Raw genomic sequence first — 121,962 nt, forward strand, 5'->3', positions numbered from 1 at the left:
CATCTTTCCAGGAATATAACAACAGAGAATAAAAGGAAGTATTCACTTCACAGTCAAAACACACTGTTCCTTCCCTCTGGGACAACTCACAGGGCTGTAACACCCCTTGTATCTCTCTTACCCAACAAATGAGTAGGAAAGCAAGAAAGAGTGATCCTTTGGCAGTAATGCTTTCTATCAGAATTCTCTTGCATTCCCATGAGTATTTTGTTTCTACAGACTGGGTTTTTCTGCCCTGATCATTCTGACTGCTTTCACTAGCAGCTACATCTGATGTGATGTGGTGATCTGCTATCTGCCCTTTCTCCTGTTCACAGGATCAGCCAGCACTGAGCAATGGTTGGGCCACTGACAGTATGTGATGATGACTTTGGACAAGCAGTCAGTACAACTCAAAAGCACTATCTCCTTTTCAAATGTCACGCTTCAGTGAAAAATCTGGGAACTGGAAAAAACACCCTGATACTATTAGATCTGATTACAAGAATTGAGGCAAAAATGTTACTCTCATCCTGAGGGAACTGCAAACCACCAAATCATCCTGAGTTAAGGAACTCACACAGAGTCTTCTATTATGGTAATTTGCAAATGTGTTTCTTTTATTCTCAAGAATTCAAAAATCCTTAAAAGCAATTTTACAAATCAGACTCCCCAGTCTAGGTGCATCTATGTAAGACATAAATGGCACAATGGACTCAAACCAGGGGCATTGTGTACACTGCGGAAGGACAGCCACGCCTAAGATAAAAACGGAAGCTCATTTTATAGAATACAGAGGTCCCACACAATAGCACTGGCACAGAAGGAGTAAATGATGTCATTCATTTAAATTTCTGCTACCACGGGGGAACTCTAGGTATTCAGAAACTACATCTGACCAGAGCACCAAAATTAACAGCGATGAAAAACACCCCCAAGGGAATAAATTATATTTATATATATAATCCAAAAGAGAAACACAGTCTTCATCTCACTTCAGGAAAAAAAAATCACAAATTCTGTTTATTACTAAAGCCTTTGAACCCTAACAACAAAAATGCATACTCATAAAAGGCATACACACAAGGATGTCTTTTCACTTTCCTCACACTGCATATCCCATTCAAACACTGAGAAAACACTTATGCCCCAATCCCTTATATGAGTGATTTAATTCATCAGTCTTTCAGCACCAACTTAACAGCTCTAGTGACAACTATGCCAGAACTGCAGTTGTTAAGGAGATTCTCCAAAGGAACATTTGAAATTTTCTTAAGTTTTTAAGCATGCTTTTGAAGAATCTGTTCTTCAAAAAGTCTAGTTCTTCCAAATCACAGACTAATCTGTAAAGCAGAAAACCTAATTATGGAAATGGCAAAATAAAAGTGATGACTGCAAGCCAATGAAGAGGTGGGGGCTGGCACCCTGGGGGAGCAGCTCTAGGGCTCTTCCTATGTGTCTGTCTTGTTCTCCAGGTCAGAAGACCATTCCCAAAGAGCAGCAGAGTTCTGTCCCTGCCTGCTGGAGGCACTCACAGAACTTCAGAGTGAAAAGGCATACCTTGAAAATGTTCTGGTACAAAAAGAGATGGGACCACAACGTTTTATGTCTCAAGTGGAGAATAAGGGGAAAAGGGAATAGTAGGGGGGGTAATGCCTTGCCTTTGAGGGGTAATGCCTTATCCTTTCCTGGACACACATGCACACTTAAACATACACCAACCGGTCCCCCAGACTGTGTCAGGTGACCCTTCTGAGAGTCTAAATATATGCAATTATTTCAATCTGCACTTCATAAGGCAGCAAAAGATTCCACCTTAAGATAAAGCAATGACATTTTGGACTGCTCTTGGGAATATTTTCCATTTTCTCAGAGGTTTATTTTGACTTCTGTTTCACTACTGCAGTGTTTACTAGTAAGTTCCAAGATATCTTCTTTGAGCTCAACTTTTTGATCCATGAACCCTGTTAAAACAAACATTTTCTACTGCTACCTCAGTGACATGGCTGACACCAATTTGAAATGAAAAAATAACCAGGGTATATAGCAGAGTCAAAACAGCTTTATAACAGCTTTGCAAACAGCTTTAGCAGAAGGAAAACTACAAAGGATTATGTGTAATTCCGAAAAGATTTGATTAAATTTGGAATCTAGTAGATGAATTGTGCTCTAAAAATTGTTTTTAGGGCATGGAATTCACCTTAAGGTGAGGAAAGGCCAAGGATGCACTCTTTAAATGTAATGAAACACAGAGAAGTAAGGCAGACTTACAAACCAATGGCACAGGACTTGTTAAAGAATATGCAGGCAGAATTAAAATTATCATAGAAAGGATATCCTTGACTGTGAGCTCCAGTTCCATAGGCTTCCACCTAAATAATACTGCTTAGACTCCGAATTCTGCAATTTCTTGAATACAAACTACCACAGGGGTCAGCAGGACCTGACACTAACACAAAGTACTACCACTGACCTATATATGACTGCTTAGATTTTATCCCAAGGTAATTTATTTCAATAATGAAAATAATATGAGAAAAAAAGGTACCTTCTTACTCTAGGCACACATTCCTGGTTTTTTTTTTTTTTTTTTTTTTTTTTTCATGATAGTGTTAAATACTTAAAGCACTTTAGGACTAAAAAATATAACTTTTTTTTGACAAAAACTCTGACAAATGGATGCACTCCATTCCCACACAGTGGGACTGTATTCCCCTTTAGGCATCACAAAATAAATTTATTTGGTGCATTTCAGTGACAAAACACCAACCATGGTGTAACAGGGGGCTTCAAGACTCAGTTTACAGGGCTTAAGTTGAAAATTATGCTTTTGATTTGTTAATGAAAGAAAGTGAGTATAGGATCTATTCAGACAGGAAACTTATGGAAGGGCCATTTTACCAAGACATTTTTCTGACTGCAATTCCTAGGCACAAACATGCATAAAATCGCTTTCTTCCAAAATAGGAAAATGGGTCTCTTGGATTGTTACTTATAAAGAGAAAAGGGGAGCAGAAATAACTACATTTTTGTTCTGCTTAAAAATTAATGTAGCATGGAATTTAAATCTAAACCTGAGGCCTTTCAAAGATGGGCAATAGTAACTGCCATAAGCATTAAATAAAAAAAAAAAAAATCACACAGAACCCAGGGGCATTTTCATCTAGAAGTTATTACAGAACTGGATTTAACAATGAATTCCATTTGACTTCAAGTTAACTGTCTGAGCTGCAAGTATTGAGGGCTAGCTTTCAAATTCTTCATTGCATATATTGCATTTTTTAAAATACAGGAAAAAAAATGGTGATTTATTTCTGAGTCCTGATACTCTGGTTCCCACACAGCTGTCTAAGAACAGCCCTGATTACTCAGTGCCAGCTCTCCTTGTTTCCAGCTGCTAAATCCCATTAGAAGCAGCTAAAAATGCATTAAGTGCTTTCCTAACATTACTTTTCCGTATAATCAATTTTTGTAGTTGTCATATGGCTAAGAGACAGAAAAGCTGGATCAGCAATAAAATTAACTGCTTTCAGAGATGTGTTCAGCAAAGTTAGAACATACACAATCTTTGATTTCTGGGGTAATCAAGCACCTAATGCCCATAAGGATTTTTTTTTAATTCTTGAGCACAGCCCTGGCTGTTCTATGATTAATTGTGAAGTTTCAAGACCGATTAATTTCCCAGTCTCACAATCCTGCTCTGAAGCCTACAACAAGCTAAGGGTAGATGAAAAATTCTGAGTGTCTGCAATTTCTGTTGGAACGCTCCTGCTTTGAAAGTGGGATAAATCAGGCAATTGCTGGAGTCCTCCGTGAGTCCATTGCAGAGAATTGCAGAGGAAAAGCATCATTTCCAAACAAAAACAAAACACTGTTTGCTTCTGAAGTGAAAAGGAGCTATGGAGCCCACTTGTATGAAGCTGCAGTGGTTTGCCAGGACTCATTGGAGCTGTAGTACAAGGACTTTACAGAAGGGCAGTGACAAAGTGACTCAGGTGTTGATTTGAAAAATCTGGAACCAACAATGACAGGATGAATTAAGACAGTAGCTGAAAAACTCAAAAAATCTGAAGAAGCCAGGGCCAGAACGTGTAAGCCAGGGCACAGAGACTGTCATGTGCACAACATCAACAGCTGTACCAAGGGCTGTTTCTTGCATTTTAAGTGGGTCCACATATAGCTATGGGAGCTGTTCATTGGCCTTAACAGCACACACTTATATTTGGAATTATGGATTTTTGCTGAGGAATATGCACTTTAGCATCTTGATAATAGTTCATATCAGAGGACAAGAATCAAACTCTTTTAGATAAAGGTATTGTTGCACCGAGATCCTGTTTACTTCCAGCTTTGCATCTTGCCTCTCCAGAAATGTTAGTCAGGCTTGGCATGTTTCCAATGTGGGGATTAGAATACAGGAATTCCTTAATTAACTTCACACAACCTCTGACACAGAGCCGAGGCCTCTGCACACGGAAGGTGACGTGGAGAGTCAGTAATGGCAATACAAGACACATGCCCCCCTGCACTTCCAATTCTCTACCAGAGAGAGACAGAAGGTGGTTACAGGGCTCTGCATCTGCTCTCATCAGTATCAGTGCAATGGCATTTTTGTGGCTCTGAAACGAAAAAAGACAAAAAAGTGAAAAAGACAAAAAAAAATCTACACAAGACAGATGATGTTTAAACAAAGAAAAATATCTAAACACACACACAAATCCTGTAAAACACAAATAATGGTCTTTATGATGTGGGCAAAGATGTTTTAGACCAGTTTATGCTAGCATACAAACCAAATGTAATCTCAAGGCCCAGTGTGTGGATGAAAAATAAGTGTACACCCACTAAACCATCTGCAAGGCTCTGCCTCAACAGGAAGATTTCAGCCTCCATAGATGTCAATTAAAAGTTCACACTGGATCAATCCATATTAATCATAACAGCCCCGAGTCCATCCTGCAAGCAGAGGGACTAAAAATATTACTTGGACTGGCACAGGACCATGAGACATTTGGGTAGGAGCACAGCACACCAGCGTTTTTCTGCTCATAGCTATCCTATGCTATGTAAGAACACGCACTGGAACAGATCGTCCAGAGTGAGCATGGAGTCCCCCTCACTGGAGATGTTCCAGCACCATCTGGACACAGTCCCGTGCCATGTGCTCTGGGATGGCCCTGCATGAGCCGAGAGGCTGGGCCAGATGACCCACTGTGGTCCAACCTGACACACTCTGTGATTCTGTCAACTGTGCCCACAGCATACTCCTGGAGAAGCTGGCAGCCCACGGCTTGGACAGGAACACTCTTTGCTGGGTTAGGAACTGGCTGGATGGCCGGGCCCAGAGAGTGGTGGTGAACGGTGCTGCATCCAGCTGGCAGCCAGGCACCAGTGGTGTCCCTCAGGGGTCTGTACTGCGACCAGTTCTATTTAATATTTTTATAGACGACATGGATGAGGGCATCAAGTCCTTCATTAGTAAATTTGCAGATGACACTAAGCTGGGAGCTTGTGTTGATCTATTGGAAGGAAGGAGGGCTCAGCAGAGAGGCTTATATCAGCTGGATGAATGGGCAAAGTCCAACAGCATGAAGTTTAATAAGTCTAAGTGCCGAGTTCTACATTTTAGCCACAAAAATCCCCTACAACGTTACAAGCTGGGGACAGTGTGGCTGGACAGCGTTCAGGCGGAAAGGGACCTGGGGGTGCTGGTCGACAGCCGGTTGGATACGAGCCAGCAACGTGCCTTGGTGGCCAAGAAGGCCAATGGCATCCTGGCCTGCATTAAGAATTGTGTGCCCAGCAGGAGTAGGGAGGTCATTCTTCCCTTGTACTCAGCACAGGTGAGGCTGCACCTTGACTGCTGTGTCCAGTTCTGGCCCCTCAGTTTAGGAAGGATATTGAGACCCTTGACCACGTCCAGAGGAGGCAACGAGGCTGGAGAGGGGCTGGGAACACAAACCCTGTGAGGAACGTTTGAAGGAACTGGGGTTGTTTAGCCTGGAGGAGACTTAGAGGTGACCTTATTGCTCTCTATAACCTCCTGAAGGGAGGCTGTAGACAGGTTGGGGTTGGTCTGTTCCACCGGGCAGCAACTGACAGAACCAGAGGACACAGTCTCAAGCTACATCAGGGAAGGTACAGGTTGGATATTAGGAAGAAATTTTTCACCAAAAGAATAAAAAAAGTACTGGAATTGTCTTCCCAGGGATGTGGTAGAATCACCATCTCTGGATGTGTTTAAAAAAAGACTGGACGTGGTACTTGGTGCTATAGTCTAGTTGAGGTCTTAGGGCATAGGTTGGACTCGATGATCTTAGAGGTCTCTTCCAACCTCATTATTCTGTGATTCTGTGCCGCAACCACTGTGTCCAAGCACCTTATCGCTGCTGTCAATACTCAGAAAATAACACCTTAGTTCCTGCACGACCACGCTCAGGCTTCTCTAGAGGGGGATGCCCGGGACGAGGGTCCCCAGCCACCTCTAGCACGCAGCACTGTGTCCTGCCCCGGCTACGGGGAAGCTTCGTTTAAAGGCGCTGAGTACGCCCGCGGTACCGAGCCGCGGGAGGGACAGGAGTCGAGCAGAGCCCCCTCACGCCGCCCTGGCCCCGCCCCCCGGCCCCGCCCCCGGGCCCGCCCCTGTCACGCCCGCTCGTTGCCGCGCGCCTTCGCGCCCCCGCTCCCCCACCCCGCCGCCAAGTCTCGCGAGAGCCGTGCGGTCCGGCGCGCGCGGGCCGCGCCATGTCGGATGCCGTTGGGCGCAGCCGGGGCCCCGCCCCGCCCGGCGGCCCCAGCGCCCCGCACTGAGCCCGGAAGCGCTTCCCGGCCGCGCTCTGCCCCGGGACCCCGGTCCCTGCTCCAGCCTCCGCTCCCCGCGCCCGCGCCCGCCGGGGCACGCGCCTCTTCCTCTCCCCTTCCTCAGGAGGAGCGGGGGGGCCCCCGCAGCGGGGCCCGGGGCAGAGCCGGGGGGCGGGAATGCAGCCGCCGGAGCCGCAGCCGCAGCCGGAGCCGAGCCCCCAGCGCAGCACGGTGAGGGAGGGCGGTGGTGAGGGAGAGTTGTGGGGGGTGGATTTGAGGGCGGGCAGGGCCGCCCCACTGCCGGGGGGCAGTGAGGGAGGCTCGGGTGACACCCCCCGCTGCCCCCATCCCGCCGGGCTGTGGGTGTCCCCCCCTCCCGTGTGGGAGCGGGCTGCAGCCGTCCTGGGGGACACAGACGGGCTGCCCCAGGGAGCAGGGGGTGTCGTGCCCTGCGTGGGCCCGGGTGTGGTGACGGGAGGCGGCTCGTGTTGATCCTGGCTCCTGTTTTGCTGCCGCACTCCCACGCACCGAGCAGGGAAAACTTTGGTCTTTGTTTTTCGAGCCCTTTGCGGAGCGAAGCGGGCGGACTGCCCGGGGATCCCATGCGGGTGTCCCCTGGGCAGGGGCTGTGCTGTCTGCTGGGCCACTGCTGCTGCTCTTGCTGCGTAAAAATAAATTAATTAATAAAAAGCAAATGGATTCACAGGTAAACGCTGCCACTGCCCCTTGGACGTGACTGCAGCACGATGCTGCTGCTGCTGCTGTGCCTTGGCTCTAGGAATAGAAGGCCCCCAAAGCTAGCAAGGCCTTGGCTATGCTCTGTCCAGAGTCTTGGCTTCAGGTCGGGTTTGAGATCTTATCGAGTACTTGTATTGGCTCTGACGAAGATTAACTCGAGTTTCATTTTACTTAGTTTTTTTAATGTAAGTGGATATGGTGGATGGATGCAGTTCTTATTTATGCTGTTCAGTGTTGGTGTAGGACTGTGCAGTCGCTGTGCTTTTCCCCTTGTTCAAACATAACTTGTAACATGATATTGGCCGTTGTTTCACTGGCTTTGGCAAGGAGAAAACAAGGAGAGGAAAGAAAATTGCTTAGATGGTTTGGTAGTATCTGTACTTCATGTTTTGGTAGAGATTCCCTGTGTCCAAAAAAATGGAATGGCTCAGATACACTACACTTGGAAAGTAATAGAAAAACTTAAAGTGAGACACTGTGTTCAGGTAAACATGCATAAAATTGTTATGGAAGGTGTCAATGCTAACAGGTTTGAAGATGCTATTCTTCAATTCTAAATAAGTCTTGAGAGTGGTCAGGTCAACCTATCCAGCTGATGTGTCAATATATGTTTGTTATTTTTAGTGCTGGTGTTTACTGTGACAAAATTGAGTAGTATTTCTTTAGGGCTTATGTTCTCTAGCAGGTCCACCTGATCACTAATATTTCTAGAGGACTTAGTATAACAGAACTCTTAAAATTTACAGGTAAAGCTTGCATAGTCAAAGGCCAGTCACTGTCCTGGTAACTTTAATTCTGTTTTCTAGCTCTGCAAAAAAAGCAGTACTTTCTTCTGCTCCTCCTTAAGTATATTTGCAGTTAACATATTTCATGTAAAAAGAAGAAATGTTAAATTAATTTCCTCTTCGTAGAGAGAGAGGAACAGGATTCTTAAAAATAAAGTATTTCACAACAATTTTTAAAGCTTGCACTTTGTCCTGCCTTATGAATGGTGTCTGTTGACAGCAGCAATCTGAAGATTGCCATAACAACCTGTATTAATGTATATATAGACTGTCTCTGTCCATAAAATTACTAACATACCAAATTTTGCATACATTAGTAAAGAATAAAAAAAATCAGCATTAGGCCGCCTTTAATCTTGAGTCTTTTTAAACACAGGTAGCCAGATAAGTATGATGTAGTCTTAATATGAAATTTTACTTTTGTGATGTATTTTTTTCATCTTGCATCATAACCTTTACATATAATGATTACAGGTAAATGTAATGAGGGTATTGTGAGATCTGTGTCCATTCTTGTTTCCTGAATCTCATTGAGGCTCCTTTTTCTTTCCATGACTTTTCATCTTGAGAATAGATATTGTGAAAACATATCTGCCTTTCAGCCAGCTTTGGTGATGTCTGTGCTGGTGTCTCTCTGTTAAGGTAATCCTAATGGAAAAAGACTCCTTTGAAGTCATCCAGGAGAGTACATTGATGTGATTCTTTGGGTTATCCAGTAGTAACTCTCCTCTGTCCCCTCTCAAGAGTTATGTAGGGCTTAAATGAAGTTTTTGGTTGCACTGGTCTGTAGAGGCTTTCTCCTGATTTCAAACCTGTGATGATTCATTTTATATGTATTTGTAAACAGCATAAGTAGCCTCAAAGTATGACCTGCAAAAGTATTATTAGTTAGGTCAAAGAGTTACATGGGTATGTACTGCAGTTCATAATCAATAGGAACCTAAGATATTTTATTGAATTATTTTTCAAAGTGCTTTGTCTTCAACAGGGATGATTTTCAAATCCTTACTTTCATAGTCTTCAGTGTTTTAACAAAATCACCAACACAAGCAAAAGCCTTTGAATTCCTTTTTTGACACCAAAGGTATTTTAGTGATGATTGAGTCATTGAGTAAATGATCAAATCTCGTAAATTTTGGGTAACGTCAAGTCTAAGTGTGTGCTTAGTCATCCAACTCAACTATGCTATGACACATTCTGCTCTGGGAGCATCTATGATGCTGCTGTTCCCTCTGCTGTGAGCTGAAGTAGGAGCAGTGCCTGTGTGCTCACACATAAGTGCAAGTAAAGTGTAACTAAAGGTGTTTGCAGTGGAAGTTATTTTTGTTACATGGTATGGTTAAAAGGCAGGTGAAAAACAGTGTGAAACTGAGAGGCTTCATACAGACCCTGAAACCATAAGCACCTTTTGGGCTACTTTTGACTGCAAGATACGTGGTAGAAATATCTGTGACTTGTGGCTTTGCAATATCTTTTCCTGTCCCATCTTTACTCTAAGAGAAAAATAAAGCTGAAATGAAAAATGTTGCTGCTACCTAGTGCAGTAAACTGATATTAGGGATTTGCTTTCAAATCTCTGGCAAAGTTTTTTATTTTTGTCTTTCTTTTTTCCAGGTTGGAACTCTTGGTTTTCTATATAGTACAAATTTTCTCTAGGCTTATTTCTGTATGGGCATAGTAGACTAAAATACTGCCCAAAAGGCAGTATTGACTGTCTTGTTCGTGTGAGAGATTGAGAACCGTTTTGCAGAAGTTGAATGTGTGGTGATGTCATGGTGCCAGTTCTCACGTGTGAAGCTCTCTCCGTAAATGGGAAGATGAGTTTTGAAATACTTGTTTAGACTCGCGTGTGCGACTGTTGAATGTGTTGATTGAAAACACTGCTAGAATAGGTTCCTGTAGTCTGCCAAACCTTCAAGTATCAAGGTTGTCCTTTGAAAGGCTTTCAGACTGGGAATGTGCTCATAATACTTTAAGCAAAATGCTCTCTCCAGCTCCAGGCAAACGATGATAGTGTAGGTGGTTCTGTGGTACTGAATATCCATGTTGGGTGTCTCCTGTTCTGTGTGAGGAGGGTGGTTGGTCAGCAACTTCTGTGCTCTAACAGTCGGTGTTTAAGAAGTGGTACTGTGGTATTGATATCCAGGAGAATCACATGCACGACTTCCAGAAGAAACATCACTGGAGTATTTTCATTGACTTGAGAAGCTGCAGTACGTGTCACAAAATTCATGTGATATGTAATGTATGTAATAATGGTGAGACAATGCCACAGTATTGCTAGTACGATTCAAGTTGTGCAGCGAGTTCTTATTGTTTGGCATTTTTTCGTGTTCTTTTCTTCTTTTTGAAGATGAATTATGCCAGATAGATCACAATGTCTGTCAGCTTAACATCACAGTGGAAGTAACGTTTCAATATTCTTACACCCCATTGATTGCCATGTTGAATGTTACTCCCTTTTCAAGTATTGTTTTAAGATAGCCAGCTTAGCACTACAGAGTAAAAATGCAAAATGCCATCTCTGTTGATGTCATATACAATTTTGTGTTTTTAAGGAGAATTAGTTCTTCAGTTCCTGGTGGGCTTTATTTTATTAAGGGCCTGAATTCGAAGTAGTGGTATTTTAAAAGTATTGAATTACCAGTTTTTGTCCTAATCTGGCTCTTTTGTAAGGAAAATTACTGCTCTTTTCAGAGGGTTGTTTAAAGCAGGGAGCTTTGTAAGCAAATAGCAAAGTCACAAAGAGCAAGACAGAGAAAGAGGAGAGAGGTCATTCTGCTATGGTAGTGTTGAGCAGCCTGGCTGTCACAGCTCAAGTACAGATGTTTTCCTACCTGCATGTGGGCTTCCTGGTGGATCATTAAGAGTGTTTTCTGGAAAACACCTTTCAGCAGATTCTGTTCAATCAGTCTTGTTCCACACTCCAAATGAAATACTTTCTTTCAAATGAAATTGCATATCCACTAAAGTGTACGTTAATTTGAAAAGTGGGTCAATTTCCGTGAAATCATGGTTGATCTAGGGACAAATGGAGAGTTTTTAGAAAAAAAAAACAAAAAAAAAACCCCTATTAATATTTGTCTTAGATGTTGTGGCAGGAAAAAAAACGCATATGATTTAATAGACTGCATTCAGTATTGACTGTTTCTTACCAGATTTGGTAAAAAGAACCACAGAAGTGCTGGTATTTTAATCTTGTTGCAGCTTTAAGCTTAAGAATTATTCTATTCCATGTTTATATTTTGTGGTGATTTGCCCCCAAGTCTCAATCTGTTTGAACAACTCTTCCTGATTTAGTGTCACCGCTGCATTAGAAATTGGCTGGCAAAAGGCTTTGTTCTATGTATGTTGTCATGTTGGTATAAATCCTCAAGTTTAATTCTTTGTCTTCAGTGGGGAGTTTGTATGCTTTGGCTTGACTCAGGATGTGGGCATTTTTTCCTAGCACTTGAAAGAGTTACAGATTTGTTTTTTCTTTCATGTTGGGCATTGGATCAATAAAACTTGATGAATAGGAGACGGTTGGTTTTGGTTTTTTTTTTTTTTTTTAGCTAGATGTTGTGCAAGTTATGAAAGAAATATAGAACTTGGCTTTCATGTGGATGTCCTTGAAGATCAGCTTGCAGAAATAGTAAGCCAGGTACTAGGCTGTTGCAGAACATTGCATTAAAGTGTATCTGCTTTTTTTCTTGAAATTGTTATGTTTATCTTGAAGGAATAGTAATTCTTGCTGTAATCCTGCTAATGTTGGATCAGATAAGACAAAGTGTTCATTTGGTACAATTTCTCTGTTACTTCATATTTGCTCAAAAAAATCCGAATAGGTTAAATTTCTACTAGCAAGCATTACATCAAATACCATCTTTTCACTGCTGATTTGAATGTGTTAAAAACTTCTAAGTTACTTTCTGGATATTCTGATGAAAAGTCACTTTATGTTCTTTCCTGGTAAAAATCAAGTTTTAGCTGCTGGGTGATCTGGATATCTGCAAATGAGACTTCAGTAATTGCTGGGTAAGTGTTGTAGCTGAATTCAGAACACTTACACAAAATTATATTTTAAAGCTTTTGTCAGTGCTTTTGTAACATTAGCATGGAATTTTTGAACTCATTTATCAGTTTCAAATGGACAGCACAGGGGAACAGGTATTTTAGTCCTTTATGCTGTGTTTCCTGCTGTTTGGGCAGCATCATGAAAGTGTGGTTATAAATATTTGCGTGCTGTTCCAACTTCATGAGCATCAATGTTTTATACAGGTGTTTCACAACAAATCTCATTGTTGGACTGAATGCTTCATGCATTGTAAGAACTTCTTGAATTGCTCGGGGATATGTTTGCAGTTTTGTACTTTCTCCTGCTCTTACACTGAAGCTGTTACTCTTCATTGTGTACTGGTTTCAGTAGCAAGCAGTGAAACTGAGAATTATCCCTGTTCACATCCAGCTTCCTTCTGTGTTGGTTTGAGTTCACTGGTGCTTTCTGGAACAAACATTTTTTAATTATTATTTTCTTGGAATATCCAATTTAAAGGAAGAGAGGTCAGACAGGGAAGAGAGTTTGTACCACATCTGTTAAAGCTGAATTAAGTTCATAAATGGCAGAATGTAGGTTCTCTTAAATGAAATGTGCCTCTTTGCTTTTGAAACCCAGCCTCTAGATGCTGTAAATGCTTCTTTTGCTTTAAAGAAAGTTCCAAGTCAAGTAAATGTTCTACCTGCCAATCCCTTTCAAGATTTGGGAGTTGGGGGAAATGAGGCTGAAGGTAGCCTTAGGCCTAAGAGAGACCTGAGTAAGATAAGCTATTTTGGTCTGTCTTTAGAAATCCTGATGTACTGCAAAAAAAAAAAAAAAAAAAAAAAAGAGAAAGAGTCAAAAATCACTTAAGTGTTGAAATAAAGTTCTTTGATCTAGGAGTAAGGGGTCTGTATGAGGGAACTGGCTTCTGTAGAAGACAACTTGAAGATTTCCAAAGAGAATAAAGAGTCCTCTCAGCAACTCTGTACAGCAGGTCTTGATGGTCTTAGTTCCATCAGGTGAGTGACATCTCTCTATAGCAATGTGGACACTGAGGCATCTTCAGTGATCTCTGTTGTTGTTACTCATGGAGGCACTAGTACCAACAACACAGACGTTTCTGGTACTGTGATAAACAGTATTTCTATTTCTGTAGGAACACTCAGTCACTTGAAAGCTGCTTTGCCTTAACTGAGACATGTTTTCTATAAAAGTTGTAGCAAAAATTTATGACACTTCTAAGAGCATATGTTACCCAAGATGTGATCAAGGCATGGAGCTTGTGCTGCTTGGTTCTTACCTGTACCATTCAGTTCTTGGGTTTTGATTTCAGAAATCCCAGTGCACTTTGTTTCATGTCCATCTGTTATGGGGAGGTTGAAACACAGCAGTGGTGGACTGGTGTCTCCAGTCTGATGGAGGATTCCTGTCCTGGAAACACAGAGGAGATGGAAGAAGAGTTCCTACTTCTCTTACCTTTTGAGAAATCCCTATCTTCTGAAAGAGAGATTCAGCGTACTCTCCTGGTGGTTGGATGAGGTGGAGAAAACATCTTGTTGCCAGTCCTGGGCTCAGTGAAGCCATGGTACCTTTGGGGTGCCAGTTCACGGACTTGATGGCTCAGAGAGCTAGATGAAGGGGGATTGGTGTTGGGAAACTGACAGGAAAGGATCAAAAGAAGTTTGACTCTCTTCTGTGAATTGAGTTTTAGAAAGATCCCCCAAAACCAAGCTGTCCTTATGTGCTTTCCCCTCCACCACTGAATCCTGTTAAAATCTATACCGTAGATCATTGTTTTGTCCTGCTTCCTGCAAAGAAGTTTAAAGAACGAGATTCGAAATGTCTCTTGTTTTTTCACAGTTTTGAAAGGTAAGGCTCTTGTGAGCTCTAGAAGAAGAGGAAAAGAAAGAAATAGGTTTGTGTTAGAATTTCTGTGATTGAAGAGGAAAAGAAAGAAATAGGTTTGTGTTAGAATTTCTGTGATTGAAGAGGAAAAGAAAGAAATAGGTTTGTGTTAGAATTTCTGTGATTGAAGAGGAAAAGAAAGAAATAGGTTTGTGTTAGAATTTCTGTGATTCAGGTGAGAGGAAAGTAGTTATGACATTGACATTTTGATATGCTTCTTCTCCTGTTTTGATTATGTGCTAGAACACATTCCAGAAAGAACAGATGTGTCATATGTGAGAAGGTGTGTCCTTGTGACAGCAGCAAATTTCTGCTTTGGGATTACTCTGAATAATTTGTCTTGAGCATAATCCTTGGATTACTCTATCCACTTGACAATTCATGGAATATTTGAGTTTAAGCTTTGTCAGTAGCCTTACTTAGTCAGCCTTGGAGTAAGGACTGTGGGTATTTTGAATTAGTTCTAAGTGCTGCTTTCTGAACTTTTTTTCCACTGTTGGTTGTAGTGCCATGAGTAAAAATGGTTGACTGCCACAGGCTTATATAAGCTGCATTCATTTTTTAAGTTAAACTACTTATGGCACAGGCTTGTTAGTCTGTTCAGAAAATGAACACTCTACATACTTGAGGGGAATGCATTTAGATTTGCTTAGAGCTTTCTTTTGTCTGCTTTTCTGAGTTTGGTTTTGTTTTGTTTTTCTCACTGTAGTTGGTTTTATGGGGGTTGATGATGGTGTTTTTGTTCTCCCAGCAAGTGTATGGTATACTTAGACTTGTAGGGCAAGTTATTTCTGTGTATAGTAGAATTTGTGAATTATGTAAGCATGTTACATAATCATAAATAATCTTAATTTTTATGAAACTATAATAAAAGTCAAACAAGGAGAAAAACTTGATGTTTGGAGTTACTTGTTCAGTACTACTAATGATCCCATATTCTGTACTATGAACATCTTAGTTCTTTGGTTACCTGATAGCATGTACATTGTGGCAGAATGCCACTGGAAGACTATCCAGTATACAAATAAGAAAAAAATGGATTTTTTCTTTAATATTCAGAAAGTATTTTGGTGATCATTTGAATAATGCATTCTTAAAAAGCAGTTCAATAGCTGTATTGCACTTGTACTAAGCAGTATTTAATTTGAGTTCCTTTAATGGTTAATGATTTCACTAGCTATGAGAAAAGACTGCTTAAACATTAAATGAATTTACTAAGGTGCAAATCTCAAAGTTGAATTGTAATAGGTTTTTATTACACATATATTCAATTACATCAAATTTGTGTTAGTTTTATTAAATACTCAAAGATGAGTAGCTTCTGATTATATTACTGTGATAAGTCTTTCTGCAGAATAACTTTTCAGGAGAGATCTGTGAGGATTGCAAACTTGTCTTTAGATGTCTGTTTTAATTCTTGCATCATATTGGATTAAACTCATATTGGTTCTATGTATCTCAAAATGCTAACATTTTTCAGTAACAATATTTGCATTTTGTATCATTTGCCCTGGCTTTTGGATTATTTTCTCTGTTCTGTGCTTCGTATTTGCTAATCCCTGAAATTCATAAATAATATGGTTTGAGATTTTTCCTGTGGTCAAGGCAAAGAACTTTTCCCAGTTCTTCCAAACAAAAAAGAAAATGAAGATTCAGGAAGGCAGATTTTCAGGAAATTGAGAACAATCAACACAAGTCCAAAGTTTCATTTTCTGGCTTGCTTGAATATAGATCATCTGGATTTCAAGAAGATGCTCGTTTTTCTATCATTTAACATGGAAAATAAGACTTCTACAAATCTTATATGTTTTCAGTGTCTAAATCTCTGGGTTAAGTGTGACCAACCAGATATATTGATTGCAATCAGAACTGTTGGTTACATAGTTACTTGAAACTATGAGGTTCCTGTGAGTAACAGGAAAACTGCTAAATGGAATCAAAGAGTTCAGCCTCAAACTGGGACTTGGACTGCTTTCTTAATGAGCAAGTCTAATTCCTAGTAAGTTTTTGTGCCTTACCTGAAGGAGGAGTCTTCTCTGAGGTGTTCGTGGTCACATCTCATCCTGACACTTTGATCTAACACTCCTTTCTCTCCCACACTGGCTGCCTGCTTCTCTCTCAGAGTTTTGTGTCTGTCTATGACACAAGATATATTGGAGGTTTTTGAGGGGAATCAGGGAGCTGATCCAGTTTGGTTGAGTATTTAGTGTTTGTAAATCAAAGTTTAGCTTTAGTGATGCCCATGTCACCATTTGGTCTCTAAATTTGTGGTGGTGTGTTGGGAAGAGCAAGCATTGAAAGGAAAGGAGAAGCAAATTCTTCTGAATTGTGTTTTTACAGGTTTAAAGTGATTATGAAATAGCCAGATGAGACTTCCTTTGTGACAATTTCTCTTGAGGCAGCACTCAGAGTGAGTGTTATTGGAGAGTATCTTATGATGATAAATATTTCCCTAGACAAAGATTCCCCCCTCCACCACCACCCCAGCTTATTTCCTGAAGTTAAAGGGTTTCTGTGCTAATGCACACTCGTTTACATTTTTAAATGTTTTTTCAGAGTTCAACAGCAGTATCAAAACCACCTCTCTTTTGCTGGGATTGCTGTTTCCTTGGTGCTTTGAGTTGTGACTCTGTATGCTGGACAAAAACAATGATGAATTTGGATATTCAGTATTGCTTTTCCCTTGTAACTGTATATTTCTGTGTCTCTGCATAGAAGGGAATTAGATTACAGCCCCCATGTTCCCAGTTAGTTTGTAAGAAGCTTGAGTATGGTATTTGAGTGTCGTATGTTTGTAATTTTTGGTGTGTTTTTTTTCCCTTCTGTTAATTATTTTGCATTTTTGATGCTTTAGAATTTTTTTTTTCTTCTCTGGAAGTAACATTCAATAGCATCTTAGTAGATCTAATATTCCACAATTCACTGCAAAGTTGTCTTTCTACTGACTTCCAGACCAGTCTACGATATGTTTATTACATAGTTTTTGTTAGAGATACGTTTGTTTTATGCTATTAATTTAAAAACTGCTTTTAAAATGTAAAATGCATTTGGAAATTCCGTTTTATTTAGGTAAAATCAGTTGTATGAAAAAATTTGTAAATTAAGAACCCATATTTTTGATTTCTAGTAATAAGATTTCCTTCAAATATTTGGTTCTTATTTGAAAATAATAATTTGAATTTTAGAAGTTACTTTCTGTAATAAATAATGCAGATTGAAAATTTTTAATAGAATTGTATCATGCTTATATGATTTTTTCATGATGTCATTGAAAGTTTCTATAAAATTAATAATAAATAGAAGGTCAATACTACAGTGTTTGAACCTGTGGCTTAATTGTGTGCCTGTTTGGGGGTTTTTATGTGTTTGTATTTATTCTGGACTTGATTCAGTTGACTTGAGCATGTATAAATACATGAAGGAGTGCCTTCCTACAGAAGGAATGTCTTTACTCTTACACATACTTGAAAATGTGTTATTATAAAGGCTGTTTCTCATTAGGCTGTTTTGTCTGTGGGCTGTGCGCAGTTCATTAACGTCTAAAATACATAGAAAGTTGCTTTTCTCATCAAAGTGAATGGTTGGGTGTGGAAATCTGACAAATAATCAAAGTAATAGAGATTGTATATTTGAGGAAATATGTACAGAGTTGAATGTGCACTGTCTTCTGCAGATGTTTAAATTTGTGTGAAATTTACTTTTAATCCATTTGAAAATTAGATAAAATAATAAGATATTTGAATTAAGAGTAACTCTATAGCCTAAACTGTTCAGACAGTAGTGGAGAATTAGTAGGTGTTGAGTATCCAAAGTCTTGTGTATTCCCTGCCTGGAGCCCAGTAGCCTTTCTTGGAAGGTGGCTGAGATGGTAAGGTTGGATGAGATGGTATTATAATGTAAATCTGGCAACTGGAGGTTCTTTTGATTCTGGTTCTCAGGTAAATATTATTAAAAAAAAAAAAAAATCATCATTTTTCAGCCAATAAAACTCCCAAACTTTAAATTGTACTGAGTTTGGTTCACCATAATGGAAGACTGGTGTTGTGCAATAGTCGTGAAAATAAGCATCAATTATTGTATTGTCTGGGATTTTTTAAAGCATGAATTACCTTTGTTTTTTTAAAGCTGCTGCTGAATCAAAGAACATGCTTCTCTGAGGTACCTAATTACTTAATTTGCATATTTCTCCAGCAGTAAGAAGGAACAGAAAATCTGCATATGATTTATAGTCAGACTTTACAGGTCTGTTATGGTATTGCTCAGCTCATCTGGCCATTCACATACTGAACGTGTAGCATTGTTTTCCATCCTGTGGGGGAGGAATGACTCAGAACAAAATCAAATAAGGCTTGTGCTTAAACAGCACTAAAAATGTCAAAGGTTTTCCTCTCCCTACTTCTCCTCTCTCCCCTTTCAAAGCAGAGAGAACCCAAAGCTTACATTTGAGTCTGGGTTGTGTAAATGTTTAGAGCTGAGTTTGTTTGCAGTAATGTGAGAATTCTGAAGGACTCATTGGGCTGCTTGGTGAATCAGAGGGTGTGACTACTTGTGCTATGATTTTGGAATCAAGGCATCAGATTACAATGTTATTTTAATATATTTTTGCTTTCAGCTGTTAGGGGTCTTTTTGTTCAGAAATATACAAATCTCTCACTTTGTGCTTCTTTGTCCAGGTCAGGCATTTTGTGTCACTTACTGGCCTCAGGGGAATGCTGTGGTGGCAGTTGTGCTTGGCTGGCCAGGGGGAGACAGCAAGTTATTTTAAACTTTAGATTTTTCTACTGTCTAACCTCGTGTTGTATATAAGACTGCATTGTATTTGTGGGAAGATATGACCTGGATTTTTTTCTTATTTTTCTCTCTCTGTGTTTTCTGTGCATGATTCCCCTCTGAAACTCAAGAGAGTTAAACAAGAAGACTGATTTGAAAAGGTTGAAATTCTTAGTTACTAATTGAAGAGCTGGGCATGCGCCACGTTGTTGCTTTCTACAAACCATATGGACGCTGGGAGATTGGTTAATACCACATCTCTTCCTTTGCTGCAGTATCTAATCAAAGGAAACCACTGTGACATATCAGGTGAAAGACAGGGTTTTGTGTTCCTGTAGTGCATCTGAGACACACAGATTGTTGGGTGGGTGTCAGTTCCAATCTTCGTTTCTGATGGAGGTGAAGAGCCCTGAGCACAGCACAATGTTTCAACAGTTCTTTAGCTATTGCTTTACTGGGTTACCCGCAAAACTCCATAAATCCTGAAATTGGTCTTTTATGCTCAGCTGTATGTAAAAAGTTACACATGCTACAGCCAGGAATTGTGTTAATCTCATCACTTGGATTTGAAATTTTCTGGCCTGGTGTCAGGCCAACAAAAATAAACAAATGTTATGACTGATGACCTGAATACTGCCAACCTGCCTTTGCAGGCAGTGTCATTGAATTGAGTAACTAAGGTGTCCAGACTGCAAACACAGCTTTGGTTAACTTACCAAAGTCATGACTTAAAGCCTTGGAGGGAGAGCTAATGTGTGGGTTTTAGGAGGAGTGTGTGCTTTTATGTAACTATAGCTGGCCTACATGTGATTGTAATTCATTAATCTTCCAATTTAATTTTGGAAAAATAAGGAAATTAGAATAAATGCTAGAAAAAAGTCAGTTTAAAATTGTGCTCAGAATGCACAGAAGAGCATGAAAGTTATTTGACAATATGAAGACTGCTCCATTATTAGAATAGAATATTCTAGCTATAAGTATTGATTTTTTTTTTTCAAATGTGTAGACTTTGGATACTACATTGAATTGGGAACAGAAGAATTTACTGAATAGCTATTAGGTTTTTAATTTGGGAGAAGCAATAAATACAAGAAATATTAATAATAAAAATATATTAACAAACGTCTACATACGCACACACACACACATGTATAAATATAGTGAAAAGGTGTCACTACCCATGGCATTGGGTCTGGATTTAGGTAATCTTTAAAATCCCTTCTGACCCAACCCATTCTGTGACTCTAGGCAGAAATTAATTTTGTTCATGAAAAGGTTTCATGTAGGTGGCTATAATTTTCCTGCTGTTATCTGTAGTTTCTCAGGTGTTAAACCCACCTGGTTTGGAGCTCTCTGTAAGAAGAAGATATTCTAAAGCTTTCATTAGGTAAAGATACTGAATACTCTTCAAGGTCTGAAGCTGTACAAGAATTTTGGCAGGAATGCATCAGTGCATTTTAGGATGAACAACTGTATTCACATTCTAGTCTTTCCATTATCTCTTTTGGCTTATCCCATTTCTGGCCCAAGATGATGGAACAAGTGAATCTGAAATAATATTGAGACTTCCTTACAGAGATTTACTATTCAAGCAATTCCATAGACAGGACAGCTACAGCTTTATCTGAGTGGTGATTGTTTAGACACTAGCTTACATGCCAGTATGCCAGTGCTTCTTCCTGCAACAGATGTAGCTTATGGAAAGAGTGGAAACAGCTTTCCTTTCACCAGACATCTTCTTTTTTTTTTTTGTATCCCATTAGTATTTTTTGATAGAGAATGCTGAAGTCAATGTAGAAAGAAAACATTCCAAATGTCTGCATCGTGTAGTATCTAAGGCACATCTCCCCAGAAAGTCCATCTGGGGCTAAAATGAGATAAAATAATGTTAATAGAAGATGATTGTAGTCTGATGTTGCAGAGACTTTCTGTTGTAAAAACAACAATCTAATTTTAAGGCATTCTTCCCTCTCTGCCCCCAAAAGCAAAAAAAAATAAAAAACCAAAAAAACCCACCATAATCTAGGGTGTATATGACACCTGTATATATACATATATAGCTCATTCACATACATGTCTGTGTGTATTTATGTATTATGTATTTATGATAATTTTTATTTTACAGTACCTCCTGCTTTGCCCAAGGATATTGGGCACAGCAGTTCCTGACTATGGCACATAGTTGGGCACCTCTACATGTACAGGTGTGATCACAGATAACCTCAATGTGTCAATATGTTATATTGCAATAAACATAAATAACATTAATATAATGTGGTGTGGAACCTCGTTACGTGACTGTCTTGCAACACTCCCATGAGCAGGTGTTCATGCAAAGACTTGTCAGAAGATACCACAGAATCAGCAAGGTTCATGTTAGATTTCCTTATGTTAACAAATTCTTCTGGAATGATAGAAAAGACAGGCATGCTGCATAACTTGTTAATCATATTTTATAGTAATTATTCATGTCAAAGAAATTTACATAGGCCACCAAAGTTTAATTCTAAACTTTAAAAATTGAAGTTGTTTTCTGCTGTAGTGAGTATGGTTCATATTTTTCTGTACTGTTGTTCTGTATTGACTTCTGTCTGTTCATTGTTTTTTCTCTTGTCAGCTTTCTCCCGTTTTGTTTCTTTTTGTTCCTGTTAATATGTGCTTGTCTGCTTCCCTCCTCAGTTCCATGTATGAAGGGTCATGTCTTCCATCAGTTTGTGTTTGCTGGGGGTCCTCAAAGATGGTTCCGTCATCGCTTCACTCCACTTCTTTCCAGTCTAGGGTTTTTCTTCTAGTTTCAGTGGTCAAAGTGAGGAGAGGCTGGTGGTCATCAGGCCAGAGAGTGTTGAATGTTGTGCTTCCCAATATCGTTATCTCCTTTCTGACCATATTGGATGTAGAAATGTAGGGAATAAAGTGTGCAGGCAGTCTGCAATTGATGTTGCTTTTTGCAGAGTTGTCACTTACATGGGCTGCTAATAAACTTACACAGGTCACTTAACCTGAAATTAGTGGTAATTACAGTCTCTCCTGTCTTTGCAGGACAAGGAATACTTCTACTTTATGGTGTAAATATACTTTGTTATCATTTTCTCAATGATGCAGAAAAATGTAAATGTTTAAGACAAGGTGTGTTACAGAAATTGCCTGCATCCTGTAAAGCTTTTCCATATATTCAGATATCAACAAAGTAGAAACCTTTGATTCAGTGTATTGAATATAGAGTATTTTCAAGATTTGTCATAAGAAAACTCATCAGAGACTTAACAGAGAAATTCTGTTCTGGTCTGTTTATTTTAAACTGTTGTTTGCAACACTACTACGGCAAGCCATCACAAAAGTCTTATGGGCATTTAGAAGCAGGAGACGTGGTATTTAAACATAAATATAATATAGAACTTATAAAAAACAAAATATATGATATAAAACTTTTGTCCTCTTCTTTCTGCCTTGATAGTTGTTTAATTCTAATACCTCAAGTTTTAATTCAAATAGATGAAATTTTCTGTGGCAGCATAAATTATTAGATTTTATTTTTCAAATTTTATGTTATTATAACTCATCCTATTGCTGGATCACAGCACATTTGACTAAGTGAATTTATATTTTGTAGTTATTGCACAGCTTCAGCTCACTCTGAGAGGAATGGCCAAGCTTTTTTCATAAAATTGTTTTCTGAGCCACCCGAGTATAAAACTGGTTAAAAGTTCAAAAAGTATAGCCCTGAATGTGTGAAGTGCAGTGCTGTGCCTTTTATAGAAGTATCTGCAGGCTTAGACAATCAGCGTGATTGTGTTGCTTTTACTCTGCAAGTGGAGCCTCTTTCAGATTTATTGATAACAATTCATTTGTTTAGAGCAGTCATTTTTAATAGGGAGAGCCCAAGTCAAAGTGAAAAAATCAAAGAAAAGTAAGGGGCAAATTTAGGCTAATTTTGTGACTAGCCATTGAAAGGTGTAACAGCTGATTTATGAGTGTAGGTAACACCAAAATTTTACAAATTCAGTGTGAGTAATCCAAATTTGTTGGGTTTGTTGTTGGGGCTTTTTTAAGTTATTATTTCTCTATTGAGACTTTTTGCAACTTCCAGCTTTAGTGAATTATTACTGATCTGAAGTCCTGCAGAAGTACTTGCAGTGCTTCATTTTGTAGAAGTGTCTTGTGGAGAGAGTCGTGTTTTGACTTGTAAATATATCTTAGGAACAAAGCCTGTACCGAATGTGTTACAGCTGAATTCAGTACATAGCAATGAATTTGTCATGTAGGAGTAGGAGTTAATGCTGAGAATCACCTTGTGTAGGAGCTACTAAACATCTCCGGCAGGAACAATATTGAATTCCTGTTGTGGTGGTCAGGATTCAGACTGGTGCTCTGCAGATAACTCAGTGTCCATAGCAATATTTGGAGACATTGCTTCTTTGAGATGTGTTAATCTCAAACTTCTGAGAAAGAAGCTCACTTTCTCAAACAGATGGTGTATGAAACAATAGTCCAGTACTTTTGCACTCTGTTAGCTCCGTTTCTCTCCTTATAAACCTCAGCTTCTAATAGTTGCTAAACTTGCAAATATGAATAGCAGACTGTACTTAAAAATGAAGAAAAAGCTGAAGTTTATGATCAATGGATTTACAGTAGACCTTCTTCAGTGCTTTGTAGTATATACTAAGTTTCACATTTTCTTGTATCCTTTCTGGCTCATTTTGATTCCCAGAATAGGATATCACTACCAAAAACTTTTTCCATCATCATAAAACTGTTTTTATCAGGGCCAACACAGAAGTCGATGAATTAAGAAATCTGACAGTGTACTGTTTCACGCAGGATTTTTCCCAGCCACAGCCTCATTTCACAAGTGTTCAGTCACAAATCCTAGATCATATGTCCTCGTAAGAAAGGCAGTTCATTGTTCTCACAGCTTTGGGTGCAGTTGTGATAACTTGTGCTAACCTCAGGATTGTCTGTGAGCTGTACAAACTCACTTGCATTTGCAGTTTGTAGTTGTGCCTCGTGTTCTGCAGAGCCCTTCTGGAAGCTGGTATTTGTGGCATAGTAGCATCTTTCCTGAGCTATCCCCCTGCCTTGGAAACTTTCTCTTTTGTAACTTTGCTCTGTAGTGAGAGCTGCTTCTACTTGCTCACTGGAGTGAGAGAGCCATCAGTTCCTTTGAGGTATTTACTACTGTGATGCAGCTTCTCAGTGTACGAGAGGCTTAGAGGAAAGATTAGGGGAGAATTCTTACCAAGGTCTGTCATGACAGGATGAGGGACAATGATTTTACATGGAAAGACAGTAGGTTTAGATTGGACATAAGGAAGAAATTTCTGATGAGGGTGGTGAGGCACTGGAACAGTCTGCCCAGACAATGATGCTCCATTGTTAGCAGTGTTCCGGGTCATGCTGGACAGTGCTTTGAGCCACCTGGTCTAGTGCTCCCTCAGCAGGGCTTTGTAACTGGGCTGACCTTTGAGAGTCTCATCCCAACCAGATGATGCTGTAACTTACTTAGTAGAGGAATTACTGGCCAAGAACCTCTTAGCTACTTGCTAAAAGGAGCGTCATTGTTCCAGTTAAATGGTCTTCTCATTAGCATTCAGTTTTTACTATTTCCTGGTGTAATATAATTATTAAAAGTAAATTCTTCTTTGTTGAGGTTTGACTTGTACATAGGATAGGGATCAGCTTCACCCCTTTTGCTTCCAAAGAAATGGAATAAATAATGTCTCTATATAAATATTTAGTTTGAAAAGACAAGTTTTGGATCCCTCTTTGCAAAGACTTTGATGTGCTGGAGCATGTCCAGAGAATGGCAAGGCTGGGTGGGGGTCTGTGTCTACTCCCAGATAAGTAGAGGTAGAACAAAGGGAACTGGCCTAAAGTTGGGCCACGGGAGGTTCAGGCTGGATATCAGGAAAAATTTCTTTGCTGAAAGAGTGGTTAAACATGGGGGTACACTGCCCAGGGAACGGTGGAGTCACTGTCCCTGGAAGTGTTCAGAAAATGGGTAGACATGGCACTCAGTGATATGGTTTAGTGGGCATGGTGGTATTCAGTCAGAGGTTACACTTGATGATTTTGGAAGTCTTTTCCAACCTTAATGATTCTGTGATGTAGCTGGAAGAGAGAAACAATACATGAGTAACACTAAACACTAGTTCATTTCAATGTTGATGGCCCATAAGGATGGCAGAGTGTAATTAAAGGGAGAAAAACAAAGCAAATACTAAAGCACACAAAACAACATAAAACACATGCCTAAGAGGGAACAGTGATTGCTAATGATTTTTTGAATTTTTGTAACAACCTGTGTAATTAACACGTTTGTGCACAAGTTAGAGATGAAACCTTTTTATGCTTGAGTTGTGTTTCTAGGCAGTGTCACTGTTCGGCCAGAATTGGTTTTCCTCTGTCCAGGTTTCTGTTACCTCAGAGTTATATATTGTTTTTGTGTGATGACACACCACACTGTATTGCAGTATTAGTCATTTATATAAATGAGTCTGTGAAAAGAGTTTAAAACATGGATAAAACTGATCACTGCTTAAGTTTAAGCTACTGGGAAAAAAAAACAAAACAAAACAAAAAAAAAAAAAAACACCACAAAAAAACCCAAACAAGTGAAGGAATGATTTTGTTTATCTATGCTCCTTTTTCATCCAAGATGATAGTTTTCTAATCATGATGATTTTAATGATTAATGTTCCACTTCAGTACTCTGAGCTGTTAGCTGTTCTAGGCCATCACATGACACATCTGGGTAACTGTTGAATGGATAAATGGGCAGGGATATGGAATTGTCAGGAGAGCTTGTATAACTACCATAAGAGATCGATTGGTCAACAGTCAGCTTTATTTTTAGTTTCATTCTGCTGTATACCTCTTTTTTGTGCTTCACATTGCCTTCCTACCATGCAGGGGTTTTATGATCTTTTACACAAGTGAATGACTGTTCATCAGAAGACAGTTTGCCAAACCATGAAGCTGTGGTTTTACTGACATAGCCAGTCATTCAGAACAGTGTCAGCAGCATGCTGAGCTCAGCTTTAAAAGCTAAGCTTGACTGCTTGGATTCTGCTTTGTTGAACTTTGCAAGTCTGTATGAACTGACAGAATGTCTATAAGTTCTGTTGTGTCTTTCCTACTGTGTGAAGCAGTACAGTCCCAAAGCTGTGGGATGTATTACCCTGTAAATAAAGAAAACTTCTCTTAACAAATAGGCATTCTAATTTCTGAGGTGAACAAGTTGTGCCTAGCTATATATAATCCTAAAAATTATTTTAGCTGGACGGTAGCAAGGAAAAATAATCTTTGGTGTTTCTCTTATATCATGTTTATACAGTGAGTGTGTGACTGAAGATGGTTGTGAGGAAAAATTGCTCTTGGCACTGTTAAAACACTTTAGTTTCTTGTATTTCTGAGATTTTAAGGTCTTCGAGCTAGCAAGTCTTTGTGAAGGTGTCACATTACCATAAAATCATTTGCCTGCCTTTGCTGCAAGAGCAATCCAATGTTTTAGCTGGGTTGATGTTACTAAGTGTTGTGATACTTGTGGGATTAATTGTTTTTGCTTATTTGAATGGTTAAATAAATGCAAACTTAATGTACAAATCTGTTGTCTTCCTTTTCCGCATTGGAATTAATAGGTTGTGATGATTTTTAACAATTACAGCCAATGTAATTTTCTGTTGCAGGCAGGCACCTTTGAATTTAAGGTAACAGTGGTTCTAGAGGCTGCTCAAGGATTAGAGGTAGGATTACATGATTGCATCTGCAGCCAGGTCATATGCTGGGCATGTTTACAGGACTGTAATTGATGCCTATTAAATAATAGGTATGTGTGGGATGGGATGTTAAAAACCACATTTTTGCATACTTAATCCTTTGTGTGAAGCAACTCAGTTTGAATTTTTATCTTAAATGTCATGGTTCTAAACAAGCTGATTTACAAAAACGTTGCTCTTCAACAGCTTTTCTGCTGTGTGTTTGCAGTCACTGTAGGAAGTACCACAATAATTATACACCTTAACATCTACTTGAGTACTGAAATACAGAAGTGGAATTGGGATGTGATGATGCAGTAATGGCTGAAATGATATTTATTTGTTAAAATGACAGTAGTAGCTAAAACCCCAAAGATACTAATACTCAATCTAATAAAGTGCTTTCTAAATATGTTGTCTGAGCTAATTAGTCTCTTGTCTTCTCATGTGTTACTGTTGGCAAGCAGTATATGGACAGTATCCTGGCCTTTGGAAACACTTAACCAGTGTGTCAGCAGAGATGCAGGGAGTGGAATCATTCCAGTGGTAAAGAGCTGCTGCCTATAATCAATTGATCTGCCACAGTTTTCAGAAAGAGTTTTTGTAGAGGATAGTGTTAGTATTGCTTGGATGGTGAGCAAGTGATGGGGAGTTTGATGTGTGGTTTCAGTTCTGACCTGGTATCTGGTGGTAACTTTGGGGCTCAGCTGATGGGCAGCTTTCTTGCAGTGCCACAGCATGGTCTCTGCTAACTCCAGTATTGACAGCATTTGGTAAAATCCCCATCCTTATTTAGTGCTGTTTATACAAGAACAGCTTTTGGTTTTATTACAAATCTGCTTCAGGTGAAGGTGTCCTTTTGTTATGACTTTAACTGATGAGACGACTGACGTGTGCTGAAAAGTGGAAGGTGGTGTGGTGTTCTTGGTCCTGTATCCCTTTACCCGTTTTACATTTTCATCTTCCTTTATGCAGTGGTATGATGTTCAGTGGGTGTGCTTTATGCAGAGAAAGCTTGTTCAACTACTAAAAAGTGTTTGTTTTGGTTTTTAAATTGTTTTAACAGGTCACGTTAGTACAGTTGAGTTGACTGAGGGTGAGAAGAAAGGTGGAGAAAGCTGTTCAGTTTTTGTGAGTTGTAATTAACCAAGGAGTCTGTGAGGGTGGTGAAGGGTCTGGAGGAGCAACTGAGAGCACTGGGCTTGCTTAGCCTGGAGGAGACTGAGGGGAGACCTCACTGCAGTTACAACTTCCTCATGAGGGAAGAGGAGGGGCAGGCACTGATCTCTGCTCTGTGACCAGTGACAGGACCCGAGGGAATGGCCTGAAGCTGAGTCAGGGGAGGTTTAGGTTGGGTATCAGGAAAAGGTTCCTCACCCAGAGGGTGGCTGGGCGCTGGAAAAGGGAAGTGGTCCCAGCACCAAGCCTGACAGAGTTCAAGAAGTGTTTGGACAGTGCTCTCAGGCACAGTAGGATTCTTGGGGCTGTCGTGTGCAGGGCAAGGAGCTGGACTTGATATTCCTTGTGTGTAGCTTCTGACCCCAGTATATTTATGATTCTGTAAGCTGATTTTTTTTTATTTTTGTATTCTGTTTCTTGATTTTTTCTTCTTACACTTCGATGCTCAACTATTGTTATAAAACTCTTAACAATTAAATTTAAATTATTAAGGCCTAAGAAACTGTCTTCCAGGTAGCTTGTTTTCTGGAAATTCACTCAGGAATTACTTAATTGTTCCGTACATAGTAATTGTATAAGTGCACATCAGTACATAATTTATACATTTTCAGATAGTATTGATTCTCATAATTAGTATTTATTGACATAATTTAGTTTCAATTGGATCTTATTCCTGGCAATTTAGGTGTCTTTATTTAAATTGATTTAGTGCTTCAAAAATGACAGTAGCAGAAAAGATTCCTTCTCAAGATATTTGAACAGATCTTGGGGAGGATCAAGACTGTAGTCATTCTGCTTTTTTTATTTACTCTTTCAGAAAAGAGGCATCAGTTGATTGATGTAACTGTTGGTTGTTTTCTTAACTCCTAATCGACACAAGTTGGTTAAGGAGGAGTTGAATGTAAATATACTGTTTTCATGTACGTATCATTTGGGCATGTAAAAGGTGTGAAAAGGCAAATTATTGTATTTCTTTAGGATTTGAGTTATGGTTTGCTTAATCCCTGTGGTTCACTGAGTGGCTCCCGAGGTCAGCTCTGTGTGTTAACACATCGGGACCAATTCTGTGACAATATGCTGTGGTTTTGCCATTAGAACTGCCATGTATTTAGCACTGTTAATTTATTCCATCTTTATGGGATACTTCTAATCTAGACTTTGGGTATTCTCAACTCCTTCCTGAAAGCTACAGATGAAACATCTTGTTTTCATTTTGACTTTGGGTTGGTGTTTGATGCATTGAACTTTCAGTAATTACAAGGCTGGTCATGTAAGGCACCTCAGTGTGTCCCTTAGCCTGGGAATGCTGTGGAAGAAAGTCTTTGAAGGATTGCTTTCCTAGCGTGTTGTGGCTCAGCAGGAGTTCTTGTCTAAGCATCTCAGCTGTGTAGCCTTTGCTGTAAGCCCTTGGCTCTCTGAATAACTTGGTTCTCTGCCTGCCATGTGCTGTGGAGCAACATGGGAAGTGGGTATTGTATTCCAGCCAGTTCGTGCCTGCTTAGAGTGGAAAATGTGCAGTCACTTGTAGTCAGGTCAAGTAGAATAAGCTGAACAAAATGCTGGACAATAGGTAGGACAAAAGGCTGGGCTTGTACATAATGACAATAGTAAATTTTGTGGTGTTGGCTGGCGGAAAAAGACCCCAACAAATTTCCACAGTAGCTTAGCTATGTAATCCAAGGACTTCAGAATGATTTGTGTGTTAGTTCATGCTTCCCAGTAATTATTTTGGGTTTCTTGTAGGCTTTTTAAGGCTGTCTGTGTAACTGTAAAGGCTGGAAGCTTCAACTCCTCAAAATAAAAATGGAACTTTGTTACCCATTGTGTTTAGAAGTTTGATAAAATTCATACTTGGCCAGTAACTGCCAATTACTTTGTGTTACACCTCTGCTCACCACACATATTTGGGAAATGTTAGAAAACAAAAAGTTAGCTTCTGTTATTTTAAAACTGTAGTAGAAAAACATTGAATGTGTTGATGATGAATCTTGAGTCCACGTGTTACATTTACAGTCACCCATGTTATATTTAAACTTTTATTTTAAGAGAGAAATGATGCAAAGGCTCTTGCCCATGCAAATGAAATTTTTATAATTATTAACTTCTGTTTCAGATGCCATCATTTGTTATTCCAGAAGTTTTAACTGCAATTTAATTATTATTAAATGCAATTAAAACAGAGGTTTAACTGCAATTTATTGTGGTAGGGTACTCCTTCATTACTGCATTTTAGCCTTTGCCTCCTGGGATAATGAGAGTTGTCCAGAAACACAGGGAGCTTGATTGCTGTCAGGTTTTCTTTGAGTATTCTTGTGATGCTCTGCCTTTAAGAGTATAATGTTTGTTCATCATTTACAAAAAAAAATAGTTTTCTGAAAAACCCCTTATTGTGAGTGTAGACAGGAATTTTCTTGTGGAAGCTTCATTTCCTTTTAAAAAAAGCAATACAGCAGTGGACAGAAATGAATTGTGATGTACAATATACGTTTATTGCAGTATTTCTTAAGTCACAGCAAGATAATTCACTTACCTCACTGTTCTTTAGACTTGTCTCATTTATCTTGAAAAAGTGTGTGACGTGGCAGATGTCATACTGGGTACTGGAATGTATGAGGTGGGCCAGAGAGGGACCCTTTCTGTGAGCACAGGTGTTGTTCAGTGAGTGCTGATGCCACCTGAGGGCTGTCCACATGCAAAGCCACACATCATGGACTGGACTTGACTCCTGCATTTTATACCCCTAAAACTTTAACCAAAGGTTTTTTTTATACCCTAAACCTGACACTTTCCTTTGAAGATACATACTCTGTTTTCTTGCCTATAAATCAAACTTCCAGAGGAAACTGTTGGAATTTTAGTGGCTAGAGGTATGTGTGCATTTGCTGGTCTGTTGTGCTGCTGGAGGCTGCTGCTGAAAGTTGAACTAACAAATGAAAAGCTGACTGAATACCTGTGCCATGTGCCACCCACAGTTGCACTGAGGTCAAGATAAGCATGATTTAAACTTGGGACTTTGGGTAGCTAATATATTATTAAACACCAGCTCTGCTGGTATCTGATTCTCATTTCCTTTTTGAACATAGCAGTGCATTCTCTACAGTTAAAAATTCCACTGAGCAGTACTGTTGGAAAGGCTTTTGAAGCTTAGCAGTGATAGATGTATGTGTAACAGAGACTGTGTCATGCAGCACCTCATGCGAAGTTTTTGTGAATCTTTACTTAGACATCAGCTGCCTTTTGGTTACTGCTGTGATCATGAGCCACAAGTGCAAAAAGCGTTTGTTGACTCAGACTATATTTGCCCTCCAGTAGTCCTTGGATATTGAAGTTCAGAATATTTTAGTTGTTGAATACAAGAATTTTTAAATGGAAGGAGGTGTAGGGGATTTTTTTTTTGTTTGGTTTTTGTCACTCATTATGTTAGTATGAATGTAATAAGTACTTTACAAAAATCTTACGTAGATGCTTTTCTAATCCTGCAAAGGTCTCTTTAAACTCTTATTTAATTCTTGTTCAGTTTCCCAAAAATTGCTTCTGACTTCTTGGATTTGTAGTGATGTAAAGACAGAAGAGTTTGAATCCTGTTAATAGAACAGCTACTTGGTTTTCCAGCCTATTATTTCTAGCATGTTGTAAATAAGACATGTGTACTTGATGATAACTTCATTCTTTTCTGCAGACTGTTCAGAATTTCACAGGGAGTAAATATATAACAGTTCCATTTTATGCGGGTCACAATTATTAAAGTTACACATGGTGCCACAGTGGGACTGAGTAAAGACCTGAACTAGCACATTCCAGTGCAAAGCCATATAGACATACCTGTGGTATGTTAAGTGTTTTAATATTACTATTTGAGACATGATTATTCCCACCCTTACGTTTAAGCTATTGTCTCTCTTGGTAGTTAAAATGCATTATGGTAGTTTTCTACGCAAGCGGTTTGGGAAGGACAAAAAGTTGTGATGGCTTAAAAGATTGTGTTTTCTTTCTTACAGAAAATGCCAGAAGCCTCAGAAGACCACAATCACTGGAAGGTCTGTTGACTTCCGTTCTCTGGTAATCTGGAACATCATCCATCTGGCATGGCGCAGGGCAGCCAACAGCTTGACGTGCAGGTACTCCATGATCTCCGGCAGCGTTTCCCTGAGATACCTGAAGGGGTGGTATCTCAGTGCATGCTTCAGGTATGGTGACAAGTCTGTGTATTTTATTTTGGCATAAACTAAGAGTTCAGTATGAAAACCCTTTTTAGTAGTACATGTGGAGCATAGGGTTTCATTTTCCTGGTTGTATTTTAAAAGGTTGGAAGACTCCATTACTTGCATATCCATCTTGTCTTTTAGATACAAAAATTCTATCATTCCTCACTTAGGTTTGCGGAGGTTATTTTGCTCTGATGTTTTTCATTGTCTGTGTGACCTGTGACTGTATGCATATGGATAATAAAGTGACTAATAGGATGTCAATTGATGATGGCTACATAAATAACATACATATACTGGAGGAGGTTTTAGTAAGCAGTCACTCATCCTTCCAAGATAAGGAGCTGGACTTAGCTAGCAATCTGACAGTTTTCCCTCTTCAGGGTATGCTCTCCAGGGGTTTAGTTGTACTTCTCTCTTTCTAGTTCAGGTGGTGGTTCTTCTCTCTGCACTCCTTTTCCTTTCCATTTCATCCTTCTGCCTTCATCTAAAATCAGAAATTGGAAGTGATAATAAATTACCACATATAATAAGTAGTGGTCATTTGGGAATACCTTCAGTTAATGAGAGGAATCAGGAATGGAGTAGAAACATGCAAGATCTGGTTTGGCCTTGTGTGGCCATGGCTGAGGTTGGAAAGCTGTACTTGATTCCTGCCTGTCCCTGGCAGATGAGTAGGTTTACTGAGAACAGGGGTTGCAATTTTTGCATTTTGTTTTCTAAATCATACAAATAAAAATTAATTCCTTTCAGACAAATGTAAAGCAGGGGAAGTCCTTCAATTTAAAGCTTTACTTATCCTGACAGTCTTATCTTCTGTACTGTTTAGTACACGATCCTTTTGATGAACTGTGTTTGTCATAGACATTTTTAAACTGATAAAATTAAAGAACCCATAATGCTGCAGAAGCATATGGTGTTCTGTATCTATTATATGGCATTCTGGATAGCTAGTTAACTTTGCTTAGCAAATACTTGTTATGTTTTAAAGTATAGATTTTTTTTTTTCCAAACCCACTTTATAGTTTAAAGATGGTAGCTGATTTCCAATAACCATTTGCAATAAATGCTCTAGATTTAAATCAGTTTGGAGTTTCAAACCTGTCAAAAATTGAGGGTCCTTTGGAATAACAAATATATTCCATACCCTGATAAAATCAGATCAGAGCCTGTCCTGTATATGTTCTCTTTACCTGCACCCTGACCAAGTGACCTAAGGAAACTGAAGGCTCTCTTCAAGAAGTTCTGTTTAGATGGCAAGTGGCTGATGGTAGAGGTTCACTTTTTGGAGACCGCTGTTTTGGCATTGTGGTGCTGGTTGTTATTACAAGGTCTGGTTCCCACATATTCTGGTCTTAATTTTTAGTGATATGTCTGGATATTCCCAGTGATCACTGATGTCTAGAAGGAGAGCTCAGCATGAAGGGAGGTTGTCAGGGAGAAGTGTCTGTAGAGTGATAGCTCTTCCTATTCAAGTGCTGGACTCTTCTGTCATGTTTAGTAGTAACTCTTCATATGAGAAGATACAGAATATATGAGCTCATCTGAATGTGAAATTATATTAAATTTTGGGAAAATTATCTTCACTCTGGTATTAAGACTGACTAGGTATAGTCCATGAGAAAAGAAATGTAATATGACTTTTCAGCCAGTGGCTGTTGAAAATTGTATTGCAAGGCAATATGTGTATATATGTAATACACGCATAAAATTTATATAGTGATAGTGCTTAAAATAGAAGTGCAGCCATTATTAATGTCCATTCCTTAGAATGGTAATTTTAGCACACTGAGGAAGGCAGGGGTGTGTGTGCATATATAAATATGTACACACTTGCCATGGAAGGAGGTGCTCACCTCTGTCACAGAAGGTACCGGTCTTGGGTCATGTTTAACAAAGGGTGCTAAGGGCCAGATTTAGTTGAACTTAAAGTGAAATTTGTTTTCTTTAGCTACTATTTAAATTAAAATCTGAACCACAGCTGATGGAGGCTGTTACATGATAAAGTGGGGAGAAAAATAAATCCACCATCTGGAATGCTTTCTAGTGATTTTACTCATTTGGAAAAGCTATAATTTATGTTGTTCTTTCAACAGACTACATTAAGCTAAAATTAGTGTAGAGGGCAAGAAGGGAAAAGGAATTCCCCATTATATTTCTCATTTGATTCATAATTTATTGTCTGTATAGTTTCAACTGCCACCACCACAGAACAAATCAAACATTTAAAAGGGTTATTTGATTTCTTACTGATGTATGAATAAACCTTTTTTAGCCTTAAGCCTTGAATTCTTAAAGGCAGTTCAAATTTGCTTGGAATTGTAACGTTCTTTATGGAATCCCCAAGACTTCTTCAAGCAATACTTTGACTTCATTGTTAAGGTATTAAATACTGTTCTACTAGTAAAAGCTGGTTTAAAATGTTGGGTTTTTAAACTTCTGGGTGAAGAGAAATAGTCAGGTAAACAGTAAACTGAAAGTGAAAGCAGTAAACACTCAGATAAACATTGAAATGTTATCTGCATTTTTGTTTTGCTTTTTCTGAGTTTGCAATTTTGATCTAGTTTGATTTGTGTTGTTACTAGAAGTAGTTAATTGTACAGACTTGTTCCTTGAAGAACCTGCAGAGAGTTGTAACCATTGCTTTTCTGAAACTGGACTTGTTTTTTTTTGATATGTCCTAGTGTAACTAGTGTTACCAGAGCATTTTGCCAGATGCAATATGAGCTATGTATTACTTGCATACCATATCTTTATTTCACAATACCTGTGTATGAAACGCTACCCCTAGTTGTGTCCAGGCTAGGCCTGGTTGTGGCCTCAGCTGAATGTTGAACACAGAGTGCTGGCTCTTTCCTGTGCTCTGTGGCAGTAATAGGTGTCTGTTCTTGCTCCTAGAACAACAACAACCTCGATGCTTGTTGTCGAGCCCTCGCACAGGAGAGCAGCAAGTATTTGTATATGGAGTACCACAGCCCTGATGACACCAGAATGAACAGAAATAGCCTTTTGCACATTAATCTGGGTATTCATCCTCATACCAGCTATCACGCGGGGGATGGAGCTCAACTTAATGGTGGTCGTACACTGGTACACAGCTCAAGCGATGGACACATTGACCCGCAGCGCACGGCAGGTAAACAGCTGATTTGCTTAGTTCAAGAACCACATTCTGCTCCCGCCGTTGTGGCAGCTTCTCCTAGTTACAATCCATTTTTTGTGAATGACCAGAATAGAAATGCAGCTACTCCTCCTCCACAGCCACCTCCACAGCCATCTTCCATACAACCAGGAATGAACACGTCTGCTATGCAAGGCCCTCCCACGTATATGCACATACCTCGGTACAGTACAAATCCCATTACTGTTACAGTATCACAAAACCTCCCCTCTGGACAGAGTGTACCCAGAGCTCTTCAAATTCTTCCACAGATTCCAAGCAATCTTTATGGGACTCCTGGCTCTATTTATATTAGACAAACATCTCAAAGTTCTTCAGGACGACAGACTCCTCAGAATACACAGTGGCATTCATCGCCACAGGGCCCAGTTCCACATTATCCTCGTCCTCTACCTGTATATCCACATCAACAGAACTACCAACCTTCTCAGTATTCTCCAAAACAACCCCAGATCCCTCAGTCGGCTTTTCGATCACCACCGGCATCCCAGTGTCCCTCTCCCTTTGGCTCTCCTCAACACCAAGTTCAACCTCCTCAGTTGAGTCACCAGAGTTCACATGTTTTCATGCCTCCTAGTCCTTCCACTGTCCCACCCCATCCGTATCAGCAAGCATCCCAGACTTTTCAAAAGCAAGGTGGTCACTCTGTATCGTACCTTCCTCCTTTTGCTGGACCTAGTTTATCCAAAGGTTCCATGAATAAAATAGAAATTACAGTTGAGCCGCCGCAAAGACCTGGGACTGCAATGAACAGAAGCCCTTCACCTATAAGCAATCAACCATCTCAACGAAACCAGCACCCGCTGTATGCAGCCACTACTCCTCCTTCAAGCTCTCCATCCAGAGGTATGTCGGGACAACCCAAACCTCCATTTAGTGTTAATCCAGTATATATTACCTACACTCAACCAGCTGGACCTGCAGGTGCACCAACACAGTCTCCTCGGGTAATGGTATCTCAGCCAAACCCAACCATTTTTAAAATCACAGTAGGTCGAGCACCGACTGAGAATCTTTTAAATTTAGTGGACCAAGAAGAGCGTTCTGCAGCACCAGAACCTATTCAGCCTATTTCTGTAATCCCAGGATCTGGAGGAGAAAAAGGAAGCCATAAGTATCAGAGAAGTTCTAGTTCTGGATCAGACGACTATGCTTACACTCAAGGTAAATGTTTCACCCTGCAAATTGTAGTGTTGTAAAATGCATTTTCAGCTTGATTTTGCTACTTAGTGAGAATTTTTAAACCTGTACAGAAAAAAATAGAAACTGTGTCAAAAATCAGACCATTTTTTCTGATTTTTTTTTTAATATTGCCAAATTTCAGTCTAACACATAAAGAATTTCTAAGCGTCTTAACATTGCTGTATTTCTCATGTTAGGGGACTTTCTTAAAACACTGCAGTTAACAATGATAAGTAGTTTGTTCATGTACTGTGTGTCAGTTTTGTCAATTCTGCATTGAAGAACTGGGTCATAAATTTACATGTGGATTTTTATAATGTTATGTATTTGTTCCATATTCAAGTGTTTTAGAACACCTGAAGCACTGGCTTCTGCATTTGGTTTAGATTGAAGAATATTAAGTGAAAGAGAAGAGAGAGAGATAAGAATGCAGCTAAAAAAACTTTGTCAATACAAATATTTTTTTAAAGGTAATAAAATAATTATTTTCAAGAACTTGAAAGTTCATTTCTTCCACTTCGAGTTTTCAAAGAGGAAGAGGAGATTGGCTGACAAATTTTAGGATGTGTGTTCTGCTGCACAGGGAAAACATAGTTTTAATGCCATATATAAATGAAGAATTTGGCAATTCAGTAAAGAAAAAAAAAGTCAAGTTAACCCTAAATTGAAAACTGCTTTTTTTGGAGTAATCGGCTGTATAGATTTGAAACATTTAAAATTGAGCAAGTGAATCAGTCTGCAAGCATTCAAACCAGTCATTTGGGCAATGACAGAATGATAACCTGAAACAGGTATTTTCTGGATTTGTGTTTGGAAAGAAAAGTCTATTCCTCTGTTGTTCCTTCTAGCCTTTGTTTTACTATAGAGAGCTGAAGTGAGAGCTTATAGTGCTGCTCTGTAGTTCTTGATTTCTTATTTCACTTACTGTCTTTTGAGCTCTTCTAACTCATCAACAAAGCTGTTCTGTACCTCCTAGACTCAATTAGAAATTCTGTAGACCCAATTCTTCAGTAAAAATGAATGCCAGTAGGTCAAAGCACTGAGGCCTTGTGTTTTGTTTGGTAGTGTTACTATTACAGCTTCAGTAGAGGTTGTCATTTATGTGAGAAAAGTACAAGTAGCTTCACATAGCTGTGAAGAACATGTTTTGAAATGTAAAACCTGGTTTTGCCTTTGTGCCTTCCACTAGATTTGTGTCTCTGAAAAGCAAACCAAATAAAACTAATTAGTATGTGCTTTTTTGGGGTGTTTGCATTTGTGGCAATACCTACCAGAGCTTTTTTTTTATTGCTACACTCTGAATTCTTGATAGAAATAAATTGTAGAAGAATAAACATTTTATTCTTTACTACCACAAAGGAGTCCTAGAAAAGAGTATATTTAACAGCTTAATTTAGGGAACAAGTTTGTTTAATTTTCGCTGGAATGTGAGCCATTGTAAAAAGTGTAACCAGAAATTCATTCTGGTTTCTGCAATTTACTTCTTTGTAATATGAGTCATATTTGATGAGTTGTACTAGAGTATAATGTGAAGCTCTGAAATGTAGTCACACCACGTTAAGTTGAAGGAATCACACAGAGACAGGGTTTGGTAACAATAGTGGAAAATCATTCAGTCTGATATCTGTACTTTTTTTCTTCTGTTTGCATGACTTATGCTACTTGAAAAAGTAGAGAACAGTTCTGTTCAATAATTCTGGTGCCTGTAGTGTAGAAACACCTGGTGTTATTCTTGGCTAGGCTCTTTGGTGTTTATTCGTTGGCCATGAATTGGTGAATCCATACAAAATCCAAATTACAGTGCTACATTTTTGTGTGGAATGCTGATAACTGCTTCTAACAGGTTGAGGTGTTCTTCTTTTGCAGTAAGTTGTTATGTTGTTACTTATTTTTCTAATTCTTTTTAGCTCATATGTTAATATTCTTGGATATTACATGCTTTTCCTTTGCCTTTGTTGGATGAGGTGAAGAAAAGGGCAAGTTCTGGCTGGGACTTTTCATGAAGTAGCATTTTGCAGGTTCTACAGCATCCTTACTTTGAACAGTTTGCTGGAACATTGTTATATGAGCAGCATGTTTGTCTGAATACCCACATCAAATGTCTTATTTTTTCTCTGTCCTAGCAGACTTCAATCAGGTAAAACCAGCCTAATGAGAAAGGATTAAGCATCACACTGACTTGGCCAGCTTTGCATCATGATGAAATACTGAGAAATGCTCTTCTTTAGGAAAGTGACTATTATCTTTTAGCTAGTCCAAATTCTTTTCTTTGGTTCTCTGGGACCCCAACACCAGTTTGTGACTGAGAGTCATAAATTTCAGTACCATAATGAAAATAAGGGAGTGACTTAACAGCAGAGAGAGGTTGGAGAAATTGATCTGTCATAAAATTAAGATCTGAAGCACCTGAGCTGACTCAACTTTTTATTTTCTGGATACTCTAGTTTATTTTGTTGAAGCTCTGTAGTTTTACCTTTGAACCCTAGGGAATTTACAGTATTGAGGATTACAATATTCCCTGAAAAGCTAAGACTACTTAAAAGTTATACCACAGTTTGTAATAGCAGTGAAAAAAGCAATTTGGGATTGACATTTGCCTAATGTCTCAGGGCTGGTGTGTCAGCTGTTACTGAGCAGCAGGTATGAAGTGTGTGTTACCTTCTGATCTTACCTTCGTTTTTTTTTTTGTCAGTAGAGTATTAGTATAACTAGGTTGCTGTTTCATCCTGAGAAGCTGTCTTCTTATACAGGTGCCTTTGTATTTTTGAGACAAGAAAGACCAAATGCAAAAAAAGAAGCTTTGACCAAAATGGTAATAACAACTTCAAGTTACTGTATAAAACATGTTTTTATTCTGGAAGAACTTTGTTCTAAATTGTAGTTCATTTGGCATGAAAGCATCTTCACACTGATATTTGGCTGCATGTCTACGATCACCTTTTTTTTTCCAGAAGGGTCACTCATGAATCTTACGCATAAGTTAAGAATTCAGTGTTCAGGTTTTTCTATGCTAGTAACTGTTTCTTCTGTGTAAAACATCAGCCTTGCTGTTACATCAACGAGCAAGGATGGAGAGGTTAGCAAAGGAACTGAAGCTTGAGAAAGAAGAGCTTGAACGCCTGAAGACTGAAGTCAATGGCATGGAGCATGATCTGATGCAGAGGCGGCTTCGGAGAGTCAGCTGTACAACTGCAATTCCCACAGTAAGCAATTTGTTAGTATTTAATTCAACATACACATTTTTTGATGAAAATAAAGTACTGTTCAAAAAATACTTCTTTGTTTTATATCTTCAGTCTTTGGGGACACTTTATTTTAAATACTTGACTTGTCATAAGCTAATTTGTATAGTTGATGAAATGGATACGTGTGCAGTTTTCTTGGTGTTCCCAACAAAACTTCAGAAAGTTGTATGCATGTGCTTTTGTGGACCACAGAGCTGAATATGCTTGGTTTCTTAACAACCAATAAAAGTACGTCCAAGTCTATTCAATAAGCCTTAGCCATATAGAGCTTGGTGTTCATGCAGGAAGGTTTAACTTCTGTTTTTAAAAAGCTATTTTATTGTTTGAGTAGTTGCTTCTCATAGACAGTATTTCTCTTTTGGTATGTGCAGGATATGCCAAATAACTTGTCAGTGTTGCCTGAAATAGTTGGAACTCTTCTGTTTTCCTTGTTGATTCTTCTTATCTGTGTGACTTCCACCTGCAAGTGACTCCAGCCCATACATGTGTGTGGCTCTGATAAGGGAATTCATCTGGCTGAAAAATAGCTTCCACTGTATGTAGTTGTTAAGCAAATCAGCTCAGACTTACTGGCTGTATTGACACAAACAATGCACACAGCTGTAGGCTGGAAGGCACAGGAGGACTGTTGGCTGATTTGCTACTATGGCTGTTCTGTGTCTCACCTGTTTCAGGGTAGCATTTGGCAAAAATGTACCTGGGAGAAGTACAGAGGCACTGAGTGTGCCAGGATGAGGTTAGGAAAGCCAGAGACCAACTGGAGGTGAATCTGGCACAGGATTTCAAAGACCAAAAGAAGGGCTTCTGTTACTACCTAGGTGACAGCAGGAAGACTATTGAAAATGTGGACTCAGCAAGTTGGGGGGCATGGTTATGTAGGACATGGAAAAGGTTTGAGATACTGAATTAACTTCTTGGTTCAGTCTTTACAGTCCATCAGGAATCCCAGGTCCCAGAGACTCTGGGAAAAGTGTGAAGCAAGGAAGGTACACACTTAATGGAAGAGAATCAGGTCAGGGAATGCTTAGGCAAAGCAGTCATACACGAGGTCATAATCCTGGATGAGATGCACCTATGAGTGCTGAGGGAGCTGCCAGGTTTCATTGCAAGGCCACTCCAGGTAGTCTTTGGTTGATTAATGGTATTTGGGAAAGTTCCCAAAGGCTAGAGGAGAGCAAATATCACTGATGTCTGTCTGCAAGAAGGGGGGGACTCAGGGAACTACTGGCTGGAACTCACTTCGATCATTGGGAAAGTGATTGAGCAGCTAAAGCTGCTGACCATTTCCAGGCACATGAAGGACAAGAAAGTGGTCAGCAGTAGTTCAAGCTTGGCCAATTTGGTAAACTTCTAGGATGCAAAGTCCTAGATGACCTCCAGAGGTTCCTTGTGACTTTGAATAAATTCTGTTATTTTGTGACTGGGATGCTGAAATGTATCCTAGGATTAAAAGTGTTAGTGATTGATGCTGCTGGCATTAAGAAAGCTTTGCATTCCAGTAACTTAGGGTTTCTTAATGATATGCAAATATATGGACTTAAATGACTGATTATGCTGTTAAGAATAATTGCAATTTTTCATCACTGAGTGATTTAAATATACTGGGCTAAAAGGTTTGGAGCTCCTTGCAAATGAGTAAACTTTTGACCTCATTCAGTTATAAGCAAGTAATAGTTAAGGTAGGCTGCAGTTTGTATTCTGTTTTTGATTATCTTGATGCAAATTCGGGTGGTAAGTCATCCATTTATACAGAATTTAGTAATGTGTGGTTTTATAAACTTGAGCTCAGCTATGTCATCTTACTCTAATGAATTTTAATATTAAGTAACTTGTCTGTTTTCCTCCTCACATGCCAATAGAAGAATGTTTTTTGAGGGCAAGTGAGTTAGGGGTAGTAGGCCAGACAGTTGGACTTTTTTCACTGCCTTATCTATACTCAGTTTTTAGTAAAGCTGTTAACAAAGACATAGCAATGTTATTTCTATTTCAAATAAGATGCTGATTTTCCCACAATTACTATTTTGGAATGTTTCTTTCTAGCCTGAGGAAATGACCAGATTGAGAAGCCTCAACAGACAACTCCAGATAAATGTTGACTGTACACTGAAAGAAGTTGATCTCCTTCAATCTAGAGGTATTGAATTGATATTTTTTTAAAAAACATCATTTGCATATGGTCACGAATGTTAGTCTGCTGGAGGTTAGGAAGGCTCTGCAGAGGGCTCTGGACAGGTTGGATCAATGGAGTGAGGTCAATTTTATGAGGTTCAACAAGTGTCATAACAACCCCAGGCAGAGCTACAGGCTGGGGGAAGAGTGGCTGGAAAGGTACCTGGGGGGAAGGGACCTGGGGGTGCTGGTCAACGTCAACAGCAGCTGGACATGAGCCAGGTGTGCCCAGGGGGGCCAATGGCATCTGGCCTGGATCAGCAATAGTGCGGCAGCAGGACCAGGGCAGGAATTGTCCCCCTGTGCTCAGCACTGGTGAGGCCACACCTCAAATCCTGTGTGCAGTTTTGGGCCTTTCACTACAAGAAAGGCATTGAGGGGCTGGAGTGAGTCCAGAGAAGGACAGCAGAGCTGGGGAAGGGTCTGGAGAGTCAGTCATAGGAGAAATGGCTGAGGCAGCTGAGAGTGTTTAGCCTGGAGAAAAGGAGGCTCAGGGGGACCTTACTGCCCTTTAGAATAATGTGAAAGGAGGCTCCGGCGAGGTGGAGTCTCTTCTCCCAGGTAACAAGTGACAGATGAGAGGAAACAGCTCAGGTTGCACCAGAGCAGGTTTAGACTGGATATTAGGGAAGATGTCTTCAGGACAAGAGTTGTCAAGCATTAGAACAGGCTGCCTAGGGAAGTGGTAGAGTTGCTATCCCTGGAGGTATTTTAAAAAACCTATAGATGCAGCACCTGAGCACAAGGGTTAGTGATTGACTTGGCAGTGCTGAGGTAGCAGTTGGACTCAATGATCTTCGAAGTCTTTTCCAACCTAAGTCTTTTCCATCTAACCTATGGTTCTAATATAGCATGTCCTTAAATGTGAATATTTGGAGGTTTTAGAGTTCAATTTATATTAGCAGTGACAGCTTACCTCTAAAAGGTGGGTATTTCTTCAGTTACAACCTAATAAACTTGACTTGCTAGTTCTTCTCTTGGCCAAGTTAAATTCCATTAGCAAGAAAGTGGTGACATAAAATTATTTTGTCAAGAGCATATTAAAAAAACTCTTCTGTGAAGATGCTTTACTTAAAATTTTAACTAATTGCTGACAAAGGCTGTGGCCAAGTAATACAGAACTGAACAACGAGTTGCAGCCAAGAGCCTGGCAAACAGAAATTTATTAGGGTTTTTAAAAATCTTTTTTTGCAACAGAAACTTGTCTTAAATAGAATCAAACAGATTAGGATATGCACAGTCCTGTCTTATCAAGGAAGTATCCTGTAGGAAGACATACATTTCACATGTTTTCACAGCAAAACAAAATGTTTACCTGGAGTTGATTTTTCAGTATGGGATTGCCCTGCTAAAAATTACTATGATTGACAGAAAACTAAAAATACGTGACAAAACTTGTGAAAAAGCTAAGATATAATGTCATAATAAGAAGAAGTGTAAAATAAGAAGCCTTTGGATGTTCATGTCACTGGCATAGGCATTTAAATAATTTTCAAATTACACTTTCTTTTTCTTTTCTAACAGGAAACTTTGATCCAAAAGCCACATGTAACTTCTATGATAACATAGAGCCTGGTCCTGTTGTGCCACCAAAGCCATATAAAAAAGGTAGGTCAACAAACAGGCATCATCACCAAATCTGCATTGAGTGAGGTATTTTTTCTTTTTTAAACAATCCCTGTGGTGACAGGAAGCAGCTCTACTTATTTAACTTTTCTGTCTGTAATTCAAACGAGAACATTTTTCTATAAGTGCAGTAATCCTGGCTACAACTTGATTTCCTCAGACAGATTGTTGTGAATAAATGTTCTGTTAATACCACCTTGATTATAAATAGTTATTCCCTGCTAGAAAAAAAGAGCTGAAATACCAAAGTGGGATCTTATGCTCTGATATAGAAAAAACAGCTATCTTTTCCCTGAAAATGCTATGTGGGATAAGATTTATAATACTGTGTCTCCTCTTGCTGTAACTAGCATGTACTGCACTTGTTAGTGGAAAGGAAGCAGCTCTTCTGAATCAGTAATCCTACAGTCTCCCTGACACTCCAAAGTTCTGGTTGCTGATAACACTCCACAAAGGTTTCCATAGGTGAATTTTGAATTCATATTAGGAAATATTCCCCCTCTTTTGAAGCAAATGTTTTACCCCTCAATGTAATAAAATTATTACTGTGTGGAAATCTGAAAGAAAGAGAAGGCCTAGAACTGCTGCTTGTGGCTCAAAGAAAAGAACATACTGGGAGGAGTTCCCTGCATTAGGTGGTAGTGTCCAGGAAAGCAGTAGCGTCAGGTGAGCCATGGTGTGCTTGGCTGGAGTCACCTTAAATTGCAGTGATCATGCAGTTGGTTAAGGAATTATTAACTTTGTGGTGCTTGAAGTCATCCTCTTAATTACACTACCATATTTAAGGTATTATTTCAAAGCAAAATAATGTGCAAAACTCACATGAAATAAGTTACTTTATTTGGCAGTTAGGAAGATAGTGCCTTGTAAGGATTTGTACAATAAGCTTCCAGGTTCTGTCTGTCAGCTTATTAGAGATCAGTTGTAGGGCTGCTGTACTGTATTCAGAGCTTGGATTGTTACATGGAGGCATCAAATTTTTTTCTTAAATAATAAATATTGTTTAATATTGAGCTGTTGAAAGTGTGGGCAGACAGACGGGTGTGGGCAGACAAGGGTGTGCTCTGTGCTGCCATCTGGCCAGTCAGTGGAACGCAGTCGAGTGCCCACACGGCCTGACTTACCAGGAATTAGTTGAGGTCAAGCACTGCTGATGTGACTGTGCAGCTTCTGGCCTGGAGACTGCATCTAAGCAAAGAGGTTACTTTTATTTCCTTTGTTTGTCTCTGAAGACTTAAGTACTATCTCCACTAAGGTTGTTGTCAGGGTATGTTGCATTTCATAGCAGGTGGGGCAACTGCAAATTACTTCGTGTGCAGTTACAAATTGCAGGCCTTTGTTAGACATGAGTTCACAGATGTTTAGTAGTTGGTATCCTAGCCATACCTTCTAGGTATGTGTTAATGTTAATAAATATTAACATTTTCTAAGGTGATGTGTTTCCACATCCTGGGAGTATTCCTTACTTATAGTAGGTAAGTAAGGTTATAGTAAATAACCTGAGGTGTTGAGGTGGTGTCAGGAGACATGGAAAACTGAGTGTTTCTGTGGGTTAAGGCCTATTGTGTGATTTGCATACATACTGATTTTATGAGTGAAAATCGACTTAAATGCTGATTCACATACATATATCCCTGCTTCAAAGGCATGAGGAAGAATTGTCTTGTTTTGGAATAGGCCCGTCATTTTATTTTTAGATTGTATTCTTTTGCAGCCTGAATTAATGCTAGAAATAATATGTCTGATGTCAGACTGCTTGAAGCAGCTAAGTTAGCAGTAGTTTTCCCCTTCAGGTAAAGCAGGGTTATTGTAGTTAAATATTTGGAAATGGACTGCTGTGTGTAAACCTTAACAGGATGGTGCTGCGGTGCCAGTAAGAAACTTGTATGCTTTAAACTATTAAACCTTTAGGAGTATCAGTGACCTAACAGGGATGAGTTCTCTGTTGGTTTTAAGATGTTACAGTTAAGTGTCTCTTTACAGAAGTGAAATACTTCAAATATTCAGATTTCACAAACTGAATTATTAGTGCTTTAGGAAAAGGCTTCCATGTTCATTTTAAGATAGTCTGTTTAAATAGGTGACCTTCCAGTAGTGTGGTCTTGAGTATTAATCGTTCTCTTCTGAAATAAAATGTTTTCTTTTGGCTTTTCTTTAGAGCATCAAAACAGCTCCAAACAGACTCCACGGACTCAGCCAAGAGATGAAGACTTTGAAGGGGCCCCATGGAATTGTGGTAGCTGCACCTTTCTAAATCACCCAGCACTAAATCGCTGTGAACAGTGTGAAATGCCACGATACACCTGAAATTCAGGAAGGGGCTGCACTGGGTTGAACACAGGCTCTCAAGCCAACAGCTGTAAGAGAAGGAAACATGGGGAACCTTTCAGTCCACCTGCCCGGCCTTTGCCAGTCAACAGTCTTCATACTGCAAGGGGTGGGAGTAATGTGTTAGGATGTTTCTGCTTCTGCTACACTAGAAAATAAATGAATTAAGGGTTAAATTCCTTCCCATTGTTGTGAGCAAAGCAGAAAATGAAACCTGAAAATGTAAAAGGATTAATTTTGAGAAGAATGTATGCAGGAAAGCAAGTAACTACTGGTGTTTATTCCTGTGGTTCTAGTTACTGCTTAGTGGCTCTAAAAACAACCATCCCAAAACTACTGTTTTTTAAAAGAAAATTATAGGACTCTTAGTAATGGTGTGAAGTGTTACACTTAACCAGAAAAACTGAAGAGCCAGAGCTGACTTAACCTGGCCACAGCTAGCTGGAAAACAAAGGCTCCCTGTGCTTCTAGATTGTAAGCTACTGAAAAAGAAGACAGGTAAATGCAATGATAAATTTTGCAATGTATAAAAAAAACAAGGAGAAGGGTATTTGTAATTGCTGCTTTTTTTCAGGGTAACTTATGTCTACAAAAAATTGCTGTTTGAAATAGTGACCTGAGGTGACTAAATGAGGAACCGTGTGAGTGTTACAGAGAGTGTAATCAGAGGTAATTTTTTACAATCCTGTTTGCTTGTACAGTGCCCACCTGGCTGTGTCAACACTGGTAATAAACCGAGAATGAATTCTACCACGTTGCAGATGAAAATCCTGCTGCATGCTTTCATTGGGCCGTCGTGTTTCCAAGCGCAAAGGATGCTTTTCTGTACAACCTTCTGAGTCTGCGCTGTGCAGCAGCACAGTGAGATATGCCAAACACAGGCTACTCCAAATTCCATTTGGAAGACTTGGGCTCAGCCATGGTTGTGTTTGAGAAGAGTTTGTACCCAGTTCCTTAGGCCTTTTCAGCTTCCAATTTGTGAAGAATTCATGGTGTTTACAGCACAGAAGGTACTTTGTGCCCCAGATCAAAGTTAGCTGAAAAATAATTAATCAGCTCTTCAGTAAAGGTTTATTTGCACATTATTAATAAACCAGCCTGTACAAAATAGCAGATGCCAGATCCTGAAGAATTACACACTGCATTCTTTCTATATTGGTCAGGAAATATTTGTCATAGGTTAAAGAACACAAGACTTGCAATTAAAAGTGCGACTGGTACTTAATCTGCCTATGATACACTGTATTCTAAAGGTGATGTTCAATCTGTCTGAATGCTTCAGGCTGCTGGAATAAAGCACTCGATACTTTGAGATCGAACTTGGGTTTGGGCAGCTGAATGATTCTGTGACACAACTGTGTGACTATGTAGGGTGTTCTGTGTACTGGTCAGAGGCTGGTACAGTGCATTTGAGTTTTTATGGTATAACTTCATCACAATTCAGAGATGTAGCCAAGCACTTCAGCTGAATTATGGTAATTGACTTGGTAAAGCAAAATTTGCTATTAACTTTACCATGAGAGTTTGAAACTACTTCATTTTAAGTTGTTCTTAGCTCATGGCAGCCACATCCATATTGTCAATTACCACAGTTCACTCAATGTGTGATAACATGCTAAGCTGTGGCAGAACAATCATATGTCTGAATCCTTATTTAAAATAAAGCAGCATTTGCAAGGGGTGGGTGGAGAAAAACTCATCTTGACTGCATTGCTCAATCTGGTGTCTTCTTTCCCCACAGTTTGTAAAGACAACAGTAAGAACCAAACTGTTGAACTTAGACGATGAACCAATATTTTATCTGGCATTTTTCAATATGTTCTTGCACTAAATCTTCAGGATAATTTAAAATAAGCTAAGGGATCTCCAGCAATCAGTGTGTACCACTAATGAGCAAAACTAAGTCAAAGGCATCAGAGACAGTTTTCCTTCCTTCCTAGTGATTTACACTGCTGTGAGGAGAGCTCATTACATGTGGAAGGAGGTAGGAAAGTTACTGTCAGTTACTGTCAGCTGAAATTAAAAGCCAGGTATTAATTTTGTGCATGTCAGTGGAAGATTTGACAAAACTGAGAACTAGAAAACAGATGAGCAGAAGCATTGCTGTTATCAGCTGACTCCAAGCAATGCCAGTAACTTCATGGCTTTTCTATCCCGATGCCTTTGCCATTGTAGTATTTCAAATTTTCTGTTCCTTTGTACTTCTGGTGAAGTTCTAGAAGCATTTGTTTTTGCTGGAATTACAAAAAAGATAGCAGCTGAAGTGACAGCAAATGAGAGTAGGGGTGTCATGCGAAAATACAGTTGTACCATTTTCAGACAGGATAGATGCTACTTTCAAAGGAGGAGGGGCAAATATGCATTCAGTCCAAAAATGTCCTGAACTGCAATAACCTTACATGGAGACTTGCAAATCTTAGTCCCAGCTTCACCAGAGGAAGAGAAGGAGGGCTGCCACCACAGCAAGATACTCATTGGAAGAGTGAGTGAGCACCATTAAATTGAAAAATAAGTCCTTTGTACCAATGACTTTACTAGGTTTTTTCAATCACTCTCATTTGTTGCTTGTACAAACAAAGAAAACCACCACACCCTTCTTTTGTATTCTTTTACTTGTAAATGCCCCTGCTCAAACGTTAATAGTAAAGACTTGTCATGGTGCTTGAATATTTCTAGTTTGTTAGTATATAATTGTATTTCAAATATTGGAAGATCCATTTTGCTTCTGAAAGCAGGTGATGCCATTCAAACCCCAACTGAATTGTAGATTATACCAAAAAGATTGGTTTATGGAATATTTATTGAATGCACATAAAACCCTAATGTCAGCTGTCAACAAAATGCACTGTATTGTATAAAACTTGTGTGTGTGTGTGTGAGAGAGAGAATGTTGGGATGCTGGTGCTGTTGTGTTGAGTTAATGCACTACTTGTGTTTTCTTTTTTCCTTAAGGACTGTGCTTTCCCTCAACCATGCTACTAGATTGTAACTGACTTGGACATTCAGTTATTCAAAATGATCTCACTGTTCATTGAATATAAAGCTTATTTTATATTTACTGTGCTATTAAGATGAATTCCCTTTAATTATAGGATACTACTGTAGTTCTTTAAGAGTTTATTTAGACTGGGGCTTGTGGAAAATTATTCAGAACATAGTAAACCAAAAGAAATCCTGAACTTTGGATCTACTTTTAATTTGATGTAATTATTAGTCCTGTTTGGGTGAAGAGGAAGGGGGTGGGAAAGGAAAAGGAAAGGAAGTACTTTGTAAAATGTAGTCTTAGATCAGATTGAATTGTGTATCTGTGTGTCTGTGGTATGTGTGTGTTTCCCTTGAAAAATGGGAGGTGTGGTGAAAAGGTGTAATAATTCTTAAAAGAGCTGGTCTCAGTACTTTCTGATTATGATATGCTACTGAATCACGTTTGTTTTTTTTTTTTTTAAACCCAGCTTTTCTCTCAGTTACTTTATCTCTCCCAGCTATACATCTCTCACTTCAATTTCTAAATACTTTTTCAATTTCTAAATACTTCTACATTTAATATTGATTGTAAAATCCCTTGAAACTGAAATAGAAATACTTGAGTTGAAATGGGGACAAAATAAAAACAATAAAGAATGTTTTTTAAAAGAATGTGAGAATATTAAATATGTTAAAAACAAACTTTTTATCAGGATAATAGTTCTTTTAAAATCCAGTGGTGTACCCTAGAATGTGAACATAACTATCCTGATGATAAGTGGATGGTTGGACATAAACAATTCAACAGCCAATTTGGTACCACAGAATTGATGTGCTCTGTACTGCAGTGACTCCAAATCCCACAAGGAAGGAAGACATGCACAGATATCACATCTCACAGTCAATACTGTCTCTGTGTGCAGCTGCATTTGTTTTCATTTCAAAAAGTCAATCTTACATGAACCCAGACATGACTGAGTTTTGCCACATTTCTTCAGTTGGGGTTTTCATTGCTGTATATGTCCATAAATGCAAATATTTTTTCTTGGAATAATCAGAAATCAATGGAGTTAATGCAATATTATAATCCTGGATTTCCAGTATCTTTGAAACCAATTTTAAGAGACTGTATTCTTGAAACTTATTTATTTATGGTGGCACCAGTGTATCTAATCCATACTTCCTGCTGTGTGAAACCCTGTTAAATTTTTTCATTAAAAAAGAAGACACGATCTTGTTTAATCCTGTATATATGGTGTCTACATTCTAGATTTGTGTATGCTGTGAATGAACTTATTACTAAGAGATGAAATTGTATAAAAGCATTCAGAGGCTATGCATGCATGGTACCTCCAGAAAGTGCATACTCCAAGTTGCAGATTCCTGCAAAAATAAATTAATAAAACTAAGCAAACATCACATCCTGCATTTGTTCTTGTATGTAGTAGGAAACATTTTTAAAGTACAGCCTTTTTGGCCTTCATAGCCTGATTGTTTCTGGTCTCCCACTTGGACCTGTAGCTATAGCAAGTTTGTTTCAGGGCTTTTGGAGTTTCTGTTTTGGTGATCATTAGGCATTTGCTGAATATTGAACTGGGTCCAAATCCTGTTCCCATGAATGTGAATGAGCAGGAATTCCATTTAGATGATGGATATTCTGTGCAGCTTCTGGTGTGGAAATGGGACATAGCATGTTCAGAGTGTGAGGTTGGTCTCAGTACTTCTCCCTAACTTTGGACAGAAGGTTGTTACCAAGGGCAGCTTTACCTGCTGTAGCACCACAGGAGTCCCTCTGCTGCTCTGACCTGTTGGAAAAGCACTGCTCTGGGAGAGGGTGGAGAGGTGGAAGTGCACAAATGCGAGTGCAGGCACTTTCTAGGGCTGTGTTCTCCATGGCATCAGCTCCCCACCGCTCAGGAGCTCCAGAGCTGTGCCCCTGCCAGGTTCTGGTCACACACACTGAAGGTCCTTCAGCACCTTCCTGCTCACAAATTGCTGTGCTTCAGTCAGGAAATATGGGTAAGAATTTCATTCTGCATTCCTTTTGCCTTTGTTTACTTTATCACAGTCTCAGGAGATATTTGTATTTTAATTAAGCATTTGATTTTTTTTCACTTCAGAAATCATTGCAGTTGAAACTGATTAAAAAAAAAAAAAAACATACAAAAGTTGAGATACCTGTAAAGTGTATTGTGCTAATGGAGACCATGCAGAGCCAAAAGACACCAGTCTAACAAGTGCTCACCATTTTTTATTGTTTCCCTGCAGTCATGAGGAGGCAGATCTGCCTGAATTGCATAAAACTGGTTGATTAATTCCTCAGAATAACTTGGTTTTGGCCGCAGTGAACTGGGTCTTAAACGTGTGGCTCTTTTGAGAGATAGTTTGTCCTGTGGTCTGGTAAATATTCCTGGAACGTAGTGTAATCCATGCTGGGATGGGTAGGTGCTGTGTATTCTTTATTGCACTGTCTCTGGTTGGAAATGCACTTTTTTGAAGCAGGTGGTTGATACCTGATTTTGTCTGAATGGCTGGACTCAAAGTGTTACATACTCAGTGGGCTGCCTGAATTTTTATGGAAACCTTGTGAAGTTGTTAAAGAAGGGGCTTTATTAATTTTTAGCTGGAGGGTCTGTGATTATGACATGTTCTAGTTTGACAGTAGAGCCAGGCCAGACCTGCCAAAGCCTTTTTCGGGGGCAACACTCTGCTTCAAAAAATATTCTGTTTCTCTAGAAAACACTAATGTATTGAGTTAAACAAAACAAAAACAAAAATAAATAAATAAATGAATAAACCACCACCTCTGCAGGTAATTTTCCAGATACACAAGACTTGGAACCTTGCACATATTCACTGCTTTTGCAAGCTCCATTTTGAAGCTACAAATTCATTGTCCCTTCTTCCTTCTTGAAGTTAACAAAATATCTCCTGCCAGGTTTACTTAAAAATGAAGTCAATATGATTCCATTACTGCTTTAGAAACTAAGCCACAAAGCCTGGGAATGAAAGATGTGCAATGCAGGTGCTGCTTTGCTTTTGACTAAAGGCTTCTTAATTTTTTGGAAGAGTTTTAGGAAAAGAAGTTTAGGGAAAATACGAAATACTTCAGGAAAAAAAGGTGGGGAAATTTTCCATAGGTTTGAATGTGATATTCTGATTCCAGACTGGTACAGCCCAACAGTGTGTTCTGTAATTGGTGCCAAGTTCTGGCATTGGTTGCAGTGATAGAATAGTCACAGCTCAAATATTCATCCCAAATTCTCAGTGGCTCTCTGCTGGATTGTTCTAAAGCATCCTGGCCCAGTCTTGCACATTTCAGGCTTGGGGGATTATGTTTTATTTCACCTGAAATTATTACTCTACTTTTGAGCCATTCAGTGAAATCTAATGATTTTGCAAGACAGAAGTGGCTTTTGGCAATACCCTGTGTGCTGGAGAGTGCCTGGTGTGACTGCCCACAGTTGGATCCTCGTGGAGGAGCCCCCTGACCACAAGGGACAGGGAGAATGACACAAACACACTTTCCAGGTGGGTGATGGGAGTCACCAGGGTCTGAGAAAATGTAGAGAACTTGTGCTTTATGAGAGCTTGTGAATCCTTCCCTCCAATTAAGTTTCTGTATGTGTCTTGCTTTACTTCATGGTGAGATTTGTGATGGTGGAGAGCCTTGGGTGACTTTCATCACCACAGATCTTGAAGCCTCATGGTTTGGTTGCTGTTCCAGGTAGCTGATTTTACATTTCCCCCAACCTCCATTTGTCTCAAAACTGATTGTTCATAAACCAGATATCTTTTATCTTTTTTGATGCCAGGGCATCCTCGCTGGCTGTGTTTGTGTGCTCCCACCTGTGCAGGATCTGCTGTGAGCATCATCCCATGGGAGCACAGCAGTAGCAGCGGGTTACACTAAATATGGCTACACTATTTAAGTATCCTGGGTGAGACTGGAATCATCTCTGCACCAAGGAGGGAAATACAGATGTTTTCATGAGCTATGAAAACCACCAAGTGTGTGGAATTCCCACACGGTGGTGCTTGGCTTTAAAAATGAAAGCGAGTTTATTGCAGCAATAAATGCAGAGTATGTAAAGGTTTCCCAGTAGTTTTCAAAGCTGTTCCTTAAAACTGGAAGTGAAAGATAACCACTTTGCTCTTTTTCCAGCTCACAAATTCTGGCATTAAATTTGTTCTAGAAAGGAAACTTTTTTGAAAGAAATTCTCTGCCCTGACAAATGAGAGACCTCTTCCATATCCAGAGGAATAACTTACTGTCTCCCAGATACCAGTTCTGTCTTGTCTGGGTTTTTTTAGCTTCTGCAGAAGTTCAGATCATTATAAGGGCATGTTCTTTTTCAACTGTCAAATGTTTCTACCTGCCTTTGCCAGTTGCAGGCAGAGGCCTCTCCAGGCTCCTGTGGGTCACTGCCCTGTGACAGACACACATGTGTGTGACCTAGATGTGTGTGATACACCTGTCATGCCACTTTCTTACAGGAAGAGGTCAACACTTGTGCTGTGCCATTAGGATTCAGAAATCCCAGCACCCTCAAACATGGGCTCTTCTCATGGTCCTGGTCACTTCTCAGAGCATCTGCTTCTCTGTCTCTGATTTGGGGCAGCAAGTCTGAACTGCTCCTTTTGAAACTGTGGAGATTTAAGAGTTTAGTGACAGGATTTGTGAAGAACTAACACCCAGTTGCTATTTTTATTAATAATATTCAGTATTCAGGTGCAAGAAAAGTAAGGTGATAGTGAGGAACATCAAGAGAAAGATGTGTTGGTACTTTGGTGTAGTTATTTACATTAAATACTGACATTGGGATTAACTTCTGCTGGTAGTGATTATCTTTCCAGGTGGGTCTTATGAAAGCGGAGTAGAGGGAAGCAATCAGTTCCCTGGACTTGCTGGCCACTCCTCTTTGACAGCACAGGACACCATTTGTTTTCTGGGCTACAAGTGCCCCTGGCCAGCTGAAGGCCAGCCTCTGATCCAGCAGCTCTCCCAAGTCCTTTTCTCAGCACTGCTCTCAGTGAGCTCTTCCCCCAGTCTGTACTGCTGCCTGGGATTGCCCAGGCAGGTGCTGCACCAGCCCTTGGTCTTGTTAAACTGCATGAGATTCCCATGGTCCCATTTCTCAAGCTTGCCCAGGTCCCTCTGGATGCTCTCATATCTTTCAGGTGCATCACTCCTGCATCACTGTTTGGTGTCATCTGCAAACATGCTGGGGGGGCACTTGATCACCAAGTTTGCCATTATTGTCACTATGCCCTTATTGTCCTCTTCCCAAAAGTCATGAAAAAGGGTCAGATAAAATATAAGTGATGCTTTCAATATTATTTTGTAATAAATAAATAGCTTCTAAACAGCCTAATTTTCTCTCTGATTTCCTCTTTTCTACTTGAGGGGATGCACAGCACAATGCAGTTCATTAGCTCAGGGATGAGTCTCAGGAATGTACCAACATAAACATTCTACCAAGTGGTATGTTCAGTTTGCCACCATTTCAAATATCAATAATGAAAAGTCTGCAGCAGATTAGGCCCCTTCATGTGCTGTACAGAGAGATGTAATCTAGATTAAGGCCCTAAATGTCACACCTTCACTGAAAACCCTATTGCTTTTTTTCTTTTTCCTTATTTTTTGATTTTTTTTTTTTAAGGTAAGGCTGCCAGATGTGCTGCACTAATTCTGAAAGGTGCACTAGTAGCATTAAATCTATATGATTTGGTTTTGCTCATCAGCTTTGACAGGAGAAGATGTTGGTAAAATCTAAAACTCCTTCAAGACAAACTTCTTAGTCTTCAAGTCACATTTATTCCCACACTGCAGTAGTGCAGGATTTCTGACAGGTTAATCCCAAAGCCCTTTTCTAAGATTTCAGACATTCCCTACAAAGAACAACGGCATTACTTGAGCACTGAAACAGTGCCCTGTTCCTCCCAGGAGGAGAAATGGGAGGAGTAGGAGGCAAGATCTCCAGCTCTGTGGCCATGGGAGCAGTTAAAACCTGATCTGCATCCATCAGTTTTATCATGCCTGACAGATTTTGAAAGCAAAATCAATATGAATTAGTCTCAATTTACATTGTGTGATGCACAGGCCTCTCCAAGGTAATTTTTTCTTTTGTTTCTCACTTTCCAATATACAGAGTTTTGCAATTGCTATGGTGCTGTTCCACTGGGGTTGAATCACTGGCTTTAACAAAGAAAGAAAAGTTCTGTACAAAGGGAGTATCCATGACATGAGCAATAAGATGAGTACTCATATATGTTTTGGGTTTCTTTTCATCTAATAAAAATATACTGATAGTTTTACCTGATCTTTACCTGCCCTGCTAGCAGGATGTTTGGGAGTTCAGATATGTGTACACAAATAGAAAATAATCCCCTTTAGTGGTATCTTGGAGCTGATCCCAGAGGGGCTGATCACTTGCATACGCTGAATTGACCACCTCAGAGCTGAGCAGGATAAAGCACATTGTTTTGAGCATTGTCCAAAGTGTGAAACACCGACAGCCCTGGGGCATCCACCACCTCTCCAGGAAGCCCGGTCCAGGTTTTGACCACCTTTTCAGTAAAGAAATGCTTCTTAATGTCCAGTCTAAATCTCCCCTAGTGCAGTTTTGAACCATTTCTACTGACATGTCAGTGTCCACAGTGAGCTGCAGGACCTAAGAACTGTCAGTAAGACTTCTTGAACTGGGAAGGGCTTGCAGGTGTCCAGAGATTTACCTGGAAAAAGTAATTTAAAGGAATTGAAGCCCCAGAGATGAACTCATACAATCTGCTCTGCAGCATGCCCCGGCTTCTGAAGGTGTCTAAAAGCAATCAGCACTTCTACTTGCACGCAAACACTTGATCCTGCATCCAAATAAGCCAAAATGGCCTGGAAAAATTGGTAAAGGGTAAAATTGGTAAAGAAATCTGATCATTGCAATGTTTGTGTAAGAGCCTGAAAGTCAGGGAAAGGAGGATACAGCAACTGAGCTTCTTAACTTCTTGTTCAGTTCTAACTGCAGAGAATCTAACATTTTACCTTCTTGGAATTGACTTCTGGTGCTTATAATGTGTATATTGTTTGTGTTCTCAGGCTCTGAGACTGCAGTGGGCATTAATCTGTGAGCCAGGCCCAGCCACTGCTAAGGCAGTTACCAATATTTGCTTGTAACACCAAGGCTGCCACTCAGCCAAAGCTTTCCATTCCAAATCCTGGCAAAACCACATAATACAAGGGTAAATTTCTGGAATATGACAAAGTGCACCTTGATCATGTCATGGAATAAATTTAGATTCAGGAACAGGCTGTAGGTATGGGGCTCTCAGGGGGATGTCTTTCAGGGGCTTAGTGGTCTGTTTTACTGAGTTTCATGAAGATCCACATGCACAGCCCCTGTGCTGAGCAAACCTGCTGATATCATCAGTCCTTTGCTAGAGGCAGGAAAATTACCAAGTACAAACACGCTGAGCACCCTTCTCTGGAGGTCAGCGCCTGCTGCTGTGTCACTTGTTAAAGCTGAGATAAGCCATAAGCCAAAGGAATGCCTGGAAAGCTTTTCTTTCCCTCTCTACCAAGCAGACTCATCAAAGAGCTCCATTAATCCTGAGCTGGGATAATGAAGTACTTTCCTGACAAAACAAGGGAAGGAAGCTATTTTTGAGCAGCTCAGCAGCTGATTTCAAGAGGACAGCATTGAATCCAGTGCATTCCCACAACATCCTCTGTCAGCAGCAGAGTGTTGCTGCTGCCCCCCCTGGAAGGGGAGAACCACAGGAACAAACACTGCACTGGCCCAGTGTCACTCACCAGGAGCTGAGCCCAAACCTGTCACACCCCGGTGTGACCCCAGCCATGGCATTGGGCACCCTGCCAGAAAACACCATCACTGCTTTCCTGATCAGTCCTGTGCACCAAAATTAATACTGTACAATCTTCATCTCACTACAAGCTCTTGGGCAGCTGCTGGAGGAAATAATTGGGAACGAGTCATAGTTCATGGTTAAAAACACCTACATCAACTTCTAGGTGCTATTAGAAAAATCCACTTTAGCAAGTGCCAATACAATGTGAATTAACTACTTTATAGAATTACAGAATCATAGAATATCCTGAGTTGGAAGGGACCCACAAGGGTCATCCAAGTCCAGTTCCTTATGATTTACGTATGTTAACTGGTTAAAGAAAAGGTTCATTATACTACAAGCCTTGAGAATAAAGGAAACCATCCTTTCCTACATCAAAACTAGAAACAAACAAATTGCCAATATTAAAATACTGAGGTAGAAGAAAACATGACCCCCTCTGTGGACAGATAAAATATGCCTAGCTGGTCATTAGCATTTTTCATTACCATTTTCTATAAAATAGGTAGATGGAAAGTCTTAAGAAATACAGAAGAGCAAGGTAAAAGATGTTTGCCTTCAGTCCATTCAAACTGAGTTATCCCCCACACTGGATATGCATCAACTCAGCCAAAACCAGCTGTGAAGTTGCTGGGACTGAGCCTGTGTAGAGCAGCCCCAGTTTGAACTATTACTTTATTAGTGCATGAGTTTATGCTCACAAGAAATCATGTCTTCAGTACCAAACCTGCAATGGCATTTTTCACATTGAAACAGAGCCTCCTGCACAAAATTGATTTCATTAAAATTCTTAGGGTAAGGTACAAGGAGAATGTTTCAAAACCAAGCTACAAAGGGAAATAAAAAAATCTGCCTCCCTCCAAAACTTCTGCAGGAATCCAGTTTGTCACAGGCATGCCCCCCATATTAGTGCCCTAAATTAGAGCCTTGGGGTAAATAAAACAACAGTCTCACAGGTTTTAATAGTATTTTGTCTCATGTTAGCTGAAGATATCTGAATTTAGGATATTCATGTAGTTCTGCCTGAAAAACCTTAGAACACAAGCAAAACATTTACTGAGAGCTGCCTAGTGCTGATTTGGATGTGTGACAACTCCTAAGGTTCTTTACAGGAATATTTATGAGAATGCAAGGAGCACAGTGACCAGCAGTCAATGTTCTGTGTGCATTCCTGGAATATCTGAACTGCACCATTTACAGAGATTACAACACAGAGTAAAAGGGCATTAGCCTGAACACACAGGTCTATTTATTTATAGAAGCCAATTTTATTTTGCAGGAAAATATGGAATAAATCAGCTCTAATATTAATGCAAGTTCTGATTTTCAGCACTAAAGCACCTTTTCAATAATGGAAATTCAGGGAAGAGCATTAATGGAAAAAGTCTCTTTGGTTCATGTGCTCAGTTCTCTTTTCAATAAGAAAAAGAGTTTTTTTGTCTACGTCTTCTACAGATTTCAGTGCTTCCTTTTCATTCTATTTGTTACTGTTTTGACAGCTTGGGCTGAGTACATTAAGAAAGGCAGCAAAATTTGGTGCCAAAACACAGAGGTTACTTTGTCTTGTAAACACAATGACAAGACATTTAGAACAAGGCTGAATGTCATCAATGCAAACAGCAAATACCTACAGGTCCATTTATTCCCCCTTTCATGCTGACAGGAATAATTACTGTTTAAAGCTCTCTACCTGAAGACCTATAATCTTTAGAAAAATATCAACAGAAATAATCACATCTTTCAAAATTGAGAAGAAATGAAACTGTGCAACCCAAATTTTCCCCACTTTGTCTGGCAAAACCTGTCAATAATACAAGAGGAAGCAATTGTCTGATTAAAAGAGCAAAAGAAGCATTTTTTTCACAAAGAGAAAGAAAAATCTTCAGAGCAGATTCTATCTAAATTACAGACATTAGACACTGGAAGAATATAAAAGATGCTGGGATTGAGTTTCAGGTTCACTGTAACTCTCTTTTACTGCAGCTTACAGAATTATTAAGGCAGACTCTCAGCACAAAGCCCTTGTCAAATAATCCCTATCTGCAGGGAAAGTTTGAAATTATTTTTTCAAAGAAAGCCTGAATACCATATCTATTAACTGGGGCACCAAAACCTGAAATAAAAACAACTGAATAAATTATAGACACCATGCTATTTTTAACATCCATCATCTTTTACCTGCAAAAAAGAACCAATGGGGGGCAGGGGTTTTGGGGCATTGGGGTTTTATTTCTTTTCTTTTTTCTGATCTTCACAACTTCCCAAAATAACACAGAATTAATTCAACCAGTTTAGTCTTGCTTTACTCACAGGATCCAGGTGCAGCTGTTTGCTGGTGCCTCACCAGGTGCAGCCAAGAAGAGTTGGGGTCTGACCCACTGTGGTGCTGCTCAGCCCTTCACAGCACATTCCCCTTAATCTCATTCACAGAGTCAGCTTTTCCAGGAAATTTATTATGAACTGTCGTGGTGCTAATTTATCATTCCCTAAACAATTCCCCTTTTTTACCCCAACACAATCATTTAATCTCTGTTGAGGAAAAAGGGTTACCTGGAGCAGTTTATCATGACCTTGGTAGGCTACTAGAGGAAAAACTGAAATGAAGTTGTAAAAGCATAATGAGATCCATAACTTGGAGATTTCCTTGTTCTTTACTGTATGTTTAATATTCAAAGAAAATATTGTCTTCCTTATGAAGCAATAGGAAAAAAAAAAAGGGCTAAGAAAACGTACTGATAAAGCAGAGAGGGCACTGAAATGAGATACTGAAAAAGGAATAGAGTTGTTTGGTTTTTTTCAAGCACTTAAGTTTAAACTGTAATTAAACAGAAGACTGGCTGGCAAGCTAATAAAGAGAAGTTGTAAAATAAACATTGCACAACGGGCATTTTGGCTACTGCTGCTACAACAGGGCTGCACATTGTCCTTTGGCAGGAGGATCCATGTGGGAAACCAGGAGTGAACAGTCCAAGCCCTGAAAATCCTCACACAAATGCAGAGCCTGTCAAGTTTCCTCAGGAGAGGGGGAAATCTTTAACCATCGGGACAGTATTTGTTTTCTTTTACAGAGCCTCTGGTTAGTCCAGAGTTTATTTATACAAAGTCCAACATGTAAATGCCATAATGGGTTTTACATAAAATTGTAATAAAGAGGGTCACAAATCTGCTAATGGTGCAATGCTGGGTAATGATTAACTGAAAAGCCAAAGTAAATTAATAAATTATTTGTTAGGCTAGAAAAATAATCTTCTTTTCAAACAGAAAGGATGATGTATGAGCCCTCACAGACAGCAACAGAAACATCAGGCTTCCTATCTGACAGCCAGGACTGTTCTCCCTTACATACTATGAGGAACTAATGGTTTTCCAAAAATAAATGTTCACTGTGATCTTGAGTGGCAAATATGTAGCTTTTGAGGGTGATAGAAGTCCTCAGCTTTTCAAGACTCTTCTATCTGATTCAGTAGTGACCTTCTTGTGCCTTTCAAAGGATAAATATAGCATAAAAATCAATACTGAGATACAGAAATTTTTGGTACCTTTCCCATTATTGATTAAACTCTTTTCAGAATTTAAGGTAATGAAACATTTATTACTTTTTCAAACTTCAAACTTTTCTTTTTTTTTTCCCCTGAAAAATTCTTACTCCAGTTTTGCCATCCTATCCTTAGATTTACTGGTTTCACTTTGCTTCAGGCCCTCTGTATTTCAAAGAGCCAGTAATGTGAGATACACACTGAGATTTCCCCTACTCTATTTGATCTGTCTATTTTTACCTGGTCTCCTGAAAGGACTTAAGAGGCTGCTGCACTGGATCTGCATATTCATTGTTCTCATTCATCAAGGAACTGAGACCTCCTGTCCCTCCTGGGGAGAAGGACTAAGCATTGTTCAAAGCTGATTTTTTATTCTGGAAACACACACCTACTTCTTTCTCACTGAAGATGATGATAATGTTAAAATACAGTTAAAATCCTTTTCTGAATGAAGACATTTCCCTGGATCAGAGCTATTACATCCAGCACTTTGTCCTGGGTATTATTATTTTTTTTTTTCATTTATATGTTATTAAAGAAAAAATGCACTGTCAGGGAAAACTAAAATCCTTTCCTGTCCTTCAGCTAAAAGATGGGAAAAGCACAATGTGAAATACAATGAAAGTAATGAACTAGACATCTTTTGATTTACAGATATTTATTTATCTTAAAGCATGATTAAATTTTAAATAATGATAAACTAGTCCTTTATAGGCTTTTTAATGAGGTTCTTAAGCTATCAAATGGCATCAATAGTTTTGTTTAGTTGCAAAATCAAATTTCAGATAGAGATGCAGTAGCAGATACCAACAAACAGATGACTTTGCTTTAAACTCCAGCTTCATTCCATAGAAAAGATGCATCAATGCTTCAGAGCTGGAGGAAAGGAGTTTATAAATTGTCAGGAAATCTTTGATGTATCTTGTAGAATTTAAAGTCATAGAATCATAGAATGGTTTAGGTTGGAAGGGGCCTTAAAGGTCATCCACTTCCAGCTCCCCTGCCCTGGGCAGAGATGCCACTCACTATCCCAGGTTGCTCAGGGCCCCATCCAGCCTGGCCTTGGACACTTCCAGGGATGTGGCACCCACAGTTCCTCTCTGCAACCTGTGCCAGTGCCTCACCACCCTCACAGTGAACAATTTCTTCCTAACATCTGCTCTAAACCTGCCTTTTTTCACTTTAAAACTATTGTCCTTTGTCCTGTTGCTCTGTCCCCATATAAAAAGTTCCTCCCTCTCCTTTTCATAAGCCCACTTAAGCCACTGGGATGCCACACTGAAGTCTCCCTGATCCTTTTCTTATCCAGGCTGAAAAGCTAATAACTTGCTTCCTCTTAAAATCAAAGTAAGACTCTTCCTGAGTTGCATTTACTAAGAACACAACAAGAAAAAAAAATTCCCTGAGCAAATTAATATAAGACTAGAACTGTTGTCCAGTAAATGCAGAATTTGTAGCATTGTTTGAGGCTCATGCTTGGGCAGGAGCAGGGTAAATCCTGTGTGCACCACTGTTGTGGGAGGTCCATGCCAGGCAGAAAGGGTGACTGCGGTGAGGGATTGACAGCTTCTTCTTCATTTCAGGCACCAGACCATCATCATCCTCCCACCAGCAGCCCTCAGCTCTGCTTTGCCAAGACACCTGAAGCAGAGGTGGAATGGGATGTGCACACACCCCCACCAGGGACACTCCCCAGCCTGCTGAAGCCTGTAGGATGAGTGGGCACTGGTTCCAGGCAGTGGGAAGTGCCACCAGGGTCAGCCCTGCTCAGCAGCTCCGCAGTCTTGGCAGCCAGGGGTGACCCCAGGGCTGCACCAAAGCCACACAGCAAGTCTTGTGCCCGTGGCCACTGCACGGGATTTCCTGGGAACAGAGCTCCTAAAACCTCCAGTGGATTATTCTTATCACTTCCACTTCCACTCTCCGCACTTTATCTATTGTTTCGTGTGCTGGGTTACAGCTGGGGTGTAACCAAACTACGGCTCTACCATTATGGCTGCATTATCCCTGATGAACTCCCAGTGGTCGCTCTCAGCCGCTGCCCGGGGCACAGCCGGCCCCCCGGGCTGCGAGCAGGGTGTCAGAAAAGGGAAAGGGGCAAACCCTGCGGCAGGGCAGCGTTTCTTTGTCTTCACAAGCTGATTCAGCTGCCCAGCCCAAGGGGCTTACCTCTGCCAATGGCCCGGAATGGCTCAAGGGCCCCACTGGGCAGCTGTAACCACCGAGGCCATCAGGGAGTCCCCAGAATATCCCGTGACTCACAGGATTACATCATTCCACTGTGAAATTCCCTGCCCTGGGGGAAACACTGAACCTTCCTGCCTGAAATTGACCATATATAATCTGGGCACTTTGGGGATTTGGAGCAGCCACCACTGGACAGATCCAGAGGAGGACCAGACCTTCCACAAGAGCACCACTGCTTTTGACAAGACTGCAGCCATTGAAGCCACCACCCTGACCACAATTTCTCCTGCTGGCTTACTTTCAAACCAGCCAAGCCAGAGGGAAAAGGAAAAAAAAATAAAAAACCAGCAGGTACCACATCCACACAATCCATCACTGAGCCAGGACAGCCTAACCCAGTAGCAGTTGCCCCTGTTCTGAGGAGGAAAGCCAAGGCCTGCACAGGGACTGAGGAGGAGGAGGAGGAAGGTGGGCAGCGCCTCAAGGAAGGTGAGCAGAGTTGGAGCTGCTGTGAGCGGGGCTGTCCCAGCACCCACCATGGCCAACCCCATGGTGAAGGACACACACAGCATCCACGGCACCAGCCCGCAGGACCTGGTGGAGAAGATCATCTGCAGCCACATCTACAAGCCCAAGTACTGGAAGGAGGAGTGTTTTGGCCTCAAGGCTGAGCTGGTGCTGGACAAGGCCATGGAGCTCAAGTACATGGGGGGTGTGTACGGAGGGAGCATTAAACCCATGCCTTTCTTATGCCTGATGCTGAAGATGCTGCAGATCCAGCCCGAGAAGGGCATCATTGTGGAGTTCGTAAAGAACGAGGGCTTCAAGTATGTCCGAATGCTTGGAGAGCTGTACATGAGGCTGACAGGCACTGCCATCGATGGCTGCAGGTACCTGGAACCACGGAACAATGACTGTTGGAGAATAAAATGCCAGAACAGAAAAGGGGGATGTGAGCAGATGCACATGGATGAATTTATTGATGAGCTGCTCCATGAAGAAAGTGCATGCGATATCATCCTGCCTCGACTGCAGAAATGGTACGTTCTGGAAAGGGCTGAGCAACTCCAGCCTCGTGCTAGTGCTCTGGAAGAAGACATGGATGATGCAGAATCTAGTGAGGAAGAGGAAGAAACAGATGAAAAGCTGGAATGAATCCCATCTCCAGATCACTGCAGGAGAAGGTAGAAAGACCTGGACAAACGCAGTAGATCTGGGTGGGGCAGTGCAGATGGAGCTGGAGCAGGTCTGCAGGAAGGCACAGCTGCTCTCCAAAGAGAAGAGCCCCTCACTGTGCCGGGAGAGGCATCGCAGCAAAAGCCTGAGATGGCACCAGAGCAGATCCTGGAGAGGCAGCACAGATCAAGATCCAAATCTCCAGCACATCGTCGCAGTCACAGACACGTTCCATTGTGACATTCCCTGACCAGGGGCAGGTACTGAACCTTCCTGCCTGAATCTGACCATGTATAATCTGGGTGCTTTGGGGACTTGGAACAGCCACCACTGGACAGATCCAAATGAGGACCCAAACCTCCACAGGAGAACCAGTCCTTCTACAGGACGACTGCTTTCACCAAGACTGCTTAATTGGACTGTGACCACCACTCTCACCCTGCTCAACAGGGTGCCAGGCTGTACTCTGACTTTGTGGGTTTAAGCCAGCTTTTCTGTATCAATTGCATTTATTGTAACTCTATTGTATTGTAACGCTGACCTGAAATCTCTCTCAAGGTATTTTTGTGGGGTCCATTTCTCCCGTGGTTTACTTTCGAACCAGCACATTTATAGGAAGGAGAAAAAAGATGTTCTTGGGCACTGCCAAAGTGCTCTTACTGCTGAGGAAAATAAGGAGAAAACATCCTGTCTTGATCCCAATTCCTAGTGTTGGTAGCTACCAGGGTAAACATTTCATTAGATCTACTCATGGCCCAGTCAAAACCTAGGCACGCGCCCACATCCCCAAAACCTCCTTACTTATTCCCACTTGCTCTAATGAAGTTCCAGTGCTTGAAAACGAGCAAATAAGTTATTCACACATAAATTTGGTTGCTCATGAGCAAAGAAGACCTGAGCAATCCCCAAAGACATTTAGAGATTCAATCAACAGCCCACTTAAAAATATTTATCCCAAAGGAGCTATGTAAACATCACTCGTGTGATTCTAAATGACTATTCAGGGCTTGGAATAGAAATGTTCTCAGCAAAAGTTTTTTTTCTAACCAGCAATTAAATTCTGGGGTTTTAAGTGTATTTGGGGTATTTTAGACAAGCTTTGCTCATTAGCCCCATCAGGAGCAGCAGGAAGAGAATGAAGGCTATTTTGAAACCAAGTGATCACACAAGGAAAAGCACACTGGCTCAAAAGTTAATCTGCAGCTGATGGCTCATCACAGTTAGTAGGTAATAGATCTGTGACAGAATATAAATAATACAAGTCCCACCATGCAGTCTGGAAAGCACAATAATTGCCAGGAGTTTATGTATTCATCCACCTACTCACATTTTGATTTTAGAGTAATTTGTGAACTTCTTACATTCTAATAAGGAACTGCTGTATTCACTTTCCTGTGCCCCCACCAGAAAAAAAAAAAAAATCAAACTATAATTTTTCAATGGTTCATCGTTACAGATCAAATCCTAAAAAGCAAAAAATACAATTTAATTTTAAAAGGGAATCAAAAATAAAAATCACCTATTTGACATATTACAACTGCATGAAGTACTATAACTGTAAGATTTTCTTTCAACACTTCACAAAGGGAGGCAATGGAAAAATAATAAACTTCAAGTAGAATAATCCTGACATACTCACACTACATCACAGAGAAAAAGAAATGTTACATAAAGAGAAGATAATCCCTTGATACCCAACAGACCTTCTATCTGAGAGCTGTCTTCCAAAGTCCAATTAGAGGACATAAACATGCTGCCAAGTCCAACAACACAAACACTACATGATTTGAAAAATATATTTATCTTCTCCTTGAAGCTTGAAAAGAGGTGAAAAGGAGAAACTATAAAATACATACATGTACACATAACTATACCTGCAACTGATACCTTTAATCCAGAACTCTAAGCACTGAGAAACTAGTATTAAAATAATTAAAGTTAACAAGGGTAATCCTCTTAAGTGGAAAAGTGATCCTTAGGGAAGGAGAAAGTAGAAAATTAAAACCTCAGTGGCTGAGAAATCAGTTGTAGTTCCCTGAGGAAAGGAATAAACCCTTTATCCTGCCTGTGCTCCTTGGGATATGCACCTACCTCGTTTGGTAAATGCTCCATCCCTGGGGCAGTGCTGAGACCTCATGACTTTCCTCACCAATTAAAGGCTGGCAGTAACAGAGGAGCTGGTGGCAGTGAAGAACATCCACCCCCACACAGTTGTATCACTGAAACCTGTTTGGGGCACAGCTGCAAAAAAATTAAATGCCACAGGCTGTGACTCATTTATTGATCATTCAGGAGTGCCACCAGGGCTTTTCCTCACGCATAAAACAAAGGGCAGCAGGGTCTCCAATTGCCAAAGGAATGAGCAGTAATCAGGAGAAAAGCATGTATCAGGTGGAGTATAGGAGAACAGGGAAGTTCATCTTTAATATAAGACTGTACAGCAATATCCAGATAACACTGGATCCTGGCCATAGGAGGGAACAAATAGACACAGGCTGACAATTCTTCTGTTTTGTGACCTTTTTCAGACATATCCTTAGTGATGGCATTCTGTCTCTGACTGGAGCTAACCCTGCAAAATCTGGTCTTCAGCTATTGAACTGCTCCAAATAAATTCCTCTTTGCTTGACAACAACTCCTTCCTGGGGATAGCAACAAGCAGCAGCAGCTGCTGCAAAATGCAGAACCTTTCCCTTTCTTATTTCTCAGAAACCATCAAAATTTCTTTATCTGCAAAGACAAGCAAAAAAAGTAGTAGAGGTAAAGACTAGGCCACATAAAAAAACACTTCTATTTGTCCTTCCTCCTGCCAATGCATTACAAAAAGGAAGATGAACAGATTTGGCATAAGAGGTTGAAAATGTCCCCTTGGATGTGCAGCACACAGCCTACCTTGTGCTCCAGCTGTGGCTTTGGGGCAGGCCAAGGAGAGAACAAGGACTCTCCAGAGCAGAATGCACAGGGGGCTGCAGCCACCACTATGGAGACAAGAGTCATTGATGGAAAAAGAGGGAACATAATAAAAATCTGTCCTTTGGATATCAAAGTTACAGCTCCACTTGTGCAGGAGTCAGGAGTGAGGGGATTTGAGCACATGTGACATAGGAAAGCTTCTCTCACATTTTTTGTGAGGTGGTTCAGACAACAAAAGAAACAACCCAGAGGAAAAGCAAATCTGTTGAATATTACGCACCCGTGCCTTGCTTCACAAGATATAGAAGGAAACCTCCAAAAATCCAGCTTCATTTTGCCAGAAACCTGTAACTGGGAGTCAGTTAAGTGAGAACAGGGAAAATAAAGCTATGGCTCTGAAAAGGAAGCAGAAGGGAGGAGGAAGTGAAATTGAAGTGCTGAAAGCACCACCTCCACTTTCAAGCCATTAATGATACCCAGCTGTTTTTCACCACTGAGAATATTACTTTTCTCCCTCTGAAAGTTAAGCTAATGCCTTCAGTTAAACAGGAAAGAATTTGAAGTGACTAATATCCACTCCTGTGCAGAGAGGTTTTGGCTTGGTGTTTTCATCCTTCTTTCCTACTCTATCAGCAAAGCAGCAGAAAAAGCCATATTGAATAGCTTTACACAATTAATGCACTGGCATTTGCATTAAAATCCTTTTGCCAAGATTGAATTATAAAAGTTGGTGGTTTCTTTTTACGCACTGAAATAAATTTTAATTAAAACTTTTGTAGCGCTTTAAGTCTATTCCTTTATGTAATTTATTTGGTAAATTTGATAAACCTGAGCAATTGCAGTACTCTGGATTTTTAAATGGGCTCTATTTTTGTCAAAGACCCTGGCAGGTTTCTAAATGTCATCTGGACAAAGCTGACGTGATGAGAATGGCTGAGTGGGAGCTGCCTGTGGCTGCCATCCTGGCCAAGGACTTGGTCTTTGATCAGACTACACCTGTCTGTTTAGGTCCTTTAGGTCCTTTTGTTTGAGAATGACAGGCCTGAGCAAAAGAATCCTGGTGTGGCCTAGAGCCTTGCTGTCTTTGAAGGTCCAAAATAATTCCTCAGAGATGCTGAAGTCCTCCCAAAGTACCAGCTTGTGGTGCACATTGGGCACGAGTTTAGGGCAAGCTGCTGGTCCCACTGCTCTTAGTCTTGAGTCATTTAAACAGGGTGTGCCTATACCAGAACAGTCAGTGAATGAAGAGAAGAGAAATGAATGGAGGAAGGTGAGTGGATGGGATCCAAGATGATGCCAGGCTGTTGCCTGAGAGATCCAGCCACGGGGTACTGACACAAAGCCAGAGGTGTTTGCCCACCCACTGACGATGGTGTTAAACACTCTTCTGTATCCATCCAAAAGGACCTACACAGGGACAAACTGTAATCCCACCACACATCCTCTGCCCAAAACGATGGCCCAGATTTAATTGGCAGCAAGAATCTGCTTGGGTATGTGATGCACGAGAGTAAGAGAGCAAGACTTAGTGTGCTGCCTGCACATGGCTGGCTTTGTGAATAAACAAAGGACTTCTGTTCGCCAAACTGCCAAGTGAGCACCCTTAATTATAAGTGAATTAAGCTTTCTTGAGAAATTAACACAGTCAACAAGTGTCTTTTCTTAAATTATAAACAGATGGTACTGTTCAGCAAAAGCAAAATGTGATTAAGAAAGCTCCTCTGTTCAGAAAATAGAATTTGTGCTTTAAAATTTTAATCAATCAAAGGCTTCAGATTCAAAGCAGAACTTTCCATTACCATGTGAACATATTTTGTTCTGTTTAGTTTTGTTTATATTTCAGTTTATAAATTGCACAACTATTTACTATTTCAAGTCACTTGTGTCATTAGCTGAATGTTAACCCAGGTGGCACTAGCAAATGATGAAAATGTCAAAGAAGCTAACCAAATATTGGCTTGTTGAAAATGAACATAATAACATAATAAATATCTATGCTAATGACTTCTGTGTAGGAAATATGCATTGCTAAATGGTAAGTCCCACACATGAGGCCAGGAATGTAGTTATCTGACTGATCAAACAGTATTTTCATATTTAAGTCAGGACTGCATTTCCTTAACATCTGCTCTGGTAAGAAAATGACAGTGGTGACAAATCTATTTTTTGTTCTTTGGAAAACTTCCACCATGTGGGATGCTACTTAAGCTGAATGTAAGGACAAAGGGGACTGAGGAATTGATTTATCTTACCTGTGCACACATCCAAAATGAAGGGACTCTGTCACTGGGGGCTTTTGTAAAGTCTCACCATTCATTATTTTCTTGCACAATTTGTAAGTTTGTCTTCACTGAAGAAAGATTAGTTTTGAATAGACTCTATTTGTCCTTATTTGTTTAAATTAGAAGCATTATGTGACTTGCCCTGAAAAATCAGCTATTGAAATTGCTCTGATAACAGCCTGGTTTAGTTAAGGCCCAAGATGCCAAGGGCAGCTCTACAAAAGCCTTTCTAAATGCAGAGAAACAAGGCAGCAGTAGAGCAATTTTGTGGTGCTGATACAGAGGTTTTAGATCAGTCCTCACCCCAATGCCCACAAAGCCAGTGAGAGCACAGCAGTGCCATCCTGTGTGGGGTCAGCAACCCAGCAGAGCATCCTTCTGGCCATGGGCAGCACAGCTCTGCTGGCTAGGGGTTACTGTGTGACCCTGGCTTCAGCACTGAGCCTGGGAAAGAGAGGGAGTGTTTGAATTTATACAAATGCAGTGCATCAAACACTTATTTTTTTTGCTCCCCAATGCTGTTTTCCAGAAGTAGTACTCTGTTCTTGGCATGATGTAAGCCAGACCTGTCAAAAAATCCATAAGATACTACCCTGAACCCCAGCAAACACTCAATGTGTGGACTCTGGCAGAACGCTTGTTTAGCTCATCCCTTTCTATTGGGCTGGAGCTACATGGATACAAGCAAGAGAAGGGATACATGATAAAGGTGGAAAAAGGAGTACATGGTCTGAAAATGTGCTTTGGAAGTAGGATGCAACCTGGCATCTGTGTGTGATTCCATATGCCCTAAGATTGCCACATATTATGTTAATATAGCAGCAGGGTGAGGGGACAGATGGAGAAACCCCAGTTCCTGCTCTGAAACAGGAATGCTTTTACTGACATCACGTCCAGACAGAGTGGTGGAGTAGATAAGCAAACCCAAAATAACAAACCAACAACTGCTAGCAGCCTTCTGAACATTTCTGTGTTGTTTACAGTGCCAAAAGAGAATGAGAGAGGTGTGTACCTTGGAGGTGTGTCTGCAAAGGTTGTGGCTCAGTGTCATTTCAGTCCCATGTCTTATGCTCTACAAAACCTCTAACTTCAAAATGAAAGAGAAGCAAGAGATCCACGGATATTACTTACATCCATTTTCTTCATTATGGAACATCAGTCATTTCAAAGTCTAGGCAGTGTCCAAAATGAAATATCCATTGAGAGAAAGAAATTACTAATTATACTTCAGTGGATGTGGACTAATAGGTCTGTGTAACCTTGGTGCTGGAACTTCCTGACTTTTAGGTGGAAATTCATAATGTGAACAATCTTAAGGGAATATCTGTAAACAAGAATTACCACACCTTTTTCTTTTTTAATTTTATTATGAAACACCTCACTGTTTCCTCATAAGTGTTTAGTACCACATGTTTAGTGCAAACTAGTTTGGCAGTGCTGATCTACAGTGTGTAAGTGAGTTGCCCGCATGCTGATGTTATCTTTGTTTCTATTGTAAGGTAGTACAGCTGTGACTCATGTTTCTGCATAAATATTTAAATGATGATTTCAACATTTTCGTTTTGACAATACTGTACCAAATGCTGCTGTTATAATTTCAACAGATTTTGAAAAGCAAGTGGTAATAACTGATCGGCTTTCTTTAACAAAGCTATAATGAACTCTTCCAACAATTTCAGATATATCAAGGACATTCTGTAAACCAGTGTCATCCTACTGTAATGACCTTTAACCATCCTGTTGCCTGTTATATTGATCTATTATTGTGTTACACTGTGTTCTGAACTGCTAAAATTCAGGTATGTTTTCTTCTACCTTTCCTAAGTGCTTACTCACACATTGAATAATAAAACCCTACCTGCATATTCCAATATACAGCCTAGCTCATCTGCACATCAATTGTGACTCAGTATTTCACATCCTCATGAATAAGCAAATAAGCTATTTCAAGATTAGCAAATAAAATCTTTCAGCACGATTATATTTCATTTAATTTAATCATTAATTATATTGACATGAATTGTGCTTAGCATTGCTGAACATTACTTAACATTTTGAAGTTTGACAAACCCTTCCTTGTGTGCACTTCACACTTTGTTGGTGTGATATCAGAAGTCAAACAAAAAGTCTGGTAAGAGTCAAGGTAATGATGGCATGGTACAAAATGTGTCACTGGGTATGGCAGCCCCTGACTTGAGCTGCAAATTCATCAGTGATCTGAAATCCAAAGCAAGACAAGGATCAATTTGTTTTCTTTAAGGTTTATGTATTAGAGTCACATGATAGAGGCATCATGTTGCACTTGAAGTGGTCTACACCTTTTAGAGTACTACAGTCCACATAAAAATAGCTTGTGTTGGTGATACATACCTATTTCCTAGTGGAGATAGTTTAAAATACATGTCTTGAAGTTTAGCTGAGAACAGTATTATAGTTATCATCTTGTATTTTGCTGCACAGTGACACGATTCTTGCACATTACGGATTCCCCCCTTTTCTTCTTTTTCCTTAAAAAAAACCCCCAAAATTGAAAATAACTGATGCCTCCAGTATCTCTACTGTGAAATCTCTAAAAGCATTTGTTTTGTTAAAACACTTCCTTCTGCTGAAGAGTCAGTTCAGAATTGTACAACTGAAGAATCAATTGCCCTTGAGAAATCAAGGTTGGCGAGCTGCAATGGTACATTCATTTCCCAAAAATGTTGTCCACAGAAGACTTGGGAGTTAGATTCTAGTTATAAGCTGATAGAGATTGAAGCAGTTTACATAGTTTTTCAAGTAATCTTCCTTCATATTGAAGCAGTATCTGACTTCAGTGTTTGTGGAAGAAAGTGATTTTAATACTGAAACATCATGTAGGGAAGGCCATTAATATTTGTATTATGTATCCTCTCAGCTGACTCCTGGTGTTGCAGAGTGAGTAGTAATAACAAAGGGATTTCTGTGCTCATAAAAGCTAAAGGCAAAGAGTTCATGAATCTGTATCAAACAATAAGCTCTGTGGCAATTTTTTTTAGCAATGGCTCTACCTGCAAGACAATCTATGCAGAAGGGGGGGATAGGACTGAAAGCTTAGCAAAAACAAGTAGCTGAAGTCATATACCCCCCATTCATGAAGCTGTTTATGACGCAGGAAAGGAACTGTGGGTGCTGTTGAGCATGCTAACTCATCCTATTGCCAAAACAAACAGAATACAACTGCAACTGGCTGTAGTGGTGGGAGGGAAAATGCTTGTTCTAGACAGTGACAACTGATGGCCAGTGCCATCCTGTCTGTTTTCTAGTTGCTCAAGACCTAGGGAGTGTGCCAGGAGATCGGGAAGCTAGAGCTGCTGCAGTCTCAGTTCTCAGCGTGCTCCTGAAGACCTGAAAAGGAACAGTGGGAGATACCTCCAGCTGAAGTGGATGTACTTTGAAGGATAGTCAGAGAAGGAGCTCCTAGACCAGCAGCCCATAGATCTGAGGAAAAAAACACTACAGAAAAAAAATTAATTACTCCCATACTGATGTCTTCCCATTACAAAAGCTTAAGGAACCCATACTTTTAGGTTTTGCTAACTGTAATTTAATGTGATGTCTTTGGAAACACATTATCCCATGCTTGCCTTCTAGGCTCCTTTGAACCACCTGGTGGTGTAATTCCCTAAGAAAAATAGGGTGTTACAGCAATCAGAAATCTGAAAAAGATTAATTTTACTTAAACTCCCACTGCAACTGCTTAAGAGAATGTCTCAGGACTAAACCAAGCAAGATAACCAGCCCACACAGTCAGGCTGACTCTTCCAAAGCAAATACCTACACAGAGTAACACAGTAAGACTGCCAGATGAAGAATGTTGAAATACAGCAGTGGGTGACAGCTGGTTCATACAAACTGAACTGGTTTTGTCCAAATAAACCAGCATGGACTTTCCCCTAGCCTTTGTTCTGAGCTGGCTCAAGGCTTCAGCCTGTGCAGGGGTTGGGCTGTGGCTGATCTAACCAGCCCCACAGATGGACCAAGGCAGGAGGGCACCTCTGTCTGGGCCAACCCTCTGCTCAGAGCAGGGTCAGTGAGATCAGGGCTCTGTCCCATGAGATTTTGAGAATCTTGGATGGAGATCCCACCCTTCTGAGCAACCTGCTCCCTTATGTGAACACCCTCAGAGTAAAACATTGCTTTCTTTTGTTTGAATGAGATTTTGTTTGAATGTTCTGTGCTCACTTTCGTCCTTTGTCTCTTGTTCTGTCACTGGGCACCACTGAGAAGGGTCTGGCTTTCAGTCCTTGTGTCAGGAATTTATATCTGAGCTCTCTCCAAGTTGAATATGCCCAGATGTCTCAACTTCTCACCCATGACAAATGCTCTAACACCTCATCTATCTTTGTGGCCTGTTACAGGTCTCCCTATGTTATGGCTGTGTCTCTCTCATCCTGGCAATCCCAGAGCAGGATTGCAGCACTCAGGTATCACAGAATTATAGAATGCTTTGGGCTAGAAGAGATCTTAAAGATGATGTAGTTCCAGCTGCTCTGCCATGGGTAGGACCATTTTCCACTAGACCAGGTTGCTCAAAGCACCATCCAACCTGACATTGAACATTTCCAGGGGTGGGGCATCCACAGCTTCTGTGGGCAACAGGTGTGTCTGAGCAGGGCTGAGTGAAGGATCACTCCCCTGAGCTGCTGCTGATGCTCTGCCTGACCCAGCCCTGGTGCTGTTTGCCTTCTTTGTCCAGTTGCTGGAAACAAGGGTTCAACTTGGTGTCCACCAGGAGCCCCCTGGACCTGTCCTGCAGAGCTGCTTCCCAGCGGGTTGGTCCCTGGCCTGTCCCAGTGCAGGGGTTTGCCCCTCCTGGGGTGGGACTTGGCACTTCCCCTTGCAGAGCTCTGTCAGGTCAGCCCACTTCTCCAGCCTGTAGGGATCCCTCAGGACAAATCATTCCAGCAATGCTCCTGCGCCACTTCCCAGCTTTAAAGGGCTGCCACTCATTTGCCCATCTTTAGCTCCATGATTGAAGTACTATGTCCATAAATTCCAGTAATTGATCTATAATATATATAGTAATTAGAAAAACATACATGTACATGTAGCTATCATACTGGGCCCAGCTACAGCTGATTATGGGACAGCATTCCAATAGCTGATAGAGATCTAGGACTGTTTAGATGCAAAGATTAAAGCTGGATGCTGATGTGGATATTAAAAAGCTTGATTATACTGCACAGAGTTCCAGAGTAACAGACATTGTACTAGCTTTTGCTGAAAAAAAATATTTATAAGCTTCTGAAACTAATTAAATTAATAAAATTCCAATATCATAATATTCAAGCTTGATGAATCATGGAATTTGAGTACAGTCTTGTGCAGGGCAGCTAAGGGCAAGGTTGCAATTCTGCTGTGTGAAAGGAAGACACTGGAGTCTCATGGGCAGAGAGAGAAGCCTGATATTGAGTGATAAGTGTTTGTGTGCTGATGCAAAATTTAAATGTATTTTTGTTTCCAGGGTGTGTGTTGGTGAGTGAGTTTTGTTTCTGACACACACAACTGATTTCCACATAGGAGACTAAGGATTTGTAAAGACTAAAGATTTGTAAAGGCTATGGATGAAGGCCATATCCTTGGATAATCATGGAGCACTGGATGTGTAGAAGGCAGCTGAAGCCACAAAGAGACAGAATAAGAATCCAGAAGGTGCACTCCTTAAATGTACCCGTCAGATACACCCCATGCTCCTTTCTTAAAATAACAGAAGTACCTTCTGCTCCCAGCTACCATCCCCAGCAATATTTGCTATTTCATGATCATTACTCCTCACAGCTTACAAGGGCTTTTGAATCTGTAGCAATTGCCAGAGTATGGTATAAGGCCAAAACCTGTTTGGTGTATTGGCCCCACCCCACCTTTGCATCAAACCTGTACTACGACCATGTTCCTTCCTGTTGTTTTACTTGTGTTTTCCTGCTTTTTCCTGAACATGCAGGGACTTGAGGAAATGCGATTTCTAATCCAGTCCTTGAGTCCTTGCATCACTGAAGCAGGAAACAGAACTGCAAGTATTTCACCTGTACATCTGAGCAACTTAAAGCATGTCTCGGAGAGGCTGCTTTACTGCTTTATATATATCAGTGTATACTCGTGCCTCATGTAAAAATATTAGTGATAATGTGTCTGAAAAATGATGTACAAGAATAAATGGACACCTTCCACCAATTCATTTATGGTACTTTAATACCAAGTTAATGCATTTCTCAATTAAGAATTTATAAACTGGTAATTCATAAAAAAAAAAAATAAATCACAGCTTCACAAAAAGCTAACTTTAACAGTTTGTCCCCTCCCCGCCAACAAGCAGTTTACAATATATTTCAACTATGTTGGTAGAAAGTTAACAGTGATGTGAAACTCTTAAAAAACATTTGCAACAGCAATTGAAAATAAAATAATGATTCTTACTCAGTGAAAAATTAATAGGAATTGTGTTTCCCAGTAAAAGATAAGTCAGAAAAGCAGCAAAAATTCCCTCTCCTACTTGTTAGGTACAAGCTTTCCCCCTGCCACATTTATCATGAGCAAAGGCAACACTTCAGCATTATTCGTTCCCAGGTCCAGCACTTCAGTGGTTTTGGCAAGACTCAGAGGTCATATTCAGAAGTCCAGAGTTTGAGGTGTGTGCTGCCCCTGCTCCCTGTGCTCCATTCCTCTTCCTTGAGGTACAGTGGGGTCAGAAACAGCTCAGAGTAAAGGTAAGGAGTATGAAATTTTTTCTATGGGATCATATTATTTTTCACTCTTCACCTCTCCAATACAAACTGGAAACACCAGAAATTTTGGCTGTCACACTTCACATGTGAGTATTTACAGGAGAGACAGGATTTGAATGATGCTGTTATATTTACTTGTGTACAAAATCCCTTCTCTTTGCTGAAGTTATACATGCAACCACAGGACAAAAAATGTTCCTTCTCTATCTTCTAAGTTAAAAGTCACATTTTCAAAAGTCATTGCACTTGACAATAAAAAGGCAATTAATATGCATTTGATATTAAATATATTGTACAGACCTGAACTTCTGTGCAATTCATTGCTTCACACATATAACATCCTTTTAAAAACTAAGCCTCTAATCAAAGAAAAACTTTGTTAAAGACAATCTTTAAGAACAAATGCACACAAAAAACCTCTCCCTTTAACTCCTAGTGCGTTTTAACACATCTTTGAAATTCTCTGTGTTGTTCCCACATTCAACCTTGCTGCCATTCCATACTGGTCTAACATCACTACACAAGAACACCTTTTCCTTGACCTAACCAATAAGGCTGGCATTTGGGATGCTGTTGGTACGAACAGGAAAGCTGAAGATAAGATTATTACCTCACTCCTTTCATGTGGAAAACAAAAGATTTCAAAGTGGATGCGAATCAGCTGTCACCATTGTCTGTAAATTCCAGTGGCCCATTTCAGGTGCCAGTACTTATTCTACTGAGCCAGGGTTTTGGATTGTCCCAGCATATTTTGCAACATCTTGCAGTTAAAAACTACAGACATGGAAACTGAAAGGGAGATTTTGGTCCCTGAGATATACTAAATGAAATTAAGAACTAAAGCACTGATATTTAGTTTGGCGTGGACCCTCTTTAATGAAAATGAAGTTAGCTTCAACTTTCTAAAGTTTAACAAATAGTCACTTAAGCAGGATGACAGGATGTACGCAGTACTGGTCAAGAAAAGTGCACTGTACAGAGTAGTTTGAAAAGTTATCAGTTGCTGAGGACCAAGCAGCTGTCCTGTCAATTGCATGCTGCATCAAACTTGTCTTTCCAAGCTAGCAGAAAACCACAGGATGAAACATGGCCTTAAGCAAAACACTATTTTCTCTCATCTCTTTAAAGGTACAACTACAGTACTTGGTGTCGTAAATACTTAAGATGGGCCAAGTGACTATATGGGCCAGAGTTAAACCCAACTTTTTAACCTTGCAACTGAAAGTTTCAGCAATAATCTGTGGACCATAGCAGCAAACTCCTCATTGCCAAATCAGAGGCAAGGTGCACTATGATAATCCATCTTGGGCTAGTGTTTTAAAGGTTTGTACCATGGAAGGTGTTTCACACCAGTGGCAACTACAATAAAACATCTTTGGCAACCATTTGGCAATTCACAGCAGCTGGAAGAATTGTAAGATGTTTATAAAGTTCCATAGTGCATCATTAACTTTCTGAAGTGTGTTGCATGAAGTACCAAACTCCTGAAAAGGACAGCTAAACATCTGCCATCATTACCTCAGAGACTGCAGGTTTTTTCCATACCACTTTCTCAGACAAAGCTAGGGCTTGTGAAATTTTAGAGGATGATGTGAGATTGTCCACACAAAGGCTTCCAGTGCATTTGGAGTTGATTTGAGTAATGAAGGGCTGAAGACTGAATTTTCAGTGCACCACTGGGAAGTTACACAGGGACTGGTGACAGATGGATTCGTGAATAGATTGAACCACAAAAGTAGCATAATCACGTTGGTGGTGGAATCTTCAGACAACAGAACAAACCGAAACAAAAAAATCAGCTGCATCCAGTGAGTCCACTAAGTAGCCTCATTTACCTTAAATAAAAAATGTGTGCATTAGGAATACAGAACTTATTCTAAAACATTAGTAACACACTATAACACAGCTGAGCTATAAGAGGAATTCAGTAAAACCAACTTTAGTTTTCAACTACTGCAATTATATAAATTAGCTATGTCTTGTGACACTAGATAAGCCAGCTCTTAAGTGTGTGGGATGTGCACAGTAGGGGGAGCACACCACTAAGATGGGTAAATTTTTAACAAGTAGGAGTGTAAGAAGGTAATTTAAGCTTATTTTCTTCTAAATATGAGCTCAACTTTCAGAAATTTGGAAAATATTATAGCAACTATCTTGCAGAACTGCACAGTGATCCCTATATATAAATTACTATGCAATTTGGCAGTAACAAGCACAACAAAAGAAACTAAAAAGGAAAACCAGGATCTTAAAAAAGAAAACAAACCCACAGGGTATTTAAGCAGGGACAATATAATTTTGCTGATCAGCACTGATGTCTCATTCTGTGAGAATCAAGTCAAATAACTTTATACCCCAGATGCCACATAAGACCCCATATATAGCCAATCCCCACTATACCTCACTTGAGAGTTGCCAATTTAAGCCCACAAAGGCATTTATTTAAATTTGAGTCTAATAAAATAGAGAATCATTTTCAGTTAACTCCTACCCACCCTCTGCAAAAAACAAAACAAAACAAAAACCCAAACTACAGCTATGGAATATATTGAAATCTCTCTGATGTCCACTTCCAAAACAAGGGTGAAAAGCTTAAAAAAAAATCTTAGCATTAAGGACTCTAGTTGTTATATGCACCTTGCTTCAATAGTGAAAAATACGATCCATTTCTCTCCAGGAGAGAATGAAGATCATAAAATAAGGTACAATTGGCCTGATTTTGATGAAATTATATATTTAATAGAGCATTGTTCAGTCATCAGGTGCCACATAAAAAGGCAGCTTAGCACTTCTGTAAATGGGGTTTTGCTATGCTAGTGTTCTCTATTCTGGCACAGCAGATTTTTCCTTCACATTTCAGTAGCTGTAAAATCATGGCCCTGCCCTAGAGAGACATGTTCAACATCAGCACTGTTGCTCTGCGAGACTTACTGCTGTTTCAGCACATGAAGGATGAATTCAATCCTCCCTAAATTCAATCCTCAAACCTACTACTCTGATGACTGTGTTGGAGTTACAGTGTTTCACTAAAATATAAAATGTAACAAATTAATTAAATGGGGTTTCTATACTGAATTAGAAGGAAAACCTGGTCAACAAGTTCTAGCTTTTAAAAACAAAAGGATATTTACCAGAGCAAGTGTCTAATGGGGAAGCAGCCCTGCTCCAATTGACAAAGCAAATTCTGTATCTCATGTTCTACACTAATGCACAGCTGGGCAAAACTACAACCTGCATGTAACATCACTGTTGCTGTTCCTTTTGAGACCTCATAATTTTTAAAACAAAGAAAAGGAAATTTCTCACAACTTCTTCTCTTCCCAAGCTTACCATGTAAATAGTAAAGCAATATATTAATATATAAAGTAATTATACTGGTATGTATAACAACTATATACACATAGTAACAGTAACCATATCAATAGTTACTGTTACCTGAAAACAAGGTCAAAAATGAGCTCTAAAGGCTGCAGTGAGTTGAGATGAGTATGTTTCCCAATTGTGGGTCAGAAAGGCACTGACAAGCTTAAAGAAGGGAGAAAAAGAAATCTTTTCTTATGAGCTCCAGCAGTGCAAGTTTAATATGCAGGTTACTGATTAGTTGTTTTTAAAAAGCAATTCCAGAATTTACGTTGCTTATTAGCTCTTTTGTCATTGATTTTCCCTATTGTTTTAGGTACCCTTTATATTCATGTTACTTTGTTCAGCCTGTTAAAAATTTACCCACTTATTCACAGCTGGTTTTATTTTATTCTTCATAAAGAAGATCTTTCTCACTCACAGATACATTCCAGAGTTAGTAAATCACTGAAAATCCATTTGTTCATTTTGATTTTTGCCTAGCACTTGTTTAGCTTGATTTTAGTTCTCCTACAAGCTGCAACCATCTCTTCCATGCAAGGAAAATTACAATTAAATAGTTAATTCAGGCTGAATGAGTAGAAACAAAATACAAACACATCACCACAAAAGCATGCTAGAGTCCTCAACTGTCTGTTTAGTTAATACCTCCTTGCCTATCCCTCCAAAAGCAAAACAAAAAAAGAAAACTAAACAATCTCCAAACAGCTTACTAAGCAGCAACAATGCCTATACTGTAAAATACTTTCTCTGGAATTAAATTCTGTGAATAAATGACATCATCAAATAAACTTCCTTTTCTTACTGTAAGAATATCTTAATGAAATGTCTTACTTCTGGCATAAGTAACTGTCATATACATTAAGAGTTTTCTTTTAAAATAAATTGTATATTAACAGGTTGAAGATGCATCTTCATTGCATATGCACACAGTCCCTTCCCAGTTTTGCAGTTAAGCCTTTTATGGTCTCTTCTTTTTAGATTAAATTAATTCACCTATCCATCAAGAGCAAAGTACAAGAAGAATGTTTTATAGATTTAGTAGATGAAGATTTCTAACAATACAATAGTTTCAAGGTGGTCCAGAAAAATCAAATGGGTGCATGAAGCCTTTTGGGGACAGAAGAAATAGTTTTCACTTAATTTAAACAAGATGCACAAAATAATTAAAAACAGTGCAAGAAGAAATACAGGATAAAGGATGGAACCTTATTCTATCTGCCATGCACACTTTAAAGCAGGCAATGCATAAATCTGCTAGGCTGCTCCAACCTGTATCCCTTTTATAAACTGTGTGCCATCTGCACAGACAGACAAAGGGAAGTCCAAGGTTCCATGTGCATCCAACAACTACAAATGTGCCATTGCACATGAGGATGGATTTGAGATGGCATTCCCTTGGTTCTCTTAGGCACATTATGCCTGATTCACACCCTCAAACGTTTGTGTGCATGAACAACAAAAAGCATCAGTCATTTTTGCTAGAAACAGACAGATGGAATACAAAAAACCCAAAAATTAAAATAGTGCAGATAGTTTTTAAAGTGATCTAGTTCAAATAATAACTAACCTGAGAGGTACTTTGCTCCGATTAACATTAGCATGCTACCCATAATAAAAATACTGAAAGGCAGACTAGAGAAGATACTACTGTCACCTGATGGCATCCAGGGGATGGTGTTTCCAGTCAAGCAAATCAAAAGAGAAATATATATATAAATTGCAATATATGTGTTAAATATATATGAAAAGCAAAAAGTAACAAATGTAGTGATATTTGCAGAAGAACTAAAAAAATATTATGCATAAACCCCATACTAATTCAAAAAAGGTTCTTTCCGTAGGAATTCAAGTCCTAATTCCACTGTCAGCACTATCTAGGTTGAGCCCATTTCTAGTATTCTCCAATCCCAACCTACCCCTAAAGTATCAAAGCACTAAGGAAAATAACATTTTCCCCCCAGGTGTTAGACCAGAAAATCACTAAAGGTTTGATAAACATATCTCTTCACATAAACTGGAGAAAAAGCATCTAGATTTATTGACTGCAAGGCAGATTTTTTTATCCTAGTAAGAAATGCATTAGGTTAGATGTAAGGGTACTAAATCATAAAGGTCAATACTGAAGGGAATAATATTGCTCATGTTAATTCACCTGTTTCCCTTCCCAATAGCCTTGGCAAAATTGTTTGTAAACCACAGTGTTAAATAAAATATTTAAACCAACATAAAGGATGGCAAAAGGAAAATTTTAGCTTTCAAGAAGAAAGTGGCTACATGCAGCTTGAGGGCTCCAACTGTGGATTTTGGATTGTGGGGGGAGTTTAAATTTTGAGGATTCTTTACTTAATACTTTCCATTTTAATAGTTTTTCCAATAAAAGGGAAATTAAATGAAGTAAAAGCCCATAAATTATGTGTTATATTATTACTCAGGACTAAAAACTTATTCCAAAATAGTACTAAAATAAAAATTCAAATTATAGATCACAGGAAGACTGCAGGTTTAATTTAATTCAAACATGACAGGTGAAAAGCCCTCTACTTCAGAAGAAAGATCTTCTTCAGTCCCTCAAAAGTTTTTCATATTTTCTGTGTGTAAACAATAGGTCTGTGTAATTCTTTATTTTATGATAACTCCTTGCTCTTACACCCTATGGGTAAATAGATTTTAATATGGATATCAATCCCTCCTTCCTACACAACAAATAATGAAGGCAGATACAGCAAACAAAACCACAGGATGGAACTTTTCTCCTTCGCAGCATGAGGTTATGTTATAAGAAAGTTTACAAAGTCCCTGTGCTCTAAGTATTGTGCTGTATCTTGTCTTGCAGGTGAGATTTTTTTCTTTTGCAAACCAGTGCCATTCTGCAAAGCCTGCAGCTATTCAGGAGGAATACCCAGCTATTTTTCTGCTTTGTTTCCACAGTGGATTTAAGTAATGACCTTTAAATCACTATAATAGTCCAGAGATGGCATGAAAGAAAAGGTCAGCAAAAGCAAGACGAGTTCCCTAGGTTAACTGGCTAATTAATAATACTTGACCTGCATTAATTTTTGGTTTACCATTTGAAGGACCGCCAGATGTCTCCCATCCCATAGACTTCATTACAGCTTTCTTCCACCTGGCATAGCGATATTCACTTTCTGAAATTAAGAAATCAGAAAACAGAAAAGCCTCTCAATGCATAGGTGTGCACCCACAAATATTTAAGAACCAGACACGGCAATATGAGTTTTTCACTCTTTTGCACAGTATCATTTGTTTGCACAGAGAAAGTAATATAAAATCCGTTTTTGAATACAAAAAAACTCTACCCCAAACCCCACAGTTATGCACAGTAAGAAGAAATAAAAGAAATTTTCTCCATGTTCACCAATAAAAGATTTACAAGCAGGGGAAAATGACACAATTGATATTTATGCAGAACCCCTTCAAATACTGTCTTGAAGTAGGGATTTTAGAAGTAATTATAATCAAAATGGTAAGACAAAATTATGTACCAAAAATTAAGAAATAATTGAAAAGACAAAAAAACATTTATCTTGCACAGGGATTAATTATGTCAAGTGCATACTTTCCATCACTACAAGGACTTAAGAACTGATGAGATAGATAGCTAGCTAAAAAGCAATAATTAATGTAGGCTTTTTAAAGCCAAAAGAAGAGTACCCAAAACCAGTCGTGTCAACATCTGTGAAAAAAATAAGTTTGCAACTCAGATAACACAAAAAGGTTTTACCCTCTGGGTTTATCTGTGGTTCAAATCGTTCACATGTCACTGCTGTCAAATCTCCAGGATTCAGACTCCAAACTTCAATACCTTCTGCAGCTCCTGCTGCCATAGCAGCTCCTAAAGCTGTTGTTTCAGTCATTGATGGCTTTACTGCAGCAAAACACAGAGAAGACCATAATGATTTTTAATGGAAGTCACCTTAATGACATCAGAACTAAAGACTGATATATCTAGGAAGATACAACAACAAAGCAATCTACCCAGTTTGTTCTCAACAGCCATTACAAACTAATGTTTTCAGCATTATAAAGAAAGCAGGAGCTGTAAATTCATCTTACCTACTGGAATACAGAGAATGTCTGATTGGAGTTGCATGAGGATTTTGTTATTGGTCATTCCTCCATCTACTTGTAACTGACTTAGTGGAATCCCACAGTCCTTGTTCATGGCATCTAGAATCTTAAATAAGAGTAGTACATGTTACAATATTTAATTGCACAGAAATGCTCTAATACCCTCAAGTGTAAAACACTGATACTACAGCATTTGCTGAAGAGGGTTAAGTAGATCATTCTTCTCTCCTATATACTAAAAGGGAAAACAGATGCAATGACAACACAGTTTTGTTTAATACACAGCACATGCATTCTCTTCATTACAGAAATCCTAGTGTAGGACACCTTTCTTCTCAGGTGCTCTAGAAGTATCCTATGTGCTGCTTATGTGGCCTGAGAGGAATTTTAAGAAAAGTTGATGAGAACATTTATCAAAGCTAACAAAGGAAGCAGCAATAATAAATGGAGTCCTTCACTTGATCATACTTTTTCTAGACACTTTCTCTAATTCAATGGATTAAAGAATTGAAGAATTAAAACATTTGGCAATCTGGAAGACTCTTCAATAAGAACTGAGGAATGCTGAAATGTTTTGAAAGAGAAGCCTCTTCAAGTATTTTCAATTAGTTGTTGAAAACGGAGAATTTTATATCAAACAAGACAGAGCAAAAATAAATTGTTAGTGTAATTTTTTGGTAAAATTATGTTTCCTTCTTTTGGGCACAGTCTCTAGCTGAAAAGTATTGAAGTGTTTGCAAGGGATAATTAACTAAGATGGAGTATTTAATTTACTGATACCTCTCAATATGCTTTTTAGAGGCTTTCCTAAAACATAAGACTTGCCTCAAACCTTAGTTACTGGTAACACCATGGCATTACCCCATAAGCACCAATAAATACAGAATAGTGTTTTTTGTAGGGTTTTGTAAAAACAGTCAGTTAAATGTCTCATTTACATTTTATAAGGCTAGTGCACAAGTTAGGCATTAACAAGTACAGTATGATTTTCTCTTTGTAATTTTTCAGTGTATTTAAATAAAAAAGAGGTGTGTCTCTCTCAGCTTTAAATGACAAAACAACACAGACCACAAAAAAAGACCAAAACTACAGTGCATTGTGCCCTGTTCTGTAGCTCACAAAGTACCCAGTAATACAATATTTACCAGGAACAGTCAACATGCTACTTAAAAAAGAACAAAAAAATTGTAGGCTTGCAAGATAGTGAAAACTACATGGAGATTAACTATCCAGGAGATTCTTCCAGTTTCCAGAAAGTAAGACAGCAAGGTCCCTTACCAGAAAAATCATTAAAGAAACTAAAGGAACTGCCCAGGATCAATAAAGGTTAAAAATTACAAGGTAAGAAGAGTAAGGCAAATTTTCATGGTGGCAGCATTTGCCTATGGGCCCACACTGTTCAATATCACTAGAAATATATTGGAAACCAGGATTCTTGCACACAGTTTGCTGGGAGTACTATACTAGCACTTATTTCTTTCACATACATAATTTCACACTTGTCTAAGGTGATATTATCTGCCTTTTTTTACCATTCAGAACTTCAGCACCATTGGAGGTTCTGGGTTTGTTTACCACTACGTAAGAGCATGTTGAATCAGCGTGTACTCATCAAAGATTAAAATAATAAAAAGAATTCTAGAAGCCAGGAAGGGGTGAAGGAACAAAACAAATCATGGTCATGCTGTTGCTATCTCTAGTGTACGCAGGTGGGATGAAGAGCAAGGATCCAAGTATGCAGATTTTGCCTCATGACAGCATTGTACAGCTCTTACAAAAAACTCTAAAATTGCTTATTTTTCCACAATTCCTTCTTCTTCCCTGGAAGAAAAAATGTAACAAGTGTCATCTCTCTGCATAAGGAAGAAACTTTTTGGATAAAAAAGTACTCAGAAAGAGTGAATGTCACAGACAGGCAAAAATTCCAGTGAAGGTGACCTCCAATGAAGGGTTTTCCTGAAGACTTCCATTTTCATTGGAACTGAAAGAACTTTGTTTCTGACAAGGCAGAATTAATGATGTATCTTTAGAAAAACAAACATATTTTACCTCTGTTGCTAGGATTTAATATGTTCATTTAAGAGCGCCCAGCATGCCTGTCATTGTGATAAAATCAGAGTGAGTAAAGTATGGGGAAGTGTTAGATCTGTTCAAACAGCGAACTTCACCCTCACTCAGTCTGACAGCTTTATTCCCCTCTCTCCTATTCCCAGCCACATGCCCTGACTTGCATTCTGACATTTGCTGAATGCCTCTGTGAGGCAGCTGAGGTCATTAATCCAGCAGAAAAATAGCCCAGCAAAAAAAGGGATAATTTTCTGCTGGAAAGTTCACTGAGCTGTCACACGAGAGGGAATGGATGGCAGGGTGGACAAGGAAAGAGGAGCAGACAACAAATCAGTTCAGTTGCCTGTAACTTTACCCTGACTTCTAGTACAAGAATTAGAAAATTAGAATGCTACTTCCAATTTCCTTCACAACCTTCTGAGAACTCAGAGGCTGTCAGCACAGCTTCAAAAGCAGAAACCTGGGTGAAATTTCTGTCAGTCTTTTTCAATGAGTACTGCACACTGCTTCCCTCATCTTACATGGTTTGAGCAGGATGCTATTTTAAAAATCAGTATGTTTTAATAACAGCAGTTTAATTCATGTAATCAAATTAAGGCTTGACTATTATCCTGAAAGGTCTAGGGATTTCATTTCCTCCTGTGTTTGCACAGAACCCAGGGATTGCAAACACAGGGAGGAGCAGACTGTGATATAAAGATTCAATGCTCATACTGGTATCAACATCTTTGAGTTGGCTAGGGGATTAATTTCCTCTGTGAGAATTTTGGTTGGCTGTTATTGAATGCCAGCTGAGGCAGTGAAGGATGGAACAAGCAGGAAGTGAAACCAGCTTTCCCTTGGTATGTTTGCTGCTGTCCTGCCTTAACTCCTTTTTGTTCTTGTGTACCAAAAGTGACATAAGCCATCATAAGCCACAGCAGACCATAAAGTGTAGTTTCCTACACCAATGAAACTTTGTAGTTATGTCACTGGCCCCGCCATTCTAAACATTCTATGTTCTGCCCCTCATAATATTCACAAAATATGTTCACCTTATTTTACATGGTGGTAAAAAGAAGCATTACTATCCAAAAAAAATGTACCACTCAATTTTATCTAAGTCTACAGGAGCAATTTTTCAACATTAGCAACAAGTAAAGACAAGAATATCATCCAGGTACAAAATAAAGCATATGATTAAATTTGCTTTAAATATTAAATAAAGCAATCTTCATTAAATCTTTTATATCTCCTCTTTACCGAAGAGCTACAGTTCCTGTTATCACACTTATTTGCAACGAATTTAGGACCCAATTTGCCTTTACCTCTCGTGTTTGAAAGCAGACTGCTTCTAGTGCAGCAAAGGCGATGTGGTTTTTATTTGTAAACTGAGTAAGGCCACAGATGATACTGTTGAAGAGAGAAAAAACCCAATTAGGACACTCTTCTTTATCAGACATAAACCTATACTTCACACCTAGATCCTCTTCAAATCTCATTCAGTTCTATTGCATGAAGACTACTTTTTTAATATTAAAAACTTGTTTTTCTTTAATCTAAACTCTCTAATTTTCCTGACAAAGTGCTTTCAAAGGTCCAATCAATAGTTACCATAAATCATCCATACACACGCACAAACACCCCCACAAATTCTAGTCTGTCTTTAAGAAAAAAAAAAAGGCTTGATTGAGATTGATTTATCTTTAAAAAATAATAGAAATTATCACTAATATCTTAATGAATTCTCTAATGTTTTCAGTTCTTAAGGAAAAGCCCATATGGGTCTTTGCTGCATTCAAAATGTTTGAAATTGTTTTCAGATCTAGTCTGATAATTCATTGGTTCTGAATCTTCAAAGAGATTTTTGGGTATGGGAATTATGTTACATCTAACCATGAGTAAGCTGAATTGTGCCAATATGCTCTGCTCTGAATGGCAGAGCAAATAACCATCTTTTATTCAATTTCAACAGCTGAGGAACAGCATGGTACTACACAGAAACACTGCTGGATACATGCAAGTTCAGAGATATTAAAGGACATTTTTCATTGTTACCATTCCAAAGATCAGTTTTTAAGCATTAAAAGTTAAGTATTCTGATATGAAAAACTGTAAAAACATCTAATTCAGAGATTTTTCTTTCACATACAAGAAGCATCTGAATTCCAAAGATGCAACTACTTGAAACCTTGGGAACAAGCTAGCCTTTAAGACTTCTTTTACCACTCTAGGAAAGTTATTTTATAATTATATTTGTTATGCTTCCATGACTGCTGTGGCACGTTGTGATTCCAACAACACAAGGCAACCTCACAACAGAAAAAAAGACAAATGAAAATCTATTGCTTGAACTATTACCAGGTGGTTGAGTCTGAACTACTGGGAAAGGGGCTGTAAAAAAAAGGAGTAGAAAAGAATTTTCAATAGACTGGAAAGAAAGTGGTATACAAGGGGAAGTAGGCAAAGTGGGAAGGAATTATATGGCCTGAAACTAAACTCAAAAACACAAATAAATAAGCACAGAATTCTTCCTTTACTACTTTTGTTGCCTGACAGTTCACAAGAATGCATTCCTCTTCTTTTACTTTAGTGAGATAAAAACCCTTTCAAAACCAGAAATTGTTTTCCTTGCCCTGCTGCCCCACACTGGTTTTTTTTTTTGTTTGTTTTTGTTTTTTGGTTTTTTTGGTTTTTTTTTGAGGAGGGGGACAAGGAGAGGAGAGGAGGATCAATAGCTGGGCTAGCTAATCCTTCCTTTCCTCCCAGTAGCAGCTGCTGTTTTGAGCAGGTTAAATACAAAACAGAAACACAGTAGCTCATGAAAATACCACAGAGAATGATGTATCCGGATATATCAAGGCAACAAAAAGGAAAATTTCACATACCTGGAAGGAATATTTGTAAAATTTGTAAAATTAAATCCCCATGCAAGTGCAGTGTTCAGTCAGATCCTTACCCCCTTGCACTGGGTTCCCAGTATGGTGCATACAGTCCTGAAAATGCTGGCACAAAGTAGCAGCCATAGGAAGTTCCCACATCTTCAGCCAATTTTTCTAATGCACACACAAAACACTTACTTAGCTTTTCACAACTATACCAACACTTAAATACAATACTTAGAAGTGTTATTATTTAATTAAGAAAAATATTCAGGATATCTTGGGTAGCTACAATTTTAATCCAGCCATGTATACAACTACAAAATACAACGAATGCTGGCACTCTGCTCCTTCTTAACCAGTTTTCCTTTTGCAACAATATGAACAGAAGATGGAGCATAAGGAGTTGTGGGAAATGCAAAATGAAAAATCAAAACTGAAACCCAAAAACAGTGTACTCAATATTCTGACCTAGATTTTGTGAGATTTTCAAATGTTATCTATCATGTGGATAAAGAATGCAACCTCCAAAAGGTCACACTTTACTTGCATTTAAGTCAAGGCAAGATCAAGATCAAGACCAAAGGGAGTTAAGAACTAAATTCCCATTAATTTCAAATGGATTTAGAGCTCCAAACTGTCAGCTTATGTATTTAATCATAAGGCCAGCCAGAAGGAAATCTGAAGTTTCTTAATATGAGAATAATAACTGTGGATATATGAACTCCTCAATACCAAAATATTTTTAATTTAAAAAAGTATATTAAGACATTTAGAATGACAAAAGACATAACTACTAATGAACAACTCTTTCCTATAACAAGAATGAAGCATTTTCTTTCTGCTTTTGCATCGATCAGAAACATAGCAGTATAGGAAAGAGGTAGTAAAACATCTTCAAGAAGTCTTTCTAAAATGATTCTTTCATACAGACTCTGCTTAAAAACAGGAGTGAAGGCAGAAGGAAAGACAAGTTCAGTGAAACAGGAAGAGATGATGAATCCCTATGTGACTTTAACAACACTGACAAAGTTAAAGGCCCTGAAACTCAAACCTCCCCAAGGTCTTGACAAACTTGTGAAGAGGTACTGTAGGCTCAACAAATGTCTAATTTGTGTGATAGCAGTTTATATTCTTCTGTATGATCTTCAAAGCTTGCTTTCAGAAAAATAGACTCTAAGTTTTTGCTGAATCTTTGAAGTTTTATATTAAATTTTAATTCTAAATTTTCCCATCTTTGAATAAGATATCAGTTTATTAAAAATATGTAATAAATTTATTTTCAATCCTAAATCTCATTAAATCAGTCACTTTCAAATTTTTGCCTTTGCATGCTTCTGGCATTTTTTATTTTCCAAATTTTGATATGTTCCTAGTTTTTATGTTACATTCCAGTTTGTTTCAGTTCATCTGAATTAGAAAAAAACAGCTACACAAATGCTAAAGGATTACTGCATTCTCAGCCAAAACAGATTGCCCTCCTCCACATCTCCTTTGCAAAGTTGCAAAGAAGCAACTTTGCAAACTGAGATCCCTAACTCAATGGATATGAAGCCTATACATAAATATTACATACACTTGCAGGGCCTCAGGTTCTCATGTTTATAACAAGAGTATGTAGGTTTAGGATCAAATTTATGCTGGTTTCTGTAATACAGACTTAAATACTCTTGACTCTGGAAACTTCAACACTGTATAACACCAGGAGATATTTTGTTAGTATCTTCCTGAATATCTGCTTACCAGGGAAACTACTAAAAAGTACAGATTGCAACAGAGCAAAGCTGACAAAGCCTTTCCAAGACTGTGTTGATAGGCTCTAGGAAATACAAGTATCAACAACAGTGAGCTCATGGATGCAAAGTAAGTTTTTGTTGTGTTTAAACACAACAAAATATATGCACCTTCCAGCTTTTCTTACATATTTTGAGCTTTCATTCACCAATAGAGACATTGGAAAACTTAAACTGAACAGCTCCATACTCACCAACTTCCTCTGAACTCTTAGCAATGCCCAGATTGTCCCTCAGCCAGCGAACAACAGCCCCAGCTATTGCAACAGATCCCTGAAGGAAACAAAGTCACTCCCTTAGGAGACCACAACTGGTAGCTTTGTGCTGTTTTTAATAAGCCTGGGGAGGAGAGGTCGCTGTGGCCTCCACTTGCAGGCTTACAGTCACAGCTCACAACCAAGCCACAAAATTTCTTAGTATCTGGAGACTGCCATGTAAAAAGGGCAGCCTGTTACACAGACTCCAGGAAGAAAAGGCGCATATTGTATGCTTTTTTTCCATAAGGGGAAATTACAGTGACATTTCCCAAGTAGTCTTCTTGTCTTTCTAATTTATGTCTTCTGAATATATAGTTATGAGGTTCAGTAGCCTCAGACTTCTTTTTGTGACAGATGAATATTTTTATATTTTGATTTAAAACAAGACTAATTATGTCTAGTTTAAATACAAACATCTATGAAGACAGAAAATTTAGGCCCTTGTGCATTTGCCAGCAAAATTGCTCTGTTGCCTCAGCAAATGGCCCTGAACAGCTTCATCACATCATAGATAGATGGCATGGCTCCCATCTAACCCCAAAGCCAAGTCCAGTAAACTAAGTTTCAAGTAAAACAGTAGTAGCATTATATTTTCATTCAAAGCCACTGCTAGAAGGGGTAGGGGTGTTTTCTAAGCAGCTGGCTATTACAAGATACCAGTTTGATTAAAGGAAAAGGCTGAATCCACATTTTCTGACTCTCTGCAGTGTCTCAACATCTACAGCAGACTGTAGATGATTCTAGAATGGATATAGGACAAAGCACACTTAATAGCTTCTGTTGAAGCCATATTTTCAGAGAATATAATTAAAGACTTGGAGGTGAAGAAGAAGCAAAGTGCAGGTGTTTCAGCATGCAAGAATTCAAATCACTCTCAAGACAGTTTCAGTTCTTGCTTTAAGAACATGGGTTAAAAATAAAACAAACCTCTCACACACCCACACAAAATAAAAATCCCAGACTTTGCCAGGTCATGGCAAATGCAAGATTCACTTTCTTCAGGGAAGGAAAAAGAAATAAATGTAGCCTCCCACAGCCTAATAAAGTACCATAAGCCACACACTATTCTTGCAGTGAAGAAAATCCTGTGTTGTCTTTCACGTGGAAAACACAGTCTGTCTACAAAAGCTCAATATCAGCAGTCATTGTATGGCTTTTGAGAATAATTATTATATTACAATACTTAGCACATTAATCAGCACAGATGGAAGAATAATCATTTTGTTGTTCTAAACAAAACTTTGGTGCCAAGTAGTCGCTCAGTTTATCTGTGTTTCAGAAGCAGAGCTTTAGAACAATGAACCCTAAAGTGTAAGCATAAATACAATTTTCTATATAATTTGGATGCCCTTAGTCTTGTTTGGAGAACTAAATTCTGTAAATAGGCATCTAAATGAAAGAGGTAAAAAAGCTAAATTATTAGAGGATTTTTTTTCCCAGAAATTTGATTCACACTTTTAGAAATTAGAAGTAAAATCCACTAGAAAAAAATAAAAAAAATTAACTATTACTTTATTATGAGGTAATAACTGAAACATTAGTACTTTCTCCCCCTTTTTTAAACCAAATTTAGTATTACAAAATGTATGGATTTTTATTTATAGTATTTATTAAAGATTTGAGAGTAACGGAAAAAATGTTTCAGCCATCTAGATCTGAAAGTATGAATGATGCAATGAAGAAATATTTTTTATTGGATTTCATGATATAGATTGGAGACAAGAATAACCAAAACCACACAGAAGCCTTCAGGTACACAAGCATAACACAGAGCTAGTTTCATTTCTGCACAGCTGAAGACACCATAAAAATACCAGATAACAGAAGTAAATAAGAACATGTATCATTACAAAAAGGAAGAAAGTACTGAACTTACCTCTAGTGCATAAAAAGCAGGTTTGTCTCTGCCCATTTTGTAAGCTATTGTGGTTATAAGACCATGCTCAGAAAACACAGACTAAATGGGGAAAGGGGAAAGAAAACGTAAAGCATGAACAGAGCCAGAAAATACTTACATAAAAACATTCAAATTATAATAAACAAGGGACCAAACTTTCAAAGGAATTACACAAAGTTTAAACAAAGTAAATTATCAGTAACTCCAAATAAACACCTAAGATAGAACACTCAGATTGCTGGTGCTAATTCTTGTTTCCACAAGCTGCTGCAGATCTTTCCATCTTCCTTATAGAAAAGAATTGGGGGTCTTTAGGGGAAGATGTAGATGAGAAGGAAGCCACATTTTTGTGCTATTTATTCAACTCCAACTACAAAGAAATGATGACAGATAATGGAGAGAAGAAATAAAACAGCCAAAACAAGGAAAAAGGCACATGGTTAAATATGGGTGACAACAAGAAACATATACAAGGGAAGAGCAAGAAACTTGTTAAGAAAAGCTCTGTTTGGAAACTTAAGGAGATAGGAAATGGAATCTTACAGAATCACCTTGAAAAAATTACTATTTTTATTCTTTCAGATTTCAGTACGTGCTTTTCCCTTTGTCTGGCAATATAATTGTTCTTAATAAGTCTAAGAATGGCTAACTTACTGTTGTGTTTCAGAAATTAAATGGATTGTGAAAAATAAAAATGCAGACAACTCAAAAATGCAACTGACCTTCTGACCTGTGTTGCACAGCAAGAAACAACCTGTTCCGTACCTAGCATGAAAGCAAAGCAAAGTTAAAACCAGAATGTTTAAAGAATAACCTGCTACTGCAATCCATGAGTCCCCTGTAAAGAGTCAGGACACCACTCTTTTTGACCCTTGAAGGTTTTGCTACCATTAACTGATGATAAAATTATCCTCAAAAAGTTGATTTGAATGCAGCCTGAAGCCGAAAAATCTAGTCACATGTGTCCCTCTCTCTATTTTTTGTCTAACACTTGATCAAGGAGAGATATGGCTGAAAACTAAGTATAAATTCCTCTTTGGCAGTGTTTACCTACTTCAGTTTAAGCTGATTGTGCGAGCAACTTTATAAAATAAATATTTCACAATATTAAATGGGAAATTTTAAGAAACTTTGTTCCTGTCACAAAGAGGGTTTTCTTTAGATATAAACCATTCAAAAATTTCTAAAAATGACATGTTTCCCATTTGAAGACCAAATCATATATGTGTGTACATACACACTCATACAAGAACACAATCTAATATAAGGAGTACAGAATATTACAAACCAATCCAACATACTCTAAGAAGTTATTCTCAAATAAAATATTCCTTACCTTTTTAAACTCCTCAAAACTACTAATACCTTAAACCAGTCCTGAGATAGCCTTCAGTTATATTTGGAAAAAGAAATAGTAAAGCAATAACAGAAATTAATTAAAACAAGATAGACTAATATGTAATCATACCTGTGAAACTCCCATACTTGTGTATGTCCCTACAAGTTTAGTTAAGCACCTGGTTGTAAATGGAACAGTAAGTCATTTCAGCAGACAGCTTCTACTCCAATGATTTTTTGATTATACCAGTTACCTGATTTAACTGATCAGCTATTTTAAACAAAGGACACTAAGAGGCTGAGAAACAGGAAAATGCAAATGTAAAATTCTCCACTCTGAGCTAGACAAAAAAGCAAAACTAAGCACTGCAATTGAAACGGACCTTTCCCATCTAGCAAAGCTGTGTCATTCAAGTCAATGCAATCTAACTCACTGTACTGTATTTGCTTAACCTTAGGTCACCATTTAAATGACACTACAACTTTTTTAATCTGTGTTTTGAAGAATGTTAAAATGAAAACCCGACTGTCACATAGAGATTTTCCTCACAGTGACTGTGTTCCAAAATATACCTCACAAGCCATGTAACTTTAATATCTTCATTACTTTATATAAGAGTCAAGACATGGTTTTACTTTGTGGGTCAACACACTCAAAAGGCAGATCTGTAATTACACGTTAACTACAAAAGAATTTGGCAGTTGCTTGAAAGAGAACATAATACTAAATTCAAAACAGAGCAGGGTGTTTATCTTATTACTTTCCTAATAACTTACGTGTTTTTTGCTTGTCCATCTTGAAAACACATTTGTCCAACAAGAGCAGCATGCTGGTCACCCAAGCACTGAAAGTGGAAGATTTTTTCCTTTAGCAAATATCTTCACCTGAATTACATATTTGTCTGTAACTCTAATCTATTAGTAGCACATAGATAATTGAAAGCGAGAAAAAAACCTACAGAGAAAAGCTATGATTTTTATTATTCTTCCCTCTGTAAGAATTGCAAACAAAATGTGTTGTGCTACTTATTCTGAGCAATTTAAATAAATAGAAACTAAAATTTACTATCTTTACACATGTTATTGGAAAAAGCTGAGAATTTGCCCAGCATTTCTGGATTATGTATATACTTTTTTTATATATATGAAGCAGAGCTTGCTTCCATTTTGTAATGTTAGTCATTTACTTAGAGATACCAAGTTTCCAACTAAATCTCTCATTTGTATTTCCACAGCCAGACCTTAATAATAATGGATCAAGCCAAATAGTGATTCATTTTCAAAAGTCTACTTCCTGTTTAACTTGAAGTAAAAAACCAAAAACTTAATTTATAGCAGGATTCACTCATCCTTAAAGCTTTTTCCTGTGAAGCTATGCTCATGCAGTTCCAGGTTGTCAGGCCAAAATCTAACTTGAAATAGGACTTACCCCAGAAATTGGTACACCTGTCAAAGCTCCAGAGTCCTGTTTTGCAAAAAGAGAAAGAAAATGTCCAAGTTAGCTTTCCATGACTAAAATTGAAGGCAATGAGAAGTAAGCTAAACTTCTAATGCTCAAAGGGAAACAAAGAAGGGTCATGAAAGCAGCATGGCTCAGTTCAGGCATACACTTTGTTTCAGCTTAATGCAGCTCATGTCTAAACCACTAAGAAATGGAGAGCAGGACATTTTACAAATATAGTTTATGTGACCTCAAAAGTTTCTAGCATAAATTTTCTTGAAATAATACTGTACAGAAAATCCAGTTCAGTGTAATCTGTGCAATAAATGCCAAGTGTAAAATGCAAAAGTGCAAAATGGTAAAGTGATCAGGAAAAAAACATGGCTGTGGTGACGTATTAAGCAAAGGCAGATGCCTGATTTTAAGATACAGCATTTTAAGTCTCAAGTAGTCTTTCTTCCAAACACTACCAGAGTTTTTCAGTTGCATTCCTGGTACAGAATAATAAAATAATTTAAACTGGAGAAGATGTCTTAGATTATCACATCCAACTGTTAACCCAGCACTGCCAAATCCATCACTAATCCATGTCTATGCCACATCTATACACCTTTTAAGTACCTCCAGGGATGGTGACTCCACCACTTGTCTTGGCAGCCTGTTCCAATATTTGACAAGCAGTGAAGTTTCTTGTTTTATCACTTGTTCCCTGGGAGAAGAGACTGACCTCCACCTGGCTACAACCTCCTTTCAGGCAGTTATAGAGTGGTAAGGTCCCCTTCTGAGCCTCTTTTTCTCCAGGCCAAACACCCCCAGCTCCCTCAGCTGCTCCTCATCAGACCTGTGCTCCAGACCCTTCCCCAGCTCCATTCCCCTTCTCTGGACTCACTCCAGCCCCTCAATGCCTTTCTTGTAGTGAGAGGCTCAAAACTGCACACAGGATTTGAGGCGTGACCTCACCAGTGCTGAGCACAGGGGGACAATCCCTGCCCTGGTCCTGCTGCCACACTATTGCTGATCCAGGCCAGGTGCCATTGGCCTCCCTGGCCCCTGGGCACACCTGGCTCATGTTCAGCTGCTGTTGCCCACACCTCCAGCTCCTTTTCCTCCAGGCACCTTTCCAGCCACTCTTCCCCCAGCCTGTAGCTCTGCCTGGGGTTGTTGTGACCCAAGGGCAGGACCTGGAACTTGGCCTTGTTGAACCTCACAAAATTGGTCTCAACCCATCACTCCAGCCTGTCCAGATCCCTCCACAGACCCTTCCTGCCCTCCAGCAGATCAACATTTCTGCCCAACTCAGTGTCATGTGCAAACTTAGTGAGGGTATCCTGAAAATTTTATTTAATTATTTAACTATTTCCTGACAATTGCTACTTGTTTCTTTAAATTTGTTTTCTTGTGCAATTGTGAAAATGAATTTTCAGTAAAGCCATGCAAGTGTATTTCCAATCTGAATTAATTCACATTTTAATTAACTGTGTTTAAGATAACTATGTTTATAAATGCAGTAAAAAGCTCTACATGAATCTGATGTTTAGCTACCATAGAATTAATATTTTTTGAAAAAATTGACAGTTCTTCTCATTTATAAAATGCTATAGCTAACATTTATTAACCAGTAGCTGTATTTTTTAGCTCACTATAAAAATAAATATTCAACAGTGTGGAAATTAGGACAAACAGATACATTGAGATCACATTTTAGAAATAATTTTAGCATGAATGCTAATTGTATTATCTCAGATTTGGAAACACACAGCAAATTTATTGGCCTAGGAAGTGCACTTCTTCTAATCCTTAAACCAATGAAAATGCACAGCATCTGAGCAGAATGAGTAAGATATAAGTGTTCAGCCTAATGGAAACCTCTACTCACCCGGCTAGGACAGATTTTCTACAGCCAGCAAAAGGAAGAAAAAGAAAAAAAATGGAAAGGGGAAGAGAAACAGAAGTTCACATTTAAAGTGATGAGCAATTCTGTTCTGGTGGTCAGGCACTATCTTTTTCCATTTACCTTGCTCGTTCAGTTTAATACAATTCACTCTTCTCCAGCCTTCATATAAATAAACATCAGCAATGGCTTCTAGTGGCATTTCCATTAAAAGACTAGCAAAAGTATTTCAGGGAAGTTAGAGTTCTATTTAAAAAAATCCATCTTGTAACTTGTCTTCACTACAAAATACACATATTCTTATTTACAATAGCTCAAATTACCAGGAAAAAGAATGCAAAATCCCAGTATCCAGTTTCTCCAATCTTGAAGTTCATTAATTAGATGCCACTGTGTCAAAAGAATTAAAGTGATCAAATACTCAACTTCCTATAATATTATATAACAGTAGGTAACAGCTTACTAATCAGAAACCAAACAATACTGGTCTAGAAAAAGCCATTAATCCTAATCTGTGGAATCTGTCAAATCCAAATGGATATAGTTATAGTTTTACAGGATGAATTTCACACAAATATTGGAACACATACCATCACGCCATAAATCTCAGAGGAGCTTCGTACAGTTGGAAGTATTTCCATAGGAATATCAAAGAATCTGAACACAACAAAGAATAATGTATATTATATAGTCAGTGCTAAATCAGAAAGCATTTTGCATTTATTTTCTTAAATAAGTTTAAGCTATAAAGAAAAAAAAAACTATACAAGAAACTTCTGTTTCTAGGTTTTAGTCTATATGTTTTTCCTCTTGTTACAGTGAACACTGAATTTTGGAGGAAAACAGCATGTATTTCAATCTTTGAGGACATATCCAACTCTTCTACGTAGAAATTCATGCCTCTTCCAACAATATCTTAATAATACACTTGTTAGTAAATTCAAATCTCAAATAGAGACACTATCATTCCAGCTGCCGTGCAAATCTGATTAAGTAATAAAGAAACTATTAAATCACAATATTCTGAGTTGGAAGGAACTCAAGGATCTGAAGCGATTGGCCCATACAGGGATTGAACCCACAACCCAGGCATTATTAGCATCATGCTCTAATCAATGGAGCTAAATTGTTTCCATGAGCCAGGCCTCCACCTACAGAAAGATTCTACTACTTTTAGTCAATCCAGACTGTTGTAAATTTGACATCTGGAGAACAATGAATCTTAGTTATTAATGTCAACAGCAAATAGAATAGTACCTGCTGATCTTAGTTTAGATAAGAGATGCTTACCTTTAAATGAGTTAGAGACTATTTAAATGATAGTATTACTGAAAAACTGAGCTTACTTGCAGAGGTCAGGATCCCATTCCAAGGAATGAATGTTGAACAACATCGTTCTACTGGCATTGGTGACATCTGTACAGTGAATGCCTCCATTCTTTCCACCTGTCAAACTCTGAACAAAAAATCACAGCATTTGTCAAGGAGAAGTATAGGCTTATTTCAACAAATTGCAAAAAAAATTCAAAATCAAAATGTTTCCACCTTGGGATTAGGAATTCTGGTATTTCTGCAACAACTAAACAGGCAGACCTAATACACCTTTCTAAAGTCCAAGATTTTTCTGAAAGTGTAAGCAAAGTTTTACAGGAAACTATAACGGTAAACTACACATAAGAATCTAGAAAAATATAGTGGTACAGGGACAGAAAAAGTTAATCTTGCAAGGAACTTCATTGGAATTTCTTTAGTAGCTTCTATTGACATCATTGTGTCATCAGTGGGCATCGTGTATCACATGCATGGAGATTTATATGATACGGAAATTCATTGTAAGAAGAGTGATAATAAACTCACAAATACATACCCATATAAGCCATGAATCAATAGTCCCAAACAAAGCTCTTCCATCCTCAACTGCTTTCTTAATCTCTTCCACATTATCCAAAAGCCACCGAAGTTTCACTGCACTGAAATAAGTGCTAAGTGGAAGACCAGTCTTAAACTGTAAAATTCAAAAAAATAATATAAACACCATGCAAGTATCTTTTCCATAAATACTGTAGTTATATGTAAAAATGGTGATAGTGAGGGAAAAAGAAAAGATACAAAAATCAGAGAAATTCCATGAGCTTTTGTAATTATTTAAATAAGTACTAAGCATACAACACACAAGTCTGAAATCATCAAAATCAAATGACCAGTGCGATAATAGATAAAGATCAAAGCTGATCCAGATGCAGTTCAAAGATCATCTACGTGGATAAAGTTGTTTGCAGAAGGCCTGTCTTATCTAGGATATTTCCATATGACTAGAGTAGCTATAAGTAACAACAACAAAAATGGGCAGGACAACACAGGAAAGATGAAAATTGCATTCTACTAGAACCTGAAAATCAAGTAATTTTATACACTTTTGGATATCCATTTCCTGCCTGTAGGAAAACATACAATATAAAAAAATACATAATATTTATTCTATCAGTAAAGGACAACATTAATCAAACAATTGTGACACCTTTTTACAAGCATTTAGTTTCCGAATCGTTATATATATGCAAAAAAAGAATGAACTTGCTCTTTATGAATGATCTTCCTTTTTCTCAGATTGGATGCAATTAATTTCAATATTAAGGCATGAGAATGGATAATACATTTCGTACCAGTAAATTATTTCCTAATTTTTTTCCACTTGATCTTAATTTTTGTGTGCAATGTTTATTTTATATTGGCTAGATAGCACAGGATTAGGTCTCATTTCTGTAGTGAGATATTAAATAAGTGTTAAACATTTATTTTAAGGAAATAAAAAAAATTCTAGTCTCAGATTGGAGTCTTATGCTCATTTTTTATTATTTGACAAGCTAAGAAGGGACTAGAAACTACAATTGACTTTGTTTAGGGGAATTTTAAACACATCTGTCCAAAACATTATATATTGCAGCAGTTACCATTTAAATGTTCTAGAATACCTCCTACCTTAGAAAAAGTTTTGTTTTTTCCTGGAATTCTTTTAAGAAGACGTTCAACTGTTGACTGGGTTCTCAGGTCAAGCCACACTAAAACCATGAATAAAATGAATTGATCATGTGATTTAATACACAAAAAGTTACATGTTCAGCCTGCTTCTATGAAACCACAGCTCTTGCCAGTGAATTCCTGTCTATTTTTATCTTTTCATGTAGTTGAAAGAATATTGTAATGCCACTGTATTTTAAAGGAACTGTTGTAAAAATTAAAATGGTTAGATAAATTAATTTGATTTAGAAGAACATATTATTTGAGAAAAAAGTAGGATTTTCCATAAGTCAGATATTTACTTTATCAGAATATAAGAAAGTGACTAATGCTACTTTGCAGCAGACGATTGTGACTAAACGCAGAGGTTAAAACAAATAGCAGGTTGATTATTTACTATTATTTACTACTATAAACTTTCAAATAAAAGACTATGTTGTAGTTATCAAGGTATAGCTGGTTTTAAGATAAAGCTGTTTACTACATATATTTGACTATAGAAGAGTCCTGGTTTTACAGTCATACTATGTCAAACTATATCTGGCACTTGACCTAAAAAAACAATTCTAGACAATTACCATTTTTCAGCTGACAATATCTGAAAAGCTAAGGTAAGTTAAAAATAAAACTCTGAATATTAATAACTATTCATTAAATCATCAATAATTAAACATACTTAACATGATTTTCCTTTAAAGTTAAATCACCAGCACCCTGAAAATTTCAAAAGAAGTGATTGGGTGCGAGTCAGAGAATTTTGTGCCAGGAACCCCCTCAGGAACATTGTGGGGTATTTTGAAAACCAATAAAGTGATTTATTAAGTAACAATTTTTATGGACTAGACTTTTTTAAGCTGCACTGGTATATATACAAACATACATCTTACAACACAGATATCAAAAAAATCCAAGAAATTACTAGGCTAAGCCCACAACTAGATTTGCACAGGAAACTACAAAAGCATTTTTTCCACAACATGATCATATTATGATATTACATATTCAGAAAGCATAGTTACCAATAGCATTATAAAGAGGTTCTCCAGTTGTCTTGTCCCAAACCACTGTTGTTTCTCTCTGATTGGTGACTCCAATGGCTTCAGGACAAAACAGAAAGTATCCTTTTCAGAAGGTTTGTTTTCCCCTTTTGAGGGGGTGAGGAAGGGAACGGAGAGGTGGAGAGGAGGGAGGAACAGGTAAGGAGAAGTGGAAAGTAAATGGGAAATAAAAAGCTTCCAACCTTTTAAGGTATAATCTAGAAATATTACTTCTAAGAACTCATCTTTGCTGATTAACCTATATGCTCTAAACCTCTCTCTTTTTCAGCCACAAACTGAGACAGCAACAACACTAACAGGGGAAAACAGCTTTCCTAAATTAAAGTCCTAAACTTAATTTCAGAATTTCTTCATCACTTGTCTCTGTGATTTTACAAGATTAGGTTAAGTCTACTTTGTAGATTCTGCATTGCTAATACACACAAGGGACTTATTTTCTCATTATTCCTCCCCAAAAAACTGCTTTCAAATACAATTTAAAATTTTGAGGCTGGCACATGCTGCCACCTTTCTATTTATTAAGTTAAAAACTATCTGAATTGCTCAACCATAGCATGTTAAAGCCCTCTGGCGAAAAGTACCTCTTATGTTAGCGATGTTTATGTTCAGTTCATTCATTTTCTCACAGGTCTTTTCCACACATTCATATACAGAGTTTAATATTTCCTTTGGATCTTGTTCCACCCATCTTTAACAAACAGTAAACACCAGTTAAGAAAAACATACATAAAAAGAAAAAATAATACTAGTCTGAAAAACAAGCTGAGCATTTTAATACAAATATAGCTACAAAACATGTTTTACATATCTACAAACTACAAAAAGAATTTTGTTTTGTTTTGTTCTATACAGAGGGCATTGGCAGCAAATGCTAGGTCAGTTAGGAACAAACAAACAAACAAAACCTCAGAGAAGAAAGGAAGATATTTCTATGGACCAAGCTGAAGACTGTGATTCAAATATAAAAATTACCAGCTTTATTACCTTAAATGAGATGTTAAGTCTTATTTAAATTTTAGTTTTAAACTTTAACATTCAGATGTTATCTATGTAAATGAGTGATCAGAGCCAAACACCAAGTACGTTTAGTTTCCGTAACTCAGGCACATTCCAGACACCCAGTGGGAGATATTTTATTTATCCATTTTTTCTGCCCAGTCTTTTATAGCAGTTACTGTGCTACTAAGAATTATTAATCAACTTCAGTTTTGATGACTCACAGATAAAAATTCATTAGCTCTACCAAACTCTACACAAATTTAAAAAAAAAAAAATCATACCCTTCTCTAGGGAATTCTTGCTTTATTTCCACTTGATGGTGACTCAAGAGCTCTGCTGTTTCTGCATTAAAAACCTGCAAATAAATTTAAAAACCTGCAAACAATTGAATTTTCTACAAACACAGAAGTTTAAACGACAATAATTAACATTTATTCTTTTCAACAAATGCAGTGTTGTGACAAGAGATAGTAATTTTCTATCATCAACCCCAATATCTATATAACAAGGATTCAGATACATATACTTTTAAAATTAAGGTAGGCAAAGATTATTTTGGCAAACTTTGCTGTCACTGTCAATTTTAATGGCTTTCTTATTTTTCTTGATGGGTTGGAAAAGAATCAGATATTTTTCTGGGGTGGTTATAGAAATTAAACTATTAGAATATCACTCAATAAAACACCCACTGTGGTTGATAATAGCATTTCTTTAGCTCTTGCTGTGTCACTCTATTGCCAGAGTTATCTGTGTGTTTTCTTGGGTTAGCTCACTTTTAGGAAGAGTGAAAATCTGTGACAAAACACAGAAGGGATCAAACTAAAGAACAAGAAAGTACCTAAACAAAATCCATTTTGTTTCAAAACAAACTACAAGTACAGAGCTCATTAACAATCTGACAAGAATGCCACTGCAGCAACACAACCCATCAAAAAAGAACATGCCGAAAAGTAACTTAAATTTGGGTACTCTACAATAAAAACCAGCAGAGTAGAGAATCACAAGGACTCTCTTCAATGGGTGTTCTTAAAGAATCCCAAGTTAGAGGGTCTACCTTGCAGCAGAAGCTCATGGAGAATAAACAACAACCCTCATTAACCAGCAGTGGCCCGTTCCCAAAAGGAATCTCTGCCGAGGCCAAGCTGAGGGTTACCCGGTTAAACATTCAGCTGAAGTGCACAGTGAGTGAGCCAGAGTGCCTGGCTGGGCAGTGGTGGCAATCCTGGGAGAACACCTCTTTCTCCCCAGCACCATGCAGAATCTTTGTGGTGAAAAATGTTCTGGGACCTAGAAAGCAAAATCTAGCAGCAGGTTCAGGTGAACTGCAGAACATGTCAGCAGGGCACCATCCTACCTTTTCATGGCAAGCAGAGCTGAGCCAGATTTAGAAACCACTTGCATGCTAAAGAAATAAAATTCAGTTATATCCATCCACCCTCTAGGATACAACTGAATCTATTCTATATTTGTTAATGCTCTCTTCTCATTCCACAAATTTTAGAAATTTCTCTTAAAGTTTTTAATCCATAAACACCTACACAGTACACTTTACTCTGAAACTATTAGAACAACTCTGACAAAAAGGAATGAAGTTCTGATTCTCCAATTTCTTTGGAACCTTAAAGAGTCTCTTTAGAGTGAAACTTTGAAGTTTAGAAACATTCTACTTATATACTAGAATTGCAGAATAATTCAGGTTGAAAGGGACCTTGAGAGATCTCTAGTACAACCTCTGCTCAAAGTAGGATCAGGAATGAGATTAGATCAAGTTGCTCAAGAACTTTTCTAAGCAAGTCTTGAAAACGTCCAAGGATGAAAACAGCACAAACTCTGGAAAACACTGAAAGCTCCACTGCCCAGAAAAGGAGTCTTAAAAAGGTACACGATCATTCTTTTCTGCTATCAGCTCAAAAGATTATATAGAAAGAGCACCACTGAATTATTTTTACTTTATTTACTTATCTGTGTTTCATCTACCAGCTCAGGCTTGACAGGAATCTATCCTATTAAAAGAGAAAGCTCTGTCAGTCCTACACATTTGGAAGCAACTTGCATAATGCGATATGGATCTCAAAATGCTACACCACATACTTAATGGAGAGACTGTTTTGCATGTATGCAGTACGATTTCTTTATTTGAAATTGCCTTTCTGCCAAAAGCATATTCAAATTTACTAGGTTTTTAGAATAAAGACAGAAAGATAGTAGACTTTTTATTTAACCTGTATGTTAATATGTTATGTATCTGACATACTAGCAATGTTAAATATAATGTGGTAATCATTCACCACTAATCACTCTATTTCTTGAAAGAGAAGGTAATGAAAAGGATTCCTACTGGTAGCAGGAAGCACAGATTCAATTAGACAAAGTCGTCAAGTGAATTTGGAGTGTGTGACTTGCAGATACAGCAATAAACTGACAGGAATACATTTTCAATGGAAGTAATAGCACTATAAATGCATAGATTTTTTCATATCCATAGAGAAGAACTAGGCAAACACTTTGCTAATCCATCACAAACAAACCTGCAAGCTTCTGACATTCTCAACAAAAGCAACAGACACTCCCTGTTATTCAGGGCAAAGGATTAAAAAGTTTCACTGGGAGCAGTCCCTGTTTGAGGCCAGGTTGGACAGGGCCCTGTGCACCCTGGTCTAGTGGAAGCTGTTCCTGCCCATGGTTGAGGGATGGAACCAGGTAAGATCCCTTCTGACCCAAGTCATTCTATGATTCTATGACTTCTACACTGATAAACAGAATTCTGATACGTGGAAAGATGAATGAGTCACTAAATTTAAACCTACAAAATTATATATAACATAGGGAATAAACATATGGGACCTCAAAGCCTTCCTTTCCCCACTCCCTCCAAAAAAATACTACTGTTATCAAAAAAAAAAAAAATCCCTATACAGTCCTTGTTTGACAGTCGAGAGATAGAAAAATAAGTGAGAGTAAGTACGAATAATTCAGATAAGGTCAATACATCCCTGTTGAAACAGGTTTGAAGTGTATTTCTGTACTTTGTTGGGACTAGAGGCTTTCAATCCTTTCATATTCATTAAGAACTGATTCCAGTTTATGCTACTGATCTCTCAGTTTCGTGTGTGGGGGAAAGCCAAAGTCAGTTTTGCCCTAATTTTATCAGCAGTAGTAATGAAGAATTGTCTAGGCTATTTGGACTTGTACAGCTGTCTTGAACAGAGATGAAAGTGAAAGCCACCAGATATGTACTGAATTCCCTAGTGAGAGATTAAAGAAAAGGAATAAATAACATTGTCCCTGTACTTCCCAACAGAGAATTAGAGCTTGAGCCCTGAGTCTCAGGACTGCAGAGAAGAAAGGCCTACATAGGTGTTCCTGTATGTGAACAAGCAGAGAGGCACAGGGGTTGATCACTTAATTCAAGCTTTTTATAGGGTCTTTAATATAATACATCACATCACATAAAGGGGTACAGTTACATACTATTATATATTATTGTGTATTATATTTATGTTTTGTTATCTTAGTGGAAAATAATTCATATCAATGAGTTGTAACAGTTTTCAAGGAATGAACAGAAATATAAGGTTCATGGAAGTGATGAAAGAAGCTGCACAGCTGAAAAGACAATAATGAAAACAGATTTTAAAAGTAACTTTTCATATCTCTCAAACTTTGTCATGTAACTCTGCCTGCAGAAAAGCTATTTCTGTTATTCTATGCGGTATCTTCATGAGTTTCTGTCAAGCTGGAACAGCCATGGCTTTGCAGGCAAACAAGCTCAGAGCTGGAGTTCTGAAATTGCATTGAAATCCACCCAGCTGGGGCAAGGATGAGAGACAAACAATCATTTCCCTCTCCAGTATTTAACTAGGAGTAGCATAGCCAGAATTTATGAATAAGTACAAGTTTAACAAGTCTCCTAGAAATTACCTTTCTTGGAAGGCTCATGATGAACAGATCTCCCTCACCATCTAGGAAATGCTTACAATTATGGGATTTAAAAGTAAAACTACACTGTATTTTAAGTGATAAGAGGTAGGGAGAAAACTGTATTGACAATATTTTTAACCCTTCTTGCTAGTTATACAATCAAGTTTTTCCCAAATGGTCATGTTACTTCAATAGAGGGGTAAAATGAATTACCCTCTGAAGAGAAAGCTCAATGGTTATGAATGTCTTCCTTACGTAAAATCAGGTTTTGTTTATTGAAAAGAATGCTTGCAGTGTGATATAGCTTTATTTGATTGTTTCTTATGGAGACAAAGTAAGGGAAAAAAATATTTCACAGAAGTGGGAAAAAAGGTTCTGTGTCTGACTGACAAACTTATAACTTAAAGTACTGTGTGGGTACTTCACTGTGTCTTTCAATTCTTGCTGTTCCTGGATAAAATGACAGAAACACTATCCAAGAGATCAAACAATGGTTCAATTGGCCATTAGCTCCATAGATCCTGAGACTTTTCACAAAATAAGTTACAGCATATTTTTATGATTCTTGAGTAATATGAAATGGAACATCAGAGAAGAAATTATTTGATAAAAATAAGTTTGAATCTGTTACCCAGGTTCAACCTAACTTAACAGAAAAGTTACAATCTTAAAAATAATTGCAGTTCATTTTGTAAAAGTAGCTATTAAAGGTAAATATCCAAAATAGGGTTTGTGAAGGATAAAGCTGCAGCATAAAACTATCACTGTATGTGTGTTGTCTGAGAGGCAAGGCTAAAGGAGTGACAGTAACAGAAATGCACCTGAGTTCTGTTGCTTCTTTAGCCTCTGTGCTCATACAGCCTCCTCATTCAAAAACAGGAGAAACAAAACTTGTGTTTCCACACAGGATAATTTACTCTGAATCTCAGGAGGTCACCTAGCCTAACTCGCTGCTCAGGTAAGCCTGAATTTAAAATCAGGCTGTTCAGGGCCTCTTTTAATCAGGCACTGAGTAGCTGCAAAGATAGAAATTCCACACACCTTCTCATCCCTGATCCAGAGCCCTCATAGTGAAATATTGTTTCTTTACATCTATTGGACATTTCACTTGCTGCAGCTTGTGTTCACTGCCCACTTTCTTTTCCTGTGCATGTCTGAGAAAAGGCTGGTTCTGTGTTCTCCACAAACTGTGGACTGAGGACACCCCTTAAGTCTCTCTTGTGAAGAAAGAACCCTTGGTCTCCCAACCCTCCTTCCATGGCCTTGTGTTGCAGCACAGGGATTCCTTTGGCTGGATGAAATCCAGTTCTTCCAGCTCTCATTCTCTGCAGGGTCCAACATCAGACACAGCGCTCCAGATGCTGCTTCCTAAGTGCTACACAGATGGCAACAATTACTTTCTGAACTTTTCTTAATGTGCACCACCACAAGGATGCATTGCTCACTTATATCCAACTTGATGTCCAGCAGGAGTGTGAATTTTTTCACTAAGCAGCTTCATAGCATTCTGTCTTGAGTGCAAAGCTTTGTCTGACTTTATGAATATTCTGGCAGGCCCCTTCTCCGACTGGAATTTCAGTCAACTGGTCACCTCCCTCTAAGAGAACATCCCAACCCACCCCTGTGGTTGTCAATGAAAATACTGTGGGGTATCAGTCCTTGCTACTGACTGTTATGGACACCACTGGTAAATCTGCCACCTTTAATTGTAAATTTACACTCTGAACTGATGACACTACTCTTTGGCCCCATTGAACCAGACAGTTTTTCACCCATGAGAACTCTTTAACCAGCTCAAAATCTTATGTCTTCTGCTTAAAAAATTAGATAACAGTTGCACTGAACTACTGAATACACAAGTGCAACGTAAGCAGCAAGTTGATTTTGACTTGTGACTTGGTGATGACAAAAACTGTTGGAAACATTACATTTAAAAAAATGTAGAGAGATCACTGAGAAATGTAACAAAAACAACTAAAAGCAAAAGACCAGCAGAGCCAAGGAAATAATTTAGGCACAGACAACAATACATTACATTCTGGCTTAAAATATTTCAAGGCAAAATCTCTCTTCCAACTGCAGCAATCCCTTTCCAGGACAGAGTTCTCCAGATACACATGTTGTTATCGGAATGACTGAGGTGAGTTGCATCAGATCTCTGCACATTTTGCCCACTTCTTTCCCTCTTCCCTGTGTTCTGATTTAACTCAGTGATCATGTATCTTATTTGCTCAAGCTCATGTAATTTTATTATCATAATGACATGATCACACTGACAAGTTTAAGACAATGCTGTCTGTTGACATGAGTTGAGACACTGAGATGGATACAAGAATTTAAAAGTGGCAGACATGATATACTTCTTGAAAAAATTAGGAAGCATCTGAATCCTCTTGTAGGCAGGCAAAAATCTCCCCAGCTGCATAAAAGCCATTGATGAATGTGTGTAGTGTAAGAAATTCCTCCTAAGAGGAACTTGCAAAAACACTTGTAAAAAGAACTTAAGTTTTACTTCTACTAGTGTTATCCTTTTAGGATAAGAAAAAAGTTTACTTGGCATATACATAAAAGCAGATAGAATTTAACTTAATGCATTACAGGGACCTTCTTCAAGTTCGTTCCCAAAAAGGACTTCTGACTGGCATCCAAGACAGCCCACTGGTGTCATTTGTCAGTTTGGAGTTTCTCTCCACCCCCAGAGCTGTGTTTTCTCATTTGACAATCGCATGAAGGTCGTGATATTGAGTAATAATGGTAACATAGGTCAAGAAGATATTCTAGTCTGCTGCTTCGTGAAGGAACATTTCACATGGGGGAAGCATTAAAAAAAAAAAAAATCAAGGGCAAACCAAAACATTCATCTTCCCAATTCATTCTTTGCACATTTGACAATGTTTTATATCTAGTAAGTATTTCTATTCCACTTCCATGGAGGAAACTGTCATAGGGCCTTAATTAAGTCAAACTACCATGACTTATCTGACTAGGGAACAGAATATTTGCAGAGATTTGCAAGCCAGAAGTATCTATAGTAAGTTTCATACATAACATTAGTTACAGCCTATTGCATAATACAGAAATAATCCTTCAACTTCAATAGATCCTTCAACTAAAGGGTCAAATATATGATTAATATATTAATTCTCCTATCCTTAAACTTATCTTCCTCTAGTGTTTAAACAAATCACTGTTTCACAAGGTGTGCAGGTTCAGCCACCTGGATACCTACAGTGCACAAGACGCACTGACATTAGGGCTGGAACTGCAGCAGTCACTCCAGCAGGCCCCGGGCAGGTTTCAGCCGGGAACACAGTGGACTTACCGCATTGCTCGAACACCAGCTAATCACAGTCACCGAACTCGCACGGATCTATTTCCCCAGTGCCTGAGGACCTTGTCCATTTGATTCCGTTCGGGACGAGATACCCGACAGATTGAAAGCCTGACAGATTGCAAATTGCTCGGAGCAGCGGGATCTCGCAGTCCCCCGGAGCGGCAGCAAGGGACGCTGGTCCCGGGCTCGCCCCGGGACCGCTCCCCGCGGGACGGGCGCTGCCCCCCGCGCAGCGGCGGGAACGCGACGGAGGGACAGCGGCGGGTCCGGCATCCCCGGGCCGAGCGGCGCCGCTTCTCCGGGAGACAGGAGGCTGCAGCCGGGACGGCGCAGCGCGGCCCTGCGGGCCCGTTCCCCCGCCCTTCCCCAATGGCAGGGCAGAGGCCCCCGCCGGGATGGAGGGGAGTGAAGGCGTGGAAGCCGCGGCTCCCCTCAGGCCGCGGGGGCGCCGCCTGCCCCCGGTGCCGCCCCGATGGCCGCGCTGTGCTCACCAGGAAGCGGGTGGAGCTGGTGCCCTGATCGATGGCTCCCACCAGCGGCCCCAGCGACGCGGCCATGGGGCCCCCTCAGCGCCGGCTCCGCTCCCGTAACGGCCGCGCCGGCAGCTCGCGGCCGGCGGCGCGTGGCTGCCGGGGTGAAGCCGGCGGGGGGGGGCGGGGCGGGGGGCGCTGCCTCGCGCATTGTCAGGCCGCAGCCAATCAGAGCCCGGGGCGCGGCGGGGGCGGAGCGCCGGGGGCGGGGCCCGGATCGCGGAGGGGCGCGAGAGGGGCGTGTCACGTGACGAGCGGCGCGCGGCACGCCCCCTTCCTCGCCGCGGCCCAGAGCCCCTGAGGCGGGGGCGCGCGGGCGGCCCGCGGCGGGCGGGCAGCGGGAGCGCGCAGGGCGCCCTGAGGGCGGCCCCGGTCGCTCCGGGAGAGCGGCGGGATCCCTTCGCGGGTCACTTGTGCCTGGAGGCGGCGTTCCACGGAGCGAAGCGTGTCTCGCTCGTTAGCGGGGAGAGGGGAAAGAAACCCCACGCTCTCTGAGGCGGGACCCCGCTGGGGAGGTGCCAAGCCTGGGTATCCCTGGAATCAGAGCGAATGCTGCCGAGGAACAGTGCAAGGCTGAGCGATGAGGGATGACCGAGATATGTTCTACGTATTTATGATACATCTCCAAGATATGTTCTACGTATTTATGATACATCTCCAAAGCGGCTTCTTTTGTCTTTTAAAGCTTTACCCTGTGACATGCAGAGATATTCATTGGCTTTAAAAAAATGGAATCTCTGTCTTCCTTCCTTACAGCTTGTTGGTAACTTGTGGTTCCAGAAAAACCGCTGGTGTTGTAAGAGCCGGGATGGAATTGCAGAAGGCAACAATGCTGACTGAAGGGCCTGAAAAGTTACCAGTGACACACGGCGCCAGTAAACCAGCCCTCACAGACACCATTAAAAGATTTGCCTTTGCCATTACTCCACGTTACCAGTAGCTGTCCAGACTTGGGCTGTTTTGCTGCAATTGCTCCGTGATAAGCAAAATCTGATTGCTGCCACTTGGGAAAGCTTTGTGAGATACCTTACCCAGCTCTTTCATTTTTTTGTTTGATAGTGCTTCAGCTGGCATCGAGGAGCCTTGGATGGTGCGTGAACAGCACTTACTGCTCATGTGTAATGGCAGGGGATTAAATTGCAGCCCTTAACTACAACATCTGAAATAAGACAAATACAGTCTTGTGGCAAGATCCACATCCAAATTTTCAAGACTTACTGTAAAGTAGCACGTGGACTGCTTGCCAAATATTATCAAAGACTTTCTGTTATTATCAAATCTTATCACCAAGGCTGGTATTATTTTTTTCTTGGAACCTAGCTATAGTTTAGAATCATCTTCCTCAAGAGTATGCTGCAACCCTTGGAGAAAGATCCACAGAGTTTGTCCTCGAAGGTCATAATGATCCCTCCTGGCTTTGCCAAAGATCCCCCCTCTCTATTTCCCTCACTTGTCACAGGGAGCTTCTACTCTAAAGCCATGGCCACAAACTGATGTTCATTAGGAAAACTTATCCAAGGCTACAGCTTCTCCATGTAGATTAGGAATTCAAGGAATTAATCCCATGGGATCTTAGTTAAAGCTGAATTAATTAGTATAATTCCTAGGAAAAGTGTAGGGTTTGTGTTATTTCTTTTTTCTCTTTTAAAAGCTGCAGTATTCTGTTCTGAGTGTATTTTAACTCAAGATAGGATGTGACAATTTTCATCAAAGGTTGAGGCTTCTATAGATCCAAGAAGGGAGGAAGCAATATTGTGACAGACATTTATGTAAAACATGAAATAGCACTGCACTGTTAAGGATTAATGAGTTACTGAAATTCTCTAGGAGTTTCCTTAGGTGTTCTTTAGCAATGCCTGTGAATGTTTATAGACGAGGAACAGGAGGGATGACAGCAATAACCTGTGATATTTCCTTAACCCTCAACAGACATGTAAGACAGGCAGAAGGGGGAAATAATTTAGTCCAAAACTAGAAAATATTGACTCAGGGAGAACAGTTTATTCTTCCTAGCTCATTCAACAGTGTGCTCTCACTTCCTTCACATTCCTATTCACTGTTTGACTAGAACATTTTTTTTTTTTCTTCTTGTAGTATTTATTATGCAATACTATTTGCAGAGTGGGGATAGAGGGTGCTATTCCAGGGAAGCCTGCAGGGGAAGGAAGGGTGGAGCTCTGGCCGTACTTTTACAGTAAGATGGTGTGAGGCCACGCTCGCCTGAGACACTTTTACAGGAATTAGCTTCCTTTAAAGGAAGGCGCATGGATATCCATGTGGACTCATTTCTTCTGCTTCTGGCTCAGATCTCACCGAGGGAAGTCTACACAATGCAGATCAAGTTGTTTGCTGTTCTGTTCTCAAGCTGAAAAACTTACAAATGGAAAAAAAAAATAAAGCTGTAGTGCTAGTTGAGACCCTTGCATATATTATTCTTGACAGAAGGAGAAAATAAAGCTGTAGTGCTAATTGAGACCCTTGCATATATTATTCTTGACAGAAGGAGTGATTTTGGAGTTTAGATATACTTGCTATAAGAATTTCCAGCCTGGTAGAAATAATGGAGGATCTCATTGATTTTGGAGGACTTAATTATAAGAAAGTTGAATTCAGTTCCTCAAAATGTAACATTTATAAAGTTGGTGATTATTGTCAACTGCCCACACAATGCAGATTCCTGTAAATACTGTTCTTGTTCCACATGCAGCTTTTTGACCTTTTGTTCTGTAAACTGAACTCAAATGGAAGGTTTTTCCATCTTTGAATACAGCCCCACTGTTTTTTTTTTTTTTTTAAATATATTTTTAAGTTAGTGGACACATTGGAATACATTAATTAAGGACATGAATATTTGTGGTGCAATTTTCAGAGCCAACATAATTTAGTTCCTAAATAATTAGTTTCAATAGTACATAAACCCAATTGTTTGCTTTTGGTTTGGGTTTTTTTTAGTTTCAGTTTAGTTTTTGTCTTTAATCTCAGCAGAGTGAAGGGAAGTTGGCAATTACATTCTGCTCTTCTTGGCTGATTCTTCTTTACTGACCTCAAGCTAAGGACAAAATGTGACTGTGTCAGGCTACTCCAAGCATGTGATACAGTGTGAGTTAAAGAGTGGATGCCAGAGGTCCATATCTTTCCCTTCCCTCTTAGTGACAGAGAGGGCTCGGCCGTCAAATGCTGCACTTCCTTACAGATGTTGGATCCTTGGGCTCCCCCAGGAGGGACAGAAGGCACGTATTTGGAGCTGGGCTGGAACAGGTGTAGTTGTAAAGTGCCCAGGGCACCAGGGTAACGAGTCACGCTGCCACTTGCACCCTTTTGCCTACTGGGAAGATGAGTGGTATGTGTGAGGGTGCCTGTGCCTGCACAAGTGGATAAACTCCGTTGCTCTGGTGCAGGCAGCCAGCGCAAACAGATTGTGACCTTGGCTGCCTGTGCCCTCACATTTCTATAGATCATCTGCAGCACCCTTTGTGTGCAGGAAACCTTTCCATAGATCCAGAGGAGGGCAGGATTGCAGTGACTCATTCTGTGTTCTGTCTCCTACATTTGTTTTGGCACATGCCAAACAGTACCCTGTCCCATGACAGTACCCTGTCACCATTTGGCAATAACCATTTTATTGTGAAGCCGTGACTGCAGTGATGCAATGAATGTTTCGCAGGATATGTTTTACTTCTGACCTGGTATTAGACAATAGCTTTCCCCGAATGACATTTTATATTTAGAATCACTCTCACAGTGTTCAAACCCCATGTAATCATTGTTACAGTTGCTGTCTTTCTGATGGACAATAAAATAAATAAATAATAAAAATAAATTCACATTTTGAAGACAGTCCTTTGAAAAGCAATTGTTAAGCCAGTAAGTCTTTACAAGAGTCATAGAATTGCACAATGGGTTAGGTTGGAAGGGATGTCAAAGATCATCCTCAAAAATTATCAAAGATAATTCCCCTGCCAATGACCAGGGACACCTTTCACTAGACCAAGTTGCTCAAAGTCCTATTATTCAAATCAAAATGAGGAAATCAGAAAAAACACCCTACAAGAAGCAGTAGTATAGATAAGTAGTTTGTATAGATAAATGTTTTTGGGAATTAAAATGAATAATTCAGAGAATATTAATATTCATTAGTGGTATAGTAGCTACTCCATGCTTTAAAATCCTTAACTGAGATACTTGGTCTTCTAGATTCCATAAAAAATTATGGCAACTTACTGCAAAATTTACTCTTGAAACTATACACTACATTGAAGGGACATATTAAAAATGAGTTAGCTTTCTATTGTTTTCATAACAATTGTATTTTGCTAGCCTTTTTTTTAATCAAATGAGCTAATCTAATTAGTGCTCCATAAGATGATGATAGGGCCAATTCTCATAGGCTCATTCTGTACTTTAGCCTTAAGTTAGCAGAGGCAAGGCAATTGCTGGTCATAAAGGACATCTTTTCACATCTTTTTTTTTTTTTTTTTTTTTGCATTGCACAGTGGATATTTCCAAAAATAGGCTTTTGTGAAATTGCTGCATATGATAATAGGATTAGAAAAAAGGTAAATTGCTCTTAATACTGATATTTGATAGTTTTGCGTCTACATCCTAGTTGGAAGTTGAAAATTTAGTGATACCAGGTTCTGGTTTTCATGTGTGGTGAAGATATTAAAACCAAGTAGCAGCAGTGGAGCTACATGAAGACCCAGAGACTGTTGCTACAATGGGCACTAATTCTGTTAATCCTCCACAAACCTGAGTTCTTACATCATGCAGAAGAATTAAAACAAAGGAATAGAATATAAAGTTAGAATATAAAGTTTCAAGTGGGAGATGCCATATGTCTATAGGGAGTACAGAAGGACAGTTTTTATTAAAGCATACTGTCAAATATATGTTCTACTAAGGAAAATATATACTTAGTAAAGAAAATATATCCTATCTTTTTTGGTTTTCTGTTTCAGTTTGGTGACGGCATGCTGAATTACTGTGCAACACCCTCAGATAGGAATTGAGAATTCAGTACCAATTATTATAAAGTGATCTAGTCATTTACTCTAGCTAATTAGATGCCCTCAGGAACTGTACATTTGTCTATGAACATCAAAGGGTTTTTATGTATTATCTCTATGAAAGCTCTTGTGAAAATGTAATACCTATGGCATTTTTTACAGATATGGAGGTGGGCCTAGAGCAGCTAAATTACAGGCCAATGGTCACGTAGGAAGTGCTTAGCAGAGCAGAGGTAAAGGACAGCTTTCTCTGAGGTCCAAAGGCATTGCTTTCCTTGGCCGCTGCCTTTCTCAGGAATCAGTAACTGCATTCCTGTTACCCTCAGAGAGGACAGGACTGAATAAACTGGTAATAACTGGCAGAGGCAGGATTCCACAGGGTAAGTACGTCTAGCCTCACACAGATTCTAAAGGATGATGTTTTTACCACTACCATCCTGATCCTGGCCATGCAGTTTCTGCTTGCTGTGCAAGGGGTCTGGTTTTTATTGGATCCTTTCTTGAGTCCTCTGAGCTCATTAATATGGCAGAAAACATATGCAGACAAAATAAAAGCGGATTGTTCTCTGCCAAGAAGCTGAATTGACTCACTTGCTGTAATGAGTGCCAGAGCTGGTGGAAAAGCAGAGCTTACCACAGCAAGGAGCATGGGAAAGGTTAAGAAGAAGTAAGAGATGATGTGGAGGAGACTGGGGACAGCATGAAATATTCAGCAGCTGCAACCTCTTAGATTGCCTCAGCTGCTGACAGACCTTCAGCCTCCATATCATCAAATCAAATGTTAGCCATCTATTAGGAAATTCTGGAGATGTTAATGGCTGCATTATTATCATGAAGACTAGACTGTACTGTCTGCTTTTGAGAACAACTTTAATAGATTGATATTTTCAATTTTACATCACAAAACAAGTGCATCTCATAAAACTGATGGGTGAGCTCAGCTACATTGAGGTTTTCTGGAGATTCTTTATACTCCACTTATACCAGAAGGCAAAATGGTGTTAGTTACCTGCAGATGGAGTTCTGGGGGACTCATAGGAAATGTACAGCCACTAAGAGAGATGTGTTTCCTTGGCCCTAGGAAGAGAAAACCTAGGGGACATCTTACTGCTGCCTATAACTTTACCTAGTGGAAAGTATAGAGGAGATGGATCTCTTGGAATATCAGTGAGCATCTTGTTGTATGTAAATCACCCACTTTTTGTATGCTTTTGTTATTAATGCTTTACCCTTCATTTTCTTATCTCATTGCTGTTCCCAGTAAATCTAAATCTGTAATGTCTGCCTTTTGTCTCTCTTGCTGGAGGGGGGGGGGGGGGGAAGTGTCTTGTGGTTTTCTTTACAGTGGGAATACTAAATTGAGGAATAGTATTCCTAACCCGTGACAGCTGGAAAATACACCTCACCAAGGACACTGAAATGAACCCCAGTCTTGCTGAGCTTCATAAAAGATACCTTGCTGTGTTTTATTGAGAATTGAATTGCATTTGAAATGAATCTGGGAGATATTGCATATATTTCTTTCCGTGGTTGCCAAAGCAGAACCGCAAAACTGTGCTCATGGAGAAACAAAGAAACAGCCCTGCTCTAGAAAGAAGAAACTCTCAGATGTAATCCACTAAAATAAACTCCCAGTAAAACATAGAGAGGAAGAGAACTAAGCTATCAATGAAACTGCCCGGGAGAAAAAGGCTCTTTAGTACTTGAGGATAACTGAGTTTGTGAGGTAAACTCAAAAGTATCCTGGGGAAAGTATGAGAAAGCCGTGCCATATCTAGTAGATATCATTAAGGCAAAAAGCCCTGTAACCCAAAGAGAAAGTGGATATGTGGACTGATCTTCAAAGACTGAATTTGACATTGTGATGATTTATTGTTTGCTTTCTGAGCATCTGCTGAGACCACATATTTTAAGCAATACTTAGGAAAGCAGATCTAAAGAATGCACTTTCCTGGTGCACTGGTGGAGGAGCACGACACACAAAAAGAAGACGCTTTTCTGAAACAGTGAGCAGTTCAGCTCTTCTTGCTGCAGTCCTGCAAGGTGAGGATGAACTGCTGACCATATTGCCCTGATCCAGCACACACACCAGGCCTGTGTCAGTCCTGGAAACCCAGGGCAATGCTGAGGTTAACACCTGCCTCTGTCACACCCAGCTGGTTTACAGCCAAACTTGCTGGGCAGGATGCTGGAGCAGAGGTGAAGATAAGGGCTGTCTTTCCCTGGGATGACCATAAGGTAACACTTAGGAGGGAGCATTGCAGGCAAGCTGAGTGGTCATGTTTGCATTCTTGATTCTAAAGCACAGACACTTATGCAGCAGGAGGTATTTCTTACAGGCTTATATTTGCAGATGGCTCCACCTCTTCTATCATTTATGGCTATTTCAACAGTTTATTGTGGAGTGCTATACATGGTCAAATTATGTTGAATTTACATACTGTCTGAATGGTTTCCCAACAGCAGGTTCCTGTTTTTCTTTAAGGTACCTCAAAACATAGTTTCCTGCCCGGGTTTCCTGAGGTGAGTTCCTGATAACTGTGGCACAAGGCCTTTGACATTTCAATCTACCTATCAGTGGTTTGATAACAGAATGTGTGTCAATCTTTGTATTGCAGCTCCTTGTTATCAACTTCTAATTGCAGTAATGCTCTGGGTCCATTATCAGAAGAGTTTACTCATAGTATTTGGTTCTTTCCAGGTTACAGTGCTCTTCTGCAGGAACAGAAGCTTCTTAGGGGGAGAGTTAGAGCTGGGGTGGAAACTGTTCCAGCTGCCTTATTTCTGACTCATCCCTGTGAGTACATTAACTTCTAGAAGCTGCATTGATTCTGCTGTGCAGTTTAATAAGATTCTAATGAATACAAAAGAATGATTTGTCCATATATAATCCTGATTGAGGATATTAGGACAAAATATAATAGGGGCATAGATAAAATAATAAGGCTACACATTCAAGTGAAGAATGTCAGTATAACACTGTAAAATTCATCTATTTATTGCAGAAGTAGAAAAATTACCTTTCTAACAATGTAAGTTTCCTGTTATTCCAAGATAAATTTATATCTGGCTGTTCATTCTGTATGAAATTATATTTTTTTGTATAATAATACAAAGACATGAAATTACTAACTTTAGCCTCTTTTATACATTTGTTTCTACAGAGACTCAGCCTGAGGCAACACACTGCTTAGTGTTTCATATGCTATGTATGTAGTTCATTCTTTCTGTTCTATGGATAAATAATTATCTAGCTAACAAGCAAGACGCTGCACAGTGAGTGCAGCTAAATGCTTCAAAAATACTTTAGGAAAATTCTTGCTCCCCCTGCAGTCAAAGGAAGCTTTTGCAGTGAATTTAAGAAGGCAAGGAGATGTGCCTGTCTCCTGTGGATGCCCTAAAATGGGCTTGATGTGTGTGTTTGCTTTGCTTTAGCACTGCTTACTTAAGAAAGAGACAAGATTAAAATTTTAACATAAAAATGAGTTTATTTCTGTTATCTTTGCTTACTGTTTTGTTTGCTGTACTTTTGTAAGCAACATGAAAACAGTGAGTGGACAGAAAATAACTACATCCATGGTGTATTTTCTACAGACTTCTCAGATGATGCAACACATAAGTCTGCTAAAACAAAAGGGAACTGAGGGTATTAGAAATCTTGGAGGCATATGAAACATAGGGAAATACAGTTCTACTTATTCACAATAAATGCATGATATGAACTTTGAAAATAAATGGTATGTACACTAAATAATTATAGGCAATACACAGAGATATAGATATATACATAGGTATAGATGTAATACATATAATTGAGTAAATGTCTTTTATATATATATATATATGTAATGAAAACAGAGATAAAGTTTTGTATAATACAATAATTCCATATATTACATTAAAATAACATCACAATATAAGTCAAATAGCATAAAGTAGTAAGTGGCCTTCTAATAGTACAATGCCATTATTTTCATAAAATAAATTAGGTTGGGAGCAAACTTAGAAAGTCCCCCCATCACCCTCTTCTAAAGTTGAAAACACCATCTGTTTTTTGCCTAGGCATTCAGTTATGCTATGCCTTATCAGATAACACAACATTCAAATAAAAGATTTTTTTCTATATGTTCTCCAAAATGAATGATTCCTGTTTTATTTTTGCCTCTTCCTCTTTAAAATTTTGTAATCATTAGAAGCCTAATATAAAACATGGAGCTCTTCTGTGGCTGAAATGCTGTTTTCCTTATACACATCAGCAGAAGATTTAACTTTTTTGGCATTTTGACAACTGAGACAGTGTATGTAAAACAAGTGGTCCCAGCTAACAAAGCACATTTCTTCTGGGAGCTTTGTGGGCAGGAGAGGGAGGATTTAAGAATGGCACACTATCTTTTTGCTATGTGAAAAGCCCTCATCAGGTAAACTTTAAACAGTCAGCTTCCCAAGGAAATCTGATAGGTAATCACTCACTAAGGAAGAGGCAGTTGTAGAAGAAAGGTGAGAAGATACTTTCCTTGAATGTGGTGTGTGTGGCCTTCTACACTCAGAGCAGCAGGTGAGTGGATACTGTACTTTTTCCACCGTTTCTCTGCCCCTCATTTGTTGGTTCAAATTCCCAAGCTGTCTTGATTATAAAATTTCACCTTATGGAAAGTTTATTCTGCCCTTTCATGAGCAATGCTCAGTTCATGTACCTCAGAAGGCAAAGAATGAGGAACTGGGCTGTGTTCTGCAAGCAGTTCTACAAGCAGTTCAAAAGTGGAGTGTCCATTTCTTACTAAATCTTATAAATTAAGTTTTATCTCATTAATTCAAATCTCAACAGGCTGAAATGTTCCTTCTGACCTTTGTGCCTTTAAACATGCACAATGTCACCTGCAGCAAGTCAGTCCAATAATCTGTGGTTTTGGGCCTGAGGGCTGGAGAATTAAGGAATTAAAAAAATATAAAAAAGTAACAGGATGATTCTTTCCAGTATTCAGGTAAAACAAGTTCTCAATTCTCAAGTGGTTTCATAAGAACATATTTTTTAGAGGACAGGACAAAGCTCCTTCCCTCTTGCTCTACGAAGGTACCCACTGTTCCTCATGTCAGGTTGATGTTTATTGCACTGAGAAGCATTCCACTGTGTAAGAGGTATGTCCTAATCATAAGTAATTGAATTAAACACTTAAAACAGCAAAAGGGGTAACTTTGTTTCTCTTCCCCTCCTCTTCCCTCCATAGCTGCCAGGTGAGTCAAGGTACTGGTAGTGTATCCTTTTCCCTGGGCTGCCCTAAGAACCCGCAGAGTTAATAGGAAGTGCCCTTCTGTTGCTGTGCAGAGCTGGTCAGACCTGCTCAGTTCGTCCCAGAGGTCACACTGCTTGGCAGCAAAGCCAACAACTAAATGGCAATGGCTAAAATTGTCTCCTCTCTGTTCTCTCCTTAACCACAACTGAAAGGCAGCAAGGCAGTGGCCAATCAGCCTCTGCTCTTTAGGAGAGCTTGTGCTTCACCCTGAAGGTACAGCTGGGTCTGCAGAGAAGCTGTGGGATGTAACTGGGGAGATGTGGAGATATGGTATCCAGAGTCCAGTCTTTTCTTTAGAATGACTTAAGTGATTCAAACACTTCAGTAAAAAAAATCCCAACCCTTCAGGGTAGTCATCAGAGACCAGGACCACTGACCTGAGCAGTTGTATTTTAGAGTTCCCCAGGGCTACCAGAGAACAGTGTCAGTAATATGCCCTTTTTCCTCTCCATTTTGTGGATGCTAAACAGCCTGCTTTGACAGCAAGCAGCCTTAATCCTGAGTTTTGCCGAGGCATAATAATATGTGGTTCAAAGTACTGTTCTAGTAAAAGGCTAGATACAAATTTCCATGGAAATTGATTGCATCATGTATCACACATGGGTGAATCAAGGATATTGTGAAATATTTCCCATTTACTGGTAATAGTAAATCCATAGCAAAATGTGAATTATGCTCTGTAAGTGCTCCTTATCATGGTATCTGGTATGTATAATTATTTTATTGACCTCTTATATTATTTTACTTTGCCTTCCCTGTCTGATTTAGAATGAATGGCTCTTGAGTTTGATGATGATACAGATATCTGATAGGTCACTATAATTCTTAGGTTACAATTTCTGTGTTGTAAATAATGATGTTTGTGCAGCATGAGTTAAAATGCTGTTAAAAAAAAAAAAAAAAGAAGAAATCACACAAATACTAAATATCTATAATTTCTGATGATTTATCTTGTTCTTCCCTTTATGAGTAGTTTTGCCAAGTAATTAAAGATGCCAACTACCTAAGATGAAATAAAAGTTAAACAATTTAATGAAAAGAAGAAAGGAAATAACCAATTTTACTTGACATTACAGCCTTACATTTTTCCAACATTTCTGTAATGCCCAGAAAGATCTAAACATTTCTTAATACTGATTTTGGAGTAATCCACATTGTCCTGATCTATAAGTTTCCTGCCCGTTACTGGTTTTCAGAAATTTCTCTGCTCTTTTGGGATTCTTGATGCCAGATTCTTCATACCTCGCACTATGGAAATGTAATTATTTGGCCTGTGGCCACAGTCTTTGGTGTTTTGCTTATTGGTTACCAAAATCACTTGAATTTTTTCACCTTTTGTGTAATCAAATCCAAGAGATTGTCTTGTTTCCCTGGAAGTGTTATGTAAACCCAGGCTTGCTATTAAGTCATTGTAGCAGTTGAGAAAGTTAGTCATGTAATATTTATAGATCTCATTCGGAAACAGAGGATTTTGGCAGTGTCGCCAATACAGCCCCAATTCTCAAATATCAAATGTTGCTTTGAGGTAAAAAACTTTCTTTACCTTTAGTTTCCATTTTCTTCCTTTGTGGTTATTCTGCTACCTCTTTGTCTAGTTTTATATCCAGCTTTTGTCTATTGTGTCATTGTGCTTACTGCCACACATATTTGTGAATTTCAATGTATTGTATTCACACATCAATGCTCTTTTATGCTGCAGTAGCAGCAAACATTTGCAAGAGAAATATTTGTTGATTGTTGTACCAAATGCTGTATTTTCTGCCTCCTTCCTGTTTAGGATCACAGACCAGCTGAGGCAGGAAGGCACCTGTGAAGATCCTCTGGTCCAAAATTTCTGCTCAAAGATGAGTCTGTGAGAACAGGTTGCTCAGGACGGTGTCCATTTGGTTTTGAGTATCTTCAAGGCTGGAGCAGAGTGGAAGGATCAGCTCTCTCAAACTGTAGACAATGCTCTGCCTAATGCAGCACAAGATAATATTTGCCTTCTTTCTACAATGACACATTGCTGGCTTGTAATTTAGATTTTTAAATGCTCTTATTTCTAAATCTTTATATTGTTTCTGTCCCAGTCTTCCTGAATATGTATATATATCTTCCATAAATCCCCTAAATACCACACCAAATGTACACTTTTCATTAAGTCCCTGAGTTCCATCTTAAAGTAAATATGTTTGTTTTCTTCAGAAACCACACTGGATCAATTTTTCTAAAATTGTTTTCCTCTTCTTCATGTTACTAAATAACCTTTCCCTACCAGTCTTCTTTGCAAAATCTCAGTT

At 39.1% G+C, this 121,962-nt stretch overlaps 3 protein-coding genes and 1 pseudogene across 15 annotated transcripts; 2 read left to right on the forward strand and 2 right to left on the reverse strand.

The window, feature by feature from the left end:
• Positions 1–6,509: 6,509 nt before the first annotated feature.
• On the reverse strand, positions 6,510–10,348 carry LOC128783072 (translation initiation factor IF-2-like). Its single transcript, XM_053933684.1, has 2 exons — positions 10,275–10,348; positions 6,510–7,344 (listed from the first exon to the last, which is right to left on the reverse strand). Exons 1-2 carry the CDS (start codon positions 10,346–10,348, stop codon positions 6,510–6,512), a joined length of 909 nt encoding a protein of 302 aa, XP_053789659.1.
• Positions 6,761–50,248, forward strand: TAB3 (TGF-beta activated kinase 1 (MAP3K7) binding protein 3). 6 transcript variants are annotated; one of them, XM_053936156.1, is made up of 8 exons: positions 6,761–7,011; positions 31,928–32,116; positions 35,033–36,161; positions 36,306–36,479; positions 39,540–39,700; positions 41,783–41,876; positions 43,436–43,519; positions 45,696–50,248. In XM_053936156.1, exons 2-8 carry the CDS (start codon positions 32,015–32,017, stop codon positions 45,842–45,844), a joined length of 1,893 nt encoding a protein of 630 aa, XP_053792131.1. In that variant the 5' UTR covers positions 6,761–7,011; positions 31,928–32,014; the 3' UTR covers positions 45,845–50,248. The 6 variants fall into 6 exon arrangements, with proteins under 6 accessions (XP_053792131.1, XP_053792132.1, XP_053792127.1 ...); XM_053936157.1 differs by having other exon boundaries at positions 36,402–36,479; XM_053936152.1 differs by having other exon boundaries at positions 35,033–36,479.
• Positions 46,822–109,491, reverse strand: GK (glycerol kinase). Of its 8 annotated transcripts, XM_053936166.1 has the most exons (21): positions 109,348–109,373; positions 103,551–103,604; positions 101,883–101,956; positions 101,184–101,290; positions 100,564–100,641; positions 99,506–99,585; positions 98,394–98,531; positions 97,873–97,982; positions 97,117–97,183; positions 94,624–94,659; positions 93,972–94,039; positions 92,579–92,621; positions 91,836–91,916; positions 89,897–89,975; positions 87,987–88,083; positions 86,356–86,440; positions 82,967–83,087; positions 82,635–82,778; positions 81,958–82,038; positions 80,460–80,546; positions 77,172–77,364 (listed from the first exon to the last, which is right to left on the reverse strand). In XM_053936166.1, exons 4-21 carry the CDS (start codon positions 101,218–101,220, stop codon positions 77,357–77,359), a joined length of 1,440 nt encoding a protein of 479 aa, XP_053792141.1. In that variant the 5' UTR covers positions 101,221–101,290; positions 101,883–101,956; positions 103,551–103,604; positions 109,348–109,373; the 3' UTR covers positions 77,172–77,356. The 8 variants fall into 8 exon arrangements, with proteins under 8 accessions (XP_053792136.1, XP_053792137.1, XP_053792138.1 ...); XM_053936159.1 differs by lacking the exon at positions 103,551–103,604 and having other exon boundaries at positions 109,348–109,491; XM_053936160.1 differs by lacking the exons at positions 103,551–103,604; positions 109,348–109,373 and adding an exon at positions 102,291–102,352.
• Positions 62,953–63,831, forward strand: LOC128784506 (pre-mRNA-splicing factor 38A-like; annotated as a pseudogene).
• Positions 109,492–121,962: the final 12,471 nt, after the last annotated feature.

This window comes from Vidua chalybeata, chromosome 2, assembly GCF_026979565.1.
Source record: "Vidua chalybeata isolate OUT-0048 chromosome 2, bVidCha1 merged haplotype, whole genome shotgun sequence".
NCBI classification, from domain to species: Eukaryota; Metazoa; Chordata; class Aves; order Passeriformes; family Viduidae; genus Vidua; species Vidua chalybeata.

Coding starts and splice junctions, on each gene's coding strand:
- TAB3 (XM_053936152.1), top strand. CDS start 32,015: ATGGCGCAGGGCAGCCAACAGCTTGACGTGCAGGTACTCCATGATCTC. Junction 41,877..43,435: donor TGATCTCCTTCAATCTAGAG/GTATTGAATTGA, acceptor CTTTTCTAACAG/GAAACTTTGATCCAAAAGCC. Junction 43,520..45,695: donor ACCAAAGCCATATAAAAAAG/GTAGGTCAACAA, acceptor GCTTTTCTTTAG/AGCATCAAAACAGCTCCAAA.
- GK (XM_053936159.1), bottom strand. CDS start 109,413: ATGGCCGCGTCGCTGGGGCCGCTGGTGGGAGCCATCGATCAGGGCACC. Junction 101,957..109,347: donor CCAGCTCCACCCGCTTCCTG/GTGAGCACAGCG, acceptor ATTTATTTGCAG/GTTTTTAATGCAGAAACAGC. Junction 99,586..100,563: donor ACCTCTTTATAATGCTATTG/GTAACTATGCTT, acceptor TCATGGTTTTAG/TGTGGCTTGACCTGAGAACC.
- LOC128783072 (XM_053933684.1), bottom strand. CDS start 10,348: ATGGATATTCAGTACCACAGAACCACCTACACTATCATCGTTTGCCTG. Junction 7,345..10,274: donor GAGAGAGCATTTTGCTTAAA/GTATTATGAGCA, acceptor CGCTCCGCAAAG/GGCTCGAAAAACAAAGACCA.